The sequence below is a fragment of the Uloborus diversus genome, chromosome 9 (genome assembly GCF_026930045.1).
Source record: "Uloborus diversus isolate 005 chromosome 9, Udiv.v.3.1, whole genome shotgun sequence".
In the NCBI taxonomy this organism is placed as follows: Eukaryota; Metazoa; Arthropoda; class Arachnida; order Araneae; family Uloboridae; genus Uloborus; species Uloborus diversus.
The window spans coordinates 60,524,937-60,640,078 of record NC_072739.1 but is presented as its reverse complement, the minus strand read 5'-3'; the positions used below and the strand labels follow the sequence as shown (position 1 = coordinate 60,640,078).

General features: G+C 33.0%; 1 protein-coding gene across 1 annotated transcript; it reads left to right on the top strand.

Moving 5' to 3' along the window:
- The first annotated feature begins 22,012 nt into the window (after window positions 1-22,012).
- On the top strand, window positions 22,013-107,279 carry LOC129230639 (putative fatty acyl-CoA reductase CG5065). The gene is made up of 14 exons (XM_054865055.1): window positions 22,013-22,127; window positions 57,774-57,875; window positions 77,195-77,286; window positions 77,848-77,964; window positions 78,598-78,773; window positions 85,678-85,750; window positions 89,633-89,739; window positions 90,001-90,178; window positions 90,257-90,301; window positions 93,057-93,175; window positions 96,928-97,167; window positions 104,114-104,243; window positions 104,500-104,627; window positions 106,854-107,279. Exons 3-14 carry the CDS (start codon window positions 77,200-77,202, stop codon window positions 107,011-107,013), a joined length of 1,560 nt encoding a protein of 519 aa, XP_054721030.1. The 5' UTR covers window positions 22,013-22,127; window positions 57,774-57,875; window positions 77,195-77,199; the 3' UTR covers window positions 107,014-107,279.
- Window positions 107,280-115,142: the final 7,863 nt, after the last annotated feature.

The window sequence follows — 115,142 nt, the reverse complement described above, 5'->3', positions numbered from 1 at the left end:
CGTCATCTCAAGAAGTGGTCCTTACTTTTCAAGAATAAATAATATAAAATTTGAAGCAATAATTCAAGAAAAGAACTGTTACCTCAACAGAAGCGTGGACTGTAGTATGTTGCTACATTCGACATGTAGTTCCTTGCTATCCAGAATTGTTAAAAAAAAACAAATTTAATTAATTTAAAAGCTTGTTCCAAATTTTGATCACGTATAAATCGTAATTACGTTTGAAAATATTTCAAACATGTAAAAAAAATGATGAAATTCACTCAAAACTTAGTTCAAAACTAACTTCTTTTTCAGAGTAGGGGCCATTCCACGCAAAACGGTAATTTTATCCCGCACGTGACGTTTCATATAATTCATTAAAAATAATAATTTAAAAGGATGATGAACAAAATTTTGTTGCTTTGAAATCACAAACGCATGTGTGAATTCTTAAGCAAAAACTTTCTTCAAAAAGTATTTCTTTTTCATGAAGTATAGGAACCGTCACGTGCGGGACAAAATGACCATTTGCAATGGAATGGGAATATACATATTTTTTTTTCAATGGTTTAAATAATTATTTCTAAACTAATGAGACATGTTTCCTTTGCGTTGGAACCATAGCTTTCAAAATCTACACTTTGTTTCGTCATTGCTGTATTAATAGAGCAAAAATATGAGCTTATTCATAAGCAAGTTACCAGAGGTTGACTTTGGATGTCCCGCACGTGACGGATGTAAATAAATTTTATTTTAAATAACAAAATTGTTTAATAAAAATATCATTATGTCAGGAGCATCGGAACTAATGTCATATACCCCACCCTTGGCAACTTTTTTCTGTTGGCGCCAAGAAAGCGTCGCCAAGAAAACTATGTATGACGACATGTGTCATACATCGTTCTTAGCGATACTTTTTTAGCGCCAACAGGAAAATTCAGATAGAAAAACTTGATCAAAGCACTTCAGAACACAATATAAAAACTTCGCGAATGTACGCTTCAAAAATACCAGAAACTAGAAAGTTTTTGTACACAAAGAACAATTACTAGAAAGAATTTAAAATGCTTAAATTAACAAATTGCTATAACAGCTCACCAATGAAATACAGTGACCCCCAAAAGTGTTCGTACACCTATGACTTTCAATGAAATAGGACCCTATCCATTGGTTAGATTTAATATTTCGGAATAAGTATTTAATTATAAGATCTATGATCAATTTTCTATAAAACTAAGTGAAAATTTTTCAAAAAATATTAAAAGTAATTTTTTTTTAAATCAAAAACCAAAAAGTGCCTGAAATTTTATCTCACAAAAGTCTTCGTACACTTTAAAAAATGTCTATATATTATTGAATAATCTAATTTTTTATTAAGTTATGATTTAATAGAATATCATGCAGTATCAACAACACCTTTTAAACGTCTGGGAATAAATTTCATTTTTTTCTTTTTATTGCGTGATTTCTGAGGAAGTGTTCAACCACACTTCGAGAGAGTCTTACTGTTTCTAGCTCTATTTTCATTTCGAAGTCGTGTTTTCGTAATCTAGCCTCCAGATATTTGTGACGCACTAGACTCAAACATTGAAAACCGTCTGCTTCTTATCATTATCTTGATAAAAAAATAGAGCTGTTTCCGATAACCAAATTTTTGGTTAAGAGTTTAAAATTGTTTTTTAAAATATTTAAAAGAACAGTATGATACATTATTTCATCAAAAAATTTCAAACTACCAAGTCCTAATGCTACCATGCACCCTCACACAAAAACACCTTCACCATCCTGATTAACTGGTCCAACTAAGTTCTTAAGATTAAGTTCTTAAATCTTTCTTCTATTTACAATTACACAGCAATTTAACCAAAAATGTTGAATTTATTTTTATCTGTAAGTAAGACGTAATTCCAAAACGTTTTGAGCTTATTTATCATTGATTTTACGACGAAAAGCGTAAGCTTTCTGTTTTTCGTACGGCCAAGAAAATTTCTGCGGGAAGAGGTCCCATTTAATCCAGCTAATCAGAGAACTTGGCGAACAATTTTAGGGGAAAATTAAATGTCAAAATTTTCATTTAACTCTGCAGAAACTTTTACAGCACTCAAATGTGTATTTTTCATAAATTTTTTAACTGTAAATCTCCGATCACGCTTTGTCAACTTTGCCGGTTGATCTTTTCTTACCTTGTTTTCGGTCCGATTCTTTTCTTCAAAGCATTTTATCAAGCATTTTACTATAGAATGAAATAAATTAACTAATTTAGAGACATTTCAAACCAATTTACCTTTACTGTGAGGAAAAAATTCAAATTTCGAATGGTGTTTGTGATTTTTACGAATAGCAGCCATTTTAAAGTAATAAGCACAATATTAAGGAATAAATGAACAAAAAATTAAAGACAAATGACTTTCAAGGGTCAACACAATGCAAAAATAATAGAAAAACGACATAAGATAATTTTAATCATGAATTTATTCGAAAATATTTGAGTGTACGATGACTTTTGTGGCGTATTATTCCTCTGTCTCTTCGTTTTCTGACTCTTTTCAAAAAGAAGATCCGTCATTATTTTGAAAAAACTACAGGGTTTTATTTAGAATGACATAGGAATGATGGAAAAAATATTGGACTTCATATTCGAATTCAGTTTCGCGTTATTTTGGTTTTACTAAAAATTTTCAAAGTGTACGGACACTTTTGGGAGCCACTGTATGTACCAATAGAAATAAAGGCTATTTTTCAACATGCATTTCATCAAAAAAAAAAAAACTTTTCTCATACACTAATAAAAAAGAGCAAAGCGATTGAAATTGCGATATTTAAAGCGGAAAAAATCCCCAAAATCAATAACTATTTCAGCCAAAAAAACGCTTAGTTACTCAAATTTCGATGTATGAAAACTAGAAATTTCTCAACAGAACATCCCAAACATAAACAATACAAAAATGCCATACATTAATTTGCTATCTAGACATGCTTTCAAAATACCTATTATATTTTACATAAAATAACACCTTCATATTTTTATAAAATGCTAGAGTCGACTTATTTTCAGAAATTCAGTACCTAAAGGAGGCTCGTTTATAGAATACTAGCTTATTACCCGGCGTTGCCCGGGTGCTTCTCAATGCAACATATCATTTAGATAATTAAATGGATGAATTCTATCTAAATGACAGTAAAAAACTGCATTCACACCACTCTAGGCTCATATTTTCAAAAGACTGTAAATAGCACAGAAAGTTGAGCATTTGCAGGAAAAATAGCATCAAGTAAAAACGAAAAAGCAATGAGACATGTTATCGGGGTTCTGTCAACGATATTCTTTGGTTCTGCCGTGTCCACTGGCACGTTTTGTATACTTCAAGACATTAAAGCATGCTATAGTACTCTTCACATACATTTTATTCTGGAAAAAAAAATCTTGGAGTGTTTTCCTAGAAAGAGTCGTTAATAAATTCAATGGCTTTTATCAGTTACAAATATATGCAAAATATGCCACCGTTACAATATTTTCAGATATGAAAATCATCCTCCAATGGCCCAAAAGCTAAACAGCTAGTCCACTGTATAGAAAATAAGGAATTCGGTCATGGTTATTAATAGCCGTTAACAGTGGTGGCGCTAGGAAATCCCCGACGGAGGGGCAAGCTTGCCCGACAGGGGGGCATAGCCAAATTTTACTTTGCAAGATCCCCCCCCCCTCCAATTTAGATGATAAAGAAACTAATCATTCTTGGCGTCTAACAACACGAATTCCCCATAAAAATTAAAAGCAAAAAATAAAAATTGTAATGTACATAAAATAAAATAATTAAGAAAATAAAATTAAATTTGAAATTAAAAACATGAAACTAGGCATTTGTAAGCGGGTTCATCGCGAGATCAATAAACTAAAACAGTCTAAGAATCAGAATTTGACGAAAAATCTGAATATGATGTAAAATCATTAAAAATATATGCTCTACAGAGTTTATGCAGTGAAAGAAACTTAAAAACATTAATGTAGTTGTGAATGTAATGTTGCACTTACAGAAATGAGGGGGGTCCGGGGGTTCTTTCCCGGAAAATTTTCGAAATTGTAGCTCTGAAAACGCAATTTTAGTTGATCTTCAGTGATTTCATGCAGACAAGGGTTGGATGCTCACCTCCAAATAATTTTAAGAAATTGAAGTCCAATAAACGAGATTTTAGTCGATCTGTAATGGTATTTTGTAGGGAGTGAGAGTCGAGGTGCACAACCGAAAAAGTTTCAAAATTAAAGAAACAAAATTGTAGGTCATGTTTGGTAACGTTAGGGTGATGGGGTTAATGACCAATTAAGGTATTCAGTGTTCCTCCCCCCCCCTCCTTCTTCCGTAATCAAACCTTATAAACACACAAATTTACGTGGTGGAAACTCTTGGGCTCAAGAGTATAGTGGTGCTCATCCACTAGCTCAACATATTTATTGGGGAGCAGAGAAATCCACATCTTAAGTAAGCAGAAGAACAGTAACTAATATTAAGTTACGAAATTCAAAAGAAACTTGAGCCCGATGCCTAGCTTTATATTAAGACTAGCTGCGTTGCCCGGCTTTGCCCGGTCTACTTTGAAAACAAATAGTGTGTCAAGTGACGTATATTCAACAATCAGGCATAAATAAAAGAAAAAAAACATCATGCAAAATCCCCCCCCCCAAACAATGACGACAGATATTAAAATACTTTAAAGAAATTAAAATAAAATGAGAAAGAAGGATTGAAAAAACGTGACCATACAAACACAAAATAAAATAAGTTTAAGAATTGAAAATAAGAAAGATGGAAATGAACAATGGATTCAATAAGCGTTACCGTGGAAACGCAAGATAAAATGGTTAAAAACTTGAATAGAGAACAGATTTTTGAACTTCATTTAATTCGCTTGTAACTTTTTTCTAATGGAAATAGAGGGTTAAACTTTCGACCAAAGATCGTGTCAGATCTGGAGTGAAAAATGTCGCTTTTTCCAATGGTGTCAAAAAGAAAACTGTGGGACAATTCCTTCACTTTTTATTGATAGATTTAATGAAGGAAATAGTGCCTAAATTTCAGCTAAGCCTAAAAGAATTCGAAGTAAAAACGCTAATAACTCCCGCCGTAACTAAGTTATAGCATTGAAACAAATTGCGTAGAACGCGGAAAATTCTACCCTTTCCAACGATATGTAATATTAATATGTGCAAGTAATTTCTCACCCCCATATTCGGGAATTTAAGTGAAAATTGGGCTAAATTGAAAAAAAAAAAAGAACTATTCATCGATTTTTTTTCGAACTGGTCTGCAAACCTTTTCAGGACTTAAAAGAACAAATTGTGAAAATTTCAGCGAAATCGGCCGGGTAGTTCTTGAGTTTTGCGAGTTCAAACACACAGACGCTTTTTAGAGACTTCATTTTATATTATGTACAGATGAACCTCGCGAGTCAGAGCATGTATAAAATTAAATTTAGTTATATTTTCTTTCATTATTTTATTTTTACGAGATAACTTGGGAAAGCACGAAAAAGGGAATGCAATCACAACTACTAAATTTTGCTATTGCAAAAGCAGAATCAAGAGAAAAAAAATGAATATCTTTTGAAGAGCCTTGCTTGCTAAAAACCAATTACAAGTATTTTATTTGATAAAAAATAGAAACTGGAAACGGATAAAACTTTTGCGCTAAAAAAATTAGAAAAGGTGCAAATTTTTTCGGATTTTAATTATTTTCTATGGTAATAAAAGGTCTACATCGATTAGGCCTAGCTGGTGGTGGATGGAACCGGCGGGCAGCCGGGCATTTGCCCTGTGGGCCGCATTAAATTTTGCAATTAAATAGAAAGGAAGGAAAAATCATGGATTTATTTTTATACTTTCTTTTTATCATATAAATAATCATGATAGTTTCATAGGGGCCGCCAGCATATTTCATTCCTATATTTTTAAAAATATCATCCTGCAAATCAGACTATTTGGAAGAAAATGTTTGGGCCGCCGAAGCATGTTTGAAATAGAAAATAAAAGTTAAAGTGTAGTGATCGAGATTCAAATTATACAAATGAATAGTCACACCAGTAGTTCTAAGCAGGACTGCGGAGTCGGAAGAAAAATGACCGACTCCGATTCCACAAGAACTGGCAGGGTTGCAGATTTTAAGGGAAAGTGATCGACCCCGACTCTTGAGCTTTTAAACTTTCGACTCCTGACTCCGACTTCTTTACCTCAAAATCAGTCCGACTGCAACTTCTCCGCCTTGGTTGTAAGTTTTGAAGTCACAAAACGAAAGTAATGTGTGTGTTGTGTAATCAAAAAAAAAAAAACCGAAATTTAATAGTATGGTCAGCACCATGCTAAACTTAATAAACGAACGAAAGTGAAAAATCGCGAATCTCGTTTTGTCAATTCAATGGTTTTTGCAGGTGTACTGAAAAAAGGCTATTACTACTTCCAACAATAAATTTTACACTTAAAATTATCTATAAAAATTAAAACATTGAAAATAACTAAACGCGTCTAATGGACAAAATTTTGTTTTGGCTCTTCAGCATGGTGCCGACGATATTACGCAAATAAACAAATTTATTAAGTATCAAAGTGATCAACATTAATTGCACCAATGTATCTTGTGTAAGGTTTTTTCTTTTTTCTTTTTTTTTTTTTTTTAATTTACTATATACCTACTTTTTTCATTTTTAAAATTTTTTGAAGCACTTTTCATAACTCGAAAATGCATACCCATTAGTTTCAAACTTTTTATTGATCATGTCAGTTGAAATCTGTCATACTTTCAAATTTTAAGTTTTCACTCACTTTCCGGACCAAGAGGAAAAAGTGTAAATTCTAAGTCTTATCCCAAAATTTCCATACATGGATCTTTTTTGCAGATCTACGGAGTCGGAGGGAGAATGGTCGACTCCAGCTTCAAAAATTTTAAAGCATTCAACTCCGACTCCTTTACCCTAACCCTAACATCAGTTCGATTCCAACTCTCACTCCGACCCAGCAATCACTGGCAGTGTTACGGGCATTGAGTGAAAATGACTCCAACTCCGACTCTTGTCATTATTAACCAACACATTCCGATTCAGACTCCTTCTCTCCAAAATCAGTCCGGCTCCGACTCCGCAGCATGCTTTTTTACACTATTTTAGCACTTGAAAAAAAGCATATTTAAAAAAAAATAGAACATAACTTGCAAAAAAAAAAAAAAAAAAAAAAAAACTTGAACAAGACTGACCCTGGTACCAGTCTGTAAGTTGGTTTGATCGATCTCGAAGGAGCAATGTTGACTTTTGAATTAGATCTGATCCAATCAAATAATTACAGCTGTATGGGGTAAGCGCAGCTTATTGGAGGCTTTACTTTAAGTTAGAAACAAGAGTTTCGACTACATGATAACATCTGAAAAAATGAAATTTGGAAGCAAAATGTATATTTTCAATTGTCTTTAACGCATGATTTATTTATTTAATTTGGCCTTTTCCAAAAGGTTCGCCCCCCCCCCCTCCTCCTCCGCACATTTTTCTCAAAAAGAACCCAAACCCGATGCAATACTAACCCGACGCTTAATGATCCAATGATTGTTTAGTTGTGCCAAACCCGATGTTTAATAAATCATTCTCATTTCTTCTTCATTCCCAGCAAAACTATTATGCCCCCCTAGTATGCAGCCCCCTCGTATGATCCCCTGATCCCCTAGTATGCAGCCTACAAACAAGATCAATATAAGTTTTTGAGAAACATGTATTTAAAATGTTAAACATGTATTTGCTTTTATTACATTAGTCAAAATAATTTTTTTCTTTCGTTTAGCAGTTGCCGACAAGACATCATTACACTAAAAAATTAAATCTACTTTAGTACACTTCCTTGTATGAGGTAAAAGGATCGTTTACTCATCGATATGTTTTGTAGTAGAATAATCCAACAATAATCAGAAAAATTGTAAATAACTAGAGTAATAACTTACTTGTAACTTCAGAGTGAAAATAAAAGATAATATTTCAGTTATTTACCAGTATATTACCCAGAGAAGTATTTTAAAACGCATCAACAGTGTGTCTGCACATTTGACATGCTGAAGAGCTGTTTAGCGAATGTAATAGAAAAGGAAAAATCTCCGAAGCATGTTTTTTTCTCCGATGACTCCCCCCCCCCCCGTCTCGTCCTGTTGTCATTCGGTACGTATTTGTCGCGTAACCCGATAACCAGATGACGACGCCTTAGGTCCAGTGAGCTGTCTGACCGGAAATCACCACTACATTCGGCAGGGACGTGGATAGTCAAGGGGGGATTGTAATCTTTTATTAGTCTAAGTCGACACCCTGAGGTGTCGAAACCGGTGAGGTTCCAACTGGCCCAAACTGTCAAACACATCAAGATAAGCTTGTCACGGGGCGAACACCTTCCTCCTAATAAAGAGATCTGAAAGTCTGAGCCACTCCATCGCCATCTTTGGCCTCTGTCTAAAATAAACTTTTTTGGCGATCCCTAAATATCGATAAATGCCAATACATAGTGGAAGGATTTCTTGCCATGGAGGTAGGAATACAGGGGGGAACATGCGTGTTATCTACTCCTATTGTCCAGTTAGAAGTACACTGTGAGTGAGTGGAGGCTATGTTGAGTGGTGAGAAAGGGGGAAAAGACTCGAAGACTCGTATTACTATGGCGAAAATTTCGCGTGTTTTACTTTTCTCGCTGAAATTGATAATGAAAGTATTTATTGCCTACATAGGAAATAAAAAAAAAGGAAAACACAATTATATTTTAAGCTTTAAATTTCCAAACAATAAACTAATTGCATAATTAATGCCTGAAGTGAATTAAAATTATTTTAGTGACAAATTAATGATCAACTGATTATAAATGCTATTTTTTTTCAATAAAGCACACTGATTTTCCCATAGAGAAGGTTACAAAATTATCGAAATTATCAAAACTTTGCAGTTTATGTCCAGACTATAAAATTAGAATACAGCACAATGAAAAAAAAAACAGCTAGAAACCAACAAGGATAAATAAAGGGAAAACATAAACGAAAAACTTATTTTGATAAAGTTACAAGAATGAGGTTAAAAATAAAATAAAAGTAACAAACTTTAGATTAGTTCTTAAAAAAGCAATCCCGTGTAAATAAATGTTAAATAGCATAAAATTCTAAACAACTTCTTGAAAACCTATCCACCCAGTTCTTTGAATTTTGATACTTCATTCTTTCTTTCTTTATTGTTATTATTCTAGAGGTACAGTCGAGTCCCGACTTACGCGAAGGATGCGTTCCAAGACTCCTCGCGTAAGTTGAAATTTCGCGTTGTGGAAAAGTATATGAAAAACATTTTTTTAAAGCATACCAAATTCTTTTAGTCATTTATAAACACCCCTCAAACTGCTTTAAAAAAATTCCTTAATTCCTTTCCCGCATGTACTTGTCTGACTGTGCAAAATAATTAAAATATTAATAGGCTTAATATTAACTAAATAAATGTTGCATCGAATATTAGGTCTCAATTAATATTTCAAATGATGATTACAAGAAATTTATCATTTAATAATACCTAGCATAATTTTCGACTTACAATAAAATATTACAATATGAGAATCATTTTTCGAAAATTGCTTGTGTTATCACATTCTATGATTTTCAGAGTTATTTTTTTCTTAGCTAGAATAGGCTACATTTTTTACTACATAGTTAAAATATTACTAGATAGGTGGCACTAACAGCAGAGTAAATATTTCAGCATTTCACTTTGCCCTTCTTATTCACTTTGTCCCACATTCCCCTACTTCAACATTCAACAACCGCATAGTGAACAAATTTAAAACTTCGAAAATTCCCAAAGAAACATTTTTTATGCAATGAATGAAAGTATCAGTATAATGCCATGTCACAATATTAATTAAAATTCTTACTTATTATTTTTTTCTCATTTAAATTAATTTAAATGTTTAAAAAAAATGCTTAGACCTTAAATTTAAATCTTGTTGCTTTTCAATGTTTATTAAATCTTCTGACACATTACATTGGTTTTACTATTTATTACAAACAAATATGACACTATAAATAGAAAAAAATCCATAATGTTAATTAGTAATAAATGTAAAACATTAATTTATTGCTAGTTTACATTAACTGCTACTTTTTTTACATGAAATCATGGATGTAACGTAAAAAGAAAAGCACTTGCATTTTAAATTTTGTAGCATTTTAATTTCTAATTTTTACACCTTATGAAATATTAAATATTGATTAAAAACACAACCTATTAAGAATTAGTCTTTGTAATCAAAGTTTAATTTGAACTTAATAACAAAAAATGAAAGCATTTGACAATGTTTCAAACTTCATTTCACAATTTTATCGATAGAATTGCTTATAAGTTACCGATGAGTAGCAGCAAATCACCTCAATAAATTCTAATTTGTAATGATATTTTAAGCAACTGGGGTTTGTATCTAAGTAAGTAAGATAAATGCAGGATTATTTATGACACAAATATATATTATGACACAGCAAATTAATTCTTTTCAATTATTTTAAAGCATGGGATTTAAAAGTATTCTTACTTATAAAATCCAAACCATTGAAAAATTTGATATTCAAGTTTAGTTTCTAACGTTGTATGCATCTTAATTTAGCAATGAAATACAACGCTAAATTTTCATAAAAAGGAATTAGTATTTCAATCTATGTTTTGAGGTTTTCCCCCTTCCCATTAGGGGGAGTGGATTGAAAAAAAAATAATAATAAATAAATAGATTTAAAAAAATCTAGGAGTCGGAGTCGGCCATTTTCCCTCCGACTCCGCAGCCCTGGTTCAAGCGAACCTTTTGAAAGCGATTTGTCAAAAATCGCTTTTGAAAAATGCGATTAGTAACAGATTTTTTTAAAATACTGAGTAAGCACTTTTCATAATGCACTCAAAAGGACAAAATAGCTTTTCCGGGTCAGAAAAGACAATAGGGAAGTATTCGATTTTCTAATTTTATTTTTATTTGATAGAGTAACATACATGAACATCATCTGCGAAAAAATTTTTACGATACGACTAATACTTTTTTTTAAAATAATTTTTTAAAGTTCACGCGCGAGTGACGTCATTTGCTTGTAAGTCCTTTGACTGACGTCACTGCCGCGCTGCGAGTCGGCGGGGTTGGCTAGGACAAAGAAGTGCTTGGCGAAGTGCTTTGGGGGAAGGCGCGGGAAAACAATGGCCTTCTAACAGCAGCGCGCATAAACGGCTAGTGAAAATCCTTTGCTGTCTCTGTAGGGTTTAATGCATTCTGCGATTGTTTTTAATTTGATTTTCTTTGTCATGGCTAGTAGAATCAATTACAAGTATTGCTTCGTTCCTGGATGCGTATCTACATCTAAAAAACTCCTCACAAGCCATTTGTTATTGTTCCGTCCCAGCAGGATCTTCGAAAGAAGTGTTTTCAAGTGTGTTTATTAATTAAAATTTGAAAATGAAAATTTGCACTTCATTTTAATTAAAAACTATGTCAAGTGAGAAATACAGTTTGAAATATATGTTCACAACTGTTCATAAATAAATGTTTAATAAGCATATGAGATATTTTTAAAAAAATGCAAGTAAACAAAGGAATTTAAACCCTGCACAATAAACTTAAATAGAAAGTAATAGATGCATTACTATTTCCATTTTAATAACAATGCAAAAACTATTAATACTTTCTTTTTAACATTCAAACTATCTTCAAATTTTAACTATTAAAAATTGATAATTTAAAAATACATTTTCAGTTTATCACCAGAAGCGTTTCTATATTTACAAGACCTTTCTCACCTGCAAAAAGGTACTTATTTTATGAAATGAACACCATTTTCAAATTTATTATTTTTATCAAAAGAGCAAAAAAATATATTTTTCCTTTTTTTGCTAAGTTGCACAAAAACTCAAGGATAATTAACATGTATTAGTGGATTTAAAACAATTTTCCACAAAAAAAAAAAAAAAGCAAATCAACTTTTATTGCCAACAAAGCGAAAAATTTTCATGCAAAAACTGCTCTAAAACTTAGTACTGGAATCACTTGCAGTAGGGTTGTTACAAAATGCGCGCCTCATTAAAAGCCGCCAAGTAAGAACTGGAATAGCGCTCTTACATTGTAATTTATATATTCAGATAAAAAAACATCGACACACAAATGGAAATGATCAATCTTGATAAGGGAAACTAATGCGAATAATATGAACTGCAAACATAGACGGATATGTACGTACAATTTTAAAGAATAACAATGGTGAAACTTTGTTGTCTCACTCCCCGTACTTCTAGGACATTAAATATCTCGTCCTTTCGAAAAAAGTCAAACACCATGAATGACTTTACTTGAGGAAGGTTATTGGATTGACCTTTCGTGAATCCTAGCCCCATGATGGCAAAAATGCTGGTAAAATGCTTTAAAAAGGCTGAAAAAGACGGTGCTATTCACCTCCTGGTAGGCGCAACACGGCATGGAAATGGAGCTCTGATCGGAACAGGGAAATGACGTCAGCTGCTGACGTTTTAGGCCACACCTCTTTTTTGCGCATCGCTCTTTAAAAAATTCATAAAAAATCAATCGTTGGTTTTAAAAATCCGGCCATGGTGAATTTTTGTGTTTTGTAAGCCTGTCAACATTGTGCAATAGTTAAAATTGGAATATTTGATAGGTTGATACTTCCCTATTTAAGTATCCATGTAGTTTTCCACTATTCTAAGAAAAAGGCTTCACAAACGAAGAGAAGTACGGCTCAAGTTATGTAGAGAATGTTTTATCATTTTCTAGCTTGCAATCATAAATTTGAGGGTTGAAACATGCATATTTTTCTTAATGGGAAAGTTTGATTTGAAATGACTTGAGCGCGCTTTTCTTCGTTAGTTAAGTCTTTTTCTTGGAATAATTGAAAACTACAGGAATACTTTATCCTTTCTTATATAATAGCCCTTCTGAACCAAAAAAAGTTTTTTTGTCCTTTTGAGTTCATCATGTGAAGTGCTAAGTATTTTTCAAAAAAAAAAAAAAAAAATATCCGTTATTTTGAAGATTTTCGTTTTTAAACAAAATTTTTATTTAACGTTAAGTTGTACCTTAAGATTAAACAAATCATTTTGTGAAATTCCGAAGCCTCGAAGTTAGCTGAGATATAAGCAAAAGAATGGCTCACAACATATGCTTTATGATAAAGAACCTAATATGTCTCTTTACTTAGCCCTGTTATCGATTATTAGCATGGATGAGGATAAAAACTCTAAAAAAGCAACGACAGTGAATAAATTTCATTCTTGCTCCAGTGAAGCCTTGATTCAAAATAGTCATTATGATTACTATTAACAATACTGTTGCAAGGCAACAAAATTTGTAAGAATGGGTTTTATATTCAAATATTTAATGGGGAAAGTGCATGAAATTTGCTGTTTTCCATCGTAACCGAAAAAATAATTTTATTTTAGAATTTTAATTTTTCAGCGTTAAGCTGTACCTTTAAATTAAGCAAATCATTAAGTGAAATCCCAAAATCCCAAAGTGGTTTAGTAGCTGAGATATAAGCAAAAGCAGGCCTCAGATTTTTCCATGGCAACCAGGCCAAGTAATAAAAGTGCTTAATAAAAATGGGGATTATTTATCCAATTTTTAATTTAAATACGCTGGAATTTGTTGCTTGAAATTTGATGATGTTGCTAAAAACGTAAGTTTTAACACACTTTTTGTGTATTTCCTGAAAATAATTGAACTCAGCGAGCATGACCACTTTTAGTTTTTAGTATGGCCCTGGCCCGTAACTTAGGGGCGTGCACAGGGCGGGGGGGGGACTCGAAATTTTTAAAAGGGGGGTTGAAATATATTTAGCACCATAGGAATTAACAATATGGAAGGGGGGACCGTAAAAGTCATGTGTGACGGACCCAAAAATTTCTGTGTATGGCGCAACCATTACTAAGCTAGAGTGACCATAACTGGTAACTGGTCAAACCAGTGCATTTCAATTTATGTCAAAAAAATGTATGAATCGTTGTTGAAAGTGAATAAAAATTTCACAGCTCTAAGAGTGCAAAGCTCTAACACCATGAGAATTAGTTTTTACCAAGAACCAGAACTATAACATCACAGTTCAAAAACAATCTAAGTTAAAAAAAACCCCTAAACCATGCTCATAGTTAGTCATTTAATGTAACGCAATTCTCCTGATTTTTTCATTTTTATTTTGTCTATTACAGTAGGCGCCGCTTAATGTGATCACGGTTAATGTTATCATTCGCTTAATGTTATCAGAATCACGAAGTCCCGGAACACTTTTATGTTAACACACGTTAAAAAAGTCGGATATTGTAATCAGCGACTTCGTTTATTGTTATCACTTTTTCATAAACTTTCAATTTTTTCCCCGTTATTGTTCCTCAATTAACAGAAATACATAGGCAAACCCTGACGAGACTAACTTTCTGGGTAGCATTTTGCGGTTTTCAATAGCAGTTCAAAATTTTTCTTGGAATGAAGCTACAGAAAGTTCGTCCCCAGTGACCACAGACTTCTTCTAAGAAAACTTTCTTTTGCACCTAAAAAAATTCAGTCGCTGACATGACATTGATGTAGGACCTCCATTGTTGCCATTGCTTTGTAAACTATTAAAGAATTGTGTCGAGATTGAAAACAAAGCGAAGTTAAATTAAACTTTAAACAACAAGCAAAACCATGCTGGAAAAGATAGAAAAGCTGAATGTGATTTGAAACTGGTTAACGAATGTCATGGAAAACGGTCATATTTTACTTCACCTATTACTATGTGATTAAAAATTGCATAATTTAGCTTTAACTTTTTATAATTCAGATATTTCCATTCTGTGAATTTGATAACTTATGATTTGAAAGTGCGTTTTGTTGAGTCACTGTGATTTTAATTTGAGGCTTTCAAAATAAATGCTCCTTAATTGGAAAAAAATTATTTTGTGTCTCCTGGATTCTTTTCGGTTATTGTTATCAAATTATGTTTGTCCCAAAGTGATCACATTAAGCGGCGCCTACTGTATATGCTAATAATGACTTCTCCGAAAGTGGAAGCTGGAGCTGCTTTAATGAGTGGGAGAGAGAGAGTGTTTTGTTTGAAAAAAGTTACTATATGTTTGAAAAAAAAATGGCATTTGAACCTATGCACCCCACCAATTTTTGCCCTTGTGCAAAAATATAAATAAAATTATTGAGGTTCATACAATGTAAGTGCGGCTTACTAAACGCTTGTGTTTATAAATTAATACGAGTTGTAAACTTCTTTCTGCACATTCTACAAAAAGTACAATACATTTTTTTTTTTTTTTAAGATCATTTTTTTCTTTTTACTGAATTTTTTAAAAAAGTCAAACACAAATGAGGGACTTTTGCAGGGGTGTTCATCTTCAAACGCACAAGTATTCTCTGCTACATTCAAAAGTGAATAGTTTGATCCGATCGGCTAATAATGCTGAGCTTTATTTGGAACTTAGAAGCATATGAGATGAGAAACGCGGTTTTTGAGATGAAAATATATTTTAAATTTAGTTGGCAAAGTCGTCAAATACGACCCCCCCCCCTTCTCCCCCGCTAAATTTTGCTTAAATGCACAACTGATTATGTGCATAATACTAATTATCAATTATTACAAACTAATTATTAATTATTTACGACTATTATTCAGAAAAATTTAGAGAAAATAGCTTCCAAGTTCCTGATCAATCATTCAATGAACGCTAAAATTAGCTATTTTAAACAAGCGATTATTTGCGCTTTTTTAACAAAATATTATTTATCGGTGTAATAAAGTAGATTATTATTTAAATTAGCATTTGATTTTTTAGTTTGAACAAATAATTAATAAAGTCATTATACTTAATTTTTCAGTTGAAAATAAACTATAAATGTTTATTATTTTCCTTAGAATTAATTAATATTTTATTACTAGGGTGTTTTTTTAATTAATTGAAGACGCCGGTTTTCCCTGGAACTGGATGCTTGAGCCGAATGTTATTTCCAGTCTGCTACCCTGACGGTTGCTTTCAATGAACTTTCCCATTTTGCATAGGGACGTGCAACTAGTTTCACCACGTGGAACTTTTCAAAAGGACCCCCCCCCCCCCCCGAATCCCGAATGGTGCTATCCCGGTTGCTCTCTTCTATACCACGTTGAACTTTTCAATGGCAACCCACGCCCTGAACCCCGAATGGTGCTAAAAATCGCGCCAAGCTAAGGCGCCAGATTGTTAAGCTTAGAAATTTACTCTTGAAAACAGCCTTGAATGTCCGAGCACCTAAGCCCCTCCCTTCAAACCCTACGTAGAGTTGGAAGACACCCGATTGGTCAATCGTGTTTCCGGTCAGTTGGGCGGAAGCCCCCCGTGGAGAAATTTTGAACCAAATGGGAGAACACCATCATGCACTAGGGGCGTGATTCAGTAGGGGTCCGTACCGAACAGAAGTTTTGAAACTAGAAGGTCCACTGGTAGAAAATCCACTTACGTCCAAAGGTCCGATGGACAGAAGGCTCAGCGGACATAAGTTCCACGGTTAGAAGGTCCCGCTCATTGAATAGAAGGTCCCGATTTTGGAAAGCTAGGAATCTAGATTCTGAGCAGGCTGGGCATAAGGTCCGTATTTTAAAGTTTAACCTTTGTCTCAAACTATTTTTGTTAAATGTTAAAATGAATTAAAAGTGATTTATTGAGACCCGACAGACAGTCTTCCCCAAACTGTGTGCCACCCCGGAGAGCCATTTTTCATCTACAGGGGCACCGTGGGATATTCAATGGTGAGCAAGTAATTATTGTTAACGACGTTTTAAATCTTGATACATTTTTACATGCACCTTCTGACGTCCGGACTTGGATCGCACACAGTGCCCCTATTCCTATTCAGAGTCACAACTGACTACAACTGTATTTATGTTGAGGACTGCATACTAAGTGCCTTGCCTCCATTATTTTATATACCGATAAATGGCAGCACCATCACCGGATCGAACAGTTAATGAGAATTTAGAACTAGTCCAGGAGCTAATAGCTACCTGGTGCTAGCACCCCCAGAGGTATCGTTTCACTTGGAAGACATTGAGACCACGAGCATATTTAACGTCGCACAGTGGAGTATTTGACTGAAAATCCTGGCCAAAACTAGTTTGAAATTTTCACTCTTCTGAAGGCGACACCCTTGTGTGCGTTTGTGCGCTGTACCGCGAAGCTATCCCACTTATAGACACGAAACTTGGTAAACAAGTTGTCTGGAAGGTCTGATGTTACAATTTGAAACTCGATTTTTTAAATATGAATTAGAAAATGAAATATTTAATATTTTATCCACGGTTTAGACTTTTGCATGTTTACGACCGTAAAAACGATCCTAGTAAACGTAGAAAAAAACCCAATGCATCACTAGATAGGAAAAATAACTTTCTTCAATATTATGGTTTGTTTGAAGCTCTAACGTAATTAACCGAATTTCTAAGAATTTACAAAGGGAGGTCACTTTTTCGACTTTTTTCAATTATTCAATCAATGTAAACTAAAATTCTTGCATCCGATATTCTAATAATGTTATGGCTCTGAAACTTTTTAAGGAAGTAATATAAACACCTTACCTTCATTTACAGCGAAAACGGTGAAGTTATGTTCTTTCACTGATTTATAATGAATTTTTTTTCAATGAGTTGAAATAAAAATTTTCAATAATTTTCACTCGATCCGAAATGGATGCCACGGTTGGCTCTTTGCCAATAATGCTTAGACAAGTGATAAGTAAACATATTCGATGCGAGTGGCTGTTTTCCTTTGAAGATATATAATTAAGTGCAGAGTTCAAGGGGGGGGGAAGCAAAAAGCGGTTAAAAAATCCTAGTATTCTGTACAAAATACTAATTTGAAACCAAAACAATAATCAATTTTATTCTTTTCGTTTGGTTTCAATCATTAAAACCCTGAGTTAATCATGCACAAAAAGAATTAAAGACAAGGGTTTCGGGGTTACAAAGAACCTTTTTTCTATTGAAAAAAAAATGAACTAGGATGTTATAACTGTAAAAACACTCGAAGATAGATATTCAAAAGCTCTTTGTTTTTGAATTGTATATATTGTACTCGTACCTTGGGTCGATCCTGAGTTTTACATCGCGTGATGTTTCCCGCTAAAAATTTGTACGAACAAAAACTTGGAACTAAAATTTTATATAATTTCAATTTCACACTGAGTAGGTAAAATGTCTTAAATATGGATAGCTTGCTAGCGTAGGAACGTTTAGGAGACAATTACAATTGTCTCCTAACGCTAGCAAGTGGTGGGAGGGGTATTTTTCCCCTTTTGCTACGTATAAGGGGGAAAAAACCCCTCCCCCAGCACATTATTTGCAGCAATGATCTGAAAAAATATAAATATTTATTTATTTTATCTAAAATCTATCTCAATTTTAAGGAGGAGCAAATTTCCTTAGCGAGATCACAAAATAATTTAATTTATTAACTCATTAACGTACATGAGAAAATTAACATACATAACTGAACGCAAACACATGTTTTAGGGGTGCAATGAATCTCTTTAGCGATGCATAAAGGTAAGCGTTTTCGAAATTAATTGGATGATTCTCATTCCATTACTTACATCTTTACACATTGATCAAGCGGTTTCTCGTAACCATGAAACTTGTGTCTGAAATTTTATTGTTGTTTGTGCGCTCAAATATGTCGATCTTTTCATTCAGCAGGACTTATGATAACTTTTTTACAAATTTATTAAATCTTTGTAGGTAAATTCAGTTTAAAGTCATGACTTGTCACAAAAAGATCGAATTATGCACTTAAAAAAAAAATCATTTAAAAAAAGGGCAGTTGTAGGCGGAAGAATTTTTTTGCTGAAATTAGCACTAGAGACTTTGCCAAATACGATACAACTTTCAAAACAAATTAAGGCGAAAAACCTTTAAAAATCTCACGTACCAAGTTTTCTTTATTTTTTTTACAAAAAGAAAATAAAAATATTTACTTTGATTTATAATTAGCACTAAGCCCTGACATTTCTTTATACCGTAAAATTGGTTTGGTTCAATTTCATTCATTTAGAAAGCCACAAAAAAATCTACATTGAAACGTAATAATTAAGCTGAAACGTAACAAAAAAGCGAAAATTCTTATAGAAATCTCATCTTTCACCGAAGCTATGAGCAATTGTATGTGACTCAAGTTTCCAAAACAGGTGCTGATCGATGCACCAGTTAGTCAACTATCATGGAATAAATTTTCATAAAAATCGGATAAATTTTTAATTTTGGACTTTTGGCCAGGATTTTCAGTCAAATACTCCACTGTGCGTCGCCCAATCCCCTTTACTGACGACGGTGGATCTTCGACCATCGAGGTTCGAACTCAGCACAGTGCCCCCCCCCCCCTCCAGCCCACAGGGTTGAATATAATATTTTTTAAAAACATTCCATATTATTAGAGTAGAAGCGAACGCTTCTTGGGGGAAAACGAGATAATTTTAAAAAAAGTATAGAATGTTGTGAAAAAAATCTTAATTTCTTTAAAAAAAAAATCTTAAAATTAAATTTTTCGATAGTTTTAGATTATTGCTCAGTTAATCACGTCCACATCTCTTATTTTTTTATTCTTCCTCCCCCCCCTTCCTTTTTTTTTTCTAGACGGTCCAAAAATACGAAAATCCTCAAAATGCTGCTACGCTTCGGAAATCCCCTCCCTGAGCTAAAATTATTAAAGAGCATAGGGGAAGAACTACCAAACACCTCGCCTTCTAACAACATCAGAAATCGTTTAAGACTGATTTTTTTTTTTTTTTTGGAGCTGCAATTTTGAAAAATTGTAGAGCTCCTAACGTTAGCAAACATGGTCTACTGTCGCGTCCTAAAACTTCCATTTCGGAAAACTTCTGGAAGGCCTCGCGTCTCAAACCCCTACTTCTAATATCATCCTAATCGTCAAAAATTAGATTTTTTAAAACGATAATTTTTTGAGGTGCCCGCCGATGTTCCCATATGTAATCTGAAAATGAAAAACTATAATTCCAAAAAAATAAAGGTGGAGACCTCTAAACCCTAACCCTAATATCACTGAATATCGCTTAAAAACATCGTTTTTCAGGACGTTGGATGTTTTTTGGGGAGAGCCCTTAAGTTTTTTTCCCGCGCAATCATCAAAGTTTGTCAGTAACTGCGTTTTGGATCTTCAATGTCAAAAAAATGGGGTGCAAGTGATCGATTTCACTTAATTTTCATTAAAAAAAAAAAAAATCGATCGAAGACAGCGCGCCTAAGCACTGCCTAAGTCCCATCCCTTACTCTAACGTCAACACATATCGCTTGTAATCGCCTTTTTAAGACGCCGCCTTTTTAAGACCCCCCTGGAACTTTGCACCGTCTAAACCGTCAGAGACCGTCTAAAACTGCGTTCTTAGGATTACAATTAAAAATAAAATCTCCGAGGGAGAACCCCTAGACCCCCCCCCCCCCAGAAGGTAGGGGGCATTCAAGCTTGTCTCCCCCCTCCCAAGAAAAAAAACAATACTGGCTATGCTACTGTCGGACAGTGTAGGAAAATTGTTTTTGCTTTTTTTTATATAAAGAAACTGTGTGCGCCCTTAGGGTGCTTGTCCACCGCCCTTTTAAGGGTCCCAGTCCGTTCCTGGACTGATCAAAACTAACGGGTCGAAAAAAAAAATATATATATAACCGAAAGTCGATGTGAGCTAGTGATATAGACTTTGTGTCATCGTCACTCTTCTTGTCTGTCGATTAAAATCAACAGTTTGTTGAACCAAGGGCATTTTTTTTTGTGTTGCCTTAATTTGCAAAAAAGTGCATAAGTTTGAAAAAGTTTTTGTTTGCCTATTTTTGCTACTGTTTCTGTGGTTCGAATTACCATTCTTAAAAGCCGCAAAATGACCTCATAGTTTTTAAATGTATTTTTCAAAAAAAAAATTCCGTTGAAGAAACCCCCGGACCCCCTAAAATTTCAGATATTCTACCCTCAACTCAAAGGAGATCCCATACCTCTCCCGAAAACCCTCCTCGTCTAATAAAATGCAAAAAAAAAAAAAAAAAAAAAAAAAAAAAAAAAAAAAACACCCGCGAAAAAAATACATTTTATAGAAACACACATGTATATGGCTATATGAGCCAGAGGAAAAAACACATAGTTGGGGAAAAAAAACTTAAAAAGTGGCCTGTTTTGCTTTTCATGACGATATTTAGGATATTTATGTAGAAGCGGAGTGGAGAAAGAGGATATTAAAGCAAAAAGTTAGGGGGCCCTGAAGAAAGTTGCATAGGGGCCCATAAATCCTGTCAACGGCCCTGGTTAGATGAAGCTTTTTGATGTCCTTAGTTTTTCTTCTGTGTGATCCGAGAGGCTCCTTCAAGAAAACGGTAGGGGCTAGAGTTCCTAAATATCTGGAAAAGGATTGCAATCCCTAGAAATCCCATTTAATATAGGATAACGTATCTTAAAAAGTGTTAACATTCCGTTTGAAAATGCTTATCAAAATAAGGTCAACAGCCCGTAAAAATAACATTGAAATGGGGATACGAACAACAATTTAAAAATGCATGGGGCGAATTTCAGTTTTGCTTTCTCCAGCAGGTCTTTTTACTTGACGTGCAAAGCGCACGTCAGAAAGATCGTCAGAAGATAAAGCAGAGACTATTTTGGTGGCCCGTTCGGTCCAGTGGTAGTGCAGTTTGAAATAAACAAACAAAAAAGAAAAAAAAAAGGAGAAAGTAAAAGAAAAAGAGAAAAGGAAATGAAAAAAGTGGAGGAGATAGGGCATAGAAATGAGACAAACCACTTACGTGCCTAGAATGATCTTTCTATGGGAACGCAAATGTCAAGTACATATTTCTGAAAACTATTTTTTTCCACAGAAAGGAAGAAGGGGGAGGGGGGAACAGTTATAATAAATATTTGTAGAAAAAAGTGAAGCAGAAGGATTATGCAGACGGTTTAATATTTATTTTGCTAAATAAAAGTGGCAATGCTTTTGAGTTGGGAGAGGCATTAGTTAAAGGTCTGCTATTGGTTATGTGATTGTTATGTTGGAATCGATGTTATGATGACAAATTGGAAAGTCTTACTTTACTAAATTTTTTAATATCGCGAGATAGCTTTATCTCAGAGTAAGTTTTTTTTTTGTTTGTTCTCACTATTTGATCCAAATTATACATCTTCTTGAACCAACTGTGTCACATGTCGCCTGCTGTGTAAGCCTAAGTACCGATTCCGGCCGGTAATTAGAATGTTTGACATTCTGGAAGCATGTACTATTACTATAGATAGACAAATTTCCTTTTTCTTACAGTCATTTATACATTCGTAATCCCATTATTTATCTTACATGTTACGTTAGTGTATTGATTTGCATGATTTTAACTGCAATTAATTTTGATCGTCAAAATATTTTAAATAGTCGCTATTCTATTCATTTAAAAATTGTTTCAATTAAATGTTTACTTTTTGAAATAAAAGTAATTTAGTCGCAAATGAAACTTTTTGGTTTGTACTCATCCTAACTTGTGATCAGTATTTAGCTGCCCCTCCCCCTACCTGGGGTATGAAAGATTCCGAGGAAATTTATTTCCATGGGAAAAAGAAACAATTTACTTCATTTTGCTATTTTTAATAATTGCTTATTCTGAGTATTTTTTGTGTTTCTATTTTTGTTTGTATTTCACTTATTTCTTTTTACTTTATTTTTTTCTGGTAAATTAATTTAATTTGTCAGTTCAAGCAACAGATTCATTTTCATCTCTTCATTTTGCGCGGCTTGAAACAATTTAGTTTTGTAAAAAAATAATGTGGTTTTGATACGAGGATTCATGTTGATTTAAACATCGTTTTATCTAAACTCAGAACAAATCTAGCTTAATTAAGTAAACTAATGAATGAAAATAGCATTTGTGTGTTGATCATTCATCACTAATTGTTTAAGAATATGCACGAGATTATATATTTGTTAAGTGGATGAAAACACCATATTTATAATTATTTTTTAAGAATTTTTTGTTTCTGACATGAAAAATATATTCTCTAATTTTAATTTTTTTAATTGTGTGAGAAAATAAATGAAGTTCTCAAAAAAATCCACGAACTTCCTCCGTAATCAGCACATGAAAAACTACAGGTAATAAAAAAAAAGGCTGGAAATCAGAAAGATTAGGAGATATTATTAAGAATTTTGAAGGGATTCTCCAGAAGATGAATTTTGTTGTTTGAGTTGAATTGAAAAGGAAATACTTAACATGAAGCTTTGTTTAGTGGCACAAAATTCCTGACCTTATAAACTATAATTGCTGTTTTATGTTAAATAACAGCTTTTTATACAAATACAAATGTGACGATCAACAACAGGCTCTGGGCCCAGCTAGGCTGGTCCTAGTCAATTAATAAGTTCTCAATGAAGATCAATGGCCCTCTTAAAGCTATCCACCGCCTTGCTCATTACCGCCTATTCCGGTAAGCTGTTCCAAGTACCCACGACCCCACTAAAGTAGTAGTTTTTCCTGATTTCGAAGTTAGCCTGAGATTTAAATAGCCTAAAACAATGACCTCTCGTCCTGCTTTCCATGAATTTCCAAAAATTTAATCCATTTGCATCTTTCATATTGATTAATTGAAATAACTGAAATATGTCTCCTCTGACACTCCTTTGCTCCAGGCTATACATATTAAGCCTATTAAGTCTGATATTATAATCAAAATCTGAAAGTCCCCTTACTAGCAGGGTTGGCAAAAACCCGGGTTTTTTTTAAAAAGCCCATGGACCCAGGGTTTTTTGGGTTTTTTTAAATAAAACCCAAAAAAAACCCAACTAAAGTTGGGTTTTTTAAAAGAAATGTGGGTTTTTTTTGTCTTTTTTTAGGGAAAATGTGGGGTACTTGTAGCATATTGTAGCGTAAGTATATGGACAAAGTGCAAAATTGTCTTCGGGGAAAAAAAGCTGGAAAACTAGTTAAAATTCAGCATTTTCTGAAGAAAAGTATGAAAGACGAAAAAACCTAAGTATGGTGAAGTTTCGGGTTTTTTAATTTTCATTATTACCAACAGTTAAGGCAAAGTTACTTCTCGAGTGATAAAATCTATTGTTCGTTTTTAATTACTACGTTTTTTTTTTTTTTTTTTTTTTGCATTTTACTTTATTGTATTTATTTTGTTATGCAAAACTACTGTAGAACCTCAAGTAGTTTAAATCCCTTTTTACTGAATTCCAGCTTAATCAAGACATTTCTTTGAATTTTATGCTGCCTGTTTTTCTATTTCTGTGTACAGAGTTAGAAATATTCAACTTTTTGGTAAGATAATGAATATACTGTATCTGTTCTGTCGACCGTTTGAAAAATCTGTTTATTTCTAAAAAAATATACCTTGTTTTTATTCGAGATTTGTGATGTGTTGGTTAGCAGAAAATAATTCACATGAAAGCCTTTTAACTAGATTAGTTTTCTCTGTACACATATTGAGAAAATCAGACGTGACAGGACTTGGTCGAGATAATTTGAGTTATTTATTGACCAGTTCAAGAAAAAAGTTAAATACATTTATTTAAAAATCTTTGAAGTATTTATTTAATGCCGTTAAGAGTTAAGAAATACTATTAAAGTTCAAAATTCATTTTTTTATGTTCATTGTCTGCGGTAAAGAACAAATAAGAAAGAAGTTTAAATTGTGAAAGTATTTAAACTAATTATTTTAAAAAAAAAAAAATTCTCAGGAAAATTTTAAAAAAAACCCAAAAGTGGGCTAAATAATGGGTTTTTTTAAATGGGTTTTTTTCAAAAAAAACCATTGGGTCCAACCCAATTGGGTCCAATTTGGCCAACCCTGCTTACTAGTCTAGTTACCCTTCTCTGAACCCTTTCCAATTACCCAAATATCTTTCTTCAGATAAAAAACTGAACAGCGTACTCCAAATGAGGTCTTATTAAACTTCTATATAAAGGCAGAAGAACCTTCTTAGATTTTGTTCGAAATAGATCTATTGATAAACTCAAGCATTTTGTTGACTTTGTTACTTGCAATGCTGCACTGTTCACTAAACTTGAAGTTCTAATTTATTAAGATATCCAGATCCATAACATTTTCTGCCTGACTAATGACTGAACCTTGTAAACGATATCTCGTACGCTTATTTCTATGACCTAAGTATAGCACTAAATTTAACATCAGAAGTAATTTAACATCAGAATGTGTACGATTTTAATTAAATTCTGCCAACTTCACTGTTTTTTTCCGGGAGATTCCCTCGATTTTAAACAATTTCACCTAATTGTATACATGATGAAGGGAACTTGCATTTGATTATTCTCTGGAAGATAATAAAAACAATCCGATTCTTCCCTAATTAACTATGAAAAAAAGCAATATTGCTGTATGTCTCAGTCATACTACTGGATTTTTTTTCCAGTAGATGTTGGCAAGTATGCATTTTAAAATTATCATGGGTTTAAATCATTATTTTAATAGAATTAATTCTGAACGAAAAAAAAAATCATTGTCTGTAGACATTATTTTTAATAAGCTTTTAAATTTAATATTGAAGTTTAATTGTTAGTTTGCCATGTTTGTAGAATATTATTGAGATGAATTTCCTTTTTTTTTTTCTTTTTAGTTTTTAACAATCTATAAAAATCTTGTTAGAAAGTTTCAAATAATTTTCTTTTTTTTTGTAAAGAAAAGCGTATCAAAGGTACAGTAAAACTGCTCAAATGCGGAAACTAACGGGACAAATTTTTTTGTCCACAACAGAGGGGTGTTCGTAGGACAAGGGTTAAATAATGTTATTTGCCTTGGAATTCGGGGGAATTGAAAATTGTTCGCATGAGAGGGGTGTCTGTTAAGAGGGGTTTTACTGTACTTCCAATTTAGCAGGAAGTTACAGTCCCTAAGCCAGAACTACATGCAATATACCAGACAGCTTGGTTTATTGCATCCAGAGACTGCAGTTTGGTTCTTGTTTGAACTCCTCAGTCTGCAATAGTAAATAACCAAGCTTGGAGGCAGACGTCATCTCATTAATGTAAAGCTCAGAGTGCCAACAAACTGGTAGAAAAAAATGAATTTATCTTACCAGCCAGTGTATTCTTACTCCTAAATGCCCAAGCTTTGCCTTCAATTCACGAATCAAACCCCCTCCATGCTGCGGACAATCGCTGTTGAGATAAATTTCCCTTTATCTACCTTTTTGTTGTCACTCTCAGCTTCAATGAGCTGACAGACCAGCTTGGTTATTCACAATTCCAGACTGATGAGTTCTAACAAGAATGAAACTGCAATCTCTGGATGCAATAACCGAGCTGTCTGGTAAATTGCATGTTTCTTCTAATTATAACCACCTTGCTTGTTCCTGGTTCTGGCAAGATATTCATTTTAACGTGTAACTTTTGGACTGTTCGACCTCAGAGTAATCAAAGAAAATTCATTCTGCTTGTTAGCTAACTTGATTATTCAAACACACACACACAAAAAAAAAACTTTATGTTTGAATTCAATTTTGCAAAAATTTCTCCAGTAGCTTGTGATTTAACTGATTTCCAGTATAGGACCCCCAATTTCGGAATGTTCCGAAATCTGGAACTTTTTTTGTTAAACTTAAAAAAAAAAAAAAAAAAAAAAAAAATTCAAATGTTCAAAATTGATAACAATTGTTTCTTACTTGTTGAAAACATTGTACTTATAACTTATTTTTCTGTTTAAATTGAAGCCACATCTCATGCATAATATTTGCATTGTGCTGTAATTGGGCAGCGATCTTTTAACAATAACTTCTGTTCATTGTATCATTTGTATACAAAACGAAGCATGTTGAGTCAAAATACAAAGCCATTTTTTCAGCATAAATATGATTTATTTATTGTAATGATAGACATATCATATGCCAATGTCAATAATCTCTTCTTTTTCTTTTTCCTTGAGATTGACTGATAAAAAAGAAAAAAAAAAATGCTGCGCAAATGTTAGAAAAAACAAGATCAATTGCACTATACAATAATTTTTGCTATTTTTTGGATCAGGATCTTAAATCCGGAAAGGTCGTGGTCTCGAGTGTTGTGGACTTGGGGTCCTATACTGTATCAATATTAGTGAGCTTTGCAGTACCTTAGAGCTTAAAACATAGGCGGATTTAGGCTGTGAATTCTGTGGGATGGAACAATATCGAAGGAGGAGGGGAGGGATACAGTCAATGGCGTAGCTACTGTTTCTGCAGCCCGGGGCGGCTCCTCTACTTGCCACCTTTTCATTAAGACAATTACTAATACATTAAAAACCGTGGAAAATAATTGCACTTAAAAATTGAAAGCTTTATTTAAGGTAAAAGAAAACTAATTTAATCCGTATTCTTCCTACAAAAAAAGAGGGAGGTCCCCCAAATTCCCCAGTACAATCTTGACATTAGTGCCTAAAAATATTTTTATTAAGTGAGGACACCAGTCCTTAATGATCCCCATGAGAGAAAGGGCAACAGCCTCTAAAAATTCCATAAGAATGAGTAAGCACTCTCTTAACTCTTCCATAAGAAACAGGAAAATATTCCCTGAAATTCCCTTAAGAACATAAGTTTTCTAAAAAATTACTTGTTAGAATAAAGATTGCCGTTTTTAAAATAACATCAACAACCCCTCTTAAAAATATTTATCTAAAAAAAGATAATAGTTACAACACCCCCCTCAAAATGAGACATTTTTTTGAAAAAAAGTCTACATTCTCTGTTTTAAATCTCATTAGAATTGGTACAATAACTTCAAGAAATTCCCCTTTGAATGACTTCTCTAAATGCTCCATTAGAATAATAACAGTCCCTCAAGATCCACATCAACATCAACCATTCTTAAACACCGTTAACGGAAGATCTAAAATAGATTATAAAAGTGATATACAGTCAAACCCCCTTTAACAGGAACTCATTAATCGGGAAAATTTCGCTTAGCACGAAATGTCATTCCCCATCAGATAAAGCTACAAATTAGTGTAAAATCAACCGCTTTTACATGAAGATGATTTAGACAAAATCCTTTCCTGCATAAGCGGAAGAAAATTTTAAGGTCTTGAAGAAAAAAGGGAAGAGAGAAAAGAAAATCCTCATACTTTTACATGAAAGTCCTAATTTTGAAAGTCGAAGGATCTGCACTTGAATGCAAGCAACGTTGATTGCAGCAAGCAAATTCCTCTTCTTGTGTAGGAAAATTGGGAAAACCACGTTGCTTCAAGAAAGTACAAACTTTAGCTGTAGACTATGACTATGCTTACAGTAAAAAATGCTTGGATGAACAATGAAATATTTACCAAGTGGCCGACAAACCTAGATTTTAAAATTTCTTTGTGGAAAAAAAAGAAAAAATTGCTTAATGCTGGACACTTGTTCTGCCCATGCAGAGGTTTAAGGTCTAAAAAGCGATAAAGTGCTTTTTTACCCTTCAACATTGCAGCGAGAATCCAGTCTTGTGATCAAGGAAAAATCAGGAAGTTTGAAAATGCACTGTCGTAGAGAAATGGTCCCAAATAGCCATTGCCTATTTCGAATTACTTGTGTCTCTTACTTAAACTATCAATTTTAATGCTTGGGTGTACATTTTTGTACAAAAGTACTTTGGTTCTTATATTTTCTGAGACACAAAAAACAAAAAAAAAAAAAACTTGTCTGCTTACATAAAATCCGGTAACTATCGAAATCAATTAATGCGAAATTCGGTTAACACGAAATATTTTGACTTCTTAATGGAGTTCGTGTTCACGAGGTTTGATTGGTTCACTAGGATGCATCAAACCCTCCATGTTTCAAAAATTTTTCTAGAAATTGTTTGTACCTATGTTATTTTTGTTTCCGACTGCTAAAAAAAGTATGTGTACATAAAGTTTCATGAGTTTTGAATAATATCTATTTGGTCCCAAAAATATAAAAAATTGATTAAAAAAACAGTATTATGAGGGAAAAATAAATATCTATTCTAACAAAAATATGAATATTAGATTGATATAGGATGCAACAAAAGAACAGATGTACATGCACTAATTGCTTTCCTTTATTTTAATTCTTGCGAGCACTCAATTTTAGATTCATTTCAATTTTTTATTCATTTTCTTAGATTTTTTCCCTTTTGTTGATCTTGTTCGACAACTTGTACAACATGCTGTTAGTGCTCTTCCCATTTTGGAGGACTTGATGAAAGTCACTATTTAGCTTGGACCACACCCCTCTGCACAGTCACTGATAACATTTAGTGCCTGTAACTTTGCAAAGGATGTGGTGTAGGATGTAGAATTTGGCCATACTGAAACTTCTTCTTGTAAAAAATCTGAATCCAGTTTCACCAAAGAAAACAAAAAACCAAGAATCAAATTTAAATCAGAAAGCCTAGTATTCATGTTGACATTTTTTGGAAATTTGGGTTTCCCAAAAACCCATGCTATACCTACCTTTCAACTTGAAACCAGCATGGGTGAAACTTGGTTTTGTTGCTAGCAGTGCATTAGCTATGGCTTTTTGTTCTTGTGCAGGAACTTTTTTGCACCACAGGACAAATGGCACCATCTCTTCTGTAAGATACCCAGCAGTGACTTGCAAAGGTCTCCGAAAAGCGTCTTGTGTGTTTGAACTCGTAAAACTCGACAACTGCCAGGCTGATTTTGCTGGAATTTTCACAGTTTGTTTCTTTAAGTCCGGAAAAGGTTTGCAGACCAGTTCGGAAAAAATTTCGATGGATAGTTCTTTTTTTAAGTTCCAATTTGGGCCCAATTTTTCACATAAATTCCTGAATATGGGTATGAAAAAACGACTTGCACATAGTAATATTATATATTGTTGAAAAGGGTAGAATTTTCCCACGTTCTACACAATTAGTTTCAATGCTCTAACTTAATTACGGCAGGAGTTATTTGCGTTTTTTAGCTCGAGTTTTTTTAGGCTTAGTTGAAATTTAGGCACTACTTCCTTCATTAAATCCACCAATAAAAAAGTGAAGGAATTGTCCCACAGTTTTCTTCTTGACACCATTGGAAAGAGCTGCTTTTTTTTTACTCCAGATCTAATTCGACCTAAGGTCAAAAATTTAACCCTCTATCTCAATTAGAAAAAAAGTTACAAGCGAATTAAATGAAGTTCAAAAATCTGTTGTCTTTTCAAGTTTTAAACCATTTTATTTTTCGTTTCCCGCGGCAACGCTTATTGAATCCAATGTTTTCTTTCCATCTTTCTCATTTTAAAAACTTATTTTATTTTGTGTTTCCATGGTTACGCTTTTTAAATCCATCTTTCTCATTTTGATTCCTTAGAAGTATTTTAATATCTGTCGTCATTTTTTCGGAAGAGAAATTTTACATGATTTTTTTTTTTCATTGATTTAAGCCTGATTGTTGAATATACGACATTTGACACAATTTTTAATATCATGGTAGACCGGGCAAAGCCGGGCAACGCAGCTAGTTGTGTATAAAAGCTTAACCATCCAACGTGCTTTGTGCAAGGTTCCTAGACGACTTTATTTCTTGTCTCATATTGGAAGATTCGAGTTATAGTATGCAAAGTTTTACAAACTCCATATAACAATCTTTGCATTTTTTCAAAATTTAAGGCATATTTTGTTGTCTCGATTGCATTATTTTTAAAACTATGTGTTTCTGCTTCTTCATTCAGTGATTTTGTGACATATGGTATCAACTGGCTATGATCAAGATCAAAATGATTGAAATTATCACGGAATCGTTTAAACAGGGATATGTCTGGAGATTTTGAAGCCTCTAGTTTTAAATCATCAAACACATGGGTCAAAATGATTTCGCCTATATGATGACAGCAAGCTGACCAAAGAAGTGCATGTCCTAGCCTTCTTTTTGCACATTGACGCAGGCCACAGTATTATGGCTTGTGTTGGATGAAGTTGTACCAAATGTCATGTTTACAACATTTGTGTGCATTTCCAAGAAATGAGATGCTCATAGATTAAATTGGCAATGATTGAACCACATTTTGCTGACAAAGATGTTGAATTCATTTCAATCTGTAAGTAAGACATAATTTCCTAAACGTTTTGAGCTAATTTATCATTAATTTTGCGAGGAAAAGCGAAAGTTTTTCTGTTTTTCTCACGGCCAAGAAAATTTCTGCGGGAATAGGTCCCATTTAATCCAGCTAATCCGAGAACTTGGCGAACAATTTTAGGTGAAAATTAAGTGTAAAAATTTTTATTCAACTCTGTAGAAACTTTTACAGCAATCAAATGTGTATTTTTTCATAAATTTTTTTAACTGTAAATCTTCGATCACGCTTTGTCAACTTCACTGGTTGACCTTTTCTTACCTTGTTTTCGGTCGATTATTTTCTTAAAAGCATTTTATCAAGCACTTTACTATAGAATGGAATAAATTAACTAATTTAGAGACATTTTAAACCAATTTACCTCTAATGTGAGGAAAAAAATTCAAATTTCGAATGGTGTTTGTGGTTTTTTACGAATACCAGCCATTTTTAAAGTAATAAGCACAATATTAAGAAAAAAAAATAAACAAAAAATTAAAGCCAAATGACTTTTAAGGGTCAACACAATGCAAAACTAATAAAAAAACGACGTATAATAAATTTTAATCATGAATTTATTCGAAAAATATTTGAGTGTACAAAGACTTTTGTGGTGTAATATTATTTCTCTGTCTCTTTGTTTTTTTTGACCATTTCAAAAAGATTTGTCAATATTTTGAAAAAAACTACCGGGTTTTATTTAGAATGACATAAGAAATGATGTGAAAAAAAACATTGGATTTATATTCGAATTCGGTTTTGCGTTTATTTCGATTTTACTAAAAAATTTCTAACTGCACGAACACTTTTGGGAGCCACTGTAAGCTGCCTGTTGTGCTGGGCTCATAAACAAGATTAGGTTTTCTTCATTACATCATGTAGAATGAATAAACTTGTGCCTGTTCTCTTATTGCAATGATAAGTTATAGAACTTGTTGAGAGCCCCTCAAAACTAGTGTTTTTTTTTTTTTTTTTTTTTTGTCATTCGTTATGTTTTGCTCATCAGAATCAGTTGAAGCGAGAATGGTCGTTTGATGTTAAATCCAAACTGTTTTTTTTTTATTTATCTTTGCTTATCTTATACCCTGCTGATGTAACCATGTTTCTTCTCTTTCAACTTGATCTTGAAGAGTTTTATCCAAAAGTTGCCATACGATCACTTTTCACTGACCGAAGAAAGAAAATATCTTCTTTGTTCTTCATTAGTTCTTCTACATTTTCAGGCGCTAGTTCATCTTCCATTTGTTTTACTTTTTGCATAGTAGTGGGTGCAGATCTTCGATTAAGGGGTATAGCAATTAAACTTAGCATTGTCATCAAGAAGTTTTACAATTTTTTGACTGAATTTTAGCTCACTAATCACAGGAATACATGCTTTTTATAAAAGATTTTTATCTGTCATAAGACTAATCTAAAAGACAAATAAGTAATGGAATGGGTCAAAATTAAAAGTAAGAAATTGACTTAAAGTGAAAACTACAAGTTGACAAAAGCAGATAATGCAGTTTTGTAGTCATTATTTATGTTACCAAATAATTATAGCAAAATTAATTTGACTGTAATCGGCGGAGAGGCAGATTAAAAAGCACAAAATCCGCATTATTTATTAAAATTAAATGATTTTAAGATAAGGGAAATTAGAACGCTCTTCGCCGGAATTTTTTCTAACTGAATGTTTTTAAAACATGATTGTTGGCCCACTTTGGTAATGTCAAAGAGAGCGGTGCAGGATCTCTTCCAGATATTGAAATTCCAAAAACAGAATTTTAGACAAACTTCTACAGTTGTACCTTCTTTAAAGGACACTTTTACTTGAGGGATATTTTTTCTGGTCCCAGTCCCTTTGAATAGGGGCCTCCATGTATTTGTCGCTGATTAAGGGAAGGATACTCCGTTTAAGGGGTATTCCCAGAGAATAAGTACAAAAGTTCGTAAGTAAATGAGTAAAAACTACTGAATTTCTTGTACTTCAAGGTTCCTTTTTTGTCACACAATTAATTAGAGAAGGTTTGATAAGTACAATAAAGCAGGTTGGTAAAAATTTCTGCTTATGCATGCTTCTCAGCGCAATTTATACAGGGGTGATTGTGCTCCGGTGTTTTACCGAATTTCCGGTATTTTCGGACGTATTTCCGGTATTTTTATGTCCGAAAATACCGGAATTATGTTTTTTTTTTGTTATGCTTTTATCTTCCTACCTCCGCATTTTTTTAAAAAATTATATAATACTCATCAAATATACCTGCAAGAGCCTTAAGATGGACACCTATCCCTTAAGATGGACAAATGTCAGGATAATTTGTATAACACCACTCAAAAGTAACTTTGTAACCCATTAAAAATTTAATTAAATGTCCACACAATATTTTGACTCAGAACTATTTAATACTATGGCAAAGGTGCACTTAAGTAATAAGGGCCAAAGATTACACCCCCCCCCCCCGTTCTAGCTTTGAAACTTTCAGGTATTTTTTGATGAACTCACAATCACCCCTGTTTATATCGAGTAGTCTTGGCACCGACGGATAATGCAAGGGCCATGACAAGACACTTATTGTAATTTAAATTGTATTCCATTGAAAAATTACTCCATGTTAAAGTTGTATTATTGTTTACATATATTTCTTTATTATTGTTTGGCAACACTAAGTACTTTTTGAAGTTTTACAATGGCAATCATCTAGTTAGTTGGAATAAAGTTTCGCTCATAATATCTTTCTCTCCTCATATTTATAGTACACAGTTTACTCTGCTACATAACCACAGTAAATACATAACCTTAAAATGTTATTTAAAGTTATTAGGTTATGTAAAATTTATCACATCAAACAAATTTATCTGACAAATTACTTCAAAATAATTTCTGTACATTACAAAACTTCGCTTTTCCAGACTTGTGATTAAATTTTAATTATTAAAAGAATAAGTTTTGAAATTCAAATGATTCTGATTTTTATATGCATAAAAAATGCAGAATTTTTAGGATATAATCTTAAATGTTAGTTTTTTTAAAACGAAGTTAATATCCTGTATATGTAATTCTGAGGTTCCCAAACTTTTCTGTTTCACGGCACCCCTTGAAGTATTAAAATTTTCTCGCGGTACCCAGCCTATCTCCATTACATAAGTATATATTGATTTCATGGACACTTCGCGTTCGCGGAGCCCCAGAGTGCCGGCTTTGGGAACCTCCTACATCCGAAGAAGGGACACCTCTATTTTCTATTCTATTCTATTCAAGAGTCACAACTGACTACAACTGTATTTATGTCGAGGTCTGCATACTAGTGCCTTGCCTCCATTATTTTATATACCGATAGATGGCAGCACCATCACCGGATCGAACAGTTAATGAGAATTTAGAACTAGTCCAAGAGCTAGTAGCTACCTGGTACTAGCACCCCCAGAGGTATCGTTTCACTTGGAGGACATTGAGACCACGAGCATATTTAACGTCGCCCAGTCCCCTTTAATGACGACGGTGGGTCTTCGACCAGCGGGGATCGAACCCGAGCCCCTCCGGCCCCGAGTCCAATGCCCTACCGATCGACACCTCTATTTATGGGACAAAATGTTCAGTTTCCTTAATAGCAGTTTCCTTATTTAGTTCAGTTTCCATATTGAGAGGTTCTATTCTATGACGTTATAGAAAGCAGGGCCGAATTTAGCTTCATGCAGCCCCTAGGCAGATTTGAAATCTGCCGCCCCTTCCACTTAATTGATTTATCCAAAGTCAGTTTAAATACTGAAATGCACTTATTTTCACGAGACTTTTTGGATTTCGATTCGATATTTACGATGGAATCGTAATCGCAAACAATGTTAATCTTTTTTTTTTTTTACTATACAGCTTTTACATTTTATGAAGTGATGACCACGTGTTTTTCCGGCAGCGCTTGCTTTTTTCTTTTCTTTTCTTTTTTTTTGTTTTGTTTTATTTAGGGATTGCATTTATTTCTTTTTCCATCTCCCCCCCCCCCCCAAGTTGGACGTTTTGCTGCAACTATATTACTTTACAGTTCATAGTTGTGCGCATTTAATTCAATAAAAAACAGTGATATTTTTTTTTCCTTTGTCAAACGCACTTTTTGCACCCTACGGGGAATTATGGAGATAACTTTTTTTTTATGCTCTACTGAAATAAAAAAAGCGGTTTTTTGAGTGATCTTTGTTTTTATTAGGAAATGGGCGGGGAGGTTAAAATAAATAGAGATCGATAAGAAAATTTAGAGATAGATCGTAAAGGATTGCCACCGAAGGCAGCAATCTTGGCGAAAAAATGTGAATGGCACAAAAAAAGATACAGATGGATTGATTAATACTGCTGTAAAATTTATTTAAACAGCCGCCGAAGGCGGCAAAATTTGAAGTAAAAAGTTAAATGACAAGTTAGCCAAACAGCCGCCGCGCCGTACGTGGCTGCTTGCATAGAAAGGCAAATGGCGTAGGAAGGCGAACCAGCTGGTCGCCGCAGGTGGCTAGTAGTAAATAAAAGTAACGTTTCAAAGAAATTCTGGAAGGAAGTCTGTGGCGGACGTGCGTCCAGGAGGCATATAAGCTACCTTTACTCCTGTTCGATCATAGGAAAATTTCAGGCCTTCTCATTGGCTTATTTGAGTGTCAATCAAAGCTTCAAAGACGCCATTGTTATGTTGCTAGTCGTCTTTCGCACTGTGTTTCTTGTTTGTAATCTGCTAAATACGAATAAGCATTTGCAAATGATATCTTTAATTGAATGTTGCTGGCAAAAACAGCATTATTATTTCCAATCAATTTCATTCCTTGCAAAACAAATAAAAGCTGCCTTTGAGCAACTGTGCTTTAAAAAAAAAAAAAAAAAAAAAAAAAAAAAAATAGGTGGCGCCATCTTTGGGCAAAAAATGCATATTTTACGACAGTGTTTTGATTTAAAGTTATTTTAAGAATAATTCTCATGGTAAATTATTTTGTAGATGGAAAAGAGCGAATTCTGCAATTTTTCATATTCTTAATGATATTTAATGCAATTTAAACAGCTCTTCTTAAAGAAATGATTACCATTTAACTTAATGATAAATACTTCTTGTGAATAATTTGAAACATAATAATTTCTAATATTTTTTCTTGTGCCAATTTATTTCTAGCCAATTTCTATTATGAGTTAGCATTCAAGAATAAGACCTTTAATTGAGTAGTGAGTGCATCTGGAAAAGTTCCTTTTTGTTTTGGGAGAATTTCCTTCTTTACAAAAAAAAAAAAAAAAAAAACTAATCCTTTACTTCAAAGATTGTTTAAAAGAATCAGCTGTTCGCGCACTACTATTGGATAAAGTCAGGTGAACAAAATATCATATCGTTATTGGTCAAAAGCTTTATTAAGCTCTCTAACAGGTTGTCCATTTTTTTTATGTTAATCCGTTTTTTTTTTGTCTATATTTTGTTTATCTTATCGTTCATTGGTTGGATTGCTTTATGTGTGTCTTCACTGGTTAAATTCATAATCCTGAATTAAATTATAAACAGTCGATGTGTACTCTTTATTAAAATGCTAAAACAATTGAGATGTCTGTATTTAAAAAAGAAAGGCTTCCACCTTCATTAAATTCAATTTTTTTTAAATACTTTAAAAAATTTTCAATGAATGTATGATATTTAATGTTTTTGAATGATTACATTCAAATTGTTTCAGAACTATTCATGAAACCACGAAGGTCTTGTCAGCAGTACAGCAAAAACATAAGGAAAACTTTTTTGCTAATTTTGCTGAAAATATTTAACAGCTGCAGTTCTCTTCATGGGCCAGTCTAAAAAATTTCGCTGTATTTTTTATTACAATACATTAAAAGTCATATATTGATTTCAAAATTGTCTCAAAAATGGTTGAATTTTCAAGTTTTAGAATTTTGTGAAACTTTTTTTCTCCCAAATGTATTTAAGTTAAATAGTAAATGAAACTGCATGAAATTCTCTTGAATTGCCTCATCAACTGTGTGTGATAATTTTTTTAAATTATTAATAAATGAATTTAAGGTAACAAACGGTGCGATTTCTGAAAGTTTGACTTGAAATAACATATATATAATTTTACATTATGAAACATTGCTTTTCAATGTTATTTTCAATTATTTCATTTAAGAGTTTAAATTATCTATTCCTTTTTACATAACTTTAAATATTATGAAGAATATTAAAAGATAAAGAATTTGCTGTTTAATTAAAAAAAACTTACATTGAGAATTAGTTGACAAATGAGTTAAATTAAACTCCAATAGCTCCTTCTTCAAAAGCGCCATTTTTTGCTTAAAGATAATGCTGTTTATTCGTTTAATTATATATTTTACAAGTTTTTTTAAAAAAAAAACAGAGCATTATTTTCTTTTATGAGTTATGAAATGAGAAGAAGACAAGAAGGATATGTTTACCAGACTCATTCAAAATTCAATTGGAAGTCTTATTCTTGAATGCTAACTCATATTCAACAGAAATTAGCTAGAAATAAATTGGCGCAAGAGAAAATTATATTAGAAATTATTATGTATTAAATTATTTACTAGAAGTATTTATTATTAAGTTAAATGGTAATCATTTCTTTAAGAAGAGCTGTTTAAATTGCGTTAAATATCATTAAGAATATGAAAAATTGCAGAATTCGCTCTTTTCCATCTACAAAATAATTTACCATGAGAATTATTTTTAAAATAACTTCAATTTAAATCAAAACAATGTCGTAAAATATGCATCTTTTGCCCGAAGATGGCGCCACCTATTTTTATTTCAAATCATAGTTGCTCAAAGGCACTTTCATTTGTTTAGCAAAGAATGAAATTGATTGGAAATAATAATGCTGTTTTTGCCAGCAACATTTAATTAAAGATATCATTTGCAAATGCTTATTCGTATTTAGCAGATTACAAACAAGAAACACAGTGCGAAAGACGACTAGCAACATTACAATGGCGTCTTTGAAGCTTTAATTGACACTCGAATAAGCCAATGAGAGGGCCTGAAATTTTCCTATGACCGAACAGGAGTAAAGGTAGCTTATATGCGTCCAGCATACTCCACAGCACCTAAAACCTTGAAATTTTGTACAATATTACTTAGAGCCCCGAGGTGTGCACCTGGGGTTTTATTTTTTAAAATTCGAATTAGTTTTTTATAATTAATTTTTTAAGCTCAAATTTCGCGTAAATTGCCTATTATTGCCTATTAAAGGGGTGAAAAATTACTTGCATATATTAATATTATATATCGTTAGAAAGGGTAGAATTTTCCGCGTTCTCCACAATTTGTTTCAATGATCTAACTTAAATATGGCGGGAGTTATTTGCGTTTTTAGCTCGAAATTTTTTAGGCTTAACTAAAATTTAGGCACTATTTTCTTCATTAAATCTATCAGTAAAAAGTGAAAGGATTGTCCTACAGTTTTCTTTTTGACATTACTGAAAACTTTTGTAACTTTTTTTTTCTTTGGAGATAGAAGCTCAGTTTTTCGACCATAGGTCGAGTTAAATCTGGAGTAAAAGAAGCAAACAGTGAAGATGTACCCCGTCCCTCTAGCAAGCTAAAACTGAAACTGATTACCTATTACCGGAAGTCTGTCACACCGCATTTTCTGTGGTTTCGACAGTCTTCTAACAAGTTAGAATCAGTTATGACGCTGTTTTGGGGAAAATTAAAAAATAACTGATGTTTTATTTTCAATAATAATAATAATTTAAAAATGAGATTAAAGCAAAATTTGCCGCCCTAGGCAACTGCCTGCTCTGTCTATTGGGAAATTGGGCTCTGATAGAACGGCGGGTTCGAGAGATCTCCCCGGCAAAGTTCGGAGTTGAGGTTCTAAAAACGCAATTGTAGAAAACTTCTTTGATGACGTAGGAGAATGAATGAGATTCAAAACCCGGTTCCCTCTCCAGAAATGTTTTTACATTGAAGCTCTAACGCAATTTCAGATCATGTTTTTTTTTTTATAATGATGTAAGGGAGAAGAGAGGTTTAGTGATCTTCCCCCACAAATTTTTTGAAATTTAAGTCTTAAAAAGTTGTAGGCTATCTTTGGTAACTTTAGAGGAAGACATGGAGCCCAGAGACGTTCCACTCGATTTTCGAAGTTGAAGTGGGGGGGGGGGGATGCAATTTACAAAAAATAATGAATTAGCACGAGCTGAATTTCTAATGTCTCCCAGTGGTTTAATTTTGCATCTTCTAGTAAGTGACAGATTTTTTCTCCAGGCGGCATTGGAGTTTGCGTAGTCACTATGTTAAAAAATGCTCTGTTAAATGTCGATGTGAGTTACATTTTTCTAGCATGAAATTCATTAAAAATCAGTACAGAAACAGATTTACTGATGAATACCTTCGACAACTGTATTACAATGGCATCCACTACCGTCTCTATCAACACACAAAAAAAACTTGTTAAAGCAGTTAAAAGTTCAGTTTTTGACGTTAGACGAACTTCGATGATGTTAGGAGATAAGGGAATTGTAGGCCATCCTTAATGACGCTAGCGGAACAAAAGGGAATCGAATCTTTCTTCCCGAATATTTTCGAATTTGAAGTTCCAAAAAGACCATCATTTTGATCAGAGATTTAGGAGTCTCCCCAGGAAATTTTTCGGAATAGGAATCTCAAACACGCGATTGTAGATCCTCTTTGGTAACTTTAAAGAAAAAAATAAAGGTATCTTCTCCAGCAAATTTTCGAAAAACGCAAAGCTCCAAAACGCATAAGTTTACTTGATCTTTGAAGATTATTTGGAGAAGCAAGTATAGTTTGAGTAGTTTGAATAGTTTTCAAATGTAAAATTGGGGTGAGGGAGAAAACTTTCGAATCGATTAGAAAACTTTCATTTGCGTTTGTTAATCAAGTTTTTTTCTTCCAGCGGAGGCGTTTGCATTGTATTTTATCTTAAATAGCAAAGAGGGTACACCTGCCCTTGGGCAGGCGGGCCAGTCCGAGCATGTAAGTGGCTAGGAGGTGGAGAACCCCCCCCCCCCCCCTGAATTCTTAGCTTTTACATTTAATGCCAATCCCAATACAATCATTTATATTCGTCTCACTGCTGTGCCCCCCCCCCCCCCCCAAAGTCCCCTAGGGAAGGTCAATTCTGGGTGGTCGGTGTGCTAGTGACTTTAGTTATTCTAATTAACTAAGAAGCTTTGCTAAAATTCCATTTTCGTTCTTTGCGATTCAATTGCTTCTTGAGATTGCTTCTTCAATTGAATTGGTAGTTTGAAGAGTTTACGAAATTCATAAGTTGGAACAAGGGAACTAATCCGGTCTTTGTTCCCTTGTTCCAAATGTTGAATTTTGTAAACTCAATTGTACTCATGAAGATATAGGTTTTTGTATTCTTCTTCCACCTTACATTGTGAGCCAACCTTCAAACCCTTTTTTACCACTACAATTCAAATTTTCATATTTGGCGCTTGTTCCTTTCTTCTAACTACCGATTCAATTGGTATCGAAATCTTAAATGTGTAAGGTTGTTTTCACATCTAAATTCGAGAAAGAATGCTAATTGGGTTTTCAATTGATGTCTCCATTAATTAAAGACCTACAAAGATGAATCCATATTTAAAAGGTATCCTTGAAAATGTTTGTTTTTTTTTTTTTAAATATTTAGTTCGATCCGTAAATCTGAGAGATTGAACTGAAAATATGAAAATTAATTTATTTCATGCTAGTGGTACCCGCACGGCTTTGCCCGTAATTGAAAATTAAAAGGTCATTCGGTTCGCCTGTATATTTACAAATAATGGATGACGAATTTCTCGCCAATGTGGTTGTTTCCTTCAGTCAAAAGTACTACTTTTGGTTCCTGAAATTGATAGAATAAGCAGAAATAATAACATGGACCCAGAAAATACGTACATTTTCCCAAAAGTTGTTTTTTAATTTTTTTAAATGTCCGATTTTTCAAACGAGGCGTGGTCTTGACGTCACAAATGATGCATTTTGGCGCATTTTTCTAGTGTTTCCACGTTATGATAATCGAGTAGCGAATTAAACAATTGCGCTCTATTCTTGCTATCAACCATATCGTTGCAATACACGTGAGTAAAGATGCAAATTAAATATTTTGCTCTGTGAATGGCCACACTGAATGGCATTTCACCATGTGTGATGTCATCGGCAGAAATGAAAGCGTACCGATTTAAGTATTTTTTTTTAAATATTAAACTTAACAAATTATTTAAAAAATGATCAGATCCTATGTTTTTAAGCATGCTTTTTCAGTAAAAAATACTTTTAATTTTTTGGAAACTACCCCATTGGCTATGTTCATTCGCTCTCCCATTCCACGTCATGATAATTTCGTAATTTACTCGTCCATCTTATTATAATTTTGCTCCGGAAAATGTTCTTAAAATTAAGACAGAAAAAGAATAAAATAGAATTTTCGAAAAATCGCTTCGAGGTGCACACCCCCATGTTACAAACTAACTTTGCCAAATTTCATGAAAATCGGCCGAACGGTCTAGGCTAATGCGCGTCACAGATATCCTACAAACATCCAGGCAGAGAGACTTTCCTCTCTATTATTAGTAAAGAAAAGAAGACTTTCCGCTTATATTATTAGTAAAGATTTCACGTTGGCTATTTTTATTGAAGCTGATTTCAACTTGTGCAGATGTTGACAAAAATCCAAACACTGACACAATGCTGCTGCCCTATCCTGATTAGCATTAATAGATATGAAAAAATGTCTTGTTTGTAAAACGTTGTGGAACTTCCTTGTTTGCTATGGTTTTCTCGTTTCATGTAGCTTTTCTTCCTTATTTGCTCTGTTATTATTGACCTTTTGTTTGCTGGTTAAATGCATCGTACTGCTCTTTGAATACTAAAAATATGGTTTGACTTTTCCAGGGCTGAAAACAAGAAAAAAAAAGTTCTAGAGTCCTATATTGTTCAGAATTTATATTCATGTGATTACAACTAATCTTTATAACATCACAAAAAAAAAAAAAAAAAAAAAAAGAGTTCTTGTGAGTTATGATGCAAATTAAGCCCTGAGGCTATGTTCTGATGTAATCGAAATGACTGCATCTGTAGACTATTTCCTCATTGCATTGATTTGTCTACCCATTGCTACTGTAGTTATGTATTCTTTTAAATTCCACAAGAACCCTAGGAGGTCAGCGCTAAATGACGGAAGTCTCAGAAAATTCTTGTTGTACGCACTTTTACTCCCCTTTGGATAGCCGTTAAAGGGTCGCAGATAGCCATGGTTCTACCCACCCGAAGGAGCAGTTCGACCAATACAAGAACACGGACCCTGGACTTATCCAGGGGTCGAAGTAGTCCTATATTTCCTATATTTTCAAGAAAAGCATCAAAATCATCCTATATTTCCTATATTTTTGAAAAATGTCTGATATTTCCTATATTTCCGTTTTTTGTTGTTGTTGAACCAGGAGGACATTAATAGTACAAAATTTGGTGCATGGTGCACTAAAGGAAAAGATGATTTTACCGCTTTTTGCCATTTTTGCAACTGTTCAGTGCCCATAAGCAATAGTGGATTTTCGCAATGGAGGCAGCATGCTAAAACATTCAAGCATCAAGAAGACTCTGAAAAACGTCAAGAGGATCCTTCTCAAGCTCTGTTTGTTCTTAACACAAGTGTTAAAGGGTTCAGTTTAGATATAAAATCAAATAACAGTGAAATTAGTACTTGGATCATGAGTGAGGAAGAAAAATAAAAATTTTCTTTGCTCAAATTTTATTTAATTATTTCGTCTATAAAGTACACTGTTTTTTTTTTCAAAAATTATTCCTTCAACTACAGGAAAGTCATTTCAGATGTAAGGAATAATTTTATTTGAGGTTTTTTTTAAAACAAAATCATTGATAAGAATAAATAAATAATATATGGTATGTATTATTTCTTTTTTCATAGCAAAAATATTCATATAATGTGTCCTATATTTGTCCTATATTTTTTGCGGAAAATGTCCTATATGTGACAAGTCGGTCACTTCTACCCCTGCTTATCTTAAGTTTTAGAAATTTAAAATATCTACCCATTGCGGTTGAACGCAGTTTAAAAACTTTCAGGTTGCAAGCAGAGAGGGATTAAAACTGCTAAAAAGGGCCATTTCACCGTCACGTGCGGGACAATCGGACGCTTAAATTTCACAAACATTTTTCATATCTCTAAATATTTTAATTAAAGAGTGATAAGCACATTTTCTTATCTTTACATTTGTCACTTTGCCCCCTCTTGACGGTTCATATACTTCATCAAAAAGTATTAATTTTAAAAGGTAATGACGAAATCGTTTTCTTAAGGAATCACACATACGTTTGTAATTTGTTAAGCAAAAACATTTTGTTCATTACCCTTTTAAATTACTGTTTTTAATGAAATACATATAAGACGTCACGTATGGGACCAAAAATTCTCAGCGTGAATTTCGTAATTTCATTGATTCAAGTTTTGTTTAGATCGTTTGCTCTTTGATGTATTGTGAATTATCCTGTTATCGCGTTACTGAATAACCTAATAAGCGCTTTTACAAAGGAAATGCTAAGAATTGACTTAACTTTGGAAAAAGAGGAAAAACTATAATGCCCGTTCCCTTTTCCACCTGCTAAAGAGTTTGGTCAAAAATTTGCCTGCATGTGTATTTTTTCTTATAAGACCTGCAATGAGTCGACTTTTTGGGAAACGTAAACTGCCTCAATTGGACGTACTTGAAGTGGGTACATGTACGCGTGTTAGAAGAGTTTTTCATGAATTCATAATTTGTTTTTGAATTGAATGATTTTTAGACCCCGAGCAATTGCTCTTTGTGTTCTGTTGGTAATAGTCATTGAGATAAAATGAAGGGAATGAAGACTTTGATACATGAAACCAAGACCCCACGTCACGTGATAGATTTTAAAGCAAAGCGTTGGAAGAAATCAGTTTTCTTTCTCTTGTTTCACGCAAAGCGTGCCAACCATTCGTCGTTGTTGAGTCACGTGACTAGAGGTCTCTAGGTCAGAACTTTCTAAGCCAATGATTGTACTTGCTCCCTCCATTTTAGTTCCTGCTCTAAGGTAATGGGTTATTCCATATCAAATCGATCAAAAAAGTAAGATTTTCAAGCTGACTCCTTCCGATTTTTCAAAAATTTTATACAGAGACAGTGTTTGGTAATAAAAGTAAAAACCCAAATTTTTAAGGTTTTTAATACAAATATTCTTTGATTGGGGGTCATTACAAAAAATCGAATTTTGGTAGACGAAGTAGCTTTTGAACACACAACTTTTATTCTATTTGCACTACATGCAAAAACTTGATATTATTTTAAAGCTCTTAAAACGCGCTTTAAGATGATATATTACATGATACAAAAATACAGTCTTAAATTTTGAAGGTCTTTCAAAATTACCTTTGACCTTGAGTATTTCCGAAAGTTATTATTTTAAAAATCTGAAATATATATATATTATACACACTATTGTGTTCTTTATTTGTGCCAAGTTTCATGTTGGGGGCGATTAGGGGATCGGCTATAACTTAATGTTTCATGCAACGGATGTTTAGCAACGTTTGGCAGACGATAAATTAGAAATGTATAACAATTTTAAAATTTTGCTCTTTTTTAAATATCGTCTGTAGATTGACTTACAGATGCTATTTTCCCTGCCTACGATGGGAAGATCCCGGGTTCGAATCCCGGCTCAGGCATCGGTGTACTTTCTCACTCCTGTCCTTGTCCTTCTTTGTGTGAATGTGTTGTTATGCTGTGAATGGTTGCCTACCCTATTAAGGGGTCCCTATGGCATGTGTGTAATGTGGAAGTCGGACCACATTACTGTACAGTTGGAAAAATAAAGCAGCGCACCCCAAATTGCCAGCCTTGCTGGCACAAGACAACAACAACAAGGTTCTCATCCCGATGAGCTGAATCGACTTTTTAGTTGATCCAACTCTTCGGGACATTGCCAAGCGTTAGCTCTACACACGAGTAAATTTGTTGAGTCAACTCGGTTCAGTTTTAACGGCGTTGTGGGGAATTTTTAGAAAAAAAAATTGAATCTACGAAGTTGCCTCGTGTGAAGACAATGGAATATTCCAGTCAACGAGTTAACAAGCAACTGTTTCGGAAAGTTGATTCAACTAACCGCCTCGTGTTTATAAAGTCCTAATAGAATGCTACAAGTAATAAAGTGCTTTTAGAACGTTCTTTACCTAAACATGTGATTGCATTGTAGTTTTAGTCTGTTGTAAGCAAAGGCGAATCAAAACTTTTATTTTTTAGGAGGTCAGAAATTCTGGAACTTTGAATTTCGCCGAATGATCATAATTTTGCCAAAAAGAACTCCAAATTTTGCCGAATGATAATAATTTTGCTGAATCATCAGACAAAATTTGTTGAATATGGACATTTTTTGGAAGCTCATATTTGCCTCCCGAGACGTTCCATCGGGGCGCACCTGGTTGTAATCCTTTTCATCTGCCACAACATTATTGTGTGCGTGAAGACTTGAGACCAGTTTTTACTCAAGTGCAGAAACTGAAAGGACACATATTTAAGTTTCAATTGATGGCAATTGATTTTTGGCCACTCGGAGTAACATTAAAGTATAAACTATGCATGATCCCAGTGTTGTCCCAACATGAAACTTGGCACAAGTAAAGAAAAAATAACAGTTTATGCAAGATATATTTTTTTTTAGATTTTTAAATTACAACTTTTAGAAATACTCAAGGTCAAAGGTCAATTCAAATAACCTTCAAAACGAATAATTGTTAAATTATGCATGATCCCAGTGTTGTCCCAACATGAAACTTGGAAGAAATAAAAAAAATAATAGTGTTATAGAAAATATATATTTTTCAGATTTTTAAAATTATAACTTTTTTAAATACTCAAGGTCAAAGGTCAATTCAAATGACCTTCAAAATTAAAAATTGTATTTTTGTATCATGTAATATATCATTTTAAAGCTGTTATTTTAAACTTTCAAAATACATAAAGTTTAAATTTATAACTTTACTTGTTCCAGAGTTATGGTCAGGCAAGTATGAGCCAATGGAGCAAAACATTAAAATTTCGACCCCTTAATATCTAAAAAAGTACAACAGCCAGAGGGTCAATTTTTTTTAAAAATACCACTTAGTAAATGAGTATGAACCTGCAAAATATTGTTATAATCTGTAAGCACTCACCTTTTAGGTGTGTGAGTTGACATGGAATGACCCATTAGTGACCTGAAAAATTGGTTATGAGTTATTTTCTGAATTTATTTAATTTAAAACCTTTGTGCTATATTTTTCTTGAAATCATTTAATTTGCAGCAATGATATTTTTCCGCTTCTTAAACTCCTAGGAAAGAAAACAAATTTGTTTTCTGGGCTAAACCACAGTCAACTTTTCATTGCAGAGGAGACATTTCATTGTTAATTCCGTTTATGCGCTTCCAATTACAGTTGGCTCCTAATTTAAATTTTTTGTTAATTGCCCAAATTATTAAAATTGTTTTTATGTTATCGATGAGCCGAATCTTAATATTCAATCTGTTGAGAGTCGTCAGGTTTGAATGCAAAATAATTTTACATGTATTATATAATGCGGTTGTCGTTGTTTCCTTCAGTCAAAAGTACTACTTTTTTAGTCACCGAAATTGATAGAATAAGCAAAAAATAATAATAGCATGGAGCCAAAAAAAAACTTTTATTTTCCCAACAGTTATTTTTTATTTAATTTTTTTAAATGTCTGATTTTGGAAATAAGTCGTGATTTTTTATTTAATTTTTTTAAATGTCTGATTTTAGAAATAAGTCGTGGTCTTTATGACGTCACAAGTGATGTGCTTTGGCACGCTATTCCATTGCCGCGCTAAATGTTTACGCTTTGCTGTCAGCCGCGTTGCCAGGTTATGACAATTTGCGGTATGCTGTGCACTAACGGCATCAGTGAATGGTATTTCATCACTTGTGATGTGTACAGAAGCGTAAAAAATAAATCTCAACCTGCGCACCAATTAAAATAATTGTTAAAAAATATTAAACTTTGTCAAACTATTAAAAAATGGTTAATTCCTATGTTTTTAAGCATTCTCTTTCAGAAAAAAAAAAGACAAAAAAAAAAAAAACTTTTAAAATTTCGGAAACAACCCCATTACAAGAATTTCATTACCAACATAGTCATAAACCTGTTTTTTAAGGGGAAAATAATATTCATTGCACACAAGGTTACTGAATTTATTTCTATAATATTACTCTTTGGACATATGGAAATTACAATGTTGAGAAAGTAAAATAATTTTAAAAGAGTCAAGTTAATTCGATACAAAAGAAGAAACATATTTTCGTTCATTTGCTTTGACGGCCTAGTTAATAAATATTTATTTCTATAATTACTTCATAATTAAGTAACATTTTTGGAATAATCTGAAGGTTCATTACTTTTTGTTGTAAAAAAATGAGCTATTGACAGCGGCTCTTCGCAAACGTCCCAAGACAAAAAATAAATTAAATAAATAAAATAAAAAAATAATAAATAAATAAAGTAAAAAAAAATATCACTTGATTATTTTAAATTAAAAAAAAATCAGTTAATAATTTTCTGCAGGTAACAACATCTGCTATTATTATTTTTTAAATTTTAACTTAATTTTAAAATAGCAACATTTTTAATTTTTGACATGTGAAAAATTTGAAAATCAATGAAAAGAAAACAAACTCGATGGTGGTACCTACAGAAATTTATTAACTATTAAAATAATTTTAGTTTATTAATTTAAAGTATCCAGTAATTAGTTATGATTGGCAACGCAATGAAACGTTTTTTTTTCTTTGAGGCTTCCGCAGAGAGTTGCTGTCAATGGCTTATTTCTTCATAAAAAATATGAAAATGTCACAGAATATTCTTCAAATGTTACTTGATGTGGAGGAATTATAGAAATACATTACCTGTGTCGCCAAAAAAAAAAAAAAAAAAAAAAAAAAAAAAAAAAATAGCGAAAATATCCTTTTTTTGTATTGAATAACTTTATTTCCTCTTCACAAACAAAATGGCGAGTGATAGATTTTTTCTGGCTTCGAATTTGATTTCAGCACGCTAAAAATACCCCTAAACATTCAAGCATCGAGGACAACAGTTTCGTCGCAGGCTGATATTATTGTTTTTCTTTTTTTCAAGTTTAATTTTTTTTATGAGCGTATAATGAATGCTAATAATAAAAATATTTGAAATAAGTTGCACAGGAGACTTTTTGATCCCTTCTGCAACGCATTTTCAATATTTTTTTTTTGAACTTTCGTTTTGATATTTGATTCAATTTTCAGGTAGGAATATTTTTATCATTCATTCAATTATGCTATCGTACAAAAAATTGAAACTTACAAAAAAAAAAAAAAAAGAAAAAAAAAGTGTGTCAATGTTAAAAAACAGTGAGATGTTCCCTCCGCAACGAAAAAGTTGAGCGTAGTTTTTCCCTTCTCGAAAAAAAAGAAAAAAGCTCAGTTTTTTGAAAATAAAAAACTGCTGTCAATGGCTTATTTCTTCATAAAAAATATGAAAATGTCACAGAATATTCTTCAAATGTTACTTGATGTGGAGGAATTATAGAAATACATTACCTGTGTCGCCAAAAAAAAAAAAAAAAAAACCTTTTTTTGTATTGAATAACTTTATTTCCTCTTCACAAACTAAATGGCGAGTGATAGATTTTTTCTGGCTTCGAATTTGATTTCAGCACGCTAAAAATACCCCTAAACATTCAAGCATCGAGGACAACAGTTTCGTCGCAGGCTGATATTATTGTTTTTCTTTTTTTCAAGTTTAATTTTTTTTATGAGCGTATAATGAATGCTAATAATAAAAATATTTGAAATAAGTTGCACAGGAGACTTTTTGATCCCTTCTGCAACGCATTTTCAATATTTTTTTTTTTGAACTTTCGTTTTGATATTTGATTCAATTTTCAGGTAGGAATATTTTTATCATTCATTCAATTATGCTATCGTACAAAAAATTGAAACTTACAAAAAAAAAAAAAAAAAAGAAAAAAAAAGTGTGTCAATGTTAAAAAACAGTGAGATGTTCCCTCCGCAACGAAAAAGTTGAGCGTAGTTTTTCCCTTCTCGAAAAAAAAAAAAAAAAAAAGAAAAAAGCTCAGTTTTTTGAAAATAATATTTTGAAGATTGGAATCATTTTCATAAGCTTTCAGAGTCTCTAGCATTTAAGAATTTTCTTAATGTGTAAACGCATTAGTAATAACTTATAGTTCGGAAACGTGCCTTCGCCGATCGTGCTCTGATCGATTTCGCATTCGTGCGAAATTGCATGGCATGTTTCAAATTCCAAACCTTTTGCATCTTGTAAACATTCATTTATTTTTAAAGTTTAAAATTAGAACAGATTTTAACGTGTGCTACCTTAAACCAGTTTGATTCATGTTTAGTTTCAGCCATGTATTTAACTTGCTTTTAGTTATTTATTATATTTTTGGTAGTTGCTTATTTTTGGGAGGATATAAAATTTTAAATGAGTATTGATTATTGGATTTCCTTTTTGTTTTTTAAATAAAATGCTTTTCATGAAATCGGAAGATTGTCCCAAGGGGGGGGGGATCGTGCGGTGGAATTCCCCGCACAAAATCTGGTAAACTGTATCTGCCCGTGGTCCTGGATAGTAGAAAAAATGCATGGTTTTGTTTACTCCTTACAGCTGATAAGCGTTCAGGAAAATCTTACGTTTAATTTAACAGCTTAAAATCCTTTAGTGTTAATTCCGGTGTAATTAATACCATTGCATCAATATTAATGCTTTTTTTTTCAGTTAGAAGAGCAGTTTTAATTAGTTTCATTTTTCATTCTTTACTATAATGCACTTTTTCCCTTCGAAAACATATGAACGAACCCACGGTTTTAGGTACAAAAACTTTCTGAAAGTGCTAGCGTGTGAAAAAAAAAAAAGCACCAAATCGGCCAGAGTCATAAAGGTTGCTAATTAATTTCATGAGCAATGACAGCAAGCAGCATTTCAAACACTTTAATTTAATGAAAATTTTTCTGAAATCGTTTACATTTTATTTATTAAGTGTTAAAGCACAAAATGCACGGATAATATTAAAGCTGGTCTGGGGGGGGGGGGGGTCATGACCCTTCCCTTGTCTAGGGTCATCATTTAAGGGGGGTAGAAGTAAAAAGGGACATTTTCCCCCTGATTTCGAAAAATTAAGGGGGTATTTTTTTAGTTTAGAAATTCAAAAAAAAAAAAAAAAAAAAATTTTTTTTCCTTCATATACTCGAAATTTGGACCTTTAAGAATAGGTTTCTGGGAGGATTTATGGAGATTCAAATTATTTTTAGAGTTACACTTAGTTTTGTTTAAATAAACTCTTTTGCTGAAATGAGACTGCAAATTTTGAACGCGTTTTTCTCAAAACTAGTTTTTTTGATACGGTTAACAAGATATCTCAATTTCTAATGCGCGAATTTACTTGAAATTTGGTACAGACATTCTTAGTACTATCAAAATTGTCTCCACATAGATGTTTTTGTAATTTTTGATTTTATTATTTTTTAAAAAATATCAAAGTTTAAAAAAGGAGCCAAAAATGAACTTTTTTTTCCCCAAAAAGACTCCATTTTGTGAACTTTTTTTAAATTTTCAAATCGGCTTCGTCCAGACAATTCTACATCCTTCTTCATAAGAATTAATCTTAACTTTATGTTTCAGATCACCTGGAGTATTGGAATCACGTCAACCAGGAGACCCTCCTTTTTTTTAGAGTCCCCACTTTGCCAGCCTCCACCAACTTCAATTTTGAATTTTTTTCAACTATTATCCATTTTTATACTTTAAAACAGTTCTCGACATAAATACAGTTGTAGTCAGTTGTGACTCTGAATAGGAATAGGAATATACTTTTAAAGTAACAATAAAAAACTGATAAAAATGGAGATGGTAGCGTAATCGGAAAATAACTTTTCGATTACGCCCGTAAAATCACCTTAAAATCAAACCTCTAGACTAGAATACCCCCTTAATGTATTTACATGTAGGCGGCCAGGGTTTTGTTGATACAATATTCATCGAGTTTGTACACTTTGCCCTCCCCCCACGGGGAGGGGGGGATTTGAAATGATGGGCACTATCCCTGTACGCAATACACGCAAACACACATTTTGTATGTAAATTGTGCCAGTAAAGTTGAAGTGTGTGCTAAAATAATATTGTAACTTTTATGGGTTAAAATTGATACGATTTTTGCAATTAGGCGATATAATAAGCAGTAAAATGGAAATGCCAAAATGAGTTTTCCACGATAGAGGAGTATTATAATTTAAACAGTTCTGCTGCTGGCAGATTTTTCTTCATATTATGACATGTAAAAGTAATTCAACGAATCTGCTTCTTGATCCTGTAGAAAAGTCAGGTTGCCGGGATGCCCGTAACACAATTGTCAAGTTAGCGTTATTGTGTTTTGCTTTTTTTTTTCATAAACCAGTGTGGTATTTGAAGAGGGGGATGGGCGCCTTCCCCCGTCATATTTTGTTTTTGATTGCAAAAATAATGAAAACTGGTTTCAAACCATCTTCTTTTGGTGAGTCCCCCAAAACCAGGGCCGTTGAGTCGGAAGAGAAATTCCCGACACCAACTCCGGCTCTTGGATTTCGAAATTTCCGACTCCAACTCCGGCTTTTTTATTATTTATTTTTTTCCAAATCCCCCTTCCTTATGGACAGGGGGGGGGGGGGAAACCCCTAAACAGAGATTGAAATATTAATTCCTTTTTATGAAATTTTCGCGTTGTATTTTACTGTAAACCTAAGATGTATACTACAACGTTAGAAATTCAATTTGAAAATCAAATTATTCAATAGTTGCGATTTCTAAAGTGAGATTACTTAAAAGCCAAATTTAAAAAATTTTAATAGGATTAATTTGCTCCCCTTTAATGTTTAATAACAGATGTTGATCAAATCCTGTGCTTTCAATTATTAAAATCTGTAACTTGCTTGAGGGATTTTTTTTTTGCTTAGTCAAAAAAATTTTCTTGACAGGGGACGGTCCTCCCCCCTCCTGGGCGACACCCATCTGGTTGGTACCACCTCAACTTAATTTGAGAGTTTATAAAAATTAAAATACTTTAATTCTGAAAACTTTCCCCAATAGTATCCCCCTAAATCTTAATTTCAGCTTAAAAATTCCAACGAAAATATTGCACTATATTGCGGGGAGAGGTCGGGTATATGTATGTCTGGAGCAAATTTTACAAAATGCAGCGGTATACAGCTTTGTTTTGTCTTGAATAGCTTTTGCTATAGCTACGTTTCTTGGCTCAATTTTTAATTTTAGTTTTATTGGCAGCTTTCGAATTAACGTTAATAAGATCTTAGGATTAACTACAATTATTGAGTGTTTTAACCAAGAAATCATGTACGAATTTTATTTTGAAATTTTTAGTGATAACCAAGCTTTCTTAGATAAAGTCTTTAGCTTTAAAAAAATGGTTTATATTTTTTATCGGATCTTTTGAATTTGCGCTTTCGGGTCAAGCCAACACTTATCACGGGACGCGGAAGCGTCCCGGCCGCCAAGAAAATATCTGTATGTTGGGTGTGGGGGCGGGGGACCAAGTTAAGATATGTAGAGAAGCCTAAAATTTAAAATTGCCTTAGGACAAAAGCATGCGAATGGATTTTTTTTTGAAACGTGTTTGAGTACATTTTTTAAAAATCATTTGGAAGTTTGAGTTCGAATTTAAAAACCATTCTAATGTAATATTTTTCCAACTCTGCTCACTTCCCTCGCCCTCTTTCATGACATCTGCAGTTTTCCAGGTTTTCCAAATTAAAACTCCTAAATGTAGACTGAGATTTTAAGTTTATGTGAAGAGTGGTCACCCTGATTAAGGAAAAATTCTTTTATTTGCGTCGAGCATGCATATCGAAATAATTAAACATTTAATTGATGACATTTTTTATGTCTCCCTAGAATAAGCTATGGAGACTAACCCCTATTTTAACACTACTATAAAGTCTTAGTTTACGCGATTTTGATTTGCGCATCACTTTCGTGTAAAACGAGGATATTCTGTAACACTTTTCAACAAAAACAATGTTCAGTTTTTGTGCTTCATTTGCGTTATTTCTATCCCTTAAATGCAAGCATTAATATTTCTTGTTGCTTCAAAAAGGGTTTTAAAATGATGCTTCATGTGGTTTCTCAGATCTTATCGCTTTTTATCGTATTCAGTGTTTAGTTTGACTGCATAAATGTGTAAGCAGCTCTCCACCTACTCAATTTTGTTTAAACTGGATAAAATATTCACCTATACTGCGCGATGTCATGTAGCATTGTATGCATCCGGTTTCCTCATTCTAAATTCTACCGAAGCTTCACATGCAAGATAATAGTATCGGTTTGTCCTTCACAGAGCGATCACTTGTATTGTGAACATTTCAGTGTCGCGTTTTTCATTTATGAAGGCACCTTTCATTATTTTGACTCACACTTATTTACTGAGGCTGAGGTCTTCTACCTGAGTTACGTGGAACGTTTACAAGGTTTACGCAGATGATCATTTTTTCTCAAAGTGCCAGAATTTTTGTAAAAGATCGAATTTATTCATGGAATATATTGGAAAAAAAAAACCTCATACACTTACCTTACCATTCCCATTTATTATCTCACTAGTGGTATCCGCACGGCTTTACCCGAGTAGAAAATTAAAAGGTCATTTGGTTCGCCTGCATATTTACAAATAATGGATGATGAATTTCTCGTCAATTTGCTATGTTAATTTGCTCCCCCATGGTCGCATATGGTAGTTTGCTCGTCCACGTTATGGTAATTTGCTAGTCCACGTTATGGTAATTTGTTTGTCCACGTAATGATAATTCGCTCAGTAAAATGTTCTTAAAATTGGAATAGAAAAAGAACAAAATCGAATTTTCGAAACATCGTTTGGAGGTGCTCACCGCTATGCTACGAACTAATTTTGCGCAAAATTTCATGAAAATCGGCCGAACAGTCTAGGCGCTGTGCGCATAACTGACAGAGATCCATATATCCAGACACACAGACTTTCAGCTTTATTATTAGTAAAGATTAAGATCGTTTGTTGCGATAAAATAGAGATGTAATTTAAATTTTGTAAATATTGCTACAAATTCTGTAAATAGTAATTTTTTTTGTGATTAATTTGTCGTAATCTAGCTAAATTTGGCGTTTATTAAATTATCTTTCATCTAAAATTATTATAGTAACGTAACCTGTAAATAGTTTCTTCTTATGAATATACAGCCCCCGTACATTCGACTGAAGTAAACGGTTCCCCTGTTTTTTCATTGATAAGGTTTGTAAATGAATAAAAAGAAAATATAGAAGTAAACTTCGGGAATCTTGTGGAATATTTGAGAGGTCTCCTTCGAGATTTATAAATAGCCACGGCCGACGGCGGGCGTGAGTCTCGAGTGAGTTTTTGCTTGTGAATCGTGTCAGCGGTACGCTGGAGAGCATGTGTATTAGCTCTGTTTTGTGAAGCCTTTTGAGCTGTATTTTTGCGTATCTGGATGTAAATACGTGTGTAACCGTTGAGTTTACGGTGTTAATGGATATTTGCTTAATTGCTGATGATTGATTTAGCAGTTGTAACTACGCTTCCTGTACATACTGTAAATAAATCTCCCGTGTTTTCTCAAGAACTGTGTCGTCATTTCAAGAAAGTTTGAAGTTGTATCACGAACGTTTAACAATACATATAAACAGGATTTAGCTTCGATATCGTAGTTCCTTTGGAAAAACGGTAAGCTTAAGGGTCCTCTGTGTCCACAGTGTATAAAGGTTGAATACCGCTTCGCTACAGAACATGATGATAATTCTGTCAGTTCGTTCAAAAGTCGGTTTAGTTCTCGTATTATTTTTTGGTCGCTTTCCAAAATAGCTAGAATTTAAAAGCATTGTTGGTTAAACAAAGCATTAAATTCAACTTTATAATTTTGAGAATCTTGAATCATCATGAAGAAAATAAATCATTTTACTGAAAGTTAACTTGTACAATACAGCTATTCATAAAAAAAATTAATCTTTAAATAATTGGAAATTTTAACCCATTGTTATAATTCCGAAACTTTTATTTAATGGTGTTTGGCCTATGTAATTTGCTGGAACGACGACTAGTTGCTCATTCTGTCCGTGTATTCCACACAGTGGGCGCAATAGCATATTCATCATTTCTTTTTTAATATTTTTCCGAGTGAAAAATATTTCCGCCCCCATATTTTCCCATTTTGTACGCAGTTTGCAATTAGACGCACACACGCACAAATCAACCAAATAATCTGGAATCATTTTTATTCTAGGAATGAACAATGTGGTGTTAGTAGTGCGTATTAAATCGCACTTTTTCTTCCTATTTTTAATGCTAAAATGCATTTGCCACTTGATGTGAGGAAATTTCTTCTATTGTGTAGAAAATTTGCAGCCTTTCAATTAGTTGTGCAATAGAAAAAATATTTTTGTCAGTTGCAAAAACAAAGTGTGCTTTCATTGTAGATTCGTTTTATTTTAGTAAAATTTGAAAAATATTTTTAAATTTCTTATCAAAATTACTTTAAATAATTTACAGCAGTTGTTTTGCTTGAGTTCCTAATGTGCAAAACTTAAAACTCAATCCTACTATAAGCTGCTTAAAAGGAAATAAGTCACAAAACCAGTGAAAGAATTACAGGTTTAGGGCCCACCGCAATAAATTTTTGGGACTCCGTTAGAGATGAACATAAAATATTTTTCATGTGCCTTTTGGACCTTCTTCGGAAGTCTTCTGCAATTGCAACATTTGCGACATGGTAAATCCGTCTCTGCAAAAAAAGAAAATAATAAACTCGTATATTCTTATAAGAAGGTACGCAAGTTCTAGATTCGTCACGAATGACGCGTGAAAACAGTATTAAATATTGAAATAGAGAGTAGTTGAAAAGTAATGTTTCTATACACAAATCTACGCTTATTCGAGTTATCTCGAATTATACATTGTAAAATGCTTAGTGTTTCATGGTCTCAAGACGATGTGGTCAGCTGGTGAATGGTGATAGTAACCCATCGTTCCTTGTTATATCGTTCATTGGTATATATCGCGCTCTTCCTTTGTCTTCCGAAAAGTTATATTTAACAAAAATTGTTGCTTTACAGTCGACATCACAGGGGAGGGGGAAAAAAAGCATTTCTTAGTAAAAATATTTTCTTCTTTTTTCAATCAATGAACAAGTATGATAAATAAGATAAATAAATACCTGTGTGCTGAAAAGTGAAGTAAGAAATAACAACGTCAGAAAGTACAAATTGCAGATTACTGCAGACACGTGTTTCGGCGTTATAAGGGACGCCTTTTTCAATGCAGAAATAAATGAGCTTATGGATGAAAATACATCCGACAAAAGCCTTCAAAACTAGTATGTTTCCCATCCATCTAAATTCGTTGGAAGTTTAAGCTGCAACTTTCGGTTCGTATTCCACTATAAGACAATAGAAATATTTTAAATTATTTTTTTAAGAACAATTGGTGAACTCATTTTACTTGGATTTTATAAGGAAAATCGCCCATATAAGATAATATTTTTTTTTTGAAGATGCAATGTCATTATTTTGTTTTTTTAATTGAATCGTACCTTTTATGGCCTCGGTTGTATCGCGCTTTTCTGTTGTCTCCCAACCAGTGCGATATAACGAGGGATTACTGCGTTAGCATAAGTAAAAATATTTTAAATAATACTTATTATTATTAAAAGAACAATTGGTAAACTAATTCTACTTTGGTTTTCTAAAGAAAATCGCTCGAATATGAAGAAAAAAAACTAATCTTTTTGAAGGTGCACATGTCATTAATTTGTTCGTTAGTTGGATCATCACTTTTCATAACCCTATTTATTTCGGGTTTTCGGATATATCGGGCTTTTCTGTTGTCTACCAACAAGCGCGATATAGCGAGGGATTACTGTGTGTATTTTACTCAGTCACCTTCATTAAACAGAACTCAAAACTCCTTTTAATCTGGGGGGAAAAAAAAAAAAAAAAGAAAAAAAAAACTTAAAATTAGAATGCTAATTTATTTATTAAAAAACTTTAGCCTCTTAACAATCTTTTGTTGCTTCCAAGACTGTAAGCACTTTCAGTTTCGTGTATTGAACTTCTTCCTTCCGAACCTTTTATCATCATATTCATATTGTTTATTTGTGTTGTTGAGTTCCGCTATTTTAGAACAAGGGATTCTATAATCTAAAATAGTTCCGTGAATAAGTCATCGATTCTGATCTGAGATAATATTTGACAAAAAGGCGAAAGTTCAAGAGTATCTTCAGCAATTTTCTCTTCTTATGGCTACTTATCAGATGTTAAAGCAAACCCGATTCCTTCATTGATATTCACTCAACATTGGAAACCAACCATCACGTCAATTCTCGGTGCGAAGTTCGATTATTGTCGCGTGTTCGGCTGCCTCTCGCGATCATTTCATGCGAATTTTATTTTATTCTTCGCTATTGGATTTTCAAGCATTTTATATTTCTCATATTTATTTTTGCTGTTGAAGGTAGATGACTATGCAATCTTTGTTCCTTCTTATTTTTTGAGCGCATGAAGTTAAAAACATTAATGTATTTTTTAATGAGACGTTAGTATATATATTATGTTAACTATCATGAAAAACGGGAACAATCCCCATCAAACTTGTTTTGATGAATTTTCCTTTTGTTTTGAATATATTATGTTTCTTTAAATTTTGTGTGCTCTCCTTTGACTAATATTTAATAAATTTTTTTTCAGCCAGTACAAAATGGAAAACATTTGCTCAATACTCATTTATTTGTAATCATTTTCGTCCTGTCTTAAGATTTAAATATTTATAGTAAACCAATTGCATTTGTGGTAAGTAATTTTCTTTATTTCTTTGCTAGTTTTGCATTTTGAATTATATTGGACTTTTTATTTCATTGGCAATTTTAAATACATATTTGCTTGATTTCCACTTAAATTAATGAAATAATACCAAAAACGGCCTAGTTCTCGCTCTTTGTTGGTGAGTATACTAAGTATTAGTTTAAGTGTTTATATATATATATATATATATATATATATATATATATATATATATATATATATATATATATATATATATATATATATATATAGTATATGATTTTAGCAATTTTCTTTTTCCCCACAAGCATTTCTTAAGTCGATTTTTATTCAGTTTCATTACCTTGAAATCAGAAACTCAATTTTTAGGAGGAAAAAAAAAGGGGGGGGGCATTAAAAAAAAAAAAAAGAAAGAAAGAATGCTTCTCTAACAATTCAGGCACAAGATACTTCTTCGGATCCGCACATTTTTACTTTTTTGAGTTTCCTCTTTTTTTCTTTTTTCCAGAAATTTTTATATTTCTCAACTTTTTCTTTCACATTTTTTTGCTGTGTTTGTTTGTGAAATTATTACTCCTATTTTATAGCTGGCTGTGGTTGAAAAAATATTGAAATAGAAAAAAATATTGAGACAGAAATCGAGAAAGGGGGGGGGGATGCGCGGTGACTGCCCCCCCCCTTTTGTATGTCCCTTTTATACTTTTCGCATGCCTTTTTCTCCGAAAATTTTCAATAATCAGTTTTTGATTTTCAAGGTTTTCTGTCTCAGTTCTATTTTTAGCATCTATTTGTTAAATTGCAATCTTTTTGCATCCATGACAGGAATTGAAATTTTTGCATTCAGAATGTTCTACAATCTTCTTTAAAGTGTAGACGTATAATTTTTACCATTATTTTAATTTAGTTAAATTTTTTAGTCTTTCATATTTGCAGAGGCAAATAATAATTCTTATCCTTTAAGGAAGAATAGTACTTAAACGAGTTTTCCTTATGGAACAGGAACGAATACAACTTCTCGGATCAAAGGTTCCCGGATAAAAGGTTCTGCACTGTAAATGATTAAAAAGCGTTTTGAACAAAATGGTGAAATAATAAATGCATAGGAAGAGAATAAAATAAACTCTTTTTTAAATCACTTTTACTAGATTCTTTGTTAAGATCTACATGTATTTTGCAAGAATTAATAGCTGTTCAAATAATTGAAAACAAATTTTTCCCTCTAAGGCTTATTAAATTCTCCTCCGGGATTTCGAACTTTTCAGTTTATGTGTTATGACATAAACGCAGTTCTTGGTACGTAACTAGGTCATTTTTGGACAGGGGAAAGACCTCTGCTCGGCTCCCCCACCCCCACCAGCCACGTATAATAGAAATATCTTTTGGGAGGGGCCAAAGCAAAATATTATGAGAAATTTCGAGATTTAAATTTAAAAATATTAAGTCCTTACAAATACAAAAGTGACGACCAGCAACAGGCTCTGGGCCCAGCTAGACTGGTCCTAGTCAATTTACCATCCCCAGTGAAGATCAATGGCCCTCTTAAAACTGTCTACTCCTTTGCTCATTACCACCTCTTCCCGTAAGCTGTTCCAAGGTTCCACTACCCTGCTAAAATAATAATTTTTCCTAATATCCATGTTAGCCTGAGATTTAAATAGCTTAAAACAATGACCCCTTGTTCTGTTTTCAGTGCTAAACTTTAACCCTGTAACATCTTTCGTTTTAATAAATTTAAACAGCTGAATCATGTCCCCTCGGTCTCTTCTTTGCTCAAGACTGTACATTTTTAACCTTCTAAGCCTGGAATCATAATCTAAGTGGGAAAGTCCACTTATTAGCCTTGTAGCCCGCCTTTGAACCCTTTCCAATACATTAATGTCTTTCTTAAGATAAGGAGACCAAAACTGAACAGCATACTCCAAATGGGGTCTTACCAAACTTCTATATAAGGGCAGAAGAACTTCTTTAGATTTATTTGAAATAGATCTATTGATAAACCCAAGCATCTTATTGACTTTGTTGCTAGCAATGCTGCACTGTTGGCTAAACTTTAAATCCTGACTTATTAGGACCCCCAGATCAGTAACTTTGTCTGCCTGACTAATGACTGAACCTTGCAAATAATAACTTGTACACTTATTTCCATGCCCTAAATGTAGCACTTGACATTTCCCAACATTAACAGCCATACCCCATTTATCAGCCCACTCCGTAATATGATCTAGATCCTCTTGCAGCTGATTTGCTTGTTCTTCATTTTCTACAGTCCCCATAACTTTGACATCATCAGCAAAACAATTCATGTAAAGAAAATGTTAAGGCAACTATCTAAAAACTAAATTAACTTTATTTGGATTCTACATACGAAAGGGCTTCCAAACTGCCCTTGCTATTCGAACTGCCACGAGACGACCAACATCAACAAAAATCAAGCTATCGAATGCCACGAATCCACGATACATGAACAGAAAGACATCTAACTAAATTGAGCCGAGAGGTGGAAAATTTGCATATCAAAAAGCGCCCTCTTGCGCACAGGTATACTCGAGGATTTTTATGGAGATTTTCCACAGCTCCCCACCATGAACTCGAAGAGTTCATCAATAGAACCTATAAAAATAACTATAACAAAGGCAAATACATAAGGAAATTCTTCTCCTCAATAAACAATAACGAATGCAATAACTATAGTTTGCTAAATTATAAAGATTAATATACCATAAACCATATGGTTACAAACTTATATAAAATGTAATTTCTATTTTTGAATTTTTTGTTCAGACATATTTACAATTTTAAACTTAAGTTAACAAAATTAATTTTACTATAAACAAGAGGTTTTTTTTTTTTTTTCAAAATTAATGAAATATTTAAGCAAATTATTTTAAGAAGTTAATCAAAGTCCAACATTACAAATACTTCAAAATTTTGAAGGAAAAAAAAAAGAGTTTAAAACAAATTATTTTCAATAAACTTTTCGACTGATTAATCATAAAAAGGATACGTGAAACCAGTTCATTCACAAAGTTCAAGGGGATATATCAGCTGCACTGGTTTTCTGAAAAGTCCCTTTTTGGTTTTGACGACACAAGCTCTGATATGTCCATCTCTACCTTTAAAAGTTTCTTGAACGATTCCCAAGTCCCATAGTAGTTTAGATTTTGAAGTTCCTTCGACGAGCACTACATCATTCATCTTTACTTTGTGAACGTTAGGCGATTTGAAATGGTGAACTGTTTTCAAATTAAGTAGATATAGTTCTTTCCATTTAACCCAAAAATGTTTCAAAAGTGTCGTTTGATACTTCTTTCTTTTTAATAAGGACTCTCTTGTTGACACTCGATTAACTAACTCAGCAAAATTAAATGGATAGTCGTGATTTTTCCTTCCATATAGCAAAAAGTCAAGAGGAGTTAATGGCTTGGGCTCAGAAAAATTATCAGTAACGTATGTTAAAGGTCTCGAATTAACGACGTATTCGATTTCAGTCAAAACAGTTGAAAGTTCTTCAAACGTGAGAAGAGCTTTTCCGAGAACTTTTCTGAGTGGATCTTTCACTGATTCTACGAGACGTTCGTAAAATCCGCCCCACCAGGGCGCCCTTTCTACGATAAACTTCCAATTAATGCCACGTGAAGATATAAAATCTTTAAATTCCGAATCTTGTAGAATGTCATAGAAGTACATTAGATCTTTATTTGCGGCTTTGAATGATTTTGCGTTATCTGAATAAACAACGCTGCAACTACCTCGCCTGGAAATGAATCTTCTAAAGGCTAGTAAGAAATGCTTTATAGACATGGAGGACACTAATTCTAAGTGAATTCCTCTAGTTACAGCACAGGTGAAAATTGCAAAATAAGCCTTTTTAACTTCCTTATCACATTTGTAAAGAATAGCTCCTGCAAAATCAAGGCCACAAATTTCGAAAGGTGGATTCTCTACAATTCTGTCTTTCGGAAGTTGCGCTGTTATTTCGTTTGCTGGTTTGGATTTGTATTTTCTACAAATAAAGCATTTTCTAATTACTTTCTTCACGAGTTGTCTCCCCATCGCTATCCAAAACTTTCTTCTAAGCATTACTAGAGTAGCTGTTACTCCGATATGGAAGTTCTTAGTATGCTCATGTAAGATTAATAATTCCGAAAATTTAGAGTTTTTTGGTAGAAGGATGGGTTGTTTCTCGTGTAGAGAAAATTCTGATTCATCTAATCTCCCTTTTATTCGCAAAATATTCCTGGGATCTAAGAAAGGTACTAGAGAACGAATTTTTGAACCATTGCTAACTTTTTAAGATCTTTCTAAATCGACTATTTCTAACCAATAAGCTTCTTTCTGGATTTCTTTAATCCAGTATTCTTCAGACAATTTAAGCTCATTTGTTTCGAGAGCACCTTTATTTTTCGACGTATTTCTTGCGTTGTGTATAAATCGAAATACGAAGGCAGTTACTCGCAATAGTTTGAGATAACTGCTAAATTTATCAATGTTTATGAGCTTTTCGCGATTTTCGAGGATTACTTCATTTTGCGAAACTTCTCTAAATTTACTCTTTAGTTCTAGGTCATGATTGCTGATGTTTTGGGCCTCTATTTTTGGCCAAAACTGCTCCGTTTGGCTAAGCCAGGGTGGTCCGTGCCACCAAAGTTGACTATCTTTCAATTCCCGAACAGATATTCCTCTGCTTACAATATCGCTTGGATTGTCCCTCCCAGGACAAAAATTCCATTTCGGTGGTTCAGTCAGTCTTTGAATCTCCTCTATCCTATTTTTGACGAAAGGTTTGTAACAGGACGGTTCTCCTCTAATCCAATGGTAAACTATAGAGGAATCCGTATGATCCAGGTTCATTGATGTATGGAGTCATTGTAAACGGGATTGGATTGCTAGGGATGGCCTGCATCTGAGCTCTACAGGGGTCAAAATGGTTAGTGGATTAATTTTAAGGGCTTCGGAGTCAAAAAACTAAGTTGGAATGGGGGGCATGGTTCAAGCATCAGGTATCGAGAGAATGAAATTTTTTTGGGTATTGCTAGAAATGGAAATAAAGTGATGAACAAGAGTAGTAATGTTAACAATTGTAATTTAGGAAATTTCAGGGTGTTAAATAAAAGCAACTTAGGCATGCTTAAAGTTTTCTATACCAATGCTCGCAGTATTAGGAACAAGATGGATGAATTGAAAAGCATAGTTATGGATGAGAAGTTGGATGTTATTGGAATTACAGAGACATGGGCTACCGAATCTGATGCAGAGTTATTACATATTGCTGGGTATAATTTGTTCAGACAGGATAGAGTAGGTAAAAGAGGTGGTGGGGTTTTATTTTATGTTAGAGACAATTTTATTTGCAATGAATTGGTCATAAATGATAAGCCTACTGATATTGATATGGTTTGGCTGGAGTTGATGAGCAGTAAGGGCAAAAAGCTACGGTTTGGAAACATTTATAGGCCACCTAATTCAAACCAGGGACAAGATGAACAGATGTACCGTATTATTAGTGACATGTCCAGTAAGGGATCCGTTATCATAATGGGGGATTTCAATTTTCCGGGTATTGATTGGAATAATTTTTATTCTGGTAATGGCAAAGAAGAGGAATTTTTAAAAATAATTGGTGACTGTTTCTTAGATCAAGTTGTAACTCAGGGAACTCGAGAGGAGGCAATTTTGGATCTAGTTTTTTGTGACATAGGTAGTTTTGTTCAGGGGTTGAGTGTAGGGGAGCATATTGGAGATAGTGATCATAACAGCATTAGGTTCCGGGTTAAATTTGAAGTGTGCAAAGATGATAATTTTAGGTTTGTGCCCAATTTCAGAAACACCGTTTTTGTTGCACTTAGGCAGAGCTTGAAAGAGGTTTTTTCGTCAGGGTTGGAAAATAGCGACGTAGATCAGAAATGGACGGAATTTAAGGATAAACTTGCTAAAACCGTTGGGGACTATGTTCCATTTAGGAGAAAAGGTGTTAGTACCAAAATTTGGCCCATGTGGTTCTCCAGGGAGACTAAAGAAGCTCTTAATTATAAGCAAGCCACTTTTCGTAAGTTTAAAGAAACTGGTCAGAGTGCAGAGAGACTCCAGTATAGTAAGGCAAGGCGAAATTTTAAGTATTTGGTACGGATTCAGAAAAGGGAATTGGAGCAAAGGCTGGCAGATGACATTGATGGGAATCCTAAGAGGTTTTTTGCTTACGCTAATTCTGGGAAAGCTCGAAACAGTCAAATTGGGCCTTTGGTTGATGAGTATGGAAATTTAATCCAAAACGATAGGGATATTGCAAATGTTCTAAATAACTTTTTTTCCAGTGTGTTTAACGATAACTGTATCTCAACAGTTGACACTAACAAGACACAAGCTATTATACAGCTTGAGGATTTTGTATTTTCCAGGGAGGAGGTTTTATTTCATTTGAAAAAGATTAAAGCAACTAAAGCTCCGGGACCAGATAATATTTATCCAAAAATTTTAGTAGAATGTGCAGAGGAATTAGTGGATGTTATTTTGATTATTTTCAATGCTTCTTATAACTCGGGGACGGTGCCAGAGGACTGGAAGCTGGCTAACATAACGCCACTCTTCAAGAAGGGGTCTAAAGGTATTGCTGGGAATTATAGACCTGTAAGTTTGACTTCGGTGATTTGTAAGATTTTCGAAACTTTGATCAAAATTAAGATCATGATGTTCTTAGAGACTAATAGTCTGTTGACTAGTTTGCAGTATGGTTTCAGGAAAGGTAAATCCTGTACTACTAATCTATTGCATTTCTACGACAAGGTTACCTCAGCTTTAGATAACAAAAAATGTGTGGATGTTGTTTATATTGATTTTCAAAAAGCTTTTGACAAGGTACCGCATGTTGCTCTTCTCAGCAAGTTAGCTGACATTGGAATAGGAGGAAAAACTTTACTTTGGGTAAGAAATTGGCTTACTGGTAGGAAGCAAAGAGTAGTTGTGAGAGGAAATTACTCTAATTGGAGTGATGTTTTAAGTGGGGTTCCTCAGGGATCAGTTTTAGGGCCTCTTTTGTTTATTATATTTATGAATGACATCAATGAAAATATTTCTAGAAGCATGAATTGTTTTGCTGACGATGTAAAAGTTATGGGGATTGTCGAAAATGAAGAACAAGTAAAACAGCTGCAAGAGGATTTAGATCATATTACTAAGTGGGCAGATAAATGGGGTATGGCAGTTAATGTAGGGAAATGTCAAGTGCTACACTTAGGTCATGGAAATAAGCGTATGAGATATCGTTTACAGGGTTCAGTCATAAATCAGGCAGAAAATGTTATGGATCTGGGTGTCTTTATAAATCAGGACTTCAAGTTTAGTCAACAGTGCAGTATTGCTAGTAACAAAGCCAACAAAATGCTTGGGTTCATCAATAGATCTATTTCAAACAAATCTAAGAAAGTTCTTCTGCCTTTATATAGGAGTTTAGTAAGACCTCATTTGGAGTATGCTGTGCAATTCTGGTCGCCTTATCTGAAGAAAGATATTTTTGTATTGGAGAGGGTTCAAAGAAGGGTAACTAAATTAGTAAGGGGACTCTCAGATTTAGATTATGATACCAGACTTAATAGGCTTAACATGTATAGCCTAGAGCAAAGGAGAGTCAGAGGGGACATGATTCAGTTATTTAAATTTATCAAAATGAAAGATGTAAATGGATTAAATTTTTGCGGGGAAAGCAGGACAAGGGGTCATTGTTTTAAGCTATTTAAATCTCAGGCTAACTTGGAAATCAGGAAAAACTACTACTTTAGCAGGGTCGTGGGCACTTGGAATAGCTTACCGGAAGAGGCGGTAATGAGCAAGGGAGTGGATAGCTTTAAGAGGGCCATTGATCTTCATTGGGGACTAATTAATTGACCAGGACCAGCCTAGCTGGGCCCAGAGCCTGTTGCTGGTCGTCACATTTGTATTTGTATTTGTATTTGTAAAAAAGCAGGACTTCTCAAATTTTAAAGCTTTAGAGACTTTAGCACACAACCTGGCAGAAAGCAGTGCTCCCATCAATTCCAACCTCGGCAAAGAAAGAGTCTTTAACGGGGCAACCCTGCTCTTGGAAGTGATAAAACTAGTTGTTATAGTCCCGTCAGTCTTAATGACTCGAAAATATATTACAGTTCCGTAGGCCTTTTTAGATGCATCCGAAAGGAGTGCAGTTGCACATCAACTGTGTAAGAGTCCGTGAAATGATAAAAGCGAGGGATTTCAACTAAACTTAAGTCCTTCAGTTCAAGACACCATTGACTGAAAAGTTTTTTTATAACTTGGGGCATTTCCTGGTCCCAAAGAAGACCCATTTCCCAGACACGTTGAATGAGAATCTTCAAACGAATTACGTAAGGAGCTACAAATCCTATAGGATCAAAAATTCGACCAGCAACTTGCAACAGGAATCTTTTTGTATCAATTCCTTTCGATACAAGGGATATCAGATTTTCTACGTTAAAATAAAATAAATCTCTGCCAGCGTCCCAGGAAATGCCTAATACTTTATAGTTTATCATGTTTTAACCAATTGTGTTTGATGACGTTTCAGTAGAAAACCCGTTCTTCTCCCAAAGTTTTCGCAATTCAGCAGAATTAGTAGCCCACTTGTGCAAGGGCATATTTGCTTCTCTAAAGATCTGGACGCATTCTAAACTAGTTGCGTATGCCGATGCAACAGTATTTTGACCTCCTATGATGTCATCGACGTAACAAAATTTGTTTAACAGTTCGTGAGTTTGCGGAAAAATAGAATACTTCTTCAAATGGTGTTTAATAGTAGCACATAAGAGAAAGGGGGAACTATTTATTCCGAAGAGAACACGATTGAACTTTAGAACTTCTAAAGAGTCTGAAAAGGAATATGGATTTTCAGTCCAAAAAAACTTTACATTTTTATCCGACTCGTCAATTGCTACATTCAAAAATGCCTGTTTAATATCAACTGTGAATGCAATTGGATGCTTTCAAAATGATAACAAAAGTTCAAACAAATCAGGATACAAATTAGGTCCAATATGCAAACTATCATTTAACGAAAACTTGCCCTTTTTATGTGAAGACGCATCGAAAACAACTCTCAGCTTACTAGACACCCTATCATCTCGAATTACTGCCCTATGGGGCAAATAGAATTCTGGACTATCTGCTACACTTGATTCAGGAACACGCTCTACAATGTTTTGCTCTATGTAATTATTTACAACCTTCCTATACTCGGCATACAAAGAATGATCATTTTGAAACCTGTAGCACAATTTTGAAAATCTTTCATATGCCACTTCGTAATTGTTTTCAAGCGATTCTTTAAAATTATCCTTCCAAGGGAGTTTAACTACATATCTACCATCTTGGAAGCGAATACTATCTTCGAATTCTCGTAAAATTTTGTTATCATTACAACTTACATCATCGTTAGCCGATTCGATTCCAAGATTTTCTAGTTGCCAAAATGTCTCTAATTGTTTTGAAATGTTTTCCTCAACCATTACTTTCATGGTGAAAGAATCACCTGAATTTCTATTTGAAGAGCCTGATATTCCAATTAAACACCACCCATAGAGCGACTCAGCAGCTACAAGTTTTCGATTAATACGTTTAATTCTACCTGTCATGACGTCATAATAGTTATCAGCACCGATTAAAACTGAAACACTAGCGTCCTTATTCAAAGTATCAGCTAATTTCAAACCTTTCAAATGCTTGCTATAAATGGAAATATCTATTGTAGGCGGCGGAATATGTGCCGCGGATATTTTTTCTATTTCTAACGTGTCGATTTCCAAATACGAATTCGGATCTTCTTTATTTTCCAATCTTATTTTAACTACATTAAACGTTTTTTCAATAGGAGACTTATCTCCGAAGGAATAAACTGTTAGATTTTCTTTTCGAATAATGGGAAGTTTCAACAATCTTGAAAATTTCCTATCTACAAAACTTCTTTGAGCCGCTGTGTCGGCTAACAAACGACAATTTCTATATTGATTATTATAACGAGCAACGACCGATGCGGTTTGCAATAAAACCCTTTGCGATTTGTTTTAAGTTTGACAAGAAGAAACGTTAGTAACATTATCATCAGATTCTTCTTGGGGCGGGGTGAAAGTTGTTTTATCCGAATTCTGATAAAACCGATAACAAAGTGTTTTGGGGTGCGATTTTAAACCACAAAACGAACAACCTTTTTCTTTCTTAAGCTTTGGACAAGAAGAAATTGAGTGTCTATTCGAAAAGCAAAAAAAGCAAAGTCTATTTCTTTTCAAATAATCCCGTTTCATTTCTATGCTTACCGAATCACACGAAACTGAATCATGCAAGTTCGAACCACAAAACCCACATTTTGAACTAGCAACTGTATGATTGACTAAGAGTTCAGCCGCTGAAGAATTGTAACTTTTCTGTTTTCGAAAAGTATCTCTGGTAAAAGATTTTGACCCGGAAGCGCCTCGATTGAGTTCTTGGAGCGGATGGGTCGAATTTTGTTTTTCTTTTATGGGAGAATGAAAAGATTGAGCTCTTTCGCGACTTTATTTCTTCACCTAAGAACTCGAGAAGAGCTTTCAAATCCCAATTATCGCTTTTATTCTTTCTACTAAATTCAAGAGTTAATTCAGAGGGCAATACTTTCAAAATTATCGGTGTTAAGAGATTACCGTACGATTCTGAATTTATTCCCAAGCTTTCTAAATTCCTGATTTCAGTTTCAGCTTTATCGTATAATTTTCTCAAACTCTTCGTATCACTTGTATTTTTTATGGGAGTCATGTTCAAAAGCGATCCTAAATGCGCATTAATGAGCAAATTCTTTTGTCCGAATCTAGATTTTAAAAGTTCCAAGGCTGCATCATAATTACTTTCTGTTAATGCGAATCCGGAAATTGCTTTAGCTGCAGCACCACCTACTAAATTCTTAAGGTAAATAAGCTTCTCAATTTTAGATAAGCCGCTATTTTTATCTATTGCATTTTCAAACTGACTAATGAATTCTAGCCAATACCTGTGGTCACCGTAGAATTTATTAACAGTTTTGGCAATTTAATCGACGACCTAGCTTCTTGATGTACTAGACCACTAGTTTCCAATGTTGAATTGGATAAATTAGCGGGGTTAATAGTAGGAGGTACAGCCGGAGGTGTTAAAGCTGCTATTCTTTGAGTATATTGACATTTATAGAAAATTAAATTTTCCATGAAATCTTCACATTGTTCAAATTCTTTTTCGATATCTTTTGCTTCGATAACATTAAGAAGCTCATTATCAGCCACTTTAAGACAGTCAATTTTATCAATTAATTGATTATATAATACTTCTAAATTACGCACATTTGTTTCATTTACTAAAGTGACGTCTAAACTTTTAACGAACTTAGTGGCACTGCATTTTAGCGCTTTATGCTTATTTTTTATCTTTTCAGCATCCATACTAATTGACATACAAATTGAAAACAAATAACTCACCCAAATTTCTTCAGTTACTATATCCAATGGTATGAAACAACAACGATGTCAATATAACATAAAAAGCACATTACTATTTGACGAATTCTAACTATCAAACGGTTATGCAGTACCTTGCGGCCGATGCGCCATAAAGAAAATATTAAGGCAACTATCTAAAAACTAAATTAACTTTATTTGGATTCTACATACGAAAGGGCTTCCAAACTGCCCTTGCTATTCGAACTGCCACGAGACGACCAACATCAACAAAAATCAAGCTATCGAATGCCACGAATCCACGATACATGAACAGAAAGACATCTAACTAAATTGAGCCGAGAGGTGAAAAATTTGCATATCGAAAAGCGCCCTCTTGCGCACAGGTATACTCGAGGATTTTTATGGAGATTTTCCACATCATGTTCCCAGAAATATTTTTGTGAATATCGTTCATAAAGACAATGAACAAAACAGGCCCCTAACACTGATCCTTGAGGAACCCCGCTTAAGACCTCACTCCAATTAGAATAATTTCCCCTTACAACTACTCTTTGTTTCCTTCCGGTCAGCCAATTTTTTACCCAAATGAAAGTTTTCCCTCCTATTCCTATATCAGCTAATTTGCTAAGTAGAGCAACATGCGGTACCTTATCGAAAGCTTTTTGAAAATCAATGTAAACAACATCTACAGGCTTCTTATTGTCCAAAGCCATGGTAACTTTGTCATAGAAATGTAATAAATTAGTTGCACAAGATTTACCTTTCCTGAAACGGTACTGAAAACTAGTCAATAGATTATTAGTCTCTAGAAAATTTACTATCTTAATTTTCATCAATGTTTCAAAAATTTTGCAAATCACCGAAGTTAGACTCACAGGTCTATAATTTCCCGCACTCCCTTTAGACCCTTTCTTGAAGAGCGGTGTAATGTTAGCCAGTTTCCAGTCCTCTGGCACTGTCCCCGAATTATAAGAAGCATTAAAAATGTTTGCGATTACATCTGCTAATTCCTCTGCACATTCAACTAAAATTTTCGGATAAATATTATCTGGCCCCGAAGCCTTAGTCTCTTTAATTTTTTTCAAATGAAGTAAAACGTCATCCCTGGAAAATACAAAGTCCTCAAGCTGTACTATAGCTTGTGTCTTGTTGGTGTCAACTGTTGAGTTACAGTTATCGTTAAAAACACTTGAAAAAAAGTTATTAAGAACATTAGCAATATCACTATCGTCCTGAATTAAAATTCCGTGCTCATCAACCAGTGGCCCAATATGACTATTTCGAACTTTCCCCGAATTAGCGTATGCAAAAAACCTCTTGGGATTCCTGTTTATGTTATCTGCCAGTCTTTGCTCCAACTCTCTTTTCTGAATCCGTACCAAATACTTAAATTTACGCCTTGCCTTACAATATTGGAGCCTATCCGCACTGTGACCTGTTTCTCTAAACCTATAAAAAGCAGCTTGCTTGTACTTTAGAGCGTCTTTAGTTTCCCTGGAGAACCACATTGGCCAAATTTTAGTGTTGACACCCTTTCTCCTAAAAGGAACATGATCCCTAACGGTATTCGCTAGATTTTCCTTAACCTCTGCCCACTGAAGATTCACATCGCTATTGTCCAATCCAGAAGAAAAAACTGCTTTCAAACTCTGAGTATTTCTGAAATTGGGCACAAACCTAAAATTCTCTACTTTGTGCATATCAAATTTAATCCCAAACCTAATACTGTTGTGGTCACTAATCTCCAATGTGTTCCCCTACACATCACCCCTGAACAGAGCCTTCCATGTCGCAGAAAACTAGATCTAAAATCGCGTCCTGTCGAGTACCCTGAGTTACAATTTGATCTAAGAAACAGTCACCAATTACTTTCAAAGAATCCTCTTCTCTGCTATTACTATGGTAAAAATTATTCCAATCAATTCCTGGAAAATTAAAATCTCCCATTATGATGACTGACCCCTTGCTAGAAATGTCACTAATAATACTAATCATCTCTTCGTCTTGACCCTGGCTTAAGTTGGGTGGCCTATAAATATTCCCCAAACGTAGTTTTTTTGCCCTTATTACTAATCAACTCCAGCCAAATCATATCAATCTCATTAGGTTTATCATTAATTACCAATTCATTGCAAATTAAAGTGTCTCTGACATAAAATAAAACCCCACCACCTCTTTTACCTACTCTATCTTGTCTAAACAAATTATACCCAGCAATAGATAATAAATCATCATCACTTTCGGTAGCCCATGTCTCGGTAACTCCAATAATATCCAACCTCTCGTCTATAATTATGCTTTTCAATTCTTCCATCTTGTTCCTAATACTACGAGCATTTGTATAAAAAAACCTTAAGTAAGCCCATCTTACTTTTATTTAATGCTGCACGATTGTTTGAATCCCAAGTGTTAAAATCTTCTCTCTTATTAGCCACCCTATTTCCGTTTCTACTAAAATCTTGATAGTTAGTACCCTTTCGAATTCTGCTCCTTAAACCATGCCCCCCATTCCAACTTAGTTTTTTGATTCTGAAGCCTCTAAAACCAAACCACTAACCATTTTGACCCCTGTAGAGCTCAGATTCACAATGAGTGGTTTCAAATTTTTTTTGGGAGGGGGCCAGGTTTTACAGGGCTCCTTCGGCTCCCCCCTTAAATACGCCCTTGCTCCCCATTCTAGTAAGAGAAAATATTCTTCGAGAAAATATGATTATCACGAGCTTTTGGTATGTAGCTGTGAAAAAAAGTTTCGATGCCCACCAGGTAAGATTTGACACCTTTATTTTACTTTACACGGATGAGCTTCGGTTTTACGTGGATGCGTCAATGCAAACAGATAAAATTTTCCCCACATTTAAAATCCAAACTCCTAAATATTTCAGATAACACGTGAAAACTGCATTTTGGCATGCTAATAATCGAGGTTGAGCCACTGGAGAAATTTTATACGATTGGTTCCACAGAGCTCTTTCCAGAAGTAAAGTTATTAAACCTACACAGTTCAGAACTCACTGGACAAAGGAGTACAAAAACAACGAGAATACCGACACCGATGACACAGAACCAAAAACGAAAAATTTCAATCACTCCTTGACAATAGAAATGATTTTTCTGATTTGTTAGTGAAGGAATATTCTATTATGGAAATGATCATGGATGCGTTAATTGAAGATTTATATCTTTGCAAATCAAATTTAAATTTGCAATTATGTCTCGAAATTTTCCGAATCTTCAGACAAAATTTGCTGAGCAATTATTTCTTGGGAGATCACAGCGATTTTCCGTGACCTCTCATCGGGCGCCCCTGATTAAATAACATTCTTTTTTGTACTATTTTATTGTAGTATGCATCTGGAAAGCATAATAATGTGCTTGATTTTAAAACTCGTTATTAAACTGTAAAAAATGAATAAGTGAAAAAAAAAAACAAAAACAGCACATCTTTCAGATTCTTTGCATTTAATTATAAATATGCATCAAAAGTACCTAAACAATATTCAAATTTAAGAGCTGTGATAAAATGTAAAAAATATTTTCAATTCTAAAGGCTATATCTAAAAGCTTGGTTCACACTAAAAAGTATAAAATAAAATAAGTAATGGTTTCTTAATTGCAACACCGAAAAATTGCAGCTGACCGTAATACCTTTTGTTTAGGGTAATTCTAAAGCAGTCACTAAAATTTAAATTAAAAATTCAGAGAAGAATAAATAGAGTCGGTATACTATACAAGTTATTCATAAGAAGCTGGGTACCGCTTAGTTCTTTTTCTTTCAAATTTTTAATTTAAATTTTATTGGCTGCTTCAGAATTTTCCTAAACAAAAAAATTTAAGATCAACTGCAATTTTTTAGTGTTTTAATCGAGAAATCATGCAATTATTTTTTTTTTTTTTTTTTTTTTTTGTGTGTGTGGATCAAGCTTATAGAAATAGTCTTTAAATTAAAAAAAATATCTATTTTGTTTTAAAGATTTTAGGTTTTGAAATTAGTTTGAGGTGTGCCTTTTTGAAATTTAAAACACATTTACTAGTTACCTATCCTTCTTTGGAAAGAAAAAAAAAAAAAAGAACGGTATTGACTTTCGTTTTAATATAAATATGTTGCACCTAAAGAGGGAATAGCTTAAAATTTACTATTCATCTTTTTTCAATATTGTTGATTTGCATGCTCGAATTTAAAAACATTTTGAACAAGTATAGCGGAAAAAAGAGCTTTTAAAAGTACCCACAAATATATAGTTCCTTAAGTTCAGCTTTGAAATTAATTCGTTAAATTTATTAATACATTTATTCATTTTTTTGGCAGCAATTAAAAAGCAGAAGTATGATAACTTTATAATTACTACTATTCATTGCTTTTGACAACAATTAAAAACCGGAAGTAAAACTCAGGGTTTATTAAAAGAAAGTAAACTGAAAAATAGTCTAATAATAAAAGTAGCTAATTTTTAACACATTGACTGACATTGGTGTGTTAAGCATACTATTACATCGTTTGTATTACATCGTTCAAATTGTATAAACAATGACTTACCTGCTCTGTTAACGTCTTTAGCAATGGTGCTGAAAAAGATGAAAGTAATGGGGATTCTTTTTCGCACCCTTTGGCTCTTTTTCTAAATACTGCTCTTGATTTTTTTTTTTTTTTTGACATATCTTAAAATGGATTTTAAACCATACATGATGAGCAAAAAAACTCCTAGGAATCAAAAAAGAAAAGCAAAACTATCAGAAAAAGGTAAAGAGCTAGAGCAGAGTATATGAGCTAAAGCAGAAGATACTCTTCAGAGAATGATTCAGAGGTTCTGTTCAGCCTCTTCAAAACACGCAAAAAAGACTTCACCAAATTTTGCGGAAGTTGATGGGAGCATAAGGGGCTCCCAATTCCTAGAACAGGGACTACGGCCAATGGAACAGTGTAACGATTTTCCCCTAGGCCAGTTGGGGAAACAAGCTTTCGTCCGTTTTGTCAAACTGAGAGGAACACATCATGTTGACCGCTTTATGACATTTAATTGCAGAAAAGGGATATTTGAGCATTTCCGCTGTTTTGTATTGATGTGTACTTCCCACAGCTTTGCTCCTGTTCCTTTTCCGAGAGGAAGATTCTTTTAGATAAGATATAACAAGTACTGGTCACCCTAAAATGAGTATTTTAACAAAAAACCATCGTAAAAAAAGTAAGATAGCATGTACTTCAGATGAATTGGAAGAAGGTTACTTTTGTTGCTTTTTATTCAAGTGAAACGTCAAGAAATGTATGTTACGCGACGATAGGATCGCCCCACCCAATTCCAGCTGTTTCTTTTTTATCGTTTTCTTCCTTGTCAAGAGGAGCGTCTTCGATTTAACACCGTTATTTTCTTAGCAGGGGCAATCCCCATAAGTAAGAGAAAGTTTAGCTAGATTGTACAAATGACTATTCATGAAAAGCGGATGTAAAACTGCCCTGAAGCGAATCACTAGGCCACACACAGGTGTGAAAGGCTTTAAATATTGAAACAGACATTTTTCTTACTTTCGACACTAAAAAGGGGCTCTAGTTTCATTAAAATAGTAAGCTGCATTCACTTTGAAGTTTGAAAAAAAAAAACAAGCTGCTGTGGGTAATTATTGGCCGGCCTTTTTCCGTCCAGGAAGGACCAGGAACAAAGTCACCGTAAGCTTAACCACGCCCCGGTGGAAATTACACGCAACCTCCCCCCCCCCCCCTTCTTCATACACAACCTTTACTGAAGTAGCAGCGTCGCGAAGAGAATGAGAGGAATCAAAACACTCATTAAAATATCATAAAACTACTATATGTCATACAAAAACGCACACATATATGTATGAAGATGTGTTATAAGGGGGCCACGGCCGCCGATAAACGAGGCGGACCCCCCCTTCATAAAACTTGTAAAATGTATACTGCTTGGACTCTAAGCCAGGCCCCTTGTTTCCGCAGGATCGACGAGAGACCATGTTAGCCTTAGTTGTAAAATAAGGACGGCACTTGAAGGGGTCCGGATTGGAATTGCAGTAGCATAAGTTTTCTGCGGGAAGAGATCCGGTGACCAGACTGACAAGGAGCCGCGCGGTCCTGTGTTTCCGACTAGGCTAACATATGACCTCTCGTCGGCCCTGACCCCCGGCCCCCATGAAAAGTTTTACGGTACACCACAATGCTCTAAAAACCTTTCCCCGAGCAATCGGTATCCCTTTGGGGCCGGGGCCCGATAATTTCGCTCCTGCATGGTCTAAGACTCTGATCCCTTTTCGGCGGCCCTCGGGGGAACTGGCCCTTCTGGCATTTGCCCAAATGCCCACATAGCCAGTCCGCCCCTGTCTTCCACCAAATTACACCAAAAACAATGTTTTCATCAATGGAATTTTCTCTTCCTTCAAAAAAAAAAAAAAAAAAAGGCTTTTACGTGCTATAAATATCACAAAAGAAAATGGGCAAATATTTTTTGAGGAATTATGAATAAAAGTATGAAAACATGCATAGTTACAGCAGGGGTTCTCACCCCCCCCCCCCCTAAGAGCAAGGGCGCACCCCCTCCCCCCCCCAAATATCGCGAAGACCCCCAAAAAGAAGTGAAAAACAAGGGTGCCCATATAGAGGGCTAGTGGATGCTCAAGCCCATCCCCCCTTTAAAATGAGAGCTTTCTTGCTTTTAGTATTTTTTCTTTGCAAAAATGAAAAAACATTTCTTTTCCAGCCTATAGTGAATAAGAAAGTTATTAAAAACTATCAAATTTTAATAACTCTAATCTGTACTGAAATCGTGTTCTATGGGGGAAATATCCTGCTAAACCATGAGGAAAATATGAGCTCCCTCTTAAAATTTTATATATGGGCGCCCATGGTGAAAAATACCGCTCAAAACACCAACCCCCCTATGAATTTTACTGGCACAGTCTGCGCCATGACACCCCCCTTCCCTTAGGTGTGCACCCCCCGGTTACAGGAAACAACCTATTTTTCAGCAGCTACAGAAAATTTATTTTCGTCAATAATTTTTTATTCGAAATAGTTGGAATTTTATTGCCAATTTCGTCCTCTATCAGAATGTCTAACTGATATAAAGCTGAACTCTTTGATCTTGCTAATTTTGTTAAATATGTACTGTTTTCTAATTTCCATGAATTTCTTTCTTTTTGATTGAATTATTCCCCCCCCCCCTTTTCCATAATCTCAAACCTGGATAATTATGCCAGAGATTTCCAGCCTTTTTACACATGTGCCCTCTTTTTTCAGGAAAAAGTTGTTCTGCCCCCCCCCCCCCCTCAATTTTCGTAATAATTCAATTCTGCTCTCCTGAAATTACAATTTATTTGGTGTATTTGATAAACAATACAAAAGTTTATTTAAAATAGTTTTGATATGAGTATAGATAATTTAACTACATTTAACAACCTGTCCAAAATTACATAAGAAAGATGTTTAAATTACAACATTAGTGAATGCTTAATACAAAGGGTGAGCTTGCTTTTGAAAGCACATTTTCTCAAACCGTAGTGTTATTAAAAAAGTATCGATGTTCTCAGGGGAGCAGCTCAAACTTGAATGCTATTGCGATGATATGTTGCTGACTCCTATTTTCTAATGCCAATTTGATCTAATTTATGTGTGTGTATTAAAAAGGCTAAATTTGTAACAGCTGCATGCTGACCTTACAATTACTCTATGCCTCCCTTCTTAAGGAGGCAGCCCCACAAATTGGAAACCACTGCATTAAGAATTTTTGTATTAAAGAAAGATTCCAAAAATACTAACAGATTATTTTATAATTTTCAGTATTTCCAAATCTTTATCAATTTATTTAACACTTATAACCTTTCTGCATTTATACTTTAAAAATTGGATCATAAGTTTAAAAAAAATGTGTTTAATTTTAGGAAACATGGCTGAAAATAATGCCTCTCCTATAGCCAGTTTCTACAAGGATAGATGCATTCTTCTAACTGGAGCTACTGGTTTTATGGGAAAAGTATGAACCAAATTTTTTGAATCAAGAATTCTTTTTTTTTTTTTTTTTTAAGATTCATTCATTATTTAACATAGAAATGTTATATCATATGAAGAAATAAATTGCCTTTGTGCTGAGAAGTAACAGGAAATAACCAACATTTTGCAGCGCAAATACACAGTTACTGAATTACGCATTATGATAACTGAATTACGCAGTAATCTGTATGTATGTGCTACAAAACGTTGGTTATTTTCCTGGTATATCTTAAGAATTTGTTCATTAGTTATTAACATAAATCAAGTAGCTAAATAAATCAATGATTTTATTTACAAATAATTCATAAGATACTATAAACATGATAATATAAAAAAAAAATCCTAGGTCACTTATTGCAAACATTTTTAATAAACATTTTTTTTAATAGTAAAAAGTTACAAAAATTTTTCACTTTTTAATATTTGAAATATTCATAAATGCTGAAAAATACTAAAATACATGCAAAAAATATTTTATGCTTTTTTAAAAATAATATTAATTTTTAGTAACATGTACTAAAAACTAAAATTGCTTCAATTTTAGGTACTAGTCGAGAAATTACTTCGTTCATGTAGTGAATTAAAAACAATCTATCTTCTTTTACGACCAAAAGAAGGCCAAGACCCAAAACAGAGGTTAGATGAACTTCTGAAGGCAAAAGTAATTACTTTTTATTCATTTTTTAAAGACTTAATTCTAGTTATTTTTTATAACTATTTTTAAATTAAAAAATAAGGAAGGCAATTTTTAGAATCTCTAAAATTAATATGTACAATAAGAACGTACTAAATATATAAGAGCATTGTATTTTTTATAAAGTGGCAATTCTTGAAATGTTTTCAATTCTAGAAAGCATTCAAATAATGTTTTTCTAGTTTCTAGAAATGTCATATTTCTGTAAGTTGCTGTTTTAAATGCAATATGAGTGAAAATATGAGTGAAGTTGTGTAAATGTAATCATGTGTTTTAATTTCATGAGAAGTTCTGCAAAAAAGAAAAATTAAATTCTGTGAAAAGATAGGTTGATGAATAAAATGAGTTAAGTTAATCATAGTGCCATTGAGTAAACACTAGAAAAGATAATCTGTGCATAAATAAAAGGATAACAAGTGTTTCCCATTTGTTTATTCTTCTGAAATTCGTAGAAAAATTGATTGTGTATGCCACTAATGCTGTGTTTCTTGAAAAGTGTCAAAATCAATTACTACACAAATCTTGTTCCTCCCAATTTAATATTTATTTTCATGGAACTATTGAGTATTTACTTGACTAATCTATGCTTAATCTATTTAGATCTTTGAAAGGGTTAAGAAAGAACAACCAAGTACTGTTTCCAAACTAGTTGCCGTTCATGGTGATTTAACACTCCCTGGACTGGGTATCAGTTCATCGGATGTTAATCTTCTAATATCCAATGTATCCATTGTTTTTCATTCCGCTGCTACTGTTAAATTTGATGAACCATTAAAGTAAGTTAGATCACGTTTAGATTTTACATTTAAAAATTATCAAAAGTTTCTTGTACCATGCTATATTTTTATTAATTTATTTTCAACTGACTTTTAGTGTAAAACAAAATAAATATCAAAAATTAGTGAATGACTGAAAATACAATGAATAAATAAATAAATTAATCTACTCAATGTGATGTGAATGAATAAAATAATTTACTCATTTTATGTGTTGGATAAATAAATAAATTAAATTATTCAATTAATGTGATATGAATAAATAAATAAAAGAATCTACTCCCTGTCATTTAGGCATTCTTGCAAAAGAATGCAGTCAAATACAAAACATTTATCATTGATAAACTTAATTGTATTTTAAAAATCTTTTTCAGAGATTTTCTCAGATTCTTTAAGATCTGGACTTAATTTTTTTTTTTTTTTTTTTAATGTTAATGCACTTCTTGGATAAATATTCTTTTTCTGCCCAAAGGGGGAATAAAAGATCCACAGAAATAATTCACCTTAATTTCAGCTTTAACTATAGTTTATGGGTTTTCATCATCGAGAAATGCTATTGGCTGCTAGAAATGTTCTAATAATATTTGAACACTAGAAAGTCCATGAAATGCACCACCAGCTCAGTAGTTTCCAGCCGAAGACTGCAGCTTCGTGCTTGGACTAGAAAGTTGCCCGTCAAAGTATGACGGGTGAAAATTGCTTCTCTTCTTCTACATTTTAACAAAACAATTGCCTGTTTGGTGATATTTAGATAGTTGAAATTTTAACCCTAACTCCAGTGGATGAACCCTAAACTTCAGTAGATAGCGTTCATTGTTGTTGACCATTCTTTCGTTCCTTCATTCCCCTGAAATGACAGTCTAACCAGTAAATCAGATAAGCTACCGGATCCATTTCAACCTTGTCACAATAAAGCCTTTCCCTACAAGTCAAACATTACTAAAACACATTATCAAATTGTCATGCCATGGCGCGAGTTTCATTGTAGAAGCATGTGGGTTACTCGATCATCGGCTATTATTTATATGAGGATTCTAGTGTCGGCAATAATCATAGAAATGACCAGTGGGTTATAACCCATAAGTTATTCTTACTACGTTAGAGTTGATTTTCTACCATTTCCATCCATTTTCTACCATTTCCATCCATTTTCTACCATTCATCCATTCAGAATCAAAAAGCTAAGTTGGAATGGGGGGCATGATTTAACCCTTCGCACCCAGCGTCACGTGGACGCTACGCAACGATTCTCTCCTAGCCAGCGTCACTTCTCCGCTACGCGCTCTGATCGACGCTGACGTCCCAGCGTCACGTATACGCTTTCTCGAAATGGAACGATTGAATTGAATATTTAAACGATAATAGATGGCGCTAAATGGCTATAACTTTGATCATATTCGAGTCACATGGTATTTGACCTTCATGTACACGCTTTAGTTTCTTATTTGGGCCTCTCAATGGGATAGATTTTTTTTAATGTAAACAACAGTGAATCACTGCTCTGCGCATATGATTTATGAGGTCTCAATTGCTCTTGTTTATATCTTTGCTTCTCTTTTTTTTTACCAGTAATTGAAAGAGATATACATCTAGTTGAATAAATTATGGGGGAGGGAAGGAAGGTTAAAATATTTTTGCGTATGTGTTCCAGACTTTTGGGATTCCCCGTTCAATGAGAGTACAGGAATGATTTTAAGAGGCCTGAAATTTATGATTATTTTTGAATCCTTTCTGTTATTGTTCTTCTGTATTTATTCTTTTTCATTTGGAGAATGGAAAACTGCAATAAAAATGGTTAGCGAAGTGAGTGAAAGGGAATGTTTTCGAGTGAATTATGAAGCAGTTTTGAGACTTGTCGCGTGGAAATATAACTAGTTTAAATTCGTTGACCTAAGTTATTTTAATCAAATTATATAAGGAACATATTTTTTTGCTACATTTCTTTTTCTTTGATTCCACACTCACGATGTCAAACTCTAACTTTGTTTTTGTGCACATATCATGTAATTTTGTGCAAATGGTTAAAGTTTTAGTATTCTACTTATTTCACTTCCTTCTAATAATGTAATAGTCTTTATATTAATCATTAGTAATCAGTAGTACATTGTTTAAGCAAAATTAAAATTTCAAGCCACTATTTGAGATGCTGATTTATATGAATATTTTTGTTCAGTTAGGCTTAACTGCTGTAAATGCTCGGGCCGATGGCGGCGTTCCATTTCAGAACGTTCGGTCCCGTAGCTGCGCTTCATTTTCCGAGCGCTTATCCTCTTGGGTTAAGGAGCGAATTCGAAAGGGTACTAACTATCAAGATTTTAGTAGAAACGGAAATAGGGTGGCTAATAAGAGAGAAGATTTTAACACTTGGGATTCAAACAATCGTGCAGCATTAAATAAAAGTAAGATGGGCTTACTTAAGGTTTTTTATACAAATGCTCGTAGTATTAGGAACAAGATGGAAGAATTGAAAAGCATAATTATAGACGAGAGTTGGGATATTATTGGAGTTACCGAGACATGGGCTACCGAAAGTGATGATGATTTATTATCTATTGCTGGTATAATTTGTTAGACAAGATAGAGTAGGTAAAAGAGGTGGTGGGGTTTTATTTTAATGTCAGAGACACTTTAATTTGCAATGAATTGGTAATTAATGATAAACCTAATGAGATTGATATGATTTGGCTGAGTTGATTAGTAATAAGGCAAAAAACTACGTTTGGGGAATATTTATAGGCCACCCAACTTAAGCCAGGGTCAAGACGAAGAGATGATTAGTATTATTAGTGATATTTCTAGCAAGGGGTCAGCATCATAATGGGAGATTTTAATTTTCCAGGAATTGATTGGAATAATTTTTACCATAGTAATAGCAGAGAAGAGGACTTTTTGAAAGTAATTGGTGACTGTTTCTTAGATCAAATTGTAACTCAGGGTACTCGACAGGACGCCGATTTTAGATCTAGTTTTCTGCGACATGGAAGGCTCTGTTCAGGGGTGATGTGTAGGGGAACACATTGGAGATAGTGACCACAACAGTATTAGGTTTGGGATTAAATTTGATATGCACAAAGTAGAGAATTTTAGGTTTGTGCCCAATTTCAGAAATACTGACTTTGTGGCACTTCGGCAGAGTTTGAAAGCAGTTTTTTCTTCTGGATTGGACAATAGCGATGTGAATCTTCGGTGGGCAGAGTTTAAGGAAAATCTAGCGAATACGGTTAGGGATCATGTTCCTTTTAGGCAAAAGGGTGTCAACACTAAAATTTGGCCAATGTGGTTCTCCAGGGAAACTAAAGACACTCTAAATTACAAGCAAGCTGCTTTTCATAGGTTTAAAGAAACAGGTCACAGTGCAGATAGGCTCCAATATTGTAAGGCAAGGCGTAAATTTAAGTATTTGGTACGGATTCAGAAAAGAGAGTTGGAGCAAAGACTGGCAGATAACATAAACAGGAATCCCAAGAGGTTTTTTGCATACGCTAATTCGGGGAAAGTTCGAAATAGTCATATTGGGCCACTGGTTGATGAGCACGGAATTTTAATTCAGGACGATAGTGATATTGCTAATGTTCTTAATAACTTTTTTTCGAGTGTTTTTAACGATAACTGTATCTCAACAGTTGACACCAACAAGACACAAGCTATAGTACAGCTTGAGGACTTTGTATTTTCCAGGGATGACGTTTTACTTCATTTGAAAAAAATTAAAGAGGCGAAGGCTCCGGGGCCAGATAATATTTATCCGAAAATTTTACTTGAATGTGCAGAGGAATTAGCAGATGTAATCGCAAGCATTTTCAATGCTTCTTATAATTCGGGGACAGTGCCAGAGGACTGGAAGCTGGCTAACATTACACCGCTCTTCAAGAAAGGGTCTAAAGGGAGTGCGGGAAATTATAGACCTGTGAGTCTAACTTCGGTGGTTTGCAAAATTTTTGAAACATTGATGAAAATTAAGATAGTAAATTTTCTAGAGACTAATAATCTATTGACTAGTTTTCAGTACGGTTTTAGGAAAGGTAAATCTTGTGCAACTAATTTATTACATTTCTATGACAAAGTTACCATGGCTTTGGACAATAAAAAAACCTGTAGATGTTGTTTACATTGATTTTCAAAAGCTTTCAATAAGGTACCGCATGTTGCTCTACTTAGCAAATTAGCTGATATAGGAATAGGAGGGAAAACTTTCATTTGGGTAAAAAATTGGCTGACCAAAAGGAAACAAAGAGTAGTTGTAAGGGGAAATTATTCTAATTGGAGTGAGGTCTTAAGAGGGGGTTCCTCAACGATCAGTGTTAGGGCCTGTTTTGTTCATTGTCTTTATGAACGATATTCACAAAAATATTTCTGGGAACATGAATTGTTTTGCTGATGATGTCAAAGTTATGGGGACTGTAGAAAATGAAGAACAAGCAAATCAGCTGCAAGAGGATCTAGATCATATTACGGAGTGGGCTGATAAATGGGGTATGGCTGTTAATGTTGGGAAATGTCAAGTGCTACATTTAGGGCATAGAAATAAGTGTACAAGTTATTATTTGCAAGGTTCAGTCATTAGTCAGGCAGACAAAGTTACTGATCTGGGGGTCCTAATAAGTCAGGATTTAAAGTTTAGCCAACAGTGCAGCATTGCTAGCAACAAAGCCAATAAGATGCTTGGGTTTATCAATAGATCTATTTCAAATAAATCTAAAGAAGTTCTTCTGCCCTTATATAGAAGTTTGGTAAGACCCCATTTGGAGTATGCTGTTCAGTTTTGGTCTCCTTATCTTAAGAAAGACATTAATGTATTGGAAAGGGTTCAAAGGAGGCCTACAAGGCTAAAAAGTGGACTTTCCCACTTAGATTATGATTCCAGGCTTAGAAGGCTAAAAATGTACAGTCTTGAGCAAAGAAGAGACCGAGGGGACATGATTCTGCTGTTTAAATTTATTAAAACGAAAGATGTTACAGGGTTAAAGTTTAGCACTGAAAACAGGACAAGGGGTCATTGTTTTAAGCTATTTAATTCTCAGGCTAACATGGATATTAGGAAAAATTATTATTTTAGCAGGGTAGTGGAACCTTGGAACAGCTTACCGGAAGAGGTGGTAATGAGCAAAGGAGTAGACAGTTTTAAGAGGGCCATTGATCTTCACTGGGGATTGTAAATTGACTAGGACCAGTCTAGCTGGGCCCAGAGCCTGTTGCTGGTCGTCACTTTTGTATTTGTATTTGTATTTACATTAAGAAAAATGTTGAAACATTTTGTAATTTTTATGTGAAATAAACCTTAAAAAAATAATAATAAAAATGAAATAACTTAAAATGTGTTTGAAAATATAACAGTACTCTGAATTTTTAAACACTAGGAGCTTTGTGTGAAAACTGGCGCACTTGACCATTAATAAGAGTAATTAGAAGATTTATTCAGCAGTCTTACAAATTACCAATCCTTATTTTTATGAGTAGTAACTTTATACATTGTCAATTTTATAATAGTATAAAAATATAATAAAACTTCTCAGGAGAAAAGTAATTAGTAATGGAGATTTTTCCCTTACCCTCATCTCGTAGGGTTCTCTTTATAAGTAGAAATCAGTCTAATGTTTTTGTAGTATCTGAAATTTATAGCACATGGTCAAATTAATAGGACATAGTTTATGTGTTGCTAAAAAAAAAGGAAAAAAAATTCATTTTCAAGGTTTCTTTGGTTTGATTTATTTAAAAACCGTACATCAAAAAAACTTGTTTTTTGTTTGCTGATTTTTGCTGAGTTTTGCTGATTTTATTTGTGTGCTACAAAAATCCAAATTTTTTTTCAGCAAAATCCAATTCTTTTCTGTAATTTTTTTTTTTTTGAAAAACCAGCATAAAATTTTGTGCATAGAAAGAAGCAACTTGTTCAAGTTTAATTTACTTAACTAAACTTAACTAAATTTTCACATTTAAGAACTCATTTAATAAAAATCTTACAGTGTATCATCTATATGCAAAGCCCTTATGTTTACCTGGAGGGCGTTTTGAAGTTTATCAAGCGGTGTGACAAATGTCTCAATGTGCTTGCCACCTATACTGACAAATTAGTTGATGCGGTATATCTTTTGTATCTCTTCATATTGTTTGACTTTCATTCATACCACTGTCGACCAGAGAAACTTATTTTTTGACTCACTCTCATTATTGAAGATTGATCTTGATGCTTTAATAGATGTGGTTCACCACACTATTAACACTTATTATTTAATTATTGTAAAAACTTTTAAATAGTCCTAATTAGTCCTCAAAAAGTTCAGTTTATCCTTGGGAAGTCTTAAGAAACTTTCAATTTTATGTACGAACCATCTAGCAATTTCAAATAGGGAAGAGTTATGAATTTCAAAAAAAAAAAGAGTTTTACTCATTACCTTGTTCTCAAACATCATTACTATGCTTTTAGAACAGGGTTTTTCTCACAAAAAAAGGGCTAACTATGTCCGACACTTTTGATTTTTTAAACAAATTTAAGAATTACCACCAATTAATTATTTTTTTTAAATATTGATTTTCTATTTATTTGTGTATAATCAAGTGTCAATGATTTGTGCATAAATAATTTTTAAACAGTTTAAAATTGAAAATGTGACCAAAAAAATTTTTTTTTAAATATATATCTACCCAAATTAAGTTTTGTGTTTGTTTGAATTGTAAACATTTTGTTTGAAAATATATTTGGGTTACAATTATTCCAGGAATAAAATTTATATTACCTTTGAAATGGACATGAATCTCAATTTTTTTTTTTTTTTTTTTTTGTGTCCTACTTTTTAGTTATGGGACATTTGATGTTGTATTCCATCAGTAGCAATTGTAGAATTTTATTTCCTTAAGTTTGTATTTTTATATTTTTGTATCTCATGTGATGTATAATTTCTTTCAGGCGTTCAGTAGATATGAATGTTTTGGGAACTCGTCGGCTAGTAGAATTGTGCCATAAAATGAAAAATTTAGAGGTAAAGACCATTAATTTTTGATATTTTATGTTACATATTTATTGTTTTATGTCTGTAAATAGACACGTTTAATGTGACATCACAGGGTTGCCATAAAGGTAGGCAATCTTCATGCAAAGTGTTGTTAAGAGAATTATTAAGGGAGAAGGAACACAGAATCTCATTAGAATAGTGTTAAGTGATATTTGTTAAATGGTTTTTTGCTGATCAAATGCTCTAAATTTTTGAGCGATGAGTATGGAAGGGTTTTATCATGCGTATTGGTTTTAAATTTGACAATACATAGACCTATGTATTACAATTGTTTTTTCTTGAGCTATACACAGTTTTATAATTATTTTTTTTTCTTTGAGGGAGATGAGGACAGGTCCACCACTTTCAAAAGGGTCAGAAAGGGCATTACACCTCTCCCCCACCAAAAAATGTATTTCTATAAATTTGGACACATAATTTATGTTGTCTTTTGATATAACATGCGTTGACTATATGCCTTTTGCCCCCCACCCCTACTGAAAAATATGAAATGACTGGCCGGGGGGGGGGGGAGGGGGTATTTTGCTTGAAGTTTAATGCGTAATTTAATTATTTTTTGAGAGAGAGGATCATTTTTTAATTGATTTTTTTTTTAATTCTTTTCTTTAGAGAAAGGGAGCTTTTAATTTCCTCGCTTATTTTAGTTGAATTCCTTTTTCTTTGGGAATAAGATGATTTTTTATTCTGTTTTAATTGCATGTTTTGCAGGGGTAGAAGTTGCAAAATTCCCAAGTAAAAAAGTTTCAAAATAAAAAGGGGGCATGTCCCAAATTTAATTTTCAGGTAAATAAAAGGGTTGAACACAAAGCTACATAATTATGAAATAAACACAGGTTTTCAATGTGTTCCAAAATAGAAACTTTTAATTAACACTCTCAAAAGCTATGATGATTGCTTAAGAAATAAAATCATAACTAAATGTCTCAAGAATAATTAATTTTTTTATCATTAGATAGTCAGTAGTGGTTCTTTATTATGATAATACAAATCAAATGGAAAAACTCATCTGTCTGGATTTTCTTCATATTTTATTCATTCTGATTATTTATCACTTTTAAAGTTTTATATGGTTCGGTTTTGCTCTGTTTCAAACATAAATAAAAAAAAAAGAAATCTGTCAAAGGACCAATAAATTTCTCCCCTAGTATTTTGATTAAGATTTTTTAAGGGGGGGGGGATTTTAATTCCTTCCAATTATAATGCACAATTTAATGAAATTCTCTTTCCTTCAGGGGAGGAGAAGTTTGTTCCAATTTAATATGCAATTCAACAAAATTATTTTTAATTCAAGAAAGGTGGGGATTGCATTTTGTTTTAATTCTAATCAGTATTTTCGGCTAATTCTATTTTTGTCTGTAAGACGAGGATTTTGTTCAAATTGTTACGCACAATATATTTTTTTCTGTGAAAATAAATATTCATTTCGCTGTATTAAAGGCAATGCATAGTTTAATTAAATTCTTTTTTTTTTGAGCAATCACGATTGCTTATTGTTTTCATTTGACTGTTTTTGGTGTCCTATCATTTTATTTTCCCACCGCCACCCTCCGCGCCATCACTGTCGACCGGCCCCTCACGATGCTGCTCCTATAGCAAAAGCCGTCTCCAGGTTGCATCCATGTCCTACACACACGCGCATACATACACAACTACATACACACACACGCACATACACACACATACACAAACACATATACACAAACACATATACACACGCATACATACAGACACCTACATATACATACACACAACTACCCACACATTCATACCTGCACACAGACACATATGCCAACATACACATACCCCCCCCCCCACACACACACATTCATACACACAACTACCCACACACTTATGCCAGCACACAGACACAAACACACATGCCTACACATACCCCCTACACACAAACACACACGCCTACATACACACACTCGTGAGTGCGAAAAACATAATTTGAATTCAAGACGTCAAAATTCAAATTAATTTTTCTTTTTCTTTTTTGTAGATTACTTTAAGTACTAAACAATTTTCATAAATATTTACTTTTAGCAGATGTAGAACCGTTTCTACATGTAAAATTTAAGAGAAAAAAGGATATGTGTTAGCACAAAGTGAACAAAACCCCTAGTAATGCTTCCTGTGGAGAGCTATTAGATTGCTTGGTACGCATGACGCATCACTATATACTAGTACATCTCATACTTGATGCTGCTCCCTAGTAGGAACTTAAAATTAATTAAAAAACTGCTTCCTAAAGGTTAGCAGACAGGGTTTGTACGGGTCATGGAAATCCTGGAAAGTCATGGAAAAAATTTTAGCAAATTTCAGACCTGGAAAAGTCATGGAAAATTGAAATAGTCAAAGTCATGGAAATTTATTTAGAGTCATGGAAAAATGTCCTGGGCAAAGATAAATTAGCAGTTTCTTAAAGAGCATTAGACATTTTGAGTGATTCAACAGTGTTGCATATAAAAACTATTAACACTGGAAAACTGAATGATCCCGATAAATCTGAATTTTGAAATCTCATTGTATCCATTCTGTAGCAGCCACACTTTTTTTTTTGCAATGCGATTTTACTGTTTGGACATCACCCATTTTGAAGTTACATTATTTTCAACATTTTTTATATTTTATATTCTGTAGTAGCGAACTTGCACGTTCTTGATTTTTGCCACACATACTCAAAAAACGCAATTCAATTGCATCCGAGTTCGTTTCCATAACTTGTATGAAATTTATTTTTAAATTTATCTTAATTTGTTGAAGGTTTAAAAAAATAAAGACATGAGTCTGGTGATAGAATACATAAATAGGGGAATTCTAATACCCTAAAACAGTAGTGCCCAACATATGGATCTCAAAACTGATTCATGCGACCCACTGCTATGTTCATTGTCAAGAATCAAACACTATATTCCAGAATTTCTGAACCTATTAATTTTTTATGCATTTGAAAATGTGCAAATAAGTAAACAAGAAGATTTGTATCAGAAGATATATTCACTGCTGAATGTGTTTATTAAATAAATATCTGGTTTAGAAACAATGAATTTAGTAAAGAATGTTTCTTTACTTTGAAGAGCCCAAGTACTGTCAAGTCATTCGGATGATTAAATGTACTGTTGACACTAAAACCCTTTTAAACCAAATTTATTGAAATTTAGTAATAACTCATTCAACTTTTGTCCCATTCATTATCATTTTGCCTGTTTATAAAAAAAAAAAATAATACAAAAAAACTACACATTTAAGCATTATTATATTTGATTCACTGTATTTTTACTTTACTTATACATACGAAGTTTAGTTTTTTAGCTGCACACTGATTTCAATTATTTAATGCTTGGATGAGATAGTGGCATTGACGTGGAAGTTTTGCTAATGCTCATTTTCAAAAAATGGCAAGTTTGATATTAAATAGTACTATTCCCTTCATGTAACGAGGTCATGAAAATTTTTATGAAGTCATGAAAAAGTCTTGGAAAAGTCATGGAATTTTTTCATCGAAATAGAGTATGAACCCTGAGCAGAGAATGTTTTGAGCCAAAGTAGCCTATTCACGACATTTTAAATAAATATCCGCTACAACCAAATAATTTACTCTTGATCCAACAATGTTCATTTTAATAATAATGACATAAAAAAATACTTTGACATGCTTATTGGAACCACCTCCCACTGTGTAATTAGGTATTTTGTACTTAGTAAGTTAGTAATCATGCCATATTTTCATTTGCGAACTCCATATGGAACTCAATATGGAAAACATAGTGTATACAGGTAACAAAAATTTATTTATTGTTGACTTCTGATGCAGTATTTTAATATGCTGTCTTTTTTTTTCTTCAGGCATTAATTCATGTTTCTACCGCATATTGCAACTGTGATCGTGGAAAAGTGGATGAAATAGTCTATGAACCTCCTGTACCACCACAGAAGATTATAGATACGATTGAGTAAATATAATTTACTTTACTTGTGAAATTAAACATGATGTTAGAACATTAGTGCATTAACATTTAGTATTTATGTATTTTGTTTCTGCTTACTCAAAATAATAATAATGTGTTTTAAGACTTCTGTCAAAGCATTGTACTTTAAACTGTTTCTATTACAGCTAAATTATTATGACTTCAAGCCAAACTTTCAAGTTGCCTTCAAATAAAGTAAATTTGGATTTTTTACTGTGATATTTCAACTGTAATTTTAATTTGTAGATGGATGGATGAAGATCTGGTTGGTGTCCTAACTCCACATCTAATACGGGGGAGGCCAAATACCTACACCTATACTAAAGCATTAGCTGAAACATTACTTGTAGAAGAGAGTGGAGCACTGCCAGTAGCCATTGTTCGGCCATCGATTGTTACAGCGGCTTGGAAAGAGCCTTTTCCAGTAATTATTGCTTTGTTTTTTCATAAATTTTTGTTTCTTACTTTCTTATTTATTGTAATTATTCATCTTTTTTTGCAGGGATGGGTTGATAACTTTAATGGACCAACAGGTTTGATTGTTGCTGTATGTATTGACATTTTTGTTAATGTAATAATTTAACCTTTGCTAAATTTTGATTTCTTTGCATTTCAATTCCTCAAAATGACTTCTCAAAAACCCATTGGTTTTTATGCAAGTTTAGAATACCATTAGAGACATACTTAATGACACATTGTAAAGCTTATTTCGAGTTGAATAATATCTTCAAGCTATAAAATAAATTCATAGTTTGCTCATTGAGACGGCTTATCTTGTACACAATACAGTCGATATTTGTATTAGGGACCTCTGTCTTCCAAACAAAATTGGAGAACAAACTATAATTAAAATTCACTGTAGCTTAAATATGCAACTTATTACTTGTTATTTAGTCACATTAAAAAATACTGAAGTAATTTTACTTAGTTATGCTTCGTTTTTAAAGTGAATCGAAAAAGGAGTACTTTAACTTTACTTTGACAAAACTTACTTAAACTAATACTTTAACAAAATTTTATTTTTCACTAAGATCTATGAATTACTCACAGCTTTAAAATTATTTATTCTACAAGAAAATACGATGAAAAAAACCTACAGAAATCAGTTTTTTCTTAGGTATTGTAAAAGCTTTTTGCTGTGAAGTATTCTGATGCAAGCCACAAATTCATACCACAATTTGTTGCTTTTCTATGAATTTTAAAATGCATTAAGGACTTTACAGACACCTGGTATTTATGCTCAATATATTCAGGGGTCTGTCCAGGATTTTTCACAGGGTCCGTTTTTTGTGAAAAATCAAATAATTTTGTGAAAAATGAATTAATTTTGTGAAAAATCAAAAAATTTCGCAAAAAAAAAAAATTGTTAAAACGAAATTTTAGAATTTAGAGATGGCACAAACTGCATCAATTAAACTTAAAGTTGAGTGTTTTCTTCTTATATGACGAGAAAATCATTCTGGATTTTTTTTTTCTGATATTTGGCGGGGGGGGGGGGGGGGGGCATCGCTCTTTCAAGTATCAATATTTATCTACCATTCTGCATTATGTTAAATTATACTAGATATATTTCTGTACAGTATTTAAAATAATTATAACAAAAATATAAATAAATAAAACAAAATTCAGAATAGGGTTCAGCATTCAACTTTTTGACCCAAGACACTCTTAAAAAGCATGAAATTTCGTTTCTAACTTATAAATTCCGTGATTTTAACAAAAATAAAAAGGAATTTCAATTGTTTACCTCTTAACAAAGCGTAATAATCATCAAAAATTCGAAAAATCGGATTCCCATAGCGGATGCAAAGTGATCGCAATTCTCAAAGTAAAGGCATCAAAAGTATAAAAACGGCTTGTAAAAGAAATATTTTTGATAAAATTATTTTAAAATTGCATTTTAGAGTGCTATGATAACATATCATTCATATCTGTGAACACAGTTGACCCCAAAAAATAAATAAATAAATAATAATAAAATAAACCATCTATTCAGCATTTTAATTTTTGACTCATTACAGAAAATGGAATTTTGCTTTAAAAACTTGAAATGAGAGTTCTAACAGAAATAAAGAGACTTTTCATTTATTTGAATCCTAATAAAGCGAAGTTAGCTTGAAAAAAGAACAAAATATGATTCTCATATCGGATGTCAAAAGATTGCATTTTTCAAAATGTAGACATCTAAAGAAAAAAAAAACGGTAATTAAAAGAGTTTACTTAAAGTTAATCATCCTTGTTAGCATCGAAAAATCAAAACCCATATAATTTTTTCCCAAAATAACAATTAAACATCGCACCGCACCGTAAAAACGCAAATATTGACAAGCCGACAAAATGATGAGAATATTTTCTAATCTCATTATAAAGGTTCAACGCCAGACGCTAAGTGGTGATATTTTTGAAGTTGGTAACCCTATCTGAAGCGATCATATTTTTTCCTCACCCTTACTATCCCTTTGCAGTTCTAAGTTCATTTCGCAGATATATATATAATTATTGTTTATTAAATCATAAGGGAGAAAAGTGCTTACCAATGCCTTTTCAGAAAAGTTTACAACAACACCGCTGCTAATTAGCTGTGATAAAACAAACAACCATTATATTTATTTGGCAGTAGCAATTATTTATCGCTTGCCGGAGCATCGGAGCAGGAGCATCGGAGCATCGCAAGAGTGCCGATTTTTTCTTTTTTTTTTTTTTCAAAATTAGCTGATTTTGTATAAGCTGATCCCTCTAATTTGACTTAAAAAAAAAGTTCCAAAAATTATCGGTTTATACAGAGAAATATGCGGTTTATACACAGAAATATGCGTTATTTTGCTTTCAAATTTGCTCTTTCAATAAACAATTTGTGACAGATCCGATCTTGTTTATCAGAATTTTGTGAAGGGTCCGTTTTGTTTGATCGGGATTTTGTGAAAGGTCCGTTTTGTTTGATCGGGATTTTGTGAAAGGTCCGTTTTGGTTGATCGGATTTTTGTGAAGGGTCCGTTAACGGACCCAAATATCCTCTGGCCAGACCCCTGATATTGCTAAAAGCGGTAATAGATAACATGGTAAAATAAATTCATAATTGCATCTGAAATAAATGTTATTAATATCAAAATTGAATAGATAAAACAATTTTGTGAAACTCAAAAATGAATGCAAATTTTGTAACCATGGAATTGAAGAAACTCCGATTTGAAATTGACTGTATGTATATTTTAAAAAATTTCACATTACAATGCTATTCTAGTGTCCAAATATGATGTATTAGAATTGATAGGAAAATCTAATTGATTGTTATTTATTTGTAGACGAGCAAGGGCATATTACGCTCAATGCATTGTAAATCCTCAAGCATAGCAGATCTTATACCTGTAGATATTGTAATCAATCTAGTCATCACTGTGGCATGGTACACTGCTAGTCATAGGTATGGATTAGTTTGAAATTAGCAGTTTTAAAGCAATGTTTTTTTCCTAGAAAATTAATTATAAATACTTGTAAAATAATGCTTGTAATCATTCCATTTTTCAAAGGGTTGTTAAAAACTAAAAACTAAATGTTTAATTTTTGAACTGCAATTAATGCTTTTCTTTAAAGCAATAAGAGTTTTATTTTTTGAATTATTTCTGGTTCACATTTATGCAAAAACTTGATTGCCATAAGCTCGTTAACGATACTTGGTTAATATTATCATTTGCATGGTGCTTTCAAAATTGATGTCTTTATATCTTTATTCAATTGATGTTACAATTTTATGCATATTTTTCATTTGTTAACAATAGTACTTTTGTGAACACTAGTAGGCCATTCCACGGAAAAGGGTAATTTTATCCGTCACGTGACCCTTCATTCATATTACATTAAAAAATAATAATTTAAAAGGGTAATTAACATAGTATTTGGGACTCATACCCTTAAGGACCCAAGTATGAAAAAAAAATGGAATAAAATAATTGCTTGAAATTTTATGTGTCGAAAATATTTTTAAAAGAATGATTAATGTTTGCTAAAGTATGACTTCCTTTTCATTTATGACAATTGGGACACAAATAGTTCATTTGCTTTTTTTTTTTTTCAAAGGAAGATAAATTTTAGATATTGAATAATGCCATTATCAGAAGAAAAAGTGAGGACACCTAAAATTCTAAATTCAATCATTCTAAACATTAAAAATTAAAATTGTGCATACCCCTTTTTTCCTGCACCTCTTCATTCTTTGAAAGCTACTGTTTTATGAAATTGTTACTGTTATGGTTTTCATTGTTTTTATATTTTTCCCTCCTTCAAAATGAATTTTTTTCCTCTAAAAAATGTCAAGGAGTGTTTTTACTCTTTGAAGAATATCTTAACAATATCTCTAAGCAAATGGTTGGACTTAAGGCTGACCCATGGCCCTTGGTGATTTTTTTTTTTTTTTTTTTTTGCTGATGATCCTAAAATTTGTAGACCAAAACTTTTTTTTTTGCGCTCTGCACGGAAAAAAAATCATTTATGGATATGGATTTGTTGTCAGAAAAAGGCTTCCAATTTGTTTTTGACTTGCATTATGTTGTAATTAAATACATTTTTCAAAGTGTATGTCAGCTTTGAAAATAAGTTTATTATTAGTGTATATTAAGTAAAGCTTCTATTTTTGAGCAATCATCAAAAATAAAGAAAACGCTTCATGAAATTATTCGCTTTAAGAACTTTTTCATAGTTCATTACACATTATATCGCTTTAAATTTCTTTAAATAATGTACTGGATTGAAGTTGCATTATACAATTTTTCAGGAATTCATCCATATTTCTCATGAAGAAGAAAGTACACTTCACAAAATTATTCTCAATTTAACAAAAACTATTAAGGATCTCTTAAGGGTTCTTTTTTGTCTTTTTTTTTGTGTGTGTATGTATGGATGGAGGGATGCCATTTTAAAAAACAAATCCTCCAGCAGTGCTTTAGCCCCTGGAAAAAAGGTGGGGAACTTACAAATGCAAACATTTGAGCTGTTAAAAGTTAAAAATGTGTTGAAAACTTAAAGTGTTAAGGGGGAAGGGGGCTTGAATTATGGTTAAAAAGTGAGAGAGAGAGAGCACCATTTATCCATGCCCTTTCTTCAACTGCACACTGTCCTCTGTCAAAATAAATTGCCTCTACAGTTAAGTTTTTACATTATTGGAAATTCATGAAAAAAACTAACCAATTCTTTAACTTGATTAAAATTTTGAGGGCAAACCTCTTATAGCAAACAGAAACGAAATTTCAGTGATATAAATTTTCTAACTATCATAATACAACTAAAAGTTCTAGCTTATACCTAAAATGGATTAAACAAAGAGATCTCGTGTCATAAGCACTTAATGGGAAAAAATAAATATTTTTACTTACTGGATAGCTTTGTATTTTTGGGCAGTATGTGTTATGTTGTGTACCATTTTAAGGATATAATAATAAATAATAGTATGAACAAAAACCAGATGCTAAACTATTGTTGCACTTGGTGATTGCAATACCGGTATTCCAAGGAAAATTTGCAATTTCCTAATATCAATATTTGCTCAGGTAAAATACCGCTATTTTCAGTATTAGCTAAAAATAATTAGTTTCAATTAAAGATTTTCCAATTTATAATCTCATTAAATATCAATTTATAGCTTATTTAATATCTACTTATATTTTAAAAGTACATTTCTTTTCCCATGATAAAGAACCAATATTTAATCTGTTGATGTGAAAATTTGGCTTCACGAACTAATAGAAAATCACTAAACAAAAGCAGCGGAAACATTGCAAAAAGATATTGTCATTACTAGATGGTGAGATGAATCGCATTTTCGTGTGCTTTTGCGCACCATATTTTTATCAGATGTTTCCATTTCCCTGATCACTTACTTTCCCTTTTGTGAAAGGTAATTTCAAGTGTAATTTTTAATGCATTTGTCACATGAACAATTTTATTCCAACTATCAATTGCAGTAATACTTTATGATTTCTTTTTTTAACTTGATTCAACTGTACTAAAGTTTGACGAAAACTTTTTCCTGTTAGCTTAACAAATGGTAATTTGTTGCCATCAGTATTGGATTGCTGTCCTGTCTCGCTATTTGACTTTATACTTGGCAAGAAACTATTTAGAAATTATATAGTGCCTTGAAATATTTTTAGAGGTAAAGCATAATGAATTGAAATATATTTTCAGATATTTATATAATTATAAATTTTAAAGAATTTTGAAAAGGGAGCAAAAACGAATAAGAGAAACATACAAGATCAAATTTAGTCACGTTTATCGTAAACTTGAAACCACAGGGCTAATAAAGACAAACACAAATCTCTCTTGCTCAAGAGAAAATGATGTTGACATTGGAAAAGTATCGTCTCTCAAAGACAAATTACTACTAGCTATAAATTCAGAACAAACAAATAAATAAATAAATAAAATAATATTAGTACACACAGTACAAAAGAAACACATACACAAAAGAATTCATCCAAAAATAACACTCAAGAGACCGAATTATTTGAAGATGAAGTACTTCTAGACAATTAGAGGAGGTTTAGCGTGCATTGTCAACAGTATCATCAACCTGCATGAATTCAGAAAGAGTATTTTCATCTGTAGAAAAGTTGAGCACTAAAATGAGTTCCTGGGTTAGAAACAATTCAATAGATGCATAATGTTTTTACTATTATTGATTTTTACTATGACATTTTTCTTTCATTTTATATTTGTTTACAATACGTTTTTATAAGTAATGCAATTTTGGTACACAATTTTAAATGTGACAACAAAACAATATGTTTTCAAGCATTTTTTAAGAAATTTGAAATACCGGTATTAATACCGGTATCAAGTTTTCAAAGTTCCGAATACCGGTATTGAATTTTTGGTCCGGTATTGCAATCCCTAGTTGCACTATTACAGAAACATACTAATTCTAGGCATGCCTTGTGGCATTGCGGAAACACAAAAAATATGCTTGATTTTCTTGATATGACACATGAGGCTTCCTAGTTATGCTTGGGTAGAGGTTGAGCAAACCTTAGAGTGGGTTTAAAATATATTGTAGTGCAAAATTTTAAATGTTGTCTATCTTGAGTACTGCTCAAAACATTTTTTCTGTAATTTTTAGAATTTTATGACAAAAGAATTAGGTATCTGTGCTCTAATTTTTGTGTCTTTTTTCTTCAACAGGCCCAACAGTATCTTGGTGTATAATTGTTCTTCAGGTAGCATTAATAAAGTCACCTGGGGAACAGTTGAACAATTAGCCATTCCATTAATTTTGAAACACCCCAGCCATGAAATCTTTCGTTATCCCAACGGCAGTTTTACGAATAGCAAAATTTGGAACTATTTGTCTGTAATGCTCTATCATCATATTCCTGCTTACTTTATTGATTTAGTTGCTGTACTTACTGGTCATAAGCCAAAGTATGTTATATTTATTACACAGTCTATACATTTTGATGTGTCTAAAATATTTTTTTATTTTTTTGGAGTGCTAGGATGTCTTTGAATTAGATATTTGTATATGTATTTATTGAATATGTAAAACCAAAACCCTAACTTTTAACTTTTCTCAGCATAGTCCTTTATGTTCTGCATCTTTTAACAATAGGTTTGAATCTTGTAGATTGCTACCTCAAAGCAACATCAAGTTGAAACATCAACCAGTTACCCACGCGTCTGTTGATTATATAAGGGTTGCCCAGATGAAAAGTGAACGAGTCGAATAAAAATAATTCTTTTAATATAAATCAAAAGAAATCGCCATGGGCATTGAAACACAGGTCCCAGCGTTGTGGCTACAGGTCGATGGCTTTGCTGTAGAAAGATCAGGGGCAATTCCTGATGAAATCCTGCATGGCTTCCTTCACTTCATCGTCCGAACGGAAAAGTTCCCCCTGTAATGCTCTCTTAAGGGGCCCAAAGAGGTTTAAGTCAAAGGGTGACAAGTCCAGATTATACGGGGGGTGCTCCAATACACCCCTACCGAACTTGTTTAGGGTCATTTGGGTTTCCTGAGAGACGTGTGGATGGGCGTGTTGTTTGTGGATGATAATGCGAACCTTTTTTTACTCAGGTTGAGTTCGTCACTGATTTCACAGGTCTTAATCCTTTGATTAGCTTGGATCCTTTCATTGTCAAAGGCAATGGAATCATTGAAGATTGCAATGTTTGCTTACCCTGGTCTCAGATCCCATGTCAATCTGGACGCATCTTCGATAGCACGACTTTCCTTTTGTGCCATTTCCTCTATTGCAAGCAGGTTTCACCTCTGAACGGCATCTGAGATGCATACCTCATACCACCCCTTATATACCTGTGCAATGGTGCAGTAATCAAATCATTCATACTGACGTTATCGCACTTGTCCCCTTTTAATTTGGGCAACCCTTATACGAGGTTTTTTTTTTTTTTTTTTCACGTTTCGTTTGGCTATTTAAAAAAAAAAAAAACAGGTGAATATACAGAAAAGATTTTACTATCAAAAGTATGATACAATGCATATTATTTCTCCACATAACCACCTTGACGATTTAGGCATTTGTTGTACCTGTGCACAAGCTTTTCTATACCCTCTTCCTAGAACATTGTCGCAATGATTGAAAGTGATTTTTGACCGTGTGTTTGAGTTCCACCTCAGTTTGGAAGTGCTGCTCCCCAAGCCACTGCTTCAGCTCTGGGAAAAGATGAAAGTCACTCGGTGCTAGGTCGGGACTATGTGTTGGGTTTTCAAAAATGTCCCAATGAAATTTCTGAAGGAGATGTTGGGTTAGACCTGCGCAGTGAAGGCGGGCATTATCATGAATCAGAACAATTCCTGAAGTCAGCATGCCTCTTCGTTTGTTTTGAATAGCTCTCGGTAAGCTTTAAATGTTTCACAATAAGAATCTGCTGTAATTGTTGTTCCCGGCTGCATAAACTCTAGAAGTAACGCACCTTTTTGGTCCCAAAAAAAGTTGCCATAATCTTAAGGTTGTTGAGGGTTTGCTTGAATTTTATGGGTTGGTTCGGTGAATTAGTTTGCACCCATTGCATCGATTGTTGTTTCGGGAGCATCATATTGAACCCATGTTTTATCACCTGTCACAATGAATTTCAAAAAATCATTTTCATCAACATTTGTAACGCTCAAGAAATGACAAAGCTGCACCCATCCGGAGAGTTTTGTGATTGTCAGTCAACATCCTCGGGACCCAGCGAGCACAAAGTTTCTGTTGCGCAAACCGTTCTATAACAATATAATGTATGGACAATCTTCAAACTTCTGGAAATTGTATTGATAATTCATTTATCATGAATCTTCGATTTTCCTTAACCACTTTGTCGACTCGTTGAACAAGGTCATCTGTAGCCACAAACTTGCGTCCTTGACCCCCTTCATCGTGCACATTAGTTCTGCCCTCTAAATTTTCGGCATCACTTACGAACAACAGCAGCACTCAATAAGTTGTCTCCATATGCACGACTTAGTCTTCGAGGAATTTCCGCTGCCCTGTTACCTTCTGCTTGCAAGAAACGAATAACACTTCTCAATTCACATTTGGCAGGAGTCTCGATAGAGACAGCCAAGTTTTCATGTCTGTAGTTCAGATTGGACTCGACAGTAACTGAGTATTTGAAGAGGGGTATGTGCAGTATACCTGGCTTTCCTTCTGTAAAAACGGAACTTGAAAAAAAAAACAACCTGCTTATTAGTTTCCATTCCAAGTGCTGCTTCATTCAATGGAATAAACAAAAAGCAGACAAACAAATCTTGGGTTCTGTGTGAATGTTTTCTCTGCATAATCAGCTTCTGCATACTCTGTTTAAGAAAGTTTTTTATTGCAAAAATAGTCTGTCAAAATTCAACTGCTCTAAATGCCAGTGATAGCATATACACATTACCAATACCCCTGCAGAGCACAGAAATAATAGTTTTGTTCCCGTTTGGCTGTTGAGAAAAATTATAGCAGTGTTTTTTTTTCTGCATTCATTGTACTATGTTTGAACTAATGTACTAAAATCTACTGCAAATAGTGCTATATACAGTCAATTCGCAATAACTTGAACTGAAGAAATCGACGAAAAACTGCTACTTATCGGAAGTTCGACTTACCGCTAGTTTCGGTTTTTGACATTTTAAAAGAAAAACCATCGAATATTTTAATTAATATGTACATATAACAGACAAAATCACAGAACTTAAAAGTTTTTAAGCACAATATGCACAGTTTAATCAAAAATAGAAAATATTGAGCGAAAAAAATTAAAAGCATGGTTTTGATTTCAATGCTGCTGGAACCACTTGAATAGAGCTGATTCTACTTCAGGAAAGGTGCACATCTTCTTTCGTTTCAAAATCGGATTAAGGAATTCTACCACTTTAGAAGTTTCTCTTTTTCTTTTGATTTAACTGACAGAGTACTTGCAGAGACATCTTTAATAGTAAAGAACACTCACTATGTCTCTCAGGAACTTATCAGCAAATGATCGAACTAAAGAATGAAGGGGAACGCATCTTAACTTTGGTCAACTTTTGAGAAAAGATACAATCAGTTGACTTGACAGCTTAAAAGTAAATTCGTAGTCCTGCAATATGTCAAAGTGTAAACAGTACAGTTCAACAAAACAAAACAAGCTAACTCATTTCCGGACGTGTAACTCCTTTATCCCACGTTGGCTCAACAGGTGCTCTTCTTGCTTTAGAGGCTTTTTGTGCAGGAATTGCAAGTGAAAGTGAATTAATTTTTCTCTCATAGTCACTTGGTTCTTTCTTTTTCATTCTTTCAAAACGAATTTAGAGTCATCTTTGAAAAAAAAAAAACTTCAAGTTAAGGGAAGTTAACTTCGAGACATTGAGAATAATTAGCATGGAATTAAAGACGAAGGGGGCGGGACTTGATAAAAACTTCGAGTTATAGTAATGTTCGAATTATTGGATTTCAAGTTATCGTAAATTGACTGTGTATCTTACAAATACTTGTCAAATTTTCATCAGAGCTAGCATCCTGTAATGGTTTTCAAATGCATCATTTACTTGATATAACTAGCTCTTCCACAGAGTAGTTTTTACCAACAGCCTCAGAAAAAACCTAGAAAACATTTCTAAAGCAAATATATCTTAATAATACCTGGAGAACACCCCTGACTACACAATTAAGTAATTTCATCAGCAATATACCATAGATCATTTTGGATAATGATGCAAATTGGGTAGATGCTTTAGTTATGCATAGGCATAAACCATGCTTTTCCACTCATGTTCAGCCTTGTGGCACAATCAAACATTTAACTCTGAGAGAGTAGTGTCGATTTGTCTGAATTTCTTTTCTATTTAATCAAAAATTCTGATACTTGGACACCATCCTCTAAGAACTTTATGAATATCCATTGCACAATGGACATTTGTCAAATTGGAAGTTCAACTTAATACTAATTGAAGTTTCCTACATTTTATTGAAGAAGACCCAGGATATTTCAATTAATATTTCGATAACTGATAAAATTACGAAAGAGAATAATTATTTTGTGAAGGAAAATGTCCACAATTTCATTTAAAACATTCAGAACAAAACAAAAATCAAAATAAGTTCTAATTTTTATTCATATTTCATTTTGTAAAGATAATTGCAATTTTAAGTTGCAATCAAGTTTTGTGATTAATGAAAAAGAAAACCCTCTACAGGGTTCGTATGCTCCTTCAAAACTCCTCCAATACTCCTTTACTTAGGAAATTTTTTTGAAGGGCCCTTCAAACTCCTTCATTTTGGTTTTAACTCCTTCAAAACTCCTTCTGTTTTAGTTCAAGACTGCATAATCTCCCTCTGACAGTAACTTAAAATACTTCAATCGACAACTTAAATTCGTCACAAGGGCGATTTTAATGTAAACTCGTATATTTATTTTATTTTTTTAAATAAAGATGTGATTTGCAAATTGATCATAGAAGTCATAAAAGTTGAAGGTGAAAAGATTATAAGATGACCAAGGCATTTCACCAGTGAAGTAAAACATGTTTAAATGGTGCTTGGCTATTTTTTTTAAATTTTATGATTATTGTTTTTACCTCCACCACACTCTCAGCAGAAAAATCCAGGTGGTCCAATTTGCTAGTCAACAAAAAATAACTTTTTGTCCGCATCCTAGTCATAAATAGTCAATTCCTACTACTAACTTTGGGTCGAGAAAAACGAATATGCTAGTGGGTTTTTTTTATTAACTCTTGTTTTCAAGATACATAAAAGCCCATTGGAGAAAGATGCACAGCAACCACACATTGATTTAAAGGTAATGTTGAAAAAAAAAAAAAAAAAAAAAAAAGATCCTGTGCAATAAATGTTATTAAATAAGTCCTGTTCCATTTTTAAAATGCTTATTTTTTTGGAAAGCAGTAGTTGCTTTTGGCTTATTGCAGTAAACGCTCCATTTTTGATTGCTTTTGTGCATCAAAGAGGGACCATTTCTGTAATAGTTCAGCAGCATTTTGTGAGCATTAACTCAGCCCAATGACCCTGATATCTTCGCTCCATTGTAAAGATATCTTTGTGGAACCTTTCCTCATGCTCACTGCTTTAGTTTTTAAACAAAATATCCTGGAAGAAGTGAACAAAATAGAGTTTTAGAGACAAATCATTCATCAATAGTCACAGAACTTCACTTGGGATTGTTTGACCAATTGTTTTTAGTTCTCATCTTCTCTGCTGCTTAGAAATACTTGTAATACACCCTTAAAGACTTCTTGCGTGTTTTTTTTTTCTCCCCTTGCATTTTTTTTCGAAAACTATTATTTTCATAATCGTGCGTATTTGAAGGGTCGTAAAAAACTCTCTCCTTAACCTATTTGGAAATTTTCCTCTTAAGTATTAGAAACTTTTCTTTGTTCACAGCTTTCACAAAGTTCGTCATTATTTCCAGTCCGAGCAAAATGAGCATGGGTGGAAGCAGAAGTGGGTGTATCTACTAAAGTCTGATTTTGGGCATTTCTCTTCCCAAAGTTTAAATTTCTTGAAGTACATTTTGGTTTTATGTAGTGAGATTTTCTATCCCAACCTGGGATCGAATTTTAGCAGACAGTATCAGCCCCATAGGGGTGTTTCTATCAGGAAAAAGACCATTAGTGAGAACTCATTATCCTAGTTGACTTGGTAACTTGAAACCTAGAGCTAAGCACAACTTCTAATGGTGACTTTCATGTTTAGTGAGGCGAAATACTTTGGAAATATTGCTATTTTTGAGCTGGATGCATTTTTAGTGTTGACTATTGTTATTATTTAAATATTTGAAAATACATAAGCAGATGTACTACATTAAGTGATTGGGTTAAAAATTCAATTGTTTAGTAAATCGCAGTTATGATATTGTAGAAAGGGTCATCCACAAGTGATGTCATGCTATGAGGGGAAGACGAGTTCATAAAATTATAACCAGGGGAAGAGAGAGGGTGACAAAAAGTGACATCACACAGTTATTGTAACAATATGTTTATAAAAAATATGACATGTGACAAGAGGAGGAGTTGGTGAAGTGTGACACTTTGTGGCAAAGGGGGAAGGGGGCCAAATATGTGGAAAAAAGTGCAGCATCATTAAATGACAGCCCATTAGTATTCCTTCAAAATCTCATTTTACTCCTTCAAAACTCTTCCAAAACTCCTTCATTTTATTTCTGAAATTGAGTACGAACCCTGCTCTAGCTCCTTCACAAACTTTTCTTCTTCAGCACCACTTTCACTTTCTTCCATGTTTTGTATAAACTCTTAGTGACAATCTCGATCTTTTAAGCAAATTTTATAAATTTGCATTCTGCATCATCAATTTATTTAATTGCTATTTGTTCAACTTCAATAATCTCTGTGGCAATGTATGTATCCTTAAAGAAGCCATGCTTTCGGAAATAGTTTCTTACTGATGCTTCATATTAGGCATTGAGTACAAACGGTAGAAGGGAAATCATAAGTGTTACTCCTTTATTATAGTAAACCGCTTCAAGAGCTATTCCTTTCCTTTTTGGATCTATTGTGCAGAAATTCCAGGAGAAGATGAAGTAAATTTTTGTACTTTTAGCTATCAAATTTTGAGTCAACTGTAAGAAGAAACTTTTGATTTAAAAGAAACATCAAGCTAAAGAAAATAATTAACATGAAATTGAAAACGAAGGGGTCACGACATGATTTTAAAAAAAAGATTAATAGTAATATTCGAGTTACCAAACTTCAGTGTGAATCGACTGTACATATATGAGGTAAAATAATTCACATCACTGCTAAGTATAGCAATAAATGACTTGTAATATTAAGGGATTTAATTGAACAAAGTGATTTTACTTATTAATTTATTTAAAAAATATTGTTGTATTTTTTATCTTGCTTTTGCAATTTGTTTTTCATTTTCAGGCTTGTTCCTTTGTATAAAAAGCTTCATCGAGCAATACAATGTTTGGAATATTTCACTACGCATGAATGGGCTTTCAGTTGCAATAATGTTTTGATGTTACAGGAAAAACTACCTGCAGAAGATAAAAGGGTAATGAAGTTTAAAAAATTAAACCTCAAAAAATATTTCCATTAAAAAATATGATGCTGTATTTGTTATTTTTTAAAAATTATCATCTTTCTTTTAAAAAATATTATTAAATTGAAAGTTGAAATTTTACTCTAAAGATGAATTTCACTTTTTTTTTTCTTTTTTAAAATTTTGTGCATTGTAAGAAATTTTTTTTGCTCAAAAGTAGATATGATGAACAATTTAATAATTTTTGTCTTTCAATAATTTGTTGTAGGAATTCAATTTTGACATTCAGGCCCTTCACTGGCCAACTTACCTAGAAGATTATATATTAGGTATACGACAGTTTCTTCTTAAAGAGGAGTTGTCTTCTCTTCCTTCAGCTAGAAAAGGTTTAAAAAGGTAGGATTATCTGATTCATATTTTAAATTTATTGTGCATAACCACAATCGGTGATATTATATTCAACCCCCTTGCGGTTTGACAGTCCCAGAATTGCATGTTAAATGGACGAGATATCTCGTCAAGACCTGCAAGATGGTTAATGTAAGGTCTTATTTATAAATTGAGATTATACTTTTTTTAAAAAAAGGTTTTGCATAGTTAAGCTTTTGGAAGAATGTTCACATTAGAAAAATGCAATAAATGTTTTATTTTTGCTCTTTTACATAATCCTCATGAATTATTTAGGCAAGATACCCATAAAGGGGAGGAGGTTCATGGCGCAGACTGCCCTTTTGAAATTTGCAGGGTTCATTTTAGAGAGGTTTTGATCAGGGTTGGCAAGGTTTTGAAGTGTACGGTAAATACCATGGTTTTTACCATCCTGTTGAAAACCCTTGTGTCCAAAACTACATTTTTAGAGAAACTATTTTGTGAGAAAATTTCAAAAGCAGAACAAAATGTGGTAGTTTTTCATATTGAATATTTATTCAATGTGAACATTCCAGTATAAATATATGTGTAACTTATTTATACAGCTGATTCTAAACTAGTTACATAGAAGTTAAAAATTCATAATTCATTAAAAATTTAAATTTGTATTTTTTTTTTTTTTTTTTTGCATAATAGTAACCAAATTTTTAGACATTTATGCATGTGTGCAAATGAAACTGTTCAAAATATAGTGCAATAATTATCTTAAATGCAATAAATGACAATTTTTGAACTGAATTGAAAAATATATATTTGTGAGCCTTTTACAGTTTTGTGAAGATTTTCTTATCTTGACTATGGTGCCATTTCATGATTTAAAACTAAATTATCGTATAACTACTTGAGGGAAGATGCCAATGATTTGTTTCTAAAAATTGACTAGTTACTGTTGTTTTTGTTCATTGTAGTTACGGAATGCATTGTATTAAAAATATATTTTAAAACTTGTTCAATTTCTTTTTTTAGTTCATAAGTGCATACATTTAATCATCAATTTATAGCTCTTTAGTCTATGATTTATTTTTATTTATTTTTTGTTCAATCATAATGTAAAACTTATATACAAAAAGCATTAAAAAAAAATAGGCTTTTTTTTTTTTTTTTTTGCTGCACCTAAATATTGCACATTTAATCACATTCCTTTGAGTTATGAATAGAACTGAAATTAGTTGTCTTGATAGTGTTGTGAATTTCCTTTCATAACTCCACCAATTGTTACATGAGGAAATTTTTATGTAATAGAGTTATTGGCAATTTTTTAATTAAAATATATTTGGAATGAACATTTCGGAGAAAAATATTATCAAATACTCATTAATTAAAGCTTAATTATATTTATATTTCTGCATTATGAATATTACAGTAAATATGAATTGATTAGATTACACTCCTTTAGCATTAGAATACTTTTGGACAGCTTGAGACACTTTCGGATACTTTTTGACGTTAAAAACTACCTGCCCTGTTCTAAACTAGTTTTGGACAGTCCAAAACCCAACCCTGGTTTTGATATCATTTGGAGGTAGGGACTCTTTAGCATTTGAGACGATGTCCCACAAACCTTGGGGAGGTAGGGGGGATAGACAGTGGACACTCTTGATTTAATAGTCTCTCTAGATTGTAAGTAATTGTCTGTATGACCGATTACTGTTGACTAATCTATGGATTCCTAATTTTAACCTTTAAATGTTCAGATATATTCTTTTTTGGTCCCCTATTTTTTAGATTTTTTATCTCCCTTTTTACCCCTGGGGACAAACTAAAATTCTACTGGAAGTCCTGTAATTATGGATAATTCAATAAATATGTGTGCATCAATATCTGCAGAATTTTATTTTTTTAATTATATTTTTTACATTTAATGGCACTTGTTTTGAAAAATATAATTGACTTCATTACTTGTAACTCAAATTGTGCTTTTGTTAAATTTATTTATACATGAAATCATTTTTTTACTTGTGTTTTTGTACTACAAGCTAAAACTGATTTATGTGGACTTTTTTTTTAAATGTAACTGCAAACTAAATCTTTGGAAATAAGTTTTAAAACTAGTCACAATGCTTTTTGCGGTTTTCTTTAGAGCAATATGGCACCTGAACTTGCTTCACCATTTCCTACTATAGTCTATTAATCATGTTGTTTTAGAAATTATATCCAATGTGTTATGTTAAAAGTATTAATTTTCTCTTACAGGATATATTTGTATACTAAGCTGTGCCACATGGTCTTAATGGTGTTTATGTGGAAATATGTGTTCATGCGTTATAATGGTGCTCGTAAGTTGTGGTTTGTATTTCTTTCAATGATGGTGAAATTTTATAATATGCTGCCTAAATCCATCATCAACTCCTGAAAATTCTTTGCCATAGCAGACTCAAGTGGCTGGTGCACTCTGCAATTTTTCACTCTGAACACTTTATCCTTTAGTCAATTCTAAACAAAACTGAAATTCTAGCATCATTTAGGTTAATGCAATTGCAGTTTAATTCACAATCCAATGCTTGTTTGTAGATCCAGTCTGATCGTTAGCAATGAAGTAAAACTCTCTATAAGCATTGGGGAAATTATGGTTGTGAAAATGCTTTTTCATTGAAACAAATGATTTTGTTAATGTTCAATCCATTTTATTTTGGGTTGTTATAATTTATTACCTATTGTTTTTCAATGCAAAAGCGTATTGTTTAATGCTTGTTGAAATTTCAAATAAATAATAATTTGAATTTCTTTAGAATTTGAAAGAAAATATTGTCAAATATATTTAAATTTTTTTTGCAGTATTTATTTATTTTTTTGTTGATTGTGTTTAAATAAATGTTTTTCCTTTTTCACTTGTGTAAAATCAGAATGGGTCTCATTTATTATGTGTACAACAATGTAAAAATGCATTGCCATGTGTCATTTTAAATTTTAATACATTATATGTGGGAGATAAGTTTTCTATTTTATATGAAACAGGGTAAAATTCAAGCAATTGAGATAACTGTAATAGTCTACATGTAAATAAAATTGAAAATAAATTTCATTTTATAGATTATTGCTTTGCTTGCTTTTAAAAAATCTAAATATTTGAATTTAATATGTATTTTAGTACTTTTAAATTATTCAGGGTTTCTTTCCCTTAACCTCCAGGTTATAATTTAGTAGTCAGTATTATGTGCATAAAATATGTGGAGAAAATATTAAGCTTGTAGTTGTAAATTAGGAAAAAGGATTGTTGTTAAGTCAATATTTGATTGATTAAGATTTAACAAGGTTTGAATATTTAATTCATGTATGAGAAAGTAAAATGTCACTCAAGTGAAAACTCAACATAAACATTGGGTGACAATTAAAATAAACTTAATTGACTGCTTAAATCAAAACAATAGACCTGAATAAATCATGTGTTTCTTTTAGAAACTCTTTAGTTTCTTAAATATATATTTAAAGTTTAGGCATCAAAATATTTAAAACTTTTCTGATTTGCTTAGGCATAGAATCAAATAACAGGTGTTCTGTATGCATTTCACACTGACACATAATTAGAGAAAAAAATGAATGCATTTATAGATTTATAGAATTTAAAGTTTTGAGAATGTGCAGCAATAGAATTAAACCCTTAATATTAATTGATTTATTTTTTATAGTGATTGTTGCAAGAGTTATCGCGCATTACATGGGTCAAAGATTTTCAGCCTGAAATTCAGTTTTATTTATGTCAGTTTTATGTATGTTATATGTATTATGTTATGAACATCATTTGGTATTCAAATGCCATTTGTGGTGAAACTTGATATTGTTTATTCTTTGGGGCTTAAAGTAAGTTAAGTGCTAACTACACTAATTATGTAAGAATTGAACTTATTTGCAGTTTAGCTAAAACATTTTTTAATATGTAAACATATCTGAAGATAAAATACAAAATGTACAATATGTACAGCTATGTTAGTTTTTTCCCTTCTAAAAAAACAGCATTATTTGCTGTTGAATGAAAAAGAGACAGGATAAGTTCGATAATAACAAGTTAGAAGCAATTTTTTTTTCTTAATGTATGTCCTATTGGTTATGCCATGGTTATGCCAAAGATAGATTGTACTCAAAGAAAGGTTTTCCAAAGAAGAATACATAAGTTTCTTCAATTTATTTCTTCTTTCTTTAATAGAGTCAAACAAACATGCATTGCGCTGTGGTAGACTTAATATTGTAAAAGTTATATGCGTATAGAGGATGATTAAATGTTAAAAATATTTACCCAGCAGAAGAACGAAGCAGAAACTTTTTTCTGTTTTACAGAGCCGTTGAACCTTGCTTAGACTTGGTATAGCTAGATAAAATTAATACTTATGGCAGATTGGTGAAAATCATTGCTGATAAAGGAATCCTTTTCCTTGCTATGGCAAATGCCATTGCTGCCATGCCGATTCTAGCCCCACCGTTGTTCTGAATGTCTGAATTTAATTATAAGAGATAAATTGCAGCAATTTTAGTTTAAATTACAAAATAGTAAATACAACAACTAAGTTCATCATTTAGGGAGGTGGGGTCACTTGCCCCCCCCTCCCCCCCCCCCCTCTTGGAACTGTTTGAAGGGATGGCATGCAAAAAGCATTCTCTTAACTCTGTGTTACCTTTCAGTTCCTACCAACGTTCATATTATTTTCCAAATGTGAATGTACAGTTTTGTCGTCAAAGAAATTTTATTACTCTTCATTGCACTTTATTTGCCTTTATTTTAATAAGTTTTTCTTCCATGTTTTTTACATAAATTGTGTAACTTTTGTTTCAATGTTGAAAACACTTAATTTCATTTTAACTATCAAAGCTAATATTTCCACAAAATATATGCATTGCTTAGGTTTGTCTCTCATTGCCAGAGTTATAGTTAAGGTGTAAAAACTGCATGGCATAGAAAGCGTGTTTTTTTTTTTTTTTTTTTGCAAAACACTACATTTAATAAATTTTACACATACATTCAATATTTTTATTAGATTAAAATATCTGCTTTAAGTAAGACTGGAGAGTCCTTGAAAAAACTATACTTCCATACAATCACAATCCCATTAAAATTAGTGAAGATTGGGTTTCAAATATAACAAAGCTTCTTAAAATTAAATCACTTTATTATTATTTTTTAATGTAAAATCATTTTCTCCCTATGTCTAAGTGTTATGAATTAGTTTACAGAAGTTGTAATGTTTGGTTGATATGCATGTTAAAGCTTATTTTCAAAATTTAAAATGTGTGCATACTTTTCTTCAACATACACAATTTATTGTTCATTCAAGTCTTAAAGTTATCTTGCAATATAGCATATAGATTTTTATACCGTTTTATTGCTCTTTAAAGTGATACCCTTTCTGTTTTTTACTTTGAAGCATGTTTTCTCATGCCGAAAAGACACTATAGGTGGGGAAAACCTAACCTGGCAGCATCTTCACAGTGCTGCCAGGTTAGGTATGCCAGTACTATAGTGGTATATTTTGTAGCAGAAAAATTACTATTGTTAACCTTCTAGCATCCAACACTTGCATCTGAGCGAAGTTCCTCTGTGCTTTTCTACTTTGATTAATAATTAATAAAAAGCAATTTGTCTTCATTTGAATAGTTTTTTGCTTTCTTTTTCCCATAATCGTTCAGTTTTTATTACATTAGAAACTCATTATCAAGCTTTATTTATTTGTCATTTTTGAGAACAAAAACCACAAAAAGCAGCTGCCGTGGAAAAAAAAAATGTGCAGGTGTGTTCTTATAGCATGCATGCTGGAAGGTCAATAGTTTTTTAATTGTCCAACTTCTTTGGTTAAGTGTAGTCGAAATAAAATCTCTCATACATACGAGTAATTCTCAAAGTGAATATTGATATAGTCATTCCCCATTAATTGTGCAATATTTATTGATATTAATTAAATGTTAAAGATAGCAATTTTTATTTATGAAAATTGTTGGTAATAATAAAAAAAATAATCAAATAATCAAGTTGCTGTTACTTTTGTTTTTAAAAAATATTTTTATGCCCTAAGCCTGGGAATGTTTCGCACATTTTTACTTTAAATTCATATGATATGATAAGAAGCCATTTATAAAGCTTAAAACAAAGTAATGTGCTTCATTTAATCTTCAAAAGTATTTTTTGTGTACTGTGAAATAAACCTTTATTCTCCCCTCATAAAACGTAAATAAAATTTATACTGCTCCAATTCCAAAGCGGGGCTCCTCAAGGGATGGGACCCTAGTTTCTGACTAGGCTGACATGACCTCTTGTCAGTCCTGATCAGGCAGATTTATTATCAAATTCAAGCAACAGCCATTCTTTTTTCAACACAAAAAATACTGAAGTACTGAAGTTTCGAGGGTTCAGAAACGCTTAAATTGTTAAGTTTTGTTTTTAAGTTTGGTTTTTCATGTATCTTTCAACTTCAAAATCTTAAAATTTTACTAAGCTGTTGATAGAGGACTTTTGATTTAATCTCAGGGATCTCATTTGCAGCAGCTTGGTTCAAATTGTTACACATAATAAGCATTTACATTGCAGTTACATATTTCATTTAAAATCTAGCATTGTGTCCTCTAATTTATTGTTCTGGTAAAGTTTCATATAAAACTGCTGTGTGTGATTGCCTTGTTATTGTAAACATAATGTCAGATTTAAATATATAATTCTTTTGAAATGTACTGTTTCTTACAGAGTAAGTTTGTAAGGCTGTGCCTGTGTGCATCATATTTTACATTATTTCCTTGCTTAGAAATTAAGAACATTCATGAGTTCCACTTACATTTTAAAGTATTCATATTAAGCATTTTTATGGAGGTTGTTTAAAGTAATATTATTTTACATGCAATTTTTGCACTTGAGGTAAAAATATTTTTTAATATGTATTTGTAAATGTTTTTTTTTTTTTTTGTTGCATTTATTTACTGCATTTCAATTTCATAGTTGCACTTATATGTAAATATATATGACTTCATTAAAACATGAATGCTTTTAACTAGTACCTGCATTTGAAATTCGAACAATTTTTTAACATCTTTTTGAACCTAAAATTTATCTCTGCTGTTTTAGCGTTCAATTTTTTGCATTCTACCCCCCCCCCCCCAATTTTATTTATGCAAAGTGTACTTCAGCTTCTTCTTTCCTGCTTTGTACAAAATGTTAAACATTCAATCCACTTGATGCAATATTGGAGTTTTCTTGTTAATTCTGGTTAAAAGGTAGACATGAAAGTGTAAGAAAAATTTGTAAATAGTGTTTTTTATTGTAAAGTTCAATGTGATTTCATCATTTTGTAATTTTCACATCAGTCATTCATCCTCACTTCCTGAAGTGACACAGCGCATTTCAAAATGGAAGAGTGGCTAAATAGCATGTCCCCAGGCTGGATCTATCAAATTCTCCTTATAAAAAGAAATCAATCTGTCTAGTATATGATTGTTAAGCTAAATATATACTATTATAGATAACAATAGCAATTGATAATTTGTATTTTATAATGAAGCAGTCCATATGGTAACTAAATAAATCTTTAACCCTTATAGTTTTTTTCTTTCATGCTTATTCATCCATGTGATTTCATTTGGAATACAGTCGGACCCCGACTTATGCGAGGGATGCGTTCCAAGACCCTTCGCACAAGTTGAAATTTCGCTTTGTGGAACAACTTATGTTTAGAAATATTTTATTAGCATACCCGATTATTTCAAACATGCGTTAACACCCCTCAAATTGTTTCAAACCATTTCTTAACTATATACTAATGTTTCTTTTATAAAGAACTGACTTTTTACTGCATTTTAGAAAAAGCGTTTCCATAAATTACTATTATGAAGCACAAAATCAATGATCAATGAGAGACACAAATTAAAACAGTAAGGTACTTACATTAAGTACATTACTGCATTATAATACCACTGAACAGTAGATATCGCAATTATAATTTTTAAAATGATGAAGGTGATTCATGGTTTATGCAGTGTGGGAACGCCCCTCTTTCTGGCCTCTTTAAGCCACAATGAAAGAGGCGCTTCCATTTTCATGATGTTTGTATTTTGCTTATGCACTACTCTGCGAGCTTCAGTATTAAAACTAAGTTCTGAAAATCTAAGGATTTCCTTTCTTTGAATTTTAATTGTGCTTATCAAAGATTCACTCATACTTAATTGTTGTGCTACTTTCAAAATACTTTTTAATTGTTCAAGCGTATTGAGAATCTTGACCTTTTCTTTGATGATCAGAAACTTTCTCTTTTTCTTTCCATTTTCGCCATCTTTAGATGAAAAAGCGCGTTTGGGAACCATTTTATTTTATCAACGTTCATATGTAAAATGAAAAAAAAGTTAAGAATCGGAGCAATTATTTGTTTAAACTTTAAACTAAAGCAAAGTGTTGTTTTGACTAATACATTGTGTGAACTTGTGCTACCAGTGATGCTAAAGGGATGAAAATCCATTCACAAAACCAATATTTAGTGTCAACAAAGCCCATTATAACGCTCCACCGCTCCTTTCCAAAAAAATTTCATGTTACAGGCGAGCAATTTGTGTCCGCAATAAAAAATCAATAACTCACGAAAAACTTGCGTTATAGCCATTTCGTGTAAGTTGGATCGTGTTGTTGCGGGATTCGACTGTATATATACATATAATACATATATAATGGCAAGTAACAAAAAATTGAATAAAACATTTTTTTAAAGCAAAGGGGGAGGAATTAATTAAATAAATATATAAATATATATATATATATATATATATATATATATATATATATATATATATATATATATAAACAAAGGCAAAAAAAAAAGGTTGCTTTAAGATTGAACTCATCAGCATTGGAAATCTCAAAGTATTAAGTACCAGAACTACAAATCAACATCAAAGAGATAGTTAGGCAAATGCACTACAAAATTCAAAGAAATGCTTACTTTGAAGGGGCAGCCAAATTTTGAAAAGATATAAAATGGTATTAATATGGTAATTTAATGTATATATTAATACAATAAACAAACATATAAAAACATTTTAAAGACCTTCAACTTAAAAATGCACAAAGCTGTAATTTTTAAAGCAAAGTACAATACGTGGTGGTAAACTAATGAAAGAATTAGCTCATAGGCGGATTTAGGACTGAATTCCTGGGGGGGGGGCAGGAATTTTTTTTTTTTTTTTTTTTGATGCAACATTTTTAATTGCCCCCCCCCCTCCGATATTTTTGCCTGTTTTCTATGATGCGTAAGGCCATTCTTTACTTTTTTATGTGTCGTTTTCATTACTGTGTGTAATCATGCTGTCCTTTTTATATTGACCTTAAAAGAGAGGGGGCTGGTATTAAGAGAGTGACGCAGTGCTCCCTTTTAAGTAGGATATTGATAGCTCCAGTTTTAAGGGGGGCCCGGGGGTTACTCCCCCGGAGGAAATTTTCTAAAATGGATATAAAATTCTGCATTTTGAAGCCTTATAAGGGGTAATTGGAAATAATAGGCAAATAATTTTTTTTTACGTTTTACTCTTTAAAAGTGCTTTGTGATGCAAGTTAATACTTTAAAAGAAATGGTGCCCAGATTTAGAGAATAGGTATCAAGAGAGTAACATACTACCCATTTGAACAATTCTTAATTTATACACTTGATAAGAAATAAAATTGAAGCACACTTTGCTTAGGAGTTTCAAAGACTTGTCTAATTATTTTCAAGGTTTGGTTGGTTAGATTGGGTTTTTGGCTCAAGAGCCCTTGTAGGCTATACTGCGCCAATTCTTTTCAAGGATTTTAGAACCTACCAATAATTTGCTCTTTCCAGTCTCTGAAATTGAGTAGTAGATTATACAGTTGTACAGTATTGTTCAAACTTTGTAAGAAACGGCTATTTTAAGTTAAAAAGAAAAAATAAACTATAATTTCCTATTCAAAAAAGAAAAAATCATGATTTTTTTTTGTTAGAAGATTTTGGAAGATAAGTTGTTACTATATAAACTCCTCGCAAAATTGGGGGCATTGTCCCCTTTGCCCCCCTTCCTATAAATCCACCATGCTCTTCTGAACTATTCAAAAACGAAAAAATAATGATTTTTTTGTTTTAATTTTTGGAAGATGTGTTGTTACTACATAAAGTCCTCCCAAAACTGGGGGGGGGCATTGCCCCCCTCTGACCCCCCATAAATCCGCCCATGAATTAGCTCAAAGAAAAGAAAAAAAGTTGAAAGCATGGGAAATTAAACAATGCCAAATACAAAGAAAAAGCTGCTTTGAGGTTGATCTTTTCAGCATTGGGAACAGGGGCATAGCTAAGGGGGGTTTTGGGGGACAACCCCCCCCCCCACCCGAAAGGCTAATCTCAAAAAAAAGGGAAGAGAAAGAAAAAAAGAAGAAAAAGAAAAAAAAATCAGACTTTTTTCTGAGTAACAAAGGTCAAAAATTCACTTTGTTCCCCCCCCCCCCCCCCAATGCCATTGAAAATCTGCCCCATGTGTGACCCTCAAGCATAAAGACGCCTCCCTCTGCTGCGACAA

Excerpts from the sequence above, each read along its gene's own strand:
- LOC129230639 (XM_054865055.1), top strand. The coding sequence starts at position 77,200 with ATGGCTGAAAATAATGCCTCTCCTATAGCCAGTTTCTACAAGGATAGA. Across the intron at positions 77,287-77,847 it reads CTACTGGTTTTATGGGAAAA|GTACTAGTCGAGAAATTACT; the intron begins GTATGAACCAAA and ends CTTCAATTTTAG. Across the intron at positions 90,179-90,256 it reads CTTGGAAAGAGCCTTTTCCA|GGATGGGTTGATAACTTTAA; the intron begins GTAATTATTGCT and ends CTTTTTTTGCAG.